Source organism: Prionailurus bengalensis, chromosome A1, assembly GCF_016509475.1.
Source record: "Prionailurus bengalensis isolate Pbe53 chromosome A1, Fcat_Pben_1.1_paternal_pri, whole genome shotgun sequence".
NCBI lineage: Eukaryota > Metazoa > Chordata > Mammalia > Carnivora > Felidae > Prionailurus > Prionailurus bengalensis.
This window is the reverse complement of record NC_057343.1, coordinates 43,713,519-43,857,697: the sequence shown is the minus strand read 5'-3', so window position 1 is coordinate 43,857,697 and position 144,179 is coordinate 43,713,519.

The window sequence follows — 144,179 nt, the reverse complement described above, 5'->3', positions numbered from 1 at the left end:
GGAAGCCGTATGCAACAAAGAATTCAGTCTTTCATCTATCCAAGTGTCAGTGTGTTGTATTTCGTCATAAAATTAATTTTTAAATCTTATAAAACACACAATAAACATGAGACTGGTACCTCTCATAAAGTACCCAAACTACAAATGAAACAGTATGGTGTTATGTAGAGGTGGCTTTATTTCCAAATTTATATAGTAAATCCTAAAACACACACTATTTTTTAAGAAGCATAAATGTCAAGAAGGAGATAAAATGGAATCAAATAAAATGTTTAATTAAAATCAGAGTACACAGAAAAGGAGGTAGAAAAAAGAATGCAAAGAATTGAAAACATTTACAAAGATGACAGATTTTATTCCAACTGCATCTATAATTCTTTACATATAAATGGTGTAAATATGAGTTAAAAGACAGATATTATCATAATGGATTTTAAAAGTAAAGACTTAGGGCACCTGGGTTGCTCAGTCGGTTAAGCATCCAACTTCAGCTCACATGATCTCACGGTTCATGAGTTTGAGTCCCACATCAGCTCTGTGCTGACAGCTCAGATCCTGGAGCCTGCCTCCTTTTCTGTTTCCCTCTCCCTCTCTCTCTGCCTCTCCCCCAGTCACACTGTGTCTCACAAAAATGAATAAACATTAAAAAATAAGTAAGTCAAGACTCACTTATGTGCTGTTTACAAGAAACAAACTACAAAGACTCAGGTAAGAAATGGAGGATGAAATATATACCATGCTATCCCCATTCAAAAGAAAATTGGAATAGCTATGTTAATTTCAGATAAAGTAACTTTAGAACAAGAAAGAATATCAGAAATAAAGAAGTACATTGCATAATGATAAAGAAGTCAATTCTCCAAGAAGACATAACAATCTTAAACATACATGCATCTAACAATGAAGCATCAAGATGCAAGGAGAAAACTGATAGAAACAGACAAAAACTGAAAGGAGAAATAGACAAACTTATCATTGTTAAGAAAATTCAATATAACTCTCCCAATAATTGATACCTTAAACAGGCAAAAAAAAATCTACAAGAGTAAAGATTACATGAACAGTATCATGAATAAACTTGGTCTAGTTGACATTGATAAAATACTCCAATGAGAAAAAGTAGAATATAGATTCTTCCCAAGCATATTTGGAACATTTACCAAGATAGACCACATTATGGACCTTAAAACACAACTTATGAACATTTAAAATAAGGAAATTCGCAAAGTGAAAAATATTATATAATTCCACTTACGTGAGCTAGCTAATGTAAAATTCATAGGAACAGAAAAGTAGCATGGTGGTTACAAGGGATGACGGGGAGAGAAAAATGGGAAGTTGTTTAGTAGGTATAAGGTTTCACTTTTGCAAAATGAAGAGCAATGAATGGTGGTGATGCTTTCACCACAAAGTGAATGTACTCAATGCCACTGAACTGTATGCTTAAACATGGCTAATGTTTGTTTGTTTGGTTGTTTGTTTGTTTATGTAGAGAGCAAGCATGCAGGCATATATGCGAGCAGGAGAGGGGCACAAAGAGAGGGACAGTGAAACTCAAGCAGGCTCTATGCTCAGTACTGATGTGAGGCTTGATCTCATGAGCATGACATCATGTCTGGACTGATACCAAGAGTCGGATGCTCAACTGACTGAGCCATGCTGGCGTCCCATGTATATGCTTAAACATGGTTAAGATGGAAAGTTTTATACGTGTATTTTAATACAATTTTTTTAAAAAAATGAGTAATTGCTAATGATCTCACAAACACTAATAAATAAAAAGGCAATAACACAAACAACTCTACGCTCATAAATGTGATCTTGTAGATGAAATGAACAAATTTCATGAACATAAACTACATAAAATTTATTAAGAAGAAACACCTAACCTGAATAGTTCTGTCTGAAAAAGAAATCAAATTATTAACCAAACTCACTCCAATAAAGAAAAAAAATATGCCCATGTTTTAACTAGTAACATTCACCAATATATAAGGATGACATAGTACCAATAATACTAATTCTACAAAACCTCTTTCTAGAAAATATAAAACTAGGTATTATTTCCCAATTCTTTTTATGAAGCCAGTATTACTCTATTACCAAAATAAAACCATTACATGAAAAGAAAACTATAGAAATATATCTCTTGTGAACACCAACATAAAATCTTTAACAAGATATTAGCAAATTAAATCCAGTAACATGTAAAAAAAAGTCTCAAACAAGTGGGGTTCATTCCAGAAATGAGGCTGGCTTATCATTCATAAAGCAATTTATGCAGCTTACAATATTGTCAGAGAAAATTACAAGAGCATATAATCATCTTGATAGACAAAAATTGTCAATAGTTTAACACACTTATGCAAAAATTAGGAGTAGGGAAATTTTTCTGTCTAGTAAATAGTATGCACAACTAACCTATAGCTACTACAATAAGTAATGGTGAGTTATAAATGCCTTAGGTTCAAGAGCCAGGCATGCATATCCACTCTTACTAGCCCTGTTCCACATAATATTGAATGTCTATTTTGTTCGAAAATACAAGAAACAGAAAACAAAAGTTCAATGAATCCAAAGGAGAGAAAAGATGAAAAGAAGTATACCAAAGCATATTATAATCAAAATGTTTTAAATTAATGATAAAAATAACATCTTAAAAGTAGGCATTATATAGCGATAAACATAGTTTGATAGCAAATTTGATAACTTAAAATCTTATACCTAGGGGAAAAAATACTTTAATTCAAGAATGAAAGCAAAAATAAAAACTTTTTTCACTTGCCAAAAACCATTGTGAGCAAACTAGGACTACAATATATATTAAAGTAAGTATTTCACACAGGTGAACAATGATACTGGATGGGCCTACATGAAGAAATGCAGACACCTGGGAATATTAAATATGTGGTAAAATGTAAAATATTTGTTCATTATTTTAATCTCCTCAAGTGGTTATTAGGTTGACTAAAAACAATGACATTCTATTGTAATGTTTATAATGCATGCAGAAATAAAATTAATTGCACAAATGGTGAGAGGGGAGAGTTGAACAAAAGTAGGTGCATGGTTTTATACTATTTGTGAAATGTTATATTATTTATTTTTATTAGGTTTTTAATTTTAATTCCAGTATAGTGAAGACACAGTGTTTTATTAGGAATCTAGACCATGATTATTTAATAATGCACATTGTAAACTCTAGAGAAATAACAAAAAAAATATAATCAGGAAATAAAGGAGAAAAAGAAATCAGGTATAATATTTATTATGAGAAAAGTAAGGTATTTTGGATATATTGATGGATATACAGATAATATACAAAAATTTATATATATATATATCTATCTTATTTATGTAAAACAAGATGAACAAAATTAAAAATTCATGTCCCTTTAAAAGATCAGAATATCGCATTGTTGAAAGTGTGAAAGGAAAATAATATTTAATTTGTTTTACTTTGTATAACTGTGTTGCTTGAAACATTTAAAACAATAATATTTATTGATTATCTTATGGATAAAATAGAGGAAAAATAATTGGTAATACGATTTTATCAGGATATCTGCAGTTAAAATATCCCTTATACTAATTGCATTCCTAGAAATCTATTATAACATATATACTATCATTACAAAAATATATTACTATATAGAAAAATGTGGACCTGAATTTCTTTATAACTGCAAATGCATTGGAAATATGTAACAATAAACCAATGTAAAGTCATCCATTCAAAAGTCAGATCAAAGGACAGTGGGGTGTAGTTAAAGAGAAGTTATGAATTATTGTAAGAAGAGAGGAGTTTGCAAAGTTATTTTAATAAGGAAAGCACATAAGAACGGTATGGAATCTGTGATGATGTCAGGAAGATAATGGCAGGAGAAAGCAGAGGTGTTTAGAAAGGGAATTTATAGATTTAACATTTGTGTTTTCTAAATTAAATAGAATTCCTGAAACAAATGATTTCTTCAGGCTAAGGTATTTTAAAACAACATTTTCCAACATTCAACATCAGCTTAGTCACCCAGGGTCACAGAGCTCAGTTATATATCCTACAAATCTTCAACTTTTTGACTATATGAAGGCAAAAAGAAATATGAAAAAGGACAGGTATTGGTCCTGTTATTTCTTTCAGCTTTTTTCTTTATTTCTAGTATATACAAAATATTTTTCATTTAATTTTCTTTAAGAAGCAATTCTCAGATAGGCTGAAGTATATTTTCCTATTTTTGTATGTAATTCACTCCACAAATGTGTATAAACACGAATGTGTAAAAGTTGAACCCAAATATGACATTGGTAAAGCAGGATTTCTATTCACAGAGAATTTCAATGTTATTACTTCACTTTTCAAACATGATCTTCAACAAAATGTTTTCTAAACAGATTATTCTTTAATTTGTTATTTTTCTTCAAAATTGAACATGCTATTGATTTATTTTAGTACACCTAAACATCTGATTGATCTCTCAATTTAGAATCAAGTGCATCTAAAGATTTTGTTTTTATATGCATGCTTAAAATCTATACTTCCTATTACTAGAAGCAAGAATTTTATTATTCAATTTTAGATTTAGAAGCCATGAAATGCAAAATTTAAGAAGACAGAAATACAATTAAATTAAAAACAATTTAATAACACTGCTACACAGAAAAACATGTAAAAACTAAGGAAAGTAAGCTAATGGGCAGAAGGCAGTATTTCTCCAAGAAATAGCAAAGCATTCATTGATCAAATTATGGGTGAAGGGAATTTAACAGGTGAACATTAGATTTAATAACATTTTTTGAAATCCCAGAATTTAAAGTTATATGAATGTCAAACTTACAAAATTTGAGGATCAGTTATAATATTCTTTTCATCCTTATATGTATCATTGATTATTCCTGAATAATCCTGAAAATAGCTTATTACTCAGAAAAGAAAGAGACACCTAATCCATTATATAAATTCATACTGGTAAATGCTGATAATCATGGAATTTTCAAAAATTCCTTAAACCTATGCCTCACATATAATACTATCTGCATTCATATGGCAAATATTTTTAAATTTTCCCAAGTTTCTTAAAATTCCTTTAATTCAAGGACAGTCATCATTATGAAAAATATTTGTTTAATCTTTTTAGAAACTAAAGCCATCAAAGGTATGTCACATAGTAGGTATTTAGCATTTTAACTAATTGAATTAATAAATATAAGTGATGAAGAAAATTCTGTTCACCTTAGACTACAATTTAGATATTGAAGTTGCTATTGTTGTTTTCAATAAAATCTTGGTAACTTTTGGTATCAGTGCCTTTGTTAATTGGTACAAGAAGCATATTGCTTCAAAAACTGGACATTTAAGGGTTCCAGTTTATTTATTTCAGTATACTCAATACTTTGTTTTATTTTCAAAATGACAAGGACATTTATCATTTCAAGTGACCGTAAGAAAACAATGGTTATAAGTTTTTAGTGTTAAGTGTAAGTCACTGCTTACACTTATTAACTCCCTAAAACTTCACAATCATTCTGTAGCTAGACATTATTATTATTTTACTAATATGTATTATAATAATATAAAAAGCATATTCAAGTTTAGGAACTTGCTACAGTAGACAGTTACTAAAATGGCAGAACTAAGATTTAAACCCAGGTAGTCTCACTGCAAAACCTATACTGGTAATCACTGTTAAAAATTACAGATTATAATTATGTTTATTATAAAATATATATTAATAATATGTAATTGTAAATATGTATAATATATGTTATATTTTATATTGATCATATAAATATGTTAGAGAGAACTAATGAAGATAAATACTACCTAGGACCTTTTCCATCATTATGTGAAAATGGGACTCTATAATTAAAGACAATTACAATGTGAAGGTTTTATAAGAAGTTAGTTATAAAGTACATTAAATAATTAGAAAATAGGATGTATATAGATACATTGTAAAGAAATAAAACTAAAGTAAAGGTAATTCTCATGTTCTTTGTGAAGGGGAAATATACATATTAAATATAAGAATAAAATTAAAGAGAACCCTCACATTATCACGATGCATTTAGTAAAATAGCAAGTTCTCTCTTGGCTCAAGGATTTTATATACTGTTTTACTTTCTAGAATGTTTTTACTGATAACACATCTCCCCCATCTGTACCCCACATACATTCTGAACTTGCTTTACACCAATTCAGCCTTGAAGTCTCAAGTTAAATGCCATTCTCCTCACTAAACTACCTCATTATTCCATGTATTTTCCTTATTGTTTTCCTTCCAATTTTTTATTACAATTCAACACTTAAATGTACTTCTGTGATTATGAATATGCATACATTCAACTAGTCTCTCCTATAAATTCCATGCTTAAACAATAAACCTCTTGTATATTTCTTCCTTAAAAATGTGTATGTATATATTAGAGTACTGGAAAATATAATGTATTGAGTAAATATGTCTTTAATAACTAACACCACATTTATTAAATGACTACCTGGCACAAATATTTTAAGATGTTGTTTAATTTTGACCACTCTGTGGTATGATTATTATCTCCTTTTTATGGATAAAGACAATAATCTGCCAAGAAATCAAGAGATTCATCGAAGTGTACAGAATTCATGAGTAAAGAGGCAGTATTTGACCCCAAATTTATGTTTGTATTAAGTTCTTAAAATTCACATTTTATTAAATGGCTCCCCCTTCCATAACTAAAGAGTTAGAAGACATTAATTTCTGGAAATACTGCGAACTGTGTTTTTTCCAGGTATGAGTTTGTAAATTAACAAAATGAAACTAAAATCCAGATGGAGGATGGATGATCAAGAATAGCCAAGGGGCACCTGGGTGGCTCAGTCAATTAAACATCTGACTTTGGCTCAGGTCATGATCTCGCCTTTCGTTGATTCGAGCCCTGCATCAGGCTCTGCGCTGACAGCTCAGAGCCTGGAGCCTGCTTTGGATTCCGGGTCACCCTCTCTCTCTGCCCCTCTCCCACTCATGTGCTGTCTCTTTCTCTCTCTCTCTCAAAAACAAATAAACAAAAATAATATTCGAAGAATGGCCAAGAAAATTCTAAAGACATGGTTATATAGAAGTTAAATGAGAGTTGAGAAAAGATCAATGTTGCAGAATGAAGAGACTAGAAACATATCTATCTACACAGAGAGGTTGGCATTGCAGATCAGTGAAAAGGTGATTTTTTAAAAATAAAGGGTGCTGTATGATTGTCACTATGACTATAATACAGTAAAATAAAATTGGATCCCTAAATTCAACACACTCACAGATTCACTTCATGTACATTAAAAAAAGTACATATAAAATATTGAAATATAAAATAAATAGTTTAAATGGAGGACATATAAATAGTTGAAATATAAATAGTTTAAATGGATGAAAATAAGAAGGGGTTCTGAGTAACACACATAAAATCATAGGCCACTTTTACAATATGAAATAACAAATTGTACAAGAAGCACCATAACATGTGAAAAGATAGTCCTCATTCCTCAGATACTAGATGTATGCAATGCATATAACCCTTTGCTAGGGAGATTTTCTTTTCCCTCACAATCAGCAGAATTACTGAACTTCTTTGAAGATACTAAAACAACAAAAACAACAAAACACACACAGGAACAATTTAAGTTATATTCTGAAAATTGGATTTTAAAACAGTATAGAATAAGAAAATTAAGGTTGTGAGAAAATCAATACTAAATGGTTTAAAAGAAGACAATAAATACTTATGAGTAGAAACATCCTTGAAGGCTGCATCCCTAAATTTGAGTTCTCATTCTATTTTCTTTGGCTTAGAAAGGAAAGAACTTACCAACTGAGAGTTCTCCAGGGTGTGTAGGCTTTGTGGATTTACCTCATGAAGAATGGTGGCAATGATGCTTAGGGTTGATTTTTTAAACTGCAAGTGTTGAATACTATAATAAATAAGCAAACAAACCTGAGTTTGAGGAAGGGGCCTCATTCTCTTCCCCATTTGCTATCAGAATCTGCATCCCTGTTCTCAAATTCAAATTCAAATTCAATACTGGAGTTTCCTGTGTCTCATGTTCATCCTAATGGCTTCATACAGCCTATTGGTATGATCTATTCGGCTTATAATTTTATCTTCTACATCTGAACAGTTCCTGGAACAACAAAGCTGCTCATTGAATACTTTTACTCAATGAATGTATCACTGATGAAGAATGCCCCTTTATTATTTCCTCCTATATTTTCCAGGTACTCTGTTCTGCTTCTTGAACATCACTTTGTTGCAAAATCTGCAGTGGTCACTACCTCCTAGTTTCTGTCTTCCTTACTAAGAGTATCTAGATCCACATCATTTTTGAAGTTTATTTTTTTCCACTGCCGAAAAATAAATTGGATTACATTGTTCCACACTTACTTTTAACCACTACTTTGTACTATGCATAATCCATCAACGTTCAAAACAAAGATCCTTTCCTTTGCAACACTTACATGTTAGCATAACTTTGAAAACACTAATATGGGCTTTATTAATGGAAGAAAAAAATTGTTTTATTTATCTTTCCTAAAGCAAGGGAAACAACACAAGAAATAAACTATTGGGGAGCAACTGGTGGCTCAATCAGTTAAGTGTCTGTCTCTTGATTTCTGTTCAGGTCATGATCTCATGGTTCTTGAGATCGAGCCTCATGTTGGGTTCTGGGCTGACAGTGTAGAGCCTGCTTGGGATTCTCTCTCCCTCTCTCTCTGCCTTTCCCCAACTTGTGCTCTCTCTCTCTCTCAAGATAAATGAATAAACATTCACAGAACTAAACTAAACTAAACTAAACTAAACTAAACTAAACTAAACTAAACTAAACTAAACCTAAACTATTGGTACTATACCACATAAAAAGCTTCTGCACAGCAAAGAAAATGATCAACAAAACAGGAAGACAACCTACTGAATGGGAGAAGATATTTCCAAGTGACATATCTGATAAAGGTTTAGTATCCAAAATATATAAATAACTTATACAACTCAACATCAAAGAAACACAAATAATCCAATTAAAAATGGGGGAAGTCATAAACAGATATTTCTCCAAAGAAGACATCCAGATGGCCAACATACACATGAAAAGATGCTCAACATCACTAATCAGGGAAGTAAAAATCAAAACCACAATGAGATATCATCTCACACCTGTTACAATAGCTAAAATAAAAAACACAAGAAAAACAAGTGTTGGCAAGGATGTGGAGAAAAAGGAAGCCTCTTGCGTTGTTGGTGAGAATGCAAATGAGTGCAGCCACTGTGGAAAACAGTATGGAGGTTTCTCTAAAAATTAAAAACAGAATTACCATAAGATCCACTAATTCCACTACTGGGCATTTACCGCAAGAATCTGAAAACACTAATTCAAAGGGGTACATACACCCCTATGTCTACTGCAGCATTATTTACAAAAGCCAAACTGTGGAAGGAGCCCAAGTGTCAATCAATAGATGAAGAGATAAAAAAGTGGTATGCTTATACAATGAAATATTATTCAACCATAAAAATAATGAAATCTTGCCATTTGCAACAACATGGATGGATGTAGACAGTGTAATACTAAATGAAATAAGTCACAGAAAGAAAATATCATATTATTTCACTAATTTGTGGAATTTAAGAAACAAAACAAACAAAGAAAGGGGTGGGGGGAGACAAAGCAAAAAAAAAAAAAAGACTCTTAATTATAGAGAACAAATAGATGGTTACCAGAGAGGAGATAGGTAGGGAGATGGGTGAAATAGGTAAAGGGGATAAAAAGCACATTTACTATGATGAACACTGAATAATTTATTCAATTGTTGAATTACTATATAGTATACCTCAAGTTAATATACACTGTATGTTAAGTATAATATTGGAATTAAAAATTCTTCAATTTTTCATCAGTGTCATCAGTGTTTTGTAGTGTTCAGAGTACAGTTCTTTCACCTCCTTGGTGAGGCTCATCTCTAGGTATTTTATTACGTTTGGTGCAGTTGTAAATGGGCTTGTTTTCTTAATTTCTCTTTCTGCTACTTCATTATTAGTGTACAGAAGTGCAATGGATTTATGTATATTGATTTTGTATTCTGAGACCTTCCAAAAATTTATTTATCAGTTCTGGTATTCTTTGGAGGAATCTTTAGGTAGGTCTTGAGTTTTAATAAATTCCATCATCTTATGTCTTTTGATTGTTTAGTCCTTTTACATTCAAAGTAATCACTGACAGATATGTACTTATTATAATTTTGTTATTTTTTTGTGGTTGATTTTGTATTTCTTCTTATTTCTTTCTTCTTTTGGTCTCTTCTCTCACAGTTTGCTGGTGTTCTTTATTTTTATTTTTATTTTTATTTTTATTTTTAAAGAGAGAAAGAAGGGTGGAGAGAGAGCCAGAGGGAGAGAGAAAAAGAATCCCACAACCCCAGGATCACAACCCAAGCCAAAATCAAGAGTTGGGCACTCAACCAACTAAGCCACCCAGGAGTCCCTGCTGGCTTTTAGTGATATACCTGGATTCCTTTCTTTGTTTTTTGCATATGTTACTGTTTTTTGATTTGTTGTTACCATTAGGTTTAGGTACAATATTTTATGCATATAGCAGTCTACATTAAGTTGATAGCTGCTTAAATTTGAATCCATTCTTTACTCCTCTCCCTTCTTTCATCTTAGGTATATGGTGTCATACTTCCATCCTTTTTACTTTGTGAATCTCTCGAATAATTTTATATATATCCTTCATTTTATTGCTTTTGTGCCTCCTACTTTTATTACTCTTACTTATGGTCCTTCCTTTCTACTCGAATACTTTCCTTTCTACTCAAATACTATTTTAATGTTTCTTGTAGAGCTGGTTTAGTGGTCATAAATACCTTTAATTCTTGTTTGTCTGGGAAACTTTATTTCTCCTTCTATTCTGAATGATGGTCTGGTTGAATGGAGTATTCTTGGCTGCAGGTTTTTTTTTTTCCTTTTAGCACTTTGAATATATCATGTCACTCCCTTCTGACCTGAAAATTTCTGCTGAAAATCAGCTCATAGCCTTATTGAGTTTCCTTTGGATGTAACTGAGTTTTCTCTTGCTGCTTTTAAAATTCTCCTTTTCACTATTTTTTGCCATTTTAATTACTATGTTTCTTACCATGGATCTCTTTCAGTTGATTTTGTTGGGGACTCTCTGTGTCTCCTTGATCTGGATGTCTGTTTCCTTCCCCAGATTCAGGAAGTTTTCACCTATTATTTCTTCAAATAAGTTTTATGTCCCCATTCTCTCTCTCTTCTCCTTCTTAGATCCCTATAATGAGGATGCTATTATGCTCGGTGATGTCACTGAGTTTCCTAAGTCTATTTTCCATTATTATTATTATTATTATTATTATTATTATTATTATTATTTTCTATCTATGTTCAGTTTGATTTCTTCCTTCAGGTCATTGACCCATTCTTCTGCTTCCTCTAGTCTACTATTTATTCCCTCTAGTGTATTTTTAATTTCAGTTGTTGAGTTTTTCATCTCTGAATGGTTCTTTTTTTTTATGTTTTCTATCTCTTTGTTGAGGGTCTCCTGAGGTCTTTTCTCAAAGTCCTGTGAGTTTATTTAAATTATCTATCAGGCATATTACTTACTTCTGTTTCATTTAGCTCTTGCTCTAAGTTTGTCCTATTCTTTCATTTGGGACATATTCCTCGGTCTCCTCATTTTGTCTAACTTTCTGTTTGTTTATCTGTCTTAGGAAAGTCAGCTACCTCTCCTGCTCTTGAAAGTAGTGGCTTTAGGTAGAAGAGGTCCCATAGTCCCCTGCAGTGCGGTATCCCCTGTTCACCCATACTTAGCTCTTTAAGGATGTCTCCTAAGTGTGTTATGGGTGATCTACTATTGTGGCTGAGCCACTTTTGCATTCAGTCCAGTCATGTGCAGTGCCTCTCTTTGCCTACTGTGGGCAATGTTGGTCCCTGTGTTGTTAGTGGGCCAGTCTAGGGCCACCTTGGTCCACACCAGGCATTTGCCAGAAATGCAGCAGCAGCAAACTTCAGGATACTTTCCCTGTGTTGTCTCCTAGGGAGCTTTAGTTGGTGGGTGGGACCTGCTGTCAAACCAGATGTCTGCCCCAGCCCACTGCTGGGGCTGCAATGGAACTGGTGTGTAAGGTTATCTTTTCCTCCCTAAGGCAGGAGTCACTTTGAAGTGGTGGTGGCCTCTGCGGGGGCTGCTTGCATGCTGCCAGGCTTATGGCATCACTTTGGATGGTATCTGCCAAGGGTGTCTTGGAGGGGGCAGGTCCACAATAGAACATAAGGCCGAGGTGTGTGGTGTTAGCAAGGTCTGTGCATGTCTGTTGTGGGAGGAAACCTAGAATCCCTTTATACTCCTGCCACATGGCTGGAGGGAGTGAATCCACAGGAGATCACAGGGGCAGAGTATGTCATGCCAGCAAGGTCTTGGCTGGTCCACTGTGAGAGGGGACCTGCAGCTGCCTGGTACATAGGCTGCCTGAGTTGGAGGGAATGGATCTGCAGAAGAGTGTGGGGTGGGATGTGCAGTATTAGGAAGGTTTATGTGGGTCTGCTGTTGAAGGAAACTTGGAGCTGAGTCCTGGATGGAACTGACATGTCCACAGGAGAATGTAGGGTGGAACATGGTATCAGCAAGTTAGATGGAAAGTGTTGGTACTGTGCTGGTTTCTGCAGGTGTCTTTGTCTCTAGGCTGGGGGTCAAGAGAGGAAAATAGTGTCTCCCAGTGCCTTTGTTTCTGGAGAAGTCTCCTAAAGATCCCTGCCCCTTCAGCACATGCTCTGAGATTAGTAAATAAATGTTCTTCCTGTATAACCCAGGTGTTTTACAAACAGTTGGTTCTGTGCTATACTTCTGTGGAATTGTTTGTTTTTCTGTCTCTTTAAGGGCTATTACTCTCAGGCTCTCCCAGAGCTGAACCCATTGATATTTAAAGTTCTAGGTGTTAAGCTCCATTTATTGTAAGAACTGAAAAAATTACATCCCTCTGGTTTTCAAAGCCAAATGTTATGGGGATTTGTCTTCTTTGTGCAGGTTCTCTTTGTCTGGGGTGCTGGTGTGAGGGTCAGTTTCTCTTCCCTCTCTGCACTTGCAGAATCCCTCCATGGTGCAGACAATCCTATGGGTTCCTTTAGCTCCAGATCATGTCTCCACCCTTCTTAACCTCTTCAAACTCACCTCTTCTCTACATTTAGCTGTGGAGAGTCTGTTCTGCCAGTCTTTGGGTCATTTCTGGGTTAGGTACACTCATGGGGGTGTTATCTAGTTTTATCTGTGGAAGAGGTGACCTCAGGATCTTCCTACTCTGCCATCTTCTCCAGTGATGGTAATTTGAAAACACTAAGTTTTAGAGTATTTTTTAAACATCACATTATATATTAATTCATTTCTATTCCTTTCCACTTACTAAATGTAAGGCTTATTATCTTTATGCATCAGTTTCAACAACTGTAAAATGTACAGAGTTGCATAAGAATATTTTAGGAATAAAATCAATAAATATATATAAAATTGTTATGCCGAGAATTCATGATCCCCAAAGACCTCCAGGGAGCCGAGTCCGATACAAAAGCAAAGAGCCTTTATTCGAGCTAGCTCGAGCTCAATCCCCTACCTGCACCGACACAGCGGTGAGAAGCCGGGGAGAGAGAGCAAGTTTCAAAAGCACAAAAGTTTTATTGGGGTGTAGGGGCAGTTGGTGAGGTAATGGCTGTGGCCTCAGCGGATTGGCTGGGGAAGGGTCGGAGTCTTGTTGTGCAGGTCGCTGGGCCTGTTTTGATCGTAAGTTTGAACTGGTGAGTGGGAGTTTACTCAAGGGGAGGAGGCTGGTCAAGGTGGAGGACATAGAACAAGATGGAGTCCGCCAGCGTTGGTCCGCCTTTTCAAAATCTCTTAAAACATTAATGTGAACATAGTAATAATAAAATAAATGTCAACTAAAGTTTATTCCTTCAACAAAAATCACTACTTTCTTACTCTGTGTCAAGAGATGCACACAGATATGACATGTTTATGGACCTCATAATCTATATTGGCTCAATATGTTTGTATAATATTATTGTATGAGAATTTCTTGAACTTTTGTTGGTCTTCTCTGACAAACCATGTGCCGTTGAAGACAGGAAGTTGTCTTTTTCAAACTTTCTATATGTTGAAGATTTCACTGAGTTTTGCATATGAAAATATACAATTAATATTTTTGAATTAATTTGTGAAAGACTGAAGCAATGGCAATCTTGAGGCTAAAAATAATGTCAAAAATCTGTCAGGATCTACTAGTAGATTTTTAAATAATAGCTGCTACTATTCTGTATCTAAAAGAACAAAAACCTCACTTTGGAAATAGAGAAATAATGGCACAGAAATATTAAAACATAATATTCACAGTTTCAACACAAGTGACATAAGAGTAGTTAGAACAAAGGTTTTCTTTGACCTAGATTATTCATTCAATAAAATTTGTTGAATACTGTCTATATATCAAACTCTTTCCCTTTTACTTTATTTTTTATCATTACTCCAAATAGAGTTATATTTTTAAAATATGCTAAGTGGTCTTAGAATTGCATAGAGTTGTCTTCTATCTTTCCAATAAATTTCATCTGGCCTTTTGATAACTGGATGGGCTTAGGAGTATATAGGTTTTAAAAGTTCTTAAGTGTTGAGAACATATATACAATATAATAGTATTTTATTTATAGCTTCTCTTTTACATTAAAATAAAAAATGCAGAACTAAATCAATTTCTGAAAAATTAGCACAGGGCAATTCAATGACAATATCTCAAGTTAAATATTGATTGTATGCAAGAGATGTTTCCTCGTAAAGACAAAATAATCATGGTACACTTTCTACAAATAAAATTTAATTTTATAGTGTGTATTTTAACATAGTATATTGTATCAATGAGAATATTCTGTCCATACAAATCTCTAACCAAAAGAGTTAAATAAATCATAGCTACAAGTTAACTTCTTTAATTTGTTATGACTATTTACAAAAAAAGTCAGTATTTTCAAAAGATTTATTAATTTTTCATATTTTGTTCTGGTCTTAGAACTTGGAAAATGTTGCCCAATGGCATTGAGCTATACTAATTTTTATCATTTAATTTGGTTTTCTAGATTGCACTTTTTCCTTTTAGATACACATCCCAGTTGCCATTTCAATACAACATGAAATATATTCAAAAAGTTGTACAGATTCATTTCATTTAAAAGGACACAGAAATTGAAGTGATTTAAACCCTGTGTTATCCTGCAAGATTTATAATTCACCTCTTAGGGGTTCAGTGTCACTTGTAAAAGGACATGGTAATGAATCAAGGGATCAAAAGCCTAGCTCTTTCAATTTAAAAACTGCTGGAGGGGTGCCTGGGGGGCTCAGTTAGTTAAGCATCCAACTTCAGCTCAGGTCATGATCTCACGGCTTGTGAGTTCGAGCCCTGCATCAGGATCTGTGTTGACAGCTCAGAACCTGGAGCCTGCTTTTGATTCTGAGTCTTTTTCTCTCTGCCTCTTCCCCAGCTCACACTCTGTCTCTCTCAAAAATAAATAAACATTAAAAACGTTTTTAATTACAAAATGCTGGAACTATTTTTTTCATTTTTTGTGTGTTGTGGACAGCAGCAGTTTAAGCTTACTAAAATGAAAATTATAAAATTAAAGATGGCATGATTACCAAGTGACAATTCACTGCCACAATATGTATGTACATCACCATGCTTCAGAAGTTCTTGCCCATATCACCTTCAGAGTGCCTATGCATGCATCCCCACAATCTGATATGCTAAGAGTCCAAAAGAGTGATCTTAATGAGCTCTTCACTATGATCCTGTGTTTCTCAGGATTCCTTGACAGAGATTCTTTTCCAAGAAAAACAAACAAACAAACAAACAAACAAACAAACAAACAAACACAAAGTCCTAATAGGGCTCATTGAAAAGACAAATTGAAACATGCATACATTCTCATCCAGTTACTTTTCCTGGGGTGCATTCCCAATAGAACATGGTATGTTTATACCAGAAGATAGGAACAAAATAACATTATCCACTAAAGCCTAAAACAGCACACAACTCAAATGTCCATCATACATGTGGTGCAATTCTGCAATGAAAGAAAAAAATCTGATGCGATTATGCAATAAAAATGAGTAAACTACAAATGCATGCAATCACATGCATAGATATCACAAACATTTGGTAGGCTGAAAATAATTCAGATACCAGAGTATATACCAGTATGCTTCTACATATAATATCCAAAAAATGCAAAGCTATATACCATACTGTGTCAAATATAGGAAAAGTTGGTAAACTATACTATTAAGACTTGTGCATATTTTTGTGCATGTTACATTTCACACACACACACACACACACACACACACACACAGTTAAAAGATTTTTAAGAAGAGGGAAGTACTAAAAGTAGTTGACAAACTATATTATTTGTGTGAGTTTTGTTCACTTGTGGCTATATTTTATTAAATAGTCTAATATTACCAGGATATCTGGAATCAGTTAATAATATAAACCTCAAGGTAAAATAAGGAAACAAATATATAAGCAAGAGTCAATAGGTCATGGAGGCTTCGTGGTTTATTTACTTGATGGCAGAATATTTTCACCGGCCATCCAAATTCTTTTGGTTTCTGTACTATCTCATTTACAGTGTCAGATGAAAAAGCCTCTCCCAAGTGGAGGCCACTTTGGCCTCTCTGTGCATGCAGTCTCAGAATTGATCACTTCTACTCAAAATTTACTTGTCTACAAAAAAGGGGATAAACTAAAACTTTATCCAGTTATTGCTTCTAGATCCAAATCCAGGATCTAGGATGTAGTACAGTAATCCACATGCAAAAGAAACTTTATCTACCTGCAACAGACAATTTAGCAGTTACAATAAAATGTCTTATTTGGAAAAGGGAAGGATTAAAACCAAAAAAGGGAAATTATCCATTCAAGGCTTTTTCTTCAGTGTAGTTGTGTATAATAAACATAAGGTCACAAGCTTATATGATTTCCTGAGGGAGAGAAATAGCAAGGAAACCTGACGTGATAGTAGATAATTTTTCCTTGATCAGCTACTTCATTTGGCAGCCTCTGGTTTGAAAATAGGAAGGGCTCTTTTTTTTTTTTTAACATTAACATAGCTGACTTGGATTGAGAATTGTCTTTTTGGAGACTCTAGTTCTTTGGATACTCACTTCCTGAGTAAAAGCGAGAGGTCAGGGATATTTGGATTACTTCAGCATTTCAACAGTCAAACGGGTATTGTTAGTCAACCTTTGGATTTCTTTGGCAATACTTAAAGAAATTATCTGGCATGGGTGTCAACTCTAAAAGGATATAGAGAATTAATATATGGGGAGCTAGCCTGAAGTGGGATAAGGAGGGGATCCAGATCAAAATGCATCCTAGCACAGAATTTTAGAGCTCAGACAGTTTGGAGTGTCTACATGTAAAAGGCTGGTCTCTGAAGGGTGTCAGAGAATACTCAAAATAAAGATGTCTAAGAGGAAGGGATGGCAGTCCAGCATAGGCTGCAAGTTCAAGAGAGGTAAGGAGAGTAGGCAGACAGAAAAGGGGGTAGGGATGATGATGAAAAACTGGTTATATTTATGGGCTTAGGGGATGTTATGGGTTGAATTGTATCCTCCCAATTTATATGTTAAAGTCATAATCCCCAATACCTCAAGATGCAGCACTAGAGTCTTTAGAGAGCTGATCCAGTTAACATGAAGTCATTAGAGATGGCCATAATCTAATATGACTAATGTCATAAGAAGAGGAAATTTGGACACAAACATGCAAAGAGAGGAGACGATGTGAAGACTCAGGGAGAAGACAGCCATCTGTAAGCCAAGGAGTGAGGCCTGGAGCAGATCCTTCCCTGGTTGTCCTTAGAAGAAACCAGCCTTGCCAACATCTTGATCTTGGACTTTTAGCCCCCAGAACTGTGAGAAAATAAATTTCTGTTGTTTAAGCCACTTTGCCTGTGGTATTTTCTCGTAGCAGCTCTATTAGTTGAGTAAATAAATACAGTAAGGATAATTGGAACCAAGTTCCTCACTGTCAGACAAGGGAGGTGTAACTGCGGAAAGGGAAAACTAAATGAAACCTCATAATTTTGGATTAGAATTGGAAGTAGCAGTACAAATTCATATAAGAATATATATATAGTTCCTGTCCAGTATCAGAGGGCCTGCAAACTTCAATATCACACCTAGAACTTAGAACTTAGTTATGAAATACCACCCTCTTTAAAAAATAGAACAAAAAAAGGGGTGTCTGGGTGGTTCAGTCAGTTAGGCATCTGACTTCAGATCAAGTCATGATCTCAGGGGAAGTGAATTTGAGCCCTGCTTCAGGCTCTGTCCTGACAGTGCAGAGACTGGAGTCTGCTTCGGACTCTGTCTCCCTCTCTCACTGCTCATTCTCTCCCTCTCTCTGTCTCTTTCTCCCTCTCTCAAAAATAAACATTTAAAAAAAACTTTCAAAAAATTAAAAAAAAAATAAAACAAAAACAAATTCTAGGCCTCTTAGAAAAACGACTGACTCAAGGTCAGTGTCAGGAAAAGAACAAGGTGAATTTGAAATATCTTATTGTGTACAACACAGTAGCTAAGAGATAATATTTCAGTGATCTGAAAACAGAGTTGCTAAAAAATATAGTTAGCATGTATAACTGCAGTGGCTTAAAAAAGGCCTTAATATGTTGATTTATTACAGATAATTTAGGTCTTTTACTATACATTGAAGCCAGGAACCCCTTTAAACTTGAAATATTAATCAAAGTAAAATTAGAATGAAGTCATTATTCCATACATAATATTTAATTAAGCAGAATTATATATATGAGTGTTATCAGAAATCCTGGGTATTAATTAAAAATAATATAGCAAAATTTATATATGATTTCACTTTATATGTGATCAGTTTGATGCATTTGTAATAAAATTTCAGTCATAAAAATCAGTATGTTTAAAAATCCATTTTAATTCCATGTACATAGCATCTTATTGCTTGATTATACATAGAAGAGTTTAAGGGACAATTTCAGGGATGAATAGCTAACTATAAATGCATCTGGTTCACCATTTTCCCTCAAAATATGTCTCAGTTGTCATATATATGTGTGTGTGTGTGTGTGTGTGTGTGTGTGTGTGTGTGTGTTGATGTGTTGATATAATTGAGGCCATAAGATATCAAATCCTGAGTGTTATCCATTTTAAAACACATTGCAATAATTTTAAAATAAAATAATTAAGTATATGCAAACTAATTATGAAAAAAATACAAAAGCTGCTTATTTACTAATATTGAGAACTTACACCAATTATTATATTTTAGTTTTAAGAGATTTTCATCACTCTGCATAGTATGCAAATAAAATGTCTCATCATTTTAAAATGCTTCTAAACCAGTAATTTTTGTAAATTATACACTATTTTTAAAATTATTTTTCCCAAGGAAAACCTTTTCAAAAAAAAAAAGGAAAGTCTAGAGTTAAACTAAAATATAAAATGGATTGAAATGGGAAATAGTTTTGTGGATTCTAAGAAGCATATGTTAAAAAAATAAAAAGTGATTTTGGTAAAAGAGTGAATCTCTGGTAGAATTACAAAGATTTTACTAATGGCAATTTTCTTTCTTTTAAAAAATATTTATTTATTTAGGGGCGCCTGGGTGGCTCAATCAGTTGAGCATCTGACTCGGTTTCAGCTCAGGTCATAATCTCATGTTTCGTGGGTTTGAGCCCCATATCAGGCTCTAAGATGACAGAATGGAGCTTGCTTGGGTTTCTCTCTTTTCTCTCTCCCTCACTCTCTGCCTCTCCCCAACTTGTGCTGTCTCTGTCTCTCTCAAAATAAGTAAATAAAATTAAAAATTTTATTTAAAAAATGTATATTTATTTTGAGAGACAGCGTGAGCAGGGGAGGGACAGAGAGGGAGAGAGAGAGAATCCCAAGCAGGCTCTGCAATGTCAGTGTAGAGCCCAATGCAGGGCTGGATCTCACAAACCATGAGATCATGACCTGAGCTGAAATCAAGGGTCAGGCACTTACCCGACTGAGCAGTCACTGAGGGGTCCCAAAAAATTTCTGTTTTTTAAATTCTAATCACTGCTACTATCTGTTATTACTTTTCTGGAATATTTTCAGATTAATTTCAGGTATTTTTAAATAAATACCTGGTCATTATACCTTATTGTTGAAAGCTTGTCTGCCTTACATAGTGAACTGTGTTTTTCACTTAGTGATTCTTCTGTTCCAAATATAAAGAACAACTTATAATATCAGGACTATCACTAATATTTACTCCCCTAAAAAGTGTAAAAAATAAATGTAAAAATGGATTTAGATATTAATTTATATTATTCTGTAACAGATAAATGTGTTTTGGAACACTTAATAATTTTTGATCCCCAGCAGTTGCCAATCCTTTCTATATCTTTGCTTCCATTAATGGTTAATGCTGTGTTACTAACAGCTTAAATCAGAAAATTCTAGGCTCCTAGAAAAAACCAAATTCCCATCAAAAACTTTATTTTGGAATTTGTTGGTTTATAGAAGAAAAGTAATTTGATTTGTTGATATTAGAAAAGTCCTCAAAGATAAAAGCAAAAGATATATGATAATGATAAAAGTTTTTGAAATTTTCCAGACAAGAGGAAGAAAATAAGAGTTTGTAGGTTCCTTCAGTAGAACCTTAAATTGACTCCATAGTTCATTACGGAGATGAAACACTTGAAAACACTTGAAATAAAGGGTTTCAGTTCTGGCCATGACTCCAGTGTTTTCAACTTGAAAGAAGAAGAGCAAAGCTCTCTGCCTTCAAAGGGCAAGTATGCTTATGCAGAGGCCATTTCATCATAACTGGTATAGACTAAAGATAGAAAATACTGTCTGCATTTTCTAGACTATGTAAGATTCCTTGGGACAGTCTACTTTTTATGGAGAATGAGCTAAACCCTCCAATTATAATGAAGTTTAAATTCCTGCCAAACATACTAATGTAGAGCCAGAATAATTACAAAACTTAGAAAAATAAAATGACATAAAAATTATAGGCATATAAATCTAGTTATGCTTCCTAGCTTCCCCACCCATTTCTTTCCTTAATGTCCTTTTTCTCTCTTCCCTTGGAGATGGCAGCATGGCCAGAAGCCAAGAAAATGGTAGGGCCATAGGATAGGAAAGGCCACATTAGCCTCAAGAAATCAATGGTGGAGCTAGAAATCAAGGAGGGGACTAGCATGGTTAGGATGTATAGGGTTATTTAAGAAATAAATAAATATATTGGAGATAATGGGAATCAGATTTCTCATGGTCAGAGAAAGGCTTTATAAATATGGGAAAAGAAGAAGAAAACTATGAAAAATAAACACAATAATACAAACTACTTCCTTTGATGTTAGATTGAAATTAGAGGTGCTGATGTGAACTCACATATATTCAAGATAGGATAGACAGATAAATGGTTGATAGATATAGATATAGATATAGATGATATAGATATAGATATAGATAGATACAGGTAGTTATATATATATATATATATAGTTATATTTATGTGGATCTGTATATACTGATATGTGTACATGTATATCTCCAACTGTAATTCACCATAAGTTTCATGGGAGCCTTTTCCCTCCCATTGTTATTTGTAATTTCTTTCTCTGAGAGAGAAAAACTTGGCTATCATCTGCAATTCATTTACTTGTTTATTTACCCCTATATATGTATATATACATATATACATCTCAAGAAGTTTCAGAATAGCTAATCCATATTCATATGTAAAACACACTAACAATTCTTTTTTGGCTTTCACATTACAATTGCCAGTCAAAACACTATTTTCCAAAATTGCTTAGGGTCAGCTTCTTTTCCAGCAATGTGACTGATAAATTTTCCTTCACAATTTCCTTTCTTTTATATTTATGTCCTTTATACTGACTACTTCCTTTCAGGATAATCTTCCACTTCACCACTTCTCTCTTGATTTCTGTTTGATCTTAATTAAACCATTATTTAAATTTCTATGACAGTTATCTTTTTTTTTAATTTGGTTGTTTGAAAAACTCCATTTATCATTTCTGAAAAACTCCTGACCTTTTAAAATATTTTGACCCCATTCTATACATCTTTGTTTTACTTATTTATGATTTTTTTAAATGTTTGTTTATTTTTGAGAGAGACAGAGCATGGGTGGGGGAGGGGCAGAAAGAGAGGGAGACACAGAATCTGAAGAAGGCTCTAGGCTCTGAGCTGTCAGCACAGAGCCTGATGCAGGGCTGGAACTCAAGAACCATGAGATCATGACCTGAGCCGAAGTTGGGTGCTTAAACGACTTAGCTACCCAGGTGCCCCTATTATGTCTTTAATTACATTAAGCATGAATTGCTATACTCTGAATCAGATTATTTCAATATTTCCAGTTTCTATTGGACTCCTCAATTTTATACTTCTGGATTGTATTTTTGTATTTGGTTGGATTATCCCTCTTTTTTTCTTGTATTGTGAACTCAAAATTGTTTAACTTTATTAGTAGAAATAACTTGTTGCTTACATATAAAGTTCCTTCCTCTTACACATACTTATTTAAATAAAATGTCAGACTTAGCATATATAGAATTATATACATTAGGGTAGTTTGAATTCTGACATTTTCTCTCACTGAAGGATAACCTTATAGATAGGAATTCTCAGATCTTTTTTTTTAATAGCCTCCACTCATCTCTAAGATCAAAACAAACAAGTATCCTCACCAACTACAATTTCAAGGTTTGATGTCTTCATTTTTAGAGGTTCCTATTTTATTTGTAGTGTCTCTGATTCCACCTGCCATTTTATATGTGCATGAGGCTTTATCACCTCTCTGCCATAAATAATCTCTGGATAATCTCTGGATTATATATAATCTCTGGATTATAAAGCACAAGCTATATATAATCTCTGGATTATAAAGCACAAGCTCTGAATCACCAGTGTTAGCAGTGTGAAGTAAAAATCACATTCACGGGGGCATCTGGGTGGCTTAGTCTGTTACGCATCCGACTTCAGCTCAGGTCATGATCTCAGGGTTTGTGAGTTCAAGCCCCTTCTCGGGCTCTGCGTGGACAGCTCAGAGCCTGGAGCCTGCTTTGCATTCTGTGTCTTCCTCTTTCTCTGCTCCTCCCCTGCTCATGCTCTGTCTGTCTGTCTGTCTCTCTCTCTCTCAAAAATGAACATTAAAAAAAATCACATTCATAGCTCATACACTTCTTTTAAAAATGTAATTTTGCAAGTTTCTGATCTGTGCAAGATTCCCTGCATGTTTATTATTACTTTGGAAAAGAAAGTTTTTCTAGAAAATCTGCTTTTTTCTATAATTGTATATATTCTGATTTGGAGGTTTCTCAAAGGATGTGGTTTCATTTCCCAAGTAACTTTTTTTTTTCCTTACTCAAGTTTTGTGGAATAAAAATTCCAAATGCTATCAATTTGATTTCTTTTTAATTTATTACTCAAATTATTTATATGACCATAGATAAATGAGAAGTCTTTAATCTTCTCAGGTCTTAAGATAATTAAGAGTTAATGCTTTATAAGGCAGTGAGTGAAAGGTACAAATGTTCAAGGAAAAAAAAAAACTTGGTCTGAAATATTCAATTTACAATATTAAGAATAATCAGATACAATGCAAAATTTTTGAGGTGGACATGATGAGTCCATTCCTGAAATCTTTAAAATTCTGTGCTTAAGTACAGATTTGTTTTTCTTAATATTTCATCCTTTTCTCATAAGAAGAAGACAAAAAAAGTCTCCCTCATCAAACAAGAATCTGTTTTTTTCAATGGTGTCTTCTTTTGAGAAGTAATTGCCTTCAAATATTTAGAAACTATATCATTCAGTAATAATATTGTGATAGTTTTCTTTTTTTAAGTTTATTTAAATATTTTGAGAGACAGAAAGAGATAGAGTATGTGATTAGGGAAGGGGCAGAAAGAGAGGGGAGAGAGAGAATCCCAAGCAGCGCCAATGCAGGGCTCTATCCCATGAACAAGATCATGACGTGAGCCAAAATAAAGAGTCGGATGCTTAACCGAGTGAGCCACCTAGGAGCCCGCTTTTATTTTCTTTCTTTTAAAAATTTTTTAAAACGTTTATCTATTATTGAGAGACAGAGCATGAGCAGGGGATGGGCAGAGAGAGAGGGAGACACAGGATCTGAAGCAGACTCCAGGCTCTGAGTTGGCAGCAGAGCCCAATGTGGGGCTTGAACTAACAAACCGAGAGATCATGACCTGAGCTGAAGTTGGATGCTTTACCAACTGAGCCACCCAGGCACCCCAGCCACTTTTATTTTCTTATTTGTGGTTCCTATATGTGAGCTTTTTGTATTTTCCACAGACATATTACAAATCAGCAAGTACACAGAGTTTAATATAGTGCAATGCAAGACAGAGAGAAAGGATACACTGGACAATGAGAAATGAAAAACTGGATGGGATTAACATCAAACTATGAATGAAGAATAAAATCTTGGTGAATTTGGAAATGCCACAATTAGAAATTTCTGAAAAGAAATACACTAAAAAAAGAAAATAAAATAAGCCTAACAAATAAAGAACAAAGCATCAGTCAGTTGTGGGAAAATTTCAAGCAGTCTGATCTACATGTAAACGGAGACCCCAAAAAAGAAGAAAGTAAAAAAAAATATGTAAAGAAATAATGTCTAAAATCATTTCAAATGTGACGGAAACTATAAACTGATTGATACAAGAAGGCCAATGCATAAAAAACATGAAGAAAACATTACAATCAAGTTTCATATATAGACAGGTAGATAGATACAAGATACATACATATACATATTTGAGTTTCCCCTATTTTATATATATATATATATATATATATATATATATATATATATATAATCAAGTTTTACCTATAAAAATAGGAAAACAAAACTAAATTATTATCTAATAATCCAATAAAGAATATAATAGTAACAACAATCTCTCCGAAAAGGCTAAAAAAATATTAACAGTCAAATTAAATATAAATGATATAAATACCCCAATTAAAAGGCAAGGGTGATCACACTAGGAAAAAATATCTACTATATATCACCTAAAGAAATCCTATTTAAATATAAAGAAAAATCTGTTTTCAAAGAAAGGTTGGGAAAAGATATAACATACTAGTATCAGTGAAAAAAAATCCAAAGGCACATATAGGTGTATCCGACATAATAGATTCTATAGTGAAAAGATTATCACAAGGAATTAAAAAGTAATTTCATACAGTTATTTTTTCCTTAAGGGGATATAGTGTGTGAAGTAAAAACTGATAAAACTGCATAGAAAAACAGATAATCCCACAATTATAGTCAGATTCAATATCTCCTCTCCATAATCGAGATAATGATCTAAAGAAATTATCAAAGAATGTAATGACTACCCATCGATTTGACCTAATTAACATTTATAGGAGAAACAGCAGAATGCACACCTTTTCAGGTACACACAATACATTTACCAAGATACCATGACAATGACATGGGCCATACAACAAGCTTTGATAATTAAAAAATATATATATTCAAGTCACACAATATGTTCACTGATCACTATAGAATAAGATTAGAAGTAAGTAACAGAAGTCTGGAAAATCCTCATTATATAGAAAATAAATAGAATAAGTCTAATTAATCCATGAGTCATTTAATAAATTCAGTAATTCATTCAATAATTTGTGCAATTATTAAACTGAAGTAAAATAAAATGCATTATATTATAATTTGGGAATGCAGCTAAAGCAGTGTGTATTGGGATGCTTATAGCACTGAGCAATTATATTAAATATAAAAAAGTTATTAAAACAATAACTTTCAATTGCACAATAAGAAAAGACAAAAGGAATAATAACACGAAAATAAGTACTTAATATGAAATGATAAATAAGAACAGAAAGCAATGAAATAGAAAACAGAGAAACATAATATAGAAAATTAACAAAATAAAAATTGGCTATTTGAGAAGATTATGTAGTGCATAGAATTCCAACCAGAACTAGGAAAAAAATAAAAGACAGGGATTACTAAATACTAATATCAGGAATGGAAGAGAATGGTAAATCCAGATGTACATTGACCATATATATATATTAAGTTTATTTTGAAAAAGATACCAAGGTAAATTCACTGGTGCTGGAACAACTGGATAGCAAAATGAAAAATAATAATAATTTTTTTCCTTACATTCCACAGTGTACATGAATTAGCTTATATATTTTTTTTATCATATGCCTAAATATAATACCTGAAACTAGGGGTGTATGTATGGCTCAGTCGGTTAAGCATCTGACTCTTGATTTTGGCTCAGGTCATGATTCCAGGGTCGTGGGATCAAGCCCTGCATTGGGCTCTGCAGTGACAGTGGAACCTGCTTAGGATTCTCTCTCTCTCTCTCTCTCTCTCTCTCTCTCTCTCGATAAATAAATAACTAATTAAAAAATAGCTGAAACTATAAATTTCAGGAAGATAGCTTGTAAGAAAACCTTAATGACCTTAGGATTGACAAATATTTCTGAGTTATAAAAAAAGTAAGCACACCTAAAGCACAACCTATTAGAGAAAAAATTGATAAATTAGACTTCATCAAAATGAAGAACTTTTTCTCTTTTTATAACTCTGTTAAATAAAGGAAGAACCAACATAAAGACATAGAAAATAAAGGAATGCATCCATAAAAGCACTCAAAACTCAAAAATAAGAAAACAATATTTTTTTTATTAATTGGAACAATAATTGAATAGACAATTCACCAAATAAGAAAGATAGGTGAGAAATATTCACATGAAAAGATGCTCAACATCACTAAATATTTGGGAAGTAGAAACTGAAACCCAAATGAGCTATCTCTAAGAACCTATTAGAATGACTGAATTTAAAAGTCTAACTATAACAAGTGTTGTCAAGGATATGGAGCAACACTATTGGCAGGAATGCAAAATGGTATCATTTCTTTGGAAAGCAGTTGACAGCTTCTTAAAAAGTTAAATATACACTTACTATATCATCTAGCCACTGCAGTACTAAGTGTTTACTGAGCAGTAATGAAAATATTTGTTCAAAGACTTACATGTGACTATTTATAGCTATTTTCTTTGTGATAGCCAATTGCTGGAATCAATCAAAACATCTACCAACTAGGGAACGGATGCATAAACCATAAAATGGAAAACAAGTCAGCAAGGAAATGAAAGGAATATATACATACTAAGTAGATGGATGAATTTCTAAATAGCTATGCTGAGTGGAAGAAGCCAGAGAATATATTATTCCAATTATATAAATTTTTGGAAGATGCAAACTAATTTATGGTCAGGTCAATGGGTTGCTTGTAGACAAGGGCTAGTTGTCAGGGAAGGATGGAGAGAAAGTTTAAACGATGCACAAGAAAACCCATGGGAATGAATTTCTTGGTTGTGGTGATTGTTTCACAAATGTATACATTTGCCAATATCAAATTTCACACCTTAAATATGTGACATTTATTGCTTTTCAATTTTATCACAATGAAGCTGTAATTTCAAAAAAAGTAAAGATATAATGAGATAGAAGCACTTTATTCTCTCCTTCTCTTGTGTATCTCTCACCTCTTTGTAAATTATTTCATAGTAATGAAAGGACTCAAACCTTGTATTTATGCCATGCTCATTTAATACTGGTTTAATAGTTACTTCTTTTAAGAGATAAATAATCATTAACTAACAAATGGTCAAGCAACACCTTGTTGCTCACTGTTATGAAATATGCAAGTCTCCACAGGCATATACCCACATATTAAGATAAATAGTTCCTATTTATCTAGTGAAATTGAATGCAGTTCAGTTTTTAATAACTTTCTGGTTCTGATCAATTATTTCACTAGCCCTAAGATTATTTAACTGGTTGTTTTAATCCATTAAGATTACTATAAGAAAATACCAGAGACTGGTAGTTTAGAAACAACAGGAGTTTATTTCACAAAGCTCTGGAAGGTGAGAAATCTCAGATCAGGGTGCCAGCACTATTGTGTGAAGGCCTTCTTCCTGTTTCATAACCAGTGCCTTCTTGCTGTGTCGTCACATGGCGGAAGGGACTGGGGAGCTCTGTGGGGTCTTTTTTATAAGAGCACAAAACCCATTCATGAAAGTTATATTCTCACAACATACACACCTCCCAAACACCCCAACCTCTTAATACCATCATACTGAATATGAAGATTCAACATATAGATTTTTGGAGAAGCCAACATTTAAGCCATAGCACTGGTAAGTTTCTAACTATATCAATATGCAACATGGTATGATTTAAGATCATGATATATGTTCCTAATGAAAACCAAGAATGGTATACATACACATATATTTATGCATATATGCAGATACATATTTATACTACATGAATAGATAGTTGGATACACTAGATACTTCTACAAAGTGAAGAAAGCAAATAAGCTAAAGATTCATAAAAGACAAAATAGAAAAAGTATGTGCATGGAATAGCAGTGTTCAAAATAGTTTTAATTTTCCAGACAAAAGTATCTAATTTGAGTATAACAAATGTGCCTTAAGTTCATCTTACTCAGAATGAGGTTGATACTTGTCCCTGGAAAACCAACAAATATGATATCCTAGAATTTTATTATGTCTTCTCTGGATAAGCAATCCTTGGGCAAAAATAGTAAATTTATAAGGTTTTTAACACCAGCATATTGTCATTTACCTTGAATGTCTGGTATAATGAAACTCAGCAGCCTGTGACATTCTTAGGATACACAGTTAGTGTGACTTAATGAGGTCACATTAACCTGAATGTGCATGTTACAGTAAGTTAAGCCCCCATTCTCCCTGACTGCACAGTGTTCTATTGTTAAAAATTTTTTTAATGTTATTCATTCATAAAGACAGAGTGTGAGTGGGGGAGGAGCAGAGAGAGAGAGGGAGACACAGAATCTGAAGCAGGCTCCAGGCTCTAGGCTCTGGGCTGTCAGCACAGAGTCCAATGCAGGGCTCCAACCCATGAACTGTGAGATCATGACCTGAACCGAAGATGGACACTTAGCCAACTGAGATGTTCAGGTGACCCAATAGTGTTCTATCTTTTAATAATTCATCCTACCAAAGTACCATGGACCTCTCCAGTAGATGCTTATTCTCATCCCATTAATCTTTCCTGGATCTTACTTTAGCCACCTAACACTCTGGTTCTGCAGCACTGTAACTAGATACAATTGGTCACATTTTTTGATAAAAATCAAGAGGGTTATTAAATGGTTAAATAGGAAACAAATCAAAGGAAATATTTAACATTACATTACAGGTAGTATACGAAATTAAGGAGTCCTGTGCAGTGGAGAATTTCTTTCTTGTCATATTAGTGGAAGACTATTTTTTATTAGGCCAGGAAAAAAAAAGATAGATTAGACAACCCTTCTCCATGTTGTGGATACCTCAGGGAAAACAAGAGTATCAGCATAGAAGCACTGATAGAGAATTAGAAAAATCATTCCCTGGGGCAAAAGAAGGAATAGTTTTATAGAGTTTTTTTTTAAAGATCAAATTATCTTATGTTTCAGATTTTTATGTATTTTATGTATGTGTGCACCTGTGTATGCACACATGTACATGTGCGTGTCTGAACATATTAGAGACAGGAATAGAAAGAATGTCATATGCACAATCAAATAAAACAGAACTATACTTGAGGGACTAAGACTTCTGCTATTTGGATAAGAAAATAAAATAGCCAATAGTAGTAGACAACAATCCAATTTTACATAAAATAGTAACCTGTAAGAGAAAAATATTGTATAATACCAATATCATATACAAATAAGAGCTACTGTACACAAAACTATGATTGTACTAATTCTTTTTATTTTTCTAAATGTTTATTTATTTTGAGAGAGAGAAAGAGAGAAAGAGAGAGAGAGCATAAGATGGACAGAGAAAGAGGGAGAGAGAGAATCCCAAGTAGGTTCCATAATGTCAGCACTGTGCCTGATGTGAGGCTTGAACTCACGAACTGTGAGATCATGGCCTGAGTGGAAATCAAGAGTCAGTTGCTTAACCGATTGAGCCACCCAAGTGCCCCTGCACAAATTTTATTTATTTATTTATTTATTTATTTATTTATTTATTTATTTATTCATTCATTCATTCATTTATTCTTTCATTCATTCAATTTATAATTTATATCCAAGTTAGTTAGCATATAATGCAATAATGATTTCAGGAGTAGAATCAAGTGATTCATCCACTACATATAATATCCAGTGCTCATCCCAACAAGTGTTTTCCTTAATGCCCCTTGTTCATTTAGCCCATCCCCAACCCAAAACCCCTCCAGCAACCCTCAGTTTGTTCCCTATATTTAAGGGTCTCTTCTGTTTTGTCCCTCTCCCTGTTTTTATACTATTTTTGATTCCCTTCCCTTATGTTCATCTGTTTTGTACCTTAAATTCCACATATGGGTGAAGTCATATGATATGACTTCATATGAAGTCATATGATATTTGTCTTTCTCTGACTAATTTCGCTTAGCATAATACACTCTGGTTCCTCCCATGTTGTGGCAAATGGCAAGATTTCATTCTTTTTTGATTCCCTGCAAGAACTCTTGCTCACATTTTGTTTACCCTTGTAAGTTCCCTAATCACCACCACCTTGTTTCTCGGCACGAAGAATATATTCCCCCAACCTGCTAATTTTGAGCTAGCCACATAACTGGCTTTGGCCAATGGCATTCACATGGATGTGATGTATGACATGTCAAAGCTGTAATTTTAGATGTCATTACTTGGTTGAATATGCATTGCTACCTTAATCCATCCTTGAGCGTTGGCTTTCTGCTATGATAATAGGATGAAAAGACGTTAGAAATGAGTCAGGTTCAATCAGTGTGGCCAAGAATTACCCAGGCAATACAAGTAGAGCCATATCAACTCATATAATAAATTCAAGAAATAAATATTTACTGTTTTAAGCCCTGAATTTTTTTTTATTAATACTGGAGCAAAAGCTAATATGTCTTAAAAGAGAAAAAGAGATGCTGGAAGTAAAGAAGATGCTAGAGTACTATGCTTTTTTGTTCTTTTCATAAGTTTTATGTATGTAACTGTTCTATTCACTGTATCCAAATCTTGCCACTTAGATATACTATTTTGCACATTGTACATAATTTATTCCAAAATTCTGGTTAACAATATAACATATGTTGGTATGTTCCTTTGTTTGTTTTAGATGATTTTGCAATATGGACCCAAAGTAACAAGTTAACAAATCTCCTCAAGTATTGTTAAGGAAAGATACATGAATCCAAAGATATATGTACTCAGCTAATGATGTACAGTCAAGAGTTTGATGTTATGCATGTGGAGGCCAAGTTAGCCATCTCCTTTACTATAAAATGGAATCTTAGTAAAGGCTTACTTTTAGCTGGACTTGAAATGTCCTCTCTTCTGCACCATTTAACATTAAATTACAAGTTATAATGCACCTTTACTATCCACTTCTCTAAATCATTACTAAAATTACTAAATCATTACTCTAAATCATTTTTTTTAATATTGGAACTGGCAGTTAATGATTCTCTTCTCAATGTAACATTTAAATCAAGAGAAAATAGTCTGACTAAAGGGAAAAAATGGTTAGCCCTTTAAGGTGCTAATTTTTTCGAACTCCCTGATTAATATCTGCAAGAGAAAATTTCTAATATACCATGTTTGTCATTTACTAACCCCTAAAGTAGACATATTATAGAGAAAAAAACTGTTAGTTGATTTTATAATCTAAAAAAAAGTTTTCCTATTTGTATTACAAGTATGAATTAGAATTTTATATTTCATGATTTATATGTGAAACTGAAATGTAAAGTGCAGTTTGTAATATTTGATGCACAAGAGGAGTATCAAAGCTGCTCATCTTTTTTTAAATTTTTTTTTGATAGAGAGAGAGAACATGTGTGTGCACACAAGGAAGAGCAGAGAAAGAGGGAGAGAGAGAATCTTAAGCAGGCTCCATGCCCAGTGCATAGCTGGACATGGAACTCGATCTCAGGACTGTAAGATCATGACCTGAGCTGAAATCAAGAGTCTCTTAATTGATGGATTCACCTAAGCACCTCAAAGCTGTTCATCTTTATCCACAAACAGTACTTGATTTAAAGTTCTATTATCACTAAGCTTATTAGCAGTTTCCAAAATGACCAAAATAACAGTGTCCCCTTCCCAAACATCCCAAACCTAAAATAAATAAAGAGAAAGAAAAAGGAACTGACTGAAACAAAATATATTTTGAGAGTAGACCTATTCCTATAAGAGGGTGTTAGTACATATTATCATCTGCCATTAATCCCCTGTGGCAAGTAGAGGCTACAAAAAAATTATGGTTTAATGTTCATGAATCATATTACAGAAGAGATCAAAAGCTATTATAATTATAAATATATTTTATTCATATTATTTCCTAGAGGAAATATTTGAGGTTTAAAAATATTGTTGTTATGTGATTCTTGGTGTTCTTTTTTCTTTTCCTTTCTGATTCGTATAACCCAAGAGCTTCATGAAGTTTCCTTAGCTATGAATTTAAATGTCTCATCTATTTTTCTTCCAACTGTTTTGCTTTTCTGTGTTAACCTTTTTATCCATCTATATTTAGCTTGGTCTGTAAATAGTAAAAGTGCTGACTGAACTATCTCAAAGGAGAATGAAGAAAATAAAAATGGACTTGAAAATCAAGAAAATAAAGGAAATGCTTTTAACTCTTTGCAGTCATTCTTAAAATAGTATTCAGTAGTGAAATAGCACAAATTGAGAGATAGGCTGTCTTCTAAAATGACAGTGTATGGGAGTATTACTTGAAGAATAATGAATCCTTATCATTTGCCACAACTTTAGAGAATATGTAGCCTAAATTCTTTCTTTTAATTTTATAGGAAAAAAAAATCCATGCTCAGAGAGCTAAAAGTCACATAAATAGTTCCTTGATAGATTGATAAACATCAACAAGATATCCTGATTTCTATGGAGGCATATTTTCAGTTTAGAAATGTTCCTTGTAGTTGATTCATGTATTCTTAAGAAAAACTTGACTAATCATTCAGAATGGAATTTTACATTATGATCTTATTTCATTTATTTTCATTTACTTCATATATATATATATGTATATATATATATATATATATTATACAGGATGAATGTAAGTAATTTTATAGTACTTTTATTTAAAGACAAATCATCAGGACTTCCAGTTTCTGGTCAGACATGTAACAAACTTGGAAGTTCTCACTTCCTTCCTGCCAACAGGAAAAAAATCTGTACAAACTGAAAATCAACTCTCTTTAGATTCATCAGAGGATTGTAACCACAGTGCAAAACTGCCATACTGAAAACTTGAGATATAAATTTCAAATATAAATAGAAAGAATCACAGCTCACTAGGGCCAGAAACTGTCACCGAAGCTAGAAACTGGTAGGAATACTTAAACTGGGTAATTGAGTAAATGCTAGGAACTAAGTATTGACTACCTTAAAAGATTGAAACTCTCGGGGGCCCTACCAGATGTCTCCATGCTTTTGTGAGTTTTACTACTGGAAGCTCCACCAAATTCTCAGGGTTAAAAAACAGAGAAAAGCCCCTCATACTTCCAGTAAGCATAGTAGAGAAGTAATCATTTTTTAAAAAGCAGAGCGTGCTTGTTCTCCTTAACAAAGATCTTCCTTCAAGAAAATCTGTTTTGCCAGAGCTTAATTTAATTGATGTGGGTTTTGCCAGAGCCTAATCAACCTGGCAAAGTAAATACCTAACCGCAGCCTGCATATGAATATTTATAGCAGCATCAATCTTAAGAGGCAAAAATTGGAGATAACCAAGATGTCCTTCAAAAAGTGAGTGAACAAACCATGATACATGCATACAAAGAAATATTATAAGAGGAAATCATAAAGTCACAAAAAGACATAGAAGAAACTTAAGTGCCTATTGTTAAGTGAAAGAAAAAAGTCTGAAAAGCTATATAACTGTATGTTTTTGTCAATATAAAATTTTCCCTGGACAAAGTTAAACAGGTAGGAAAGACTTATTCAAAACTATTGCAGTAGAAGAGAGAGACTGAACTCAACTCCAAATGAAGCGAAAATCAGAAGCGTCTTTTAAGCACAGAGGCTGTCTAGTGGAAATGTTCTAGAGGAAGTCAGAGAGAAGGCAGATCAATGAGACGTGTGCAAAACATTGAGTTAATCTTGAGTAAAGGTTATTTCTGATCAAAAGTTTTTCTCTTAAATTAGGCCATCTGTGTTTGTTTGGTGCCCCTGGAAGTTAGGCTCCTGCTTTGGCACAGGAAGACAGTGTTACCATCTCCTTCCATGTTTACATTTCAAAGACATGGTTACCAGATTGTTAATAAAGACATTTCCTGGGGTTACAAAACTGGCTAGAGGCTGGGAGAAAATGTACAAATGTTTCAAAGTGGCAGAGAAAGAATGTACAAGTTTTCTAAAGTAAATGTTCTAAGAAAAGGAAGGGTAGGGGTTTATAGTCGGAAAGAACCCCGTCTAAAAGTTAATTTAAGCTGAGGAGAACATTAAGGCAGCGTTGGTCAATTACAACCATATGACATAATGGAAAGATCAGTAGTTGCAGCGGCTATAGGAAGATATGTGAGAAGGTCAGGGATGAATAGGTAGAACACAGAGGATGTTTACAACAATGAATCTGTTCTATATGACAATGACACAATAATGATGTATACAAGATATTTCACAGAAGTATACAATGCAAGAAATGAATAGCAATGTCAACTAGGGTATGTAGTCAGTAATAAAATATCTGTATCGGTTCTTTGATTATAACAAATGCACCATACAAATGCAATATGTTAATAACAGAAGTAACCAGGTGGTGAGGGGACAGGGGAATAGAGAGGAAACTACGTTTTACTCAGCTTTTCTGTAAGCTTAAAACTGCTTTGAAAAGTAAAATTTATTTTTTAAATCATAATAACATTTTATATTACCCAATGGTTTCACGTCACTACTTTTATCATTCATTTCCTCAGTGGAGTATCAGATGTATCCTGTTTGCTGTTTATCATTTGGAATTAAATTATACTTAGATAAAATATAGAAATTCATTGTATACAAACATTAATAGCATAATAACTTTGAAAAAAAGTTTAATAAAAGTTTTATTTCATATTGCTTTTTATATTTGTAAAATATACTTATTTCTTGTGTTCCATGTAAAAATTTCCCTTCTAAAGCTTACCTTACATGAATTAACTTATTTTTTAATCAGAATTACCTATCATATCATCAGTTTTGAAAAGAAACTGTTATCTTCAGTGAGTTTCTGTCTATAAATTATGGATTGATAAAATCTGAATTATTTTTTCAAGGACAACTTGTTAAGTCTTCTCTTCTACTAAGTTATACACAAAATGTCAATTTAGAAAAATGCTTGCTTCCTGTAAAATTATCTTATTGCATTCAAATGTAGCTACTCAAAATTTTTAATTATGAACACTTTAGGGTGTGCTTTCTCCAAGATTAAAATACATTAAAAAAAACTTTTATACTGAGATAGGCACGAAACAGACTATTTGATAATTGACATTTGTTAATAGGGAGTAAAAATTATGTTTTCATGTCACTATAGGTCCAACCGTTGGTGACAAAGACCCTCCAGAAGGCCACTAAAGATGACATTCGACAGCCTTTGGATTACAAAAACATGATGTATTACAAATGTATTGCAAGAGATTGTCTACACTTGGTGAAATCAAACACACTTTTCTCCAGAAAGTAAGGATAATAGGCTAAAAAAAAACCCATAGTGACAGCTTCTCTGAACCTGAGTTTTCACCTGGAATACGCATTTGGATTTGTCTCTTCCATTACACTATCAGAAGAATAAGTTTTTAAGCCCTAATTCTTTGTCTCAAGTGTAGGTATATTTAAGAGATGGCAAAAAAAACCCACTAAAAGTAGCCCTTTCCTTTGATTCTTCTTAGCTCAGTGTTGTTTTTCCAAATTATTGTTAGTTATGTAAGATCAATGGAAATCATTGCATAAAATGCCAATTCTTCATAATTAGTAAAATATCTTTTTATCATAAGTTTCAGGCAATTTTATATATGTTTTTCTTCACTGTCACCACTCAGTTTATCCTCAGTGGGAAAATAACATAAATATATTAAAAAATTCAAATTCCCACCAAATGGGGTGGATTTAATGGAGTACTACTCAAAGTTATGTCTCTGGGGTGGTGTTATTTTGCAAATTGTTTGTTACAAGTTCTTGATAAGGGATTTTAAAATTTCATATAATTTGAAAATTGTAGATAAATTATGATTTACTTTTATAGCTTTTTGATATAGGAAAAAGTTTTTCTGATAAATATAAAATACACTGGGTTTCTAGTTTGTATATTTTTAGTTTTGTGTTCCTAGTAGCTTATTTGTATTTTAATTTTATCAGCACATTGTAAATTAAAAACAACAGTAGATTGCTGTTTAAAAGGCAGTTGTTCACTGCTTAATTTGCCTCTCAGTCTTGTAGAGTTTTGAAGAACAGAGGCCCTGGAGTCAATTTCCAAAGTTCAGATCCCAAGTGTCTCCTTCCTTTCTTTGAGACACTGGATAGTTACTAAACTGTATCTCTCTCATGATATACATAAGGCATTCAGGTCTGTGCCTGACATCTGCTAAGTAATCAACAAATGTCAGTGACATCTATTAATGTTATTTTCTCAGTCAACGATACTTTCTCCCAAGTGAATCCTCCCATTCAGTTCTGCACCCTGGTGTGAGAAAAACAAACAAAAAACAAACAAAAAATGCACATAACCCAAGATTTGTCCATAATTAACTTCTCGAATTGTGAGGACAGGCAAAATTATAATTATAAATTGAGACATTATCCCAGAAGAAATAACTTTGAAATTTACAGCCACAAGTAATAAAAATAATACCTTAACCATCCAATAAACTATGCTTTAGATGACTAACCAAATAAAGTTATCAGACTTTACTTACAAACCTAATAGCTGTCTTTCTCAGTATATTCAAATAGAAACAAGGAAACTTTATGATTTTATTCAGTCTTATCGATCTATGGCAGCTCAGAGTGCATGGTAGTTGGAAGTATCTCAGTAAAGGTTTATTGACCAGATAAATAAACAACAAAGTATATGAATATGATAGGCTTACAGATATCCCTTCTTTTCTTCTCCACTAGTAGCTCACCTAACAGCCAAAGAAGGGCAAAAACTAAACTCAGAATTCCCTGACAACAGTTTTTGTTCATACTTTTTTGACTGTTACAGAATTTGTGTAGAACTATGTAAGACATTTTCTGGCAAATTAATTATAACAAATAATAAACAATTAAGTGACTAAAACAATGTGCTTAAAGTATGGTCTGCAAACAACCTAAAAAAATTATAACAGAAATAAATTAAGCATGAATATTCCAATCCTTTAACCTTTGAGAAACATTGGTATCCAGAACTCTTATTTTGGAAATGATATAGTCTCATTTCCTTTTAGTTTAATGTTATGTATCACATTAACCACTGTTGTTTTTTTTTTCTAAAATATTGTCTTTATAGCAATCATTCTACTTGTTGTTGTTGAAGTCCAGAATTCTCAAAACAACGTGACAAAAGCTGTGGACTCACACTCAAAAATAAACAAATAAATGTATTCTTAAATATATTCATAAAAATTACCTTAGTGTTTAATTTCAAGGGATTCATGGAGTCCCCAGAAAAAAATGGATCCCAACTTTAATAATTCTTGTTCATAAGGCTTTTTAAACATCCTTCTGTTCTATTCTCTCACACAATATCACTTTTTCTCTCAAAAGTGTTCTTTTCCGTTGGGTTTAAACTTACATTTATTTTCTCATATTCAGACATATGTTTAAAGATATAATTGTGTTTAAAATATGGTTTTATAGGAATTTAAGATGGAATCTTTGCTCTGGTTTAATATTGTTTCATATATTGATTTTTGAGATACCTGTATGTTTTGAATATTTTAACGGTCATACTTTTTTTTTTTAATGTTTATTTATTTTTGAGACAGAAAGAGACAGAGCATGAACGGGGGAGGGTCAGAGAGAGGGAGACACAGACTCTGAAACAGGCTCCAGGCTCTGAGCTGTCAGCACAGAGCCCGCCGTGGGGCTTGAACTCACAGACCATGAGATTGTGACCTGAGCCGAAGTCGGCCGCTTAACCGACTGAGCCACCCAGGCGCCCCTACCGTCATACTTTTTAAATTCTTTTTCTTCTTCCTTCTTTCCTTCTTCTATATTTAAGGGCATTAGTTCTTATTCTTTTTTTTTTTCTTTTTGATTTTTTTCCTCTACTGATTTTGAAATTGACATTCTTTTCTTTCTGTTAGTTAATACTGTAAATGTTTCACATCCATTCTAATGTATTAAAAAATTGATTCATTTCATTCTTGTAATTTAAGTATTTAAAATCTGTAAAAACTTTAACTTTAGTCTCTACCTTCTCACATTCTCTATTACTGTTGGAATTTTAAACCTCAATGATTAATCATTAATCTATGATTTTACAGGGCGCCTGGGTGGCTCAGTCATTAAGCATCTGACTTTGGCTCAGGTCATGATCTCACAGTTCCTGAGTTCAAGTCCCACATAGAGTGAGCTCAAAACCTCCTCAGGTGGACATGAGCCCCGCTTTGGGTGAGCACGAGCCCTGGGTGAGCCCAGCCTTTCTCTTTCTTTCTCCCTCCGTGCACCTTGTGGGATTCTTTCTCTCTCTTTGCCCCTCACTCACTTAAGCCCTCTCTCTCTCAAAAAAATAAAAAAAAAGTTTTTTACTCAATATTTATACATGAACAGTCACATAATTTATTTTCAGTAATATCATGGTTAGCCAGTTGTTAATTTGAGTTTTCATATCTGGAAATATTATTTCACCCTCATTCATTAATGCTATTTGGCTAATAGTAATTTGGAGAGATTCTCCTGTTGACTTATGGTAATAAGGTTGCTGACAAGAAGTCGTTCTTTCACGAGTAATCCATTTTGTTTTGTTTTGTTATTATGATAGCCATTAAGATTTTATTGTTTTGGGGAGTAATCTGCATTTTTACTATTATGCATGCTCATTATTATTATTGTGCATTTGAATCCTTTAGAGATGACTCACTTTCTTTCAATCATAGGAAATTATGTACTATTAGATTTTAAATATTGTTGTTCTCCATTTTCAACATATCTTTAAAAACATTCCTACTGGACATTTGACCTTTTCTTGTTATTTTCTGCTTTACTATGTCTCTTTTGTAATTCATAACTGTAATAATTCTCCCCCTGGTATGTGTATTTGCTTTTGACCTGTCTTCTAAAACAAATTCTCTTTCTAGATGTATTTAGTCTAAGTGTTAACATGTCTATGGCAATTTTCCATTTATACAATGGTTTTTATTGTAATACACCTATTCTTTTCTCATTCTGACATGTACTTGCCTTATGGTTTCTACTACTTCCTTTGTCTTATTTACATTTTAGACATTCTTATTTTGGAAACCATTTCAATTTTTTATATTGTTTCTTGTATTTAGTGAGGAAATTACCCAAGTTTTTATTGCTTCATCTGTAATTTTTTTTTCTTTGATTCAACTTCAGTTGAGTTGATGGAAGACCCAGCAATTTTCTTTGGTGTAGACACATATGAGATACCTAGTCTTGATGTAATATTAAGAATAATGTCTTAGGTTGGAATTACTGAGCCAAGCATTTGGTGAGATTTGGGGCCCAACATATGTACTGAAATCTATTCCCTATTCACTTTTTGAAGAGTAATAGTATTATTCCCAGCTTACTTCTGATCAATAACAAGAATATTTGCAGCTTCCTAAGGGTGATGGGTGGAAAATTTATAATCCATTTCACAGATGTGACAGAGATTTGCAAATCTACTTTATACAATTAGCTCAGCTGCAAGCTCAGTTTCAGCTTTCCCTTTTGGCAAGAGTCTAGGAATCATTTCCTGCCATCCATTATAATTAAACTATCAACTCCACAATCAATGTCTTCTGCCTTTTAAAATCTTGTGAGCTACTCAGGTTCAGTTTGTGCTCATCTGATAGGGTGTTCTTGTTTATTTTTTCTACTTCTACATTACTTAAAATGTAGTATTAGAAAGTATCCAGGATTTTATGTGTTTTAATAAAAGAGTTCTAATTCAGCCCCCTGTGCCACAATAGCCAGAAATCTTCATTAGCCCTAGTATATATAATACTTTACTTGACTGTAAAATTATTTTCCTCAATATATGTATAAATATGAGAAGTTAGGCATTATCCAAAGTTTTACAATTATTTTAAATCTCCATTGATTAGCATATCAATAAAGTTATGTTCCCCCGAAAACATTGGGTGTTATAACTAAATACTGCCTAAAAATGTATGAAAATAATTTTTAAGAACTCATACATTAGAAATTAAGTGTATTTAAGATATCTGTATAAAAGTGAAACTTTTGTTCAAATATGTCATAATATATATTTTGTGTGAAATGTGTGATCAAGAAAACTGAAAAATTAAAGTGTCAAGTAGCTCTTCGTTTAAATGTAAACCTGTTGCTTGTCAGATTTTCATTCTTAATATTATATGGCTTTGTTTTATGTTTTAAATGGAAGAAAATATTAAAGTGCTACAAAAATTTATGTACCGGGGTGCCTGGATGGCTCAGTTGGTTGAGCGTCCGACTTCGGCTCAGGTCATGATCTCGCAGTCTGTGAGTTTGAGCCCCATGTCAGGTTCTTTGCTGACAGCTCAGAGCCTGGAGCCTGCTTCAGATTCTGTGTCTCCCTCTCTCTCTGCCCCTCCCCTGCTCATGCTCATGCTCCGTCAAAAATAAATAAAATAAACATTAAAAAAATTTTTTTAAAAGTTTATGTTCCTAACTTTTACTTGTAATGCTTATAGAGTCATGCAATCTCAAATTGGGATATACAAATTCTTTCCAAATCTTAACATATATCTGCATATCATGAAAATAAGTTTCATGCAAATATTTAGGTAATACTGAATTTTTTAAATTTTTGTCACCCAACTTTTATTATGATATATTTTATCTTGATACATTTGATTGTACCTTTTACTTGTAATGTTTATAGAATCATGCAATCTCAAAATTGGAATACACAAATTCATCCCAATTCTGAACTATAAATCTGCATATCATGAAAATAAGTTTCATGCAAATATTTAGGTAATACTGAAAGGATACATTTTTTAATTTTTGCCAGCCAAATTTTATTGTGATATACATATTAAATGTATGTTTTCAAACACATACTAAACATGCTAGAAATCTGTATCCTATTAAATGTTGTTGAGATATATTAATACATTAAAAAATCTATATATTAAGTATTGTTCCATGAAAAGTATGGAGGCTGAATCTTTTCAAATCAACATGAAATACCACTTAATACAATTATCTTCCTCTATGCATTAAATCATGCCAATTTTATTATAAATACAAGTTATTAGATTTATGTTAATTTAAAACTTTTTAAATATTTTATATAAGACTTGACAATGATTTCAAGTTATAATCTATGACAATAAACAGTTTTAATAAAAGAGAATAGTGAAAGTTTTTGCATATTTATACTTTCCCATTTGTGTTATAGATGTAATAACACTTCTGGAAAGCAAAAAAAGAGGTTTAGTTATCTGAAAATTTTATGCTAGTTGCTTTAGTATGAAGGAATAGAGGAAGAGGAAACGTGTCTGTTAGTACCTTAAAGATGTATGTATATAACACATAACTTCTTTAATGTAAATCACTAATTTTATGATTTCTGGATGGCATAATTCAATCAACTCAATTATTTTTCAAATGGCATTCATTATTACTTTTATAGTAGGATAATTATTAACCTCTATTTATCTAGCATACTGGTATTTTATTTTGTTACACTGTTAGAAATGAGTAAATAAAACAAAGGAGGTCCATCAATGATAGTCTTTTGAGGTTGTGTCTAACAATGAATAAGTAGAAATGACAAAGGATATATTTTATTCAAAACTGCCTGTCTTCCCAGTACCATGGCTATGGATCATTCATAGCTTTTCCACCTCATCCAATGAGATCACATGCAATATTGTGTGTTCTGTGAGTATATGTACTTTTCTGAAAAGTTGGATTCCTCTTCTCATTAGAGTTTCTAAATGACCTAGAAATAGAATCTTCCTAACCCCACTTAAAAGGGCTGACTAAATCAGTATAATTGTAACATTCTATGTGATTATGTAACCAAATCAATTTCAAGAGTATTTAATCCTACAGGATTAGAAAAATACAGGATAATAGTTCTGATTTAGGATTAGGGTTGAGGAAAGGCAGAAATGAGATGTTTCTGGTTGAGAAGAACATTGGAAAAGACATGAATTTACACAATTGTAAAAATATATGCTCTTAAATGTACACATTTCAATATAATGTTTCTTCTAAGCATCTCTGCAGTTTGTCATGAACTTTGTCATCACATGCCACCACCTTTGTTTTGTTATTGTTGTTGTTGTTGTTTTGTTTTTGTGTTTTTTTGCATGTAAGTGAACATAGAATGTCACACAAAATCTGGAGAGATGTGGACTGAGAGAACATCTGATCTAACTTTTTAAATTTACATTTCAGAATTGAAGATTAACTTAAATTCCCATTGACAAAAAACTAGAGATAAAATAGAAGTCAAAATGAAAACAAAAATAGAAGCGATTCTGCTTTCACATTTGTCTTTTCACCTCACTGTCTTACCCTGCCTAGAAAAACAACAGAAATCACCCCAGGAAAATGTTCATAGGTTAACTGAACTGTTACTTAATATTTGCCTTAGCATTACCAATGGTTCCCATAGCAAGGGATAAAACAGAGACCTGTTTCCTAATATATCTAGAGTAGTGTTAAAACAATACTGGCCTCAGGCAAAATCACAAACTAGGATCAGTCTGTGGAGGTTTTAATTTATTTTGCCAGGGGTGTTTTTCCATTGCTCATTATCTTCTCCTGACAATCACATTAGAGTCCTTGAATTGTTGATAAGGGTTTTACCCCCTGGGTAAAAGTCTCCCAGTAATTTAAACCTCATAGTCATTGTACAACATGGAAACCACCAGAGACTACTGTAAAGTCATGGCCCAGAATTTTTCATATTTTATTGTCTTAGTGTGTCAATCTATAGTATACTTCCGGAGAAGTTAAATGGATTAGAAAGTCTTTGCATATACTGCTGAAAGATCTCTTACTTGGTGATTGGCAGTGGGAAGGAGATAGAATAAAAAATAAGGAACACAGGAAAAGTATATAGGGGACTTCAGATATGGGCCATTGGATTTTTGTAGAAAAATGCTTGTACAGAATAAGAAACCTTTTTAAAAGTGAGGCACTGGTTTTTAAACCTACATATATGTTTAATATGTTTAATAATAATGATGATAATATCATTTACTGAGTACTTACTATGCCAGACACTCTTGGATACTTTTTTTTTTTTTAATTTTTTTTCAACGTTTATTTATTTTGGGGACAGAGAGAGACAGAGCATGAACGGGGGAGGGGCAGAGAGAGAGGGAGACACAGAATCGGAAACAGGCTCCAGGCTCCGAGCCATCAGCCCAGAGCCCGACGCGGGGTTCGAACTCCCGGACCGCGAGATCGTGACCTGGCTGAAGTCAGACGCTTAACCGACTGCGCCACCCAGGCGCCCCTGGATACTTTTAATCTATAACATAATGCTGGCAATATTTATTTATACTTATCCATTTTATAGGAACACATAGACAAAAACAGTAAATATTTTAAAAATGAAAACATTATTTTGCCTGGGGCATCAGAAACAGCTTTCAAGAAAAGAAGATGTTCTAAAGAAAAATAAGATAAAAAGAGGAAGGCAAACCAGAAGAGACTCTTAAATATAGAAAACAAACTGAGGATTGCTGGAGGAGCATTGAGTTGGGGGATGGGCTAAATGGATGATGGGCATTAAGGAGGGCACTTGTTGGGAAGAAGACTGGGTGTTATATGCAAATGATGAATCAGTAAATTCTACTTCTGAAACCATTATTACACTATATGTTAACGAACTTGGATTTCAATAAAATTTAATTTTTTTTTTAAAAGATGATGTTCTTAGGATTTTCTTTAAGGAAGAACAATAAATACTTAAGTGAAAAGATGAAGTAGTAAAAAGGGAGGAAAATAAAGAAAACAATCTAGATGGAAAGAGCAAAATGTACAAAGGAACTGGTTTGCAAAAGAGTATACAAATTATTCAAAATGGCTAGGTTGCAAAATAAGGATGTAAGAAAGAGGTAGGGGGATTTTATATATGCAGCTTTCCAGCAATTACTAATAGTGATTCTGGATTTATTAAGAAAAGAACAGAATTAGAAGAAGCTAAGGGATTGCTCAAAATAAAAAGAAAGCCTGAAATATCAGCCCCAGAAAATGGGCAAAACCCAAGGAAGAGAGAGAGCAGAGAATACAGCTACTCACACAATTGGTCTGGACATACTCAACAAGAAACCAAATGCTATGTTAGGCACTAGAGTTTAGAGAAAATCCATCACTACTTAATCATTTCTACAATTTTAGCTCTATTTCTCCAATCCTTGATATTGATGCACAATATTGAAGTAAAACAATTGTATGTGGTTTTCTTTTTATTTCTCATATTCTTTTTCTATTCCAACAACTGGTATTTTCTCTACAAACTAATTACCTAAAAATTCCCACTCTTAAAAATTGTGTTTTACATTTCAGATGCAGTGAAAGCTGTTTTAAGAGGGAAGTTTATAGTAATATAAGCAATAATAGGCTTACCAGAAGAATCAAGAAAAATCTCAAATAAACAACCTAACCTTCACCTAAAGGAGCTATAAAAAAGAACAAACAAAACCCCAAACTAGGAGAAAGAAGAAAGTAATAAAAATTAGAACAGAAATAAACAAAATAGAAACAAACAAAAAAAAGATAAGTGAAACCAAGAGCCATTTCTTTGTAAAGATCAACAGAATAAACCTTTAGCCAGACTCAAAACAACAATAACAACAATAACAACAACAAAAGAGCGAGAAAGAGCCAAGGAGAACTCAAACAAAATTGGAAATGAAAGAGGAGAAATAACAACTGACACCACAGAAATATAAAAAAATTAAAAGAGAAAACTATGTGTCAACAAATGAAAAACTATATGCCAAAAAATTGGATAACCTAGTAGAAAAGGATAAATTTTTAGAAACACAGAACCTCCTAAAATTGATTCAGGAAGAAATAGAAAATTTGAGCAGACCAATTACTAGCAATGAAGTTGAATCAGTAATCAAAAACTCCCAACAAACCAAAGTCCAGGACCAGACAGCTTCACAGGTGAATTTTACAAAACATTTAAAGAAGAGTTAATACCTACTCTTAAACTGTTTCAAAAAATATAAGAAGGAAAGCTTTCAAACGCATTCTATGAGGACAGCATTACCCTGATACCAAAACCAGATAAACACATTGTAAAAAAAGAGAACTACAGGTGGATATCTCTGACGAACTTAGATGCAAATATCCTCAACAAAACATTAGCAAACCAAATCCAGCAATACATTAAAAAAATCACTCAGTACAATCAAACAGGATTTATTCCTGAGATGCAAGTATGGTTCAACATTCACAAATCAATAAACATGAAGAGAAAAGAGAAAAGCTATATGATCATTTTGATAGATTAAGAAAAAGCATTTGACAAAGCACAACAGCCATTTATGAAAAACTTTCAACAAAATAGATCTTCTGGGAATATACCTCAACATAATAAAAGTCATAAATGGAAAACTCACAATTAACATCATACTCAATGGTAAAAAACTGAGAGCTTTTGCCCTTAGGTCAAGAAAAACACAAGGATATGCACTCTCACCACTTTTATTCAATATTGTACTGGAAGTCCTACCACAACAATCAGACAAGAAAAAGAAATAAAAGGCATCTAAATTGGTAAGGAATAAGTAAAACTTTCACTATTTGCTGATGACATGATACTATATATAGAAATCTGAAAGAGCTCTCCCCCTGAAAAATAAATTCAGTATAATAACAGGATACAAAATCAACATACAGAAATATGATACAATCCTAAACACTGATAATGAAGTAGCAGAAAGAAATTACGAAAACAATCTAATTTATAATTGCACCAAAAATAATAAGATACTTAGGAATAAACTTAACCAAAGAGGTGAAAGACCTGTATTTTGAAAACTATAAAGCATTGATGAAATAAATTGAAAATGACACAAACAAATGGAAAGATTTCCCATGCTCATGAATTGGGAGAACAAATATTATTAAGATGTCCATACTACCCAAAGCAATCTATAGATTTAAAGCAATCCCTACTAAAATACCAACATCTTTTCATAGAACTAGAAGAAAGCATTCTAAAATTTGCATACCATAAAAGACCTCAAATAGCCAAAGCAATCTTGAAAAAAAAGAATGAACCTGGAGGAATCACAATCTCAGATTTCAAGATATATTACAAAGCTGTGGTAATTAAAACAATATGGTATTGGCACAAATAAAGATACATAGATCAACAGAACAGAATAGAGAGCCCAGGTATAAATCCATGATTTTATGGCAAATTAATATTCAACCAAGGAGGCAAGAATATGAAATGGTAAAATACAGTCTCTTCAAAAAATGGTGTTGGGAAATCTGGATAGTTAAATGCAAAAGAATAAAACTGGACCACCTTCTTACACCATGCATAAAAATTAACTCAAAATGAATTAAAGACCTAAATATGAGACCTGACGCCATAACAATCCTAGAAAAGAGCACAGAGAGTAATTTCTCTGAATCAGTTGTAGCAACATTTTTCTAGCTAAGTCTCCCAAGACAAGGAAAACAGAAGCAAAAATAAACTATTGGTGGTGCTTGGGTTACTTCAGCTTAGGTTATGATCTCACAGTTCATGAGTTCCAGCCCCGCATCAGGCTCTACGCTGATAGTTCAGAGCCTGGAGCCTGCTTCAGATTCCATGTCTTCCTCTCTCTGCCCCTCCCCCACTCTCCCCTTTCTCTTTCTCTCTTAAAAATAAATAAACATTAAAAAATAAACTACTGGAAGTACATCAAAATAAAAAGCTTCTATATTGCAAATAAAACAATCAACAAACTAAAAGACAACTTACTGAATGGGAGAAGATATATGCAAATGACATATCCTATAAAGGGTTAGTATCCAAAATATATAAAGAACTTATACAACTCAACAACAAAAAGAAATAATCCAATTAAAGAATGGGCAGGAGGGGCGCCTGGGTGAGCGCAGTCAGTTAAGCTTCCGACTTCAGCCAGGTCACGATCTCACGGTCCGGGAGTTCGAGCCCCGCATCGGGCTCTGGGCTGATGGCTCAGAGCCTGGAGCCTGTTTCCGATTCTGTGTCTCCCTCTCTCTCTGCCCCTCCCCCGTTCATGCTCTGTCTCTCTCTGTCCCCCCAAAAAAATAAATAAAAAAAAACGTTGGAAAAAAAAGAATGGGCAGGAGACACAAACAGACATTTCTCCAAAGAACACATCCAGATGGCCAACAGACACATGAAAAGATGCTCAGCAGCACTCATCATCAGGGAAATGCAAATGAAAACCATAATGCGATATCACATCACACCTGTCAAAATGGTTAAAATAAAAAATACAAGAAACAACCAGTTTTGGTGAAGATGGGGAGAAAAAGTAACCCTTTTGCATTATTTCCAATAGCCAAAATATCAAAGCAATCCAAATGTGCATTGACTAATGAATGGGTAAAGAACATGTGGTATATATATTTACAATGGAATATTACTCAGCCATAAAAAAGAATGAAGTCTTGCCATTTGCAACATATGAATGGATCTAGAGAGTATAATGCTATACCAAATAAGTCAGTCAGAGAATGACCATAAAACTACATGATTTCACTCCTTTGTGGAATTAAAAAAATAAGACAAATGAGCAACAACAATAACAAAAAGATGAACAGAAAAACAGACTCCTACATATAGAGAATAAGCTGGTGGTTGCCAGATGGGAGGAGGGTGGGGGATAGGTGAAAAAGGTGAAGGAGATTAAGAGTACACTTGTCATGATGAGCACTGAGTAGTGTATAGAATTGCCGAATCACTACATTGTACACCTGAAACTAATGTAACACTGTATGTTAATGATACCAGAATTTAAAAATACCCCAAAAAATAATGTTTCACAGATATATCAATACGCTGATGTTCCTACTAATTAAATTTCATCTTATTTTTTCTTCTGTGTTAGTAAAAATAATTTATAATCATGTACTTAATATCATATTTAAGAAACTGGAACTAGATATCAAGATTACTTTGTTATAATTTTAATCCTTTTGCATTCATTTTTATTATTTATTAATCTGTAAATGGGAAACTCTTCTTAAAAAATTCTTCAAATAATTTTCTTATCTTCAAAATTCTCATGACTTAATTTCTTTTCCATAAGATTAAAATAAATTTTGCTTGATCTGAACTTTTCTTTATTAGAAGTACTAAGGTCCAGACACAATTCACTTGCCTTTGAAAAAAATTAGGTAATAGCAATAATAGGTCCTCTCAATATCAAAGGGGACTCTAGCTATCTAAGCTCTCCTGAGACATTTTAGCATTTGGGTTTTGATATTTGACAATTCCTGAGAGTATGTGTCTTAGGAAAATAAAATTGTTAAATTTAAATGTTTCCAATATCACCTACATGATACTAAAAATATCCAAATTATCTTTCAATTGTATAGAAAAATAAAATGTATAATGTACAAGTGGTTTAAGCATCACTAAGGTCAGCAGAATAAATAGATTATATGATACTGATTTTCTGATATGAAGTTTAATAAATGTAGGTGACCATTGTCTAAGGTTAATAACCAAAACAAATAAGGCCATCATTATTTAAGGTATGATATTTAGCTTAGATACACTGGGTAATTACTGTATTAAGTTATGAAAAATTATCTGTGTGCCTGCTCTGAACTAAGTCTTCATCTTAACAAAAGACATCCAGAAGTGTATCCCTCCCTCCCTGGAAAGCATTAAGAGCCTTCCAGTTACCCTACTTATCTGATCAAGCTATTTAACAGTTGGGTTTTTCAATTTTTTTTTAATGTTTATATATTTTGAGAGAGAGAGAACACGTGAGGTGAGCAGAGGAGAGGAAAAGAGAGAATCCCAAACTGTCAGTGCAAAGCCCAAAGCAGGCCTGATCTCACAAACCATGAGCTGAAATCAAGAGCTGGAGGCTCAACCAACTGAGCCACCCAGGCACCCCAGTATTGGGCTGTTTCTAACACAACACCTTAAAATATTTCTAAATAATATGCTCCTTTGTTCCCTCATCTTACATTATCCAATACATTGTTTCTTAGAGTCTCTTTCTAGACATATTCTAAAGAAGTTTGCCTATGTGTGCCATGCCTACCTTTTCATGACACATGTTATCATCTTTTTGACTCTTATCTCTCCACTAATCTGTTCTTAAGGTCACTATTGGCCTTTATATCGATAATATAATAGGACTTTTCAGCTCTCAGTTTACTTAATCCTTGTGCATATCCCTCATACTAAACTCATGCTAAACTCATTCATTTTTCTCATCCTATTATAGAGAGGGGAAAAAAAACACCTCAAAATGTAATAAGACCTTGTAATTCTTATAATATTCAGTAAGAAGGAAGGAGAACAGTATTAATATGCCAGATTCTGGGGACAACACACTGTGATTTCTTAATACACCCAAATTAGGGCCCATATAAGACCTACCAAAACTTGTCTTGTGATCAGAAGAGGATGAGTTTCATAACATTCAGGTAATGAAGATGAAACATCTTGAAACTCATCAGGAGAGAGAAGTAGACTGTAGGGTAGTAAAGCAGTAAATTTCAAAAGGGTTATTCCAGAAACTTATATTTGAAAGGGGTCCCAATATAGGTCACAGTGATGTCCAGTAAATACAAATTATTTTTTTATGGTTTCAACTTTTAGAATAGATGAATATAATTATGCTGAGTATGTAGAGTGTTTTCCTCTTCAACTACAACTAAAAAGGTTTATTCTTTTACATTCTCCTGTGTTTCCTTCATTATCTTCTTGAAGGATGAGGGGAACTTCCTTTCATATCTATATTATAAATACATATTAAATTCATTAACTTATCTCCAATCCCAATGCAAACAACATACATCAAGTTACATTATCCCTTGCTTGGACTATTGTGATGACCTCCTTCTTGTTTTCCTTAAATCTGTGCTTACTCTTCAATTAACATTTTCCAAGCAGCAGCTCAAGAGTATCTCCTAAACACATAATCTAGAACTTGTTATTCTCTTGACACTAGCTCTCTTTACCACACTTGGAAAACATTCCAAGCCCTTATTATGGCCGGGAAGATTTTATATACTTTGGCCTGTGGCTTCCTTTTCAAGTTAATCTTATTTTTATTCTATTTTTCCTTTACCTAGTGTATTTCAGGTACTCTAGCAACACTTAGTTCCTGAAAGCCAACTTTGGGCCTTTGGAATTATGTCTTTGTTCAATTCAATTAGGGAACACTACCTTAATTCCCCATGCTTATTTTCTCAAGACATAGGGTGTTCCAGTGTAAGTACACTAACATAATTTTTTTGTACCCAACATTACAATAAATACAACTTTCTTCCTTAAGAGGTCAGCACACCAGCATTCATTATTATGAGGGTTATAATGACCACCATGAATATGATGATCTAATTGCTTATTAAAAATTCCATTTTTCAGTTATTAAGCTTATAAGTTTTAACTGTTCATATTTTAGCTACTTTAATTATTTGGTGATAATATTTTAAAAAACACATTAAATCATCATCATGGTTAAAGAGAAGTTCTCAAAGTAACAAAAATGCTGTATTTTTTTAATCAACAAATACACATATGTCTTGGACTATATGTGTACACAGACTGTTGTGTTGCCATTCACACTTTCTGGATGCCAGAACTATGAATCGAAAAAAGAAGACAATGGAACTTAAGATCAGATAGAACAAAATAAGTTGAAGGAATATGGATATATTTGTATACATTTAATACATAAAACCTTTATAATCAAATCTTTTTATCAACTGTTTTTTGTTATAATCACTTTGTTCTTATATAATTATTGTGATTAATTCTACATGAGTATAAATCAAAGCCAATCTAATATTATTAAGAGAACAAGTATTTCCATTTACAAATGTTTTAATATTTACTTTAGGATATTTCAATCCAACTTAGAGAATTATCACAATTATATATATATATATATATATATATATATCTTTACGTATACATATATGTTATATATCATATGACTTTTTATATATTCGTTATCATGCAAGTTTTCTTTATTTGTTTTTTAAAAAAGTTTTTTGCAGATTAATTTAAAGTCAATAGTGACTTAAGCTTAAGTGTTAGCAATTGCCGGACTGAAATCTATTCATATATTTGGACAACTGAGGAAAAATATTTAGTTTATACAGAGAAAAATATTGTAATGACTGCTAACCTTGCAACAATAAGAGCAACATACTTCGTATGCTGTCAAAAAAGATAAAAAAGAGAGCAGTATATTTTGAGAAGATCAACTTATTTTTTGCCCAAGTCTCCATTTCATATTATTTAAAAATATATGCAACACCTACATTACTCAGCCTCTAGGCATTTAAAGACAAGAAATGGCTATGGCATATGAGATGGAAGGAGAAAAAGGAAAGAGTCTATTTGTGTCTACAACACAAGAAAATGAATTGTAATGAAGTTGAAATGGTTGTCTTTAAATAAGTTTTTTATACTTTTTCTGACTCTGCATAGGTAGATTTCAAAAACCTCAGCTTAGAGGGCAATGAAGGACACTTCTAATTTTACCCAACTGGAAAGAGAAGGTCATTTTGGTTGCTGAGAATGTGTCAGAGCATAAGCAGAAATTGCTGGCTACCAATAGAAGCTTATTCTCTTAACAGTAGGTTGGGAAACTTGACTTATTTATCATTAATATATTAATTAATATTATTAATATCTTATTAAGATATTAAAATATAAATGCTGAACCACAGAGGTCTTAAATGGCTTGCCCAGTTTAGATACTGTGTATGAATAGAATAGAGTTATTTTACACCTGGGACTAAGAAAACTCTATGCTAATCTCTGAGTATGCTTCGAGAGCTGGTCTGACCCCTGGCCAAAATAAGGATGAGATGCACTATTAAAAATTTGAAACTCCCCTGGAGTTTAGATGCATGGTTTGCACATTACAAACCACTTTCATAGCTGGGCTTGATAGCTTCTTAACCAATGAGGTATAAAACATGCCATAGTAAACTCATGCCTGAGCTCCCTGAAATGGACAAAAGATGAAGTGTATACCATGTGACTAAGAAAAGACACTAGCTTCTGTGCCTACAAATATTCAGGAAACTTCATGACTGTTTACACTTTCTCCTTCTGTGCCTTTTTATATTTATTAAAGCTTCATATGAGCATAAACCTGTGATTTGCTGTGACTCCTTTCAGTTGTCCAACCCTGTATAATCAATGGAAACAATGAATCATGAGAAAAAATAAACATAATGTAGTCCTTATTTAATATACAGATTTTTTTTCATTTACCTTTGGGAAAATCAACTTAATTTAGAAATTTCTAAATTAGCCTAATTTTAAAATACATTTAGTTATGAACTTTTAAGAATGAATAATTCATGATGATGAAATGTGTTGTTCTTTTCTACAAATATAAAAATGATAGCCTACCTAAACTAAGTATATTGCTGAATTATGTTCTGAAAAAATGTATGAATAACAATATATGTTAGAATGCATTATCCATCTCTCTCTTGAAGTATGAACTTAACTGAATAAATTCGAAAGGTTTTTTTTCAGAAAACATGCTATTAATCTGGATTCTACATATAAAATGGAAGAAAATGTGTTATGTCAAAACTTTAGAGCAAATATATTTCTGAATATTTATCTGTAGAGTGACTCTATTCATTTAGGAAACAATTATACTACTGTTAATGGATTGATAACTGAACAAAAGTTGGAATCATTAGCTTTATTTAAAACACTATTTTTTAACATAAATAGTAAGACAATTCCTTAAATAATTGAAAAGGATAATGGATCTAGAGAACAGTTATTTGCCAGCTAAATCTTAATGATCATAAATTGTCCAAACATATGGCTTAATTAGACTTCTATGTACACAGATGTTATATTCAGTATCTTTTACCTATTTAAACATTTTGTTAGTAATTACAATTTTTCATAAAGTGTCTTTCTTATGACACAAGACATTATAGTGATCCTTCAATGAATTTACAGAGATAAATTATTTTTTATGTGGGATATTTTAGTAGTAAAAACTACATAATTATAATATTCTTCATGCTTCTCATGTAAAAATATCTATGGAATAATAAATATTTGAAAAATAAATGAATTCAAGAATGAAAAAAAACTTCAGGAAAGGTATAGCTTTGTTATTTGGCAGAGGATACAAACCTTTAGTTTAGCAATCAGTTTTGAAAGCAGGTTTTAAATAACATAGGCTTTAAAAGTTTTGAAAGCAATGCGATGGCAAAAATTGAAAAGAATGCCAATCAAAACTGAGATCAAATCACTTATATATAAATCCCTAAGCACACTGCTTTTTTTGTTTTGTTTTGTTTTGTTTTGTTTTGTTTTGTTTTGTTTTGTTTTGTTTTTAATGAAACCCTCACAGAATCCTTTTTTCAGGCTCAATACTGCTCACGCAAAGGGAACCAAAGTTCTCCAAAGAACAGTGGCCTATAGAATATCCCTTTATTCTGAACATTCAAAAACAGTTCAGTTCCTTTATTCAACTCATTTTATTTGCTACTCCTACTGCTTGTGTGTCTTTTTCCTGTAATAACAACCATCAGTTATCCACTTAATATAAAATTCTACCTTGAGGTCATGTCTAATTCAATGTAATTGAAAATAACTCTCAGTCTATTGGTAATTTCAGCTCAGACAACAATTGCATCCTATGAAGAAGAATGCAATTCCCTCAGGCTCAAGCCGAAGGAAGCCTGAGGCTTAGATACAATGAAGATTTTTTTTTCTTGCTTTTTGTATTGTTTCTTGCTAAAATAGCATGCTTGTCTAAGCCGTCTAAATGTGTAGATCGATAGACAGAAAGGCTTTCACTTGATATGTCACAGAGGTAGACAGCATCAGCTCTAGTCACAGTTCCCTATCTTGGCATATTTGGTTTCAGGGGTATCAGAGCTCACTTGCCTTTTATTGACAATAAAGAGGAACAAAGGAATTTGAGGCTTATTGGAAAAATAAAAGACCACAGGAAAGTATATATGTATGAGAAAAGATTTTGTCTATTTTGTGCAGAATTATAGAATTAATTATTCACTTTCATGAATTTGAAGTCTATATATGAAAAGAAGGAAAACTTCACATATTTATCACAAAATGAACGAGACATTAACAATGACACCTAGTGGTGCAAAAGCATTGCCATAAAACCTTCATTAAAAATGTAGTCTAAATTAATCTGACACTGTCTTGGTTTAACATGCATGACCTATTTCACATTGTACTTCAGTGGGGTTGCACATATATGAAAATGTTTAGTGTAGCCTGAATGTGCTTCTCAAAGTGTTATCTATTCATTGCTTGCCTCACAATGACCTAGGGTGCCTGGTTCAAATACACAATTTAATCCTTCAAGTTTAAATAGCCATTTTTAAAAGGTCTGCAGATAATTCAAATATATGCAAATGTCTGAAAACTATAAGAATAAGAGAATGACAGAACAAAGAGCACTTGGACAGAGAAATATGTTATGTAGAGAGAATGTACAGTTCTTACCTTCATTCTGAAGTATCATATAGCTCATTTGTGCACGTGTGTGTATATATATATATTTCTGTTGTCATTTCTTTTAAAAAATATTTATTTTGAAAGAGAGCGAGAGAGTGTGAACAGGGGACGGGCAGACAGAGAGGGAGAGAGAGAACCCTAAGCAGGCTCCTGACCTAAGCCAAAATGGAGTAGGCTTAGATGCTTAACCAACTGATCCACCAAGGTGCCCCTCTGTTGTCATTTATAAAAAGGTAAATAAAAATGAAGTTAGTGTCATTTCAGTCCTTGAGGGGTTCACATTCATAAAAAAGAGGTAAAAGGACAAAGAGTTATAATATTTATGTAAACAATAGATAGGCAAAGGAAGGAAAGACCATATCTATGTATAACGTGGGAGAGATTCCCTCTGAATGCTACGTTTGAACTAATTTCTAATGATTGATTAGGAGTTTGTCAGATGATGAAACATAGCAAGAAAACAAAACAAAACAAAACAAAACAGGTAGAAGAAAGACTTAAACCTGCCATCAGGCATGGCACATCAAGTAGTTAATCTTGAAAATGAACAAAACGTGATCTGCAAGAGACACAGAGTGACAAAGAGGGATGAAGCTGCATGCTGCAACATGGTTCGATCTTTTTGAATTACATTGAGTTCCCCGAACCTAGCGGTACATTTTGTTGAAATGCAGAGATCCTTTTATTTGTATAAATACATAAAGATAGAAAGATAGGTAGACAGGTAGGTAGATGATACATAGATAGATGATAGATAGATAGATAGATAGATAGATAGATAGATACATAGGTAGGTAGGTAGTAGGTAGAGATAGATATAGATAGATAGATAGATAGATAGATAGATAGATAGATAGATAGATAGAATCTCCAATACATGGTTTTGTACTCAATAAATTCACTTGGAAAATCACTGTTCTTTATATTGAGAGGTTACTAGACCTAAAGTTTACCACAGAAGTAATAATGGATGTTCATAAATTACTTACTTTTATCCATTTGGCCAATTTTTGTTTTGCTTTGTTTTTTATGTAGTTTTATTTTATTTATTTTTAATTATTTTTAAAATTTAAATCTAAGTTAACATATATTGTAATAATGATTTCAGGAATGGAATTTGGTGATTTACATTTCATCACTTACATATAACACCTAGTGCTCATGCCAACAAGTACCCTCCTTAATGCCTGTCACCCATTTTGCTCAGGCCCCCAACCATGCCCGTCCAGCAACCCTCAATTTGTTCTCTGTATTTAAGAGTCTCTTCTGGTTTGTCTCCCTCTCTGTTTTTATCTAATTTCTTCCCTTCCCCTCTCTGTTTTATTTCTTAAATTCCGCATATGAATGAAATAATATATTTGTCATTCTCTGACTGACTTACTTCACTTAGAATAACACACTCTAATTCCATTCACGTTGTTGCAAATGGCAAGATTCCATTCTTTTTTGAACACCAAGTAATATTCCATTGTATATGTATACCACTTCTTCTTTACTCATTGGTCAATGGACATTTGGGCTCTTTCCATAGTTTGGCTATTATAGATAGAGCAGCTAAAACATTGGGGTGCATGTGCCCTTGGAATCAGCATTTTTGTATCCTTTGCATAAATACCTAGTAGTACAATTGTTACATTCTAAGGTAATTCTATGTTTAATGTTTTGAGGAACCTCCATACTATTTTCCAAAGTGGCTGCACCAGTTTGCATTCCCACTAGTACTGCAAAAGGATTCCTCTTCCTCTGCATGCATGCCAACATCTATTGTTTCCTGAGTGTTAATTTTAGCCATTCTGAAAAGGTGTGAGGTGGTATCTCATTGTGGTTTTGATTTGTACCTCCCTGATGATGAGTAATGTTGAGCATCTTTTCATAAGCCTATTAGCCATCTGGGTGTCCTCTTTTGAAAATTGTCTTTTTATGTCTTTTGCCCATTTCTTCACTGGATTATTTGTTTTTTAGGCATTAGTGTGATATGTTCTTTATAGATTTTGGATACTAACCCTTTATCTGACATGTCATTTGCAAATATCTTCTCCCATTCCATCAGTTGCCTTTTAGTTTTGCTGATTATTTCCTTCACTGTGCAGAAGAATCTTTTTATCTTGATGAATTCCCAATAGTTTATTTTTGCTTTTGTTTCTCTTGCCCCCACAGACATGTCAAGTAAGAAGTTGCAGCAGCCGAGGTCAAAGAGATTGTTGTCTGGTTTCTCCTCTAGGATTTTGATGACTTCCTGTCTTACATTTAGGTCTTTCATCCATTTTGAGTTTATTTTTGTGTATGGTGTAAGAAAGTGGTCCCGGTTCATTCTTCTGCATGTCACCATCCAGTTTATTCAACACCACTTGCTGAAGAGACAGTCTTTATTCCACTGGATATTCTTTCATGCTTTGTCAAAGATTAGTTGGCCATATGTCTGTGAGTCCCTTTCTGGGTTCTCTATTCTGCTCCATTGGTCTATGTGTCTGTTTGTGTGCCAATACCATACTGTCTTGATGATTACAGGTTTGTAATACAGCTTGATGCCTCCAGCTTTGGTTTTCAACATTACTTTGGCTATTCGGGGTCTTTTGTGGTTCCATAGAAACGTTAGAATTGTTTGTTCTAGCTCTATGAAGAATGCTGGTGTTATTTTGATAGGGATTGCATTGAACATGTAGATGGCTTTGGGTAGTATCAACAATATTTGTCTATATTTTTAAAAATATTTGTTCTTCCAATCCATGAGCATGGAATGCTTTTCCATTTATTTGTGTCCTCTTCAATTTGTCTCATAATCTTTCTATAGTTTTCAGTGTATAGATCATTTACCTCTTCATTAGGTTTATTCCTAGGTATTTTATGGGTTTTGGTGCAATTGTAAATGGGATCGATTCCTTGATTTCTCTTTCTGCTGCTTCATTATTGGTGTATAGAAATACAACCCATTTCTGTACATTGATTTTATATCCTGTGACTTTGCTGAATTCATGGATCAGTTCTAGCAGTTTTTTGGTGGAATATTTTGGGTTTTCCATGTAGAGTATGATGTTTATGAAGAGTGAAAATCTGACTTCCTCCTTGCTGATTTGGATGCCTTTTATTTCTGTTTGTTGCCTGATTGCTAAGGCCAGGACTTCCAACACTATGTTGAGTAACAGTGGTGAGAGTGGACATCCCTGTCATGTTCCTCACCTCACCCTAGGGGGAAAGTTTTCAGTTTTTCCCCATGTAGGATGATATTAGCTGTGGATCTTTCATATATGGCCTTTATGATATTGAGGTATGTTCCTTCTATCCCTCTTTTCTTGAGGGTTTTTATCAAGAAAGATGCTGTATTTTGTCAAATTACTGTTTTGTTTTTAAATAGCTCTTTTGAGGTATAATTAATATACAAAAACTGGACATATTTAATGTATACAATTTGATGAGTTTGGAGACATGCATACACTAGTGAAACCATCACCACAATCAAGGTAGTAAGCATATCCATCACCTTCAAAAATTTCCTCTGGCCCTGTCATTTTTTTTTGTGATAAGAACACTTTACAGGAGATTGTTCCTCTGAACAAATTTCTGTGTGTACTATACTAAATTTTAATTATGTTAATGGTATACACATTGTTCTACAGGAGGTCTCTAGAACTTATTCATCATGTATAGCTAAAACTTTATAACTGTGGAACAACAACTCCCCATTTCTAATTCTCCCCAGTTCCTGGCAACCAACATTCTACTGACTGCTTCCATAATTTTGATTCTTTCAGCTACCTTATATAAGTGGAATCATGCAGTACCTGTCTTTTATGACAACTCAATTCACTTAGCATAGGCCTTCTAGGTTCATCCATGCTGTTGCATATGACAGGAATTCCTTTTTTTGTAAGTCTGAATAATATTCCATTGTATGTATACACCAAATTTTCTTTATCCATTCATTTGTGGATGGGCATTTAGTTGTTTTCAATGTCTTGGGCTACTGTGAATAATGCTGCTATAAACATGAGAGTGCAAATATCTCTTCAAGATCCTGATTTCAATTATTTTGTATATACCCAAAAGTAGGACTGCTGGATAATATGGTAGTTTCACTTTTAATTTTTTTAGTAACCTCTATACTTTTTCATAGCAGCTGAATCTTCTACATTCCCATCAACAGTGTACAAGAGTCCAATTTCTCCACATCCTTGTCAACACTTATTTTCTCTTTCTCTTCATCCTCCTCCACCTCCTCCTTCTCCACCCATCTCTTCCTTCTTCTTCTTGATAATAGCTATCCTAACAGATGTGAGGTCATATGTCACTGTGGTTTTGATCTGCATTTACCTGATGGTTATCAATGTGGGAAATCTTTTCATATACCTCTGGTCATTTAAATATCCTCTTTGGAGAAATGCCTATTCAAGCATTTTGCCCCTTTTTTAATTGGATTTTTTTTTTTTTTGCTATTGGGTTGTAGAAGTTTATTACATATTTGGATATTAACCCCTAATCAGATATATAGTTTGCAAATATTTTCTCCCATTTTGTAGGTTGTCTTTCCATTCTATTGATCTTCCCTTCTTGTGCAGAAGCTTTTTAGTTTGGCAGAGTTCCACTTATCTAACTTTGCTTTTGTTGGTAAGTCTTTGGTGTCATACTCAATAAATCATTGCTAAGGCCAAGGCAAAGAAGCCCTTCCCTATATTTTCCTCTAGTTTTACTGTTTCAAGTCTTATGTTTGTCTTTAATCCATTTTAATCCATACTGGGTTGTTTATGCGTGTGGTGTAAGATAAGGGTCCAATTTCACTCTTTAACATGCTGATACCCAGTTTTACCAACACCATTTGCTGAAGAGAGAATATCCTTTTCCTTTTGTTTATCTTGGGACTCTTGTTAAAGGTTACTGCCAATGTTTTTAAGCCCTCTAAAAAACCCTAAATGTTTGGAAAGAAATCATGAAGGTACAGCCTTTGCTTATCAACAAATTGTATCAAAGGAAGTACAAGGTGTATTGGGGTATAGGAATGAAGCACCAGCAAATAAGGCATGGTTAAAATGTAAAGATGAAGCCGGAGAGCAAGGTAATAATCTCCTTGTGAAAATTTCAAAATGTAGTGCCTGATTTATTTAGTTTTCACTCGAAAACAGAATGCCACAAAATACATTTAAGTGTCCAAAGAGTCATGTTCATGTTGACCTTATTAAATAAAGAATTTTAATGTTTACTGTACCAAAATAAATGGGGTCCAAATTACAGTTGAGATTTCAGATATGGTAAGAGGTTAGTATTAGGTTTAGGGAGGAAAAATGTAAACCCCTCACTGCAGCATTTAGACCCTCCATGGTCTGATCTGAAAAAATATATATTTTCTATAGTCTTTCTCTTTCATAGCTCCAGTTACATTGATTAAATTTCTGTTTCTCAACCATTCCAACTTTTATCATTCAGATTGTTGATCAAACAGCACAACTTCTGAGATTCTTTCCCTAGATGTTAAGTAGCCTTGTACTCAGTCAATTTCTATCCAAAACCTTTCCTACAGAATTTATCATTCTACTGCCTGCCTTGAAGTATAATTGTATACATGCACATGGTGAAAGCTAAATGTATAAATATTCAAAAAAAGCAAACAAAAATAATATTCATCACCTACTATTAGAAGTTTCTAAATGTTTTTACTGTTATTATTGAAATCCCTCAAATTATCTAGAATCAAATATATTTTAATTCCATGAAAATAACTTGAAAATAGAAGCAAAAAATATTACTTACATATGAAAATAATGTAAAAAATAGAAGTAAAAAGGAGTAGATTTATATTATTTATAAATATTGATATTAAATGTGAATAAAATGCTAACAAGTGTAATTCAATGGGACATAAAGAAATTCACCATAAACCAGTTCTTATGCCTGATCCAGAACCACATCAAGCTTAAAATATATTTAATATTTGAAAAGTTTGAAATAAAAGCAATACCATTAATGTATCAAAAAAAAACCCAAACAACATAATTTTCTTGCCAAAAGTTTTAAGACATTTGATAAAAATGTACCGTTCATTCTTACACAAATAAGTAAGCAAGCTTGTGAAGAAGAATGCTTACAATTTACAAACTTGTGTAAGAAAAGAATGAGAGACAGAACTAAATCACATCTGAGTTCCAGACTAGAGCATTAGTGGTAGGTAAGAAATAGGCTGAAAAAACTGAAGAGATTAGCCTCAAGAAAAGACTTTAAATTTTTTTTTATTAATTCAACCATTATTTTACGAAATGTATTGCCCAACCAAGTTTGTAATTTTAAACTAACTGGTTTGCTTTATTTTAAATGAAATAGTTATTTTAAATGAAATAAGTTTAATAATAATATTTCAATAATAATAATTTTCAATAATAATTAAAAAATAATATTTCGGTAATAGTAAGTTTTCAGCAATAATAATTAATATCCTTTGAACTAAAGCTAGCATTGAAAAGCTGACAAGTATTACTTATGAAAACAAGAAAGAGGGGCGCTTGGGTGGCTTGGTCGGTTAAGCGTCTGACTTCAGCTCAGGTCATGATCTCGCGGTCGGTGAGTTCGAGCCCCGCGTCGGGCTCTGTGCTGACAGCTCAGAGACTGGAGCCTGTTTCAGATTCTGTGTCTCCCTCTCTCTCTGCCCCTCCCCTGTTCATGCTCTGTCTCTCTCTGTCTCAAAAATAAATAAACATTAAAAAAAAAAAAGAAAACAAGAAAGAGAAAACTAACTTAATGAGTACCTATTATATATTTTACAGTATTCTGAGTAGTGGTTATTTGAAGTGCACAAAATAGTTTTAATTCTTAGGACAGAAAATCAAAAGAACTGAAAGAGAAAGTAAGTTCAGTTCAATTCTAGAAGAATTTCTAACTCTGCTAGAGGAAATTTACTAAAGGAATGTAAGAAAGTTTCAATAGATAGTAACTATTAATACAATTCATCATACATAACAGAAATCTAAAGAAAAAAATCTGGATTATCCCCTTCGATGCCTAAAAGGAAATGTATAATGAGAACAAGTATTTCTTTTTTTTTAAATGTTTTTTTAATCTTAATTTATTTTTGAGAGAGAGACACAGTGTGAGCAGGGGAGGAGGGGAGAGAGAGGGAGAAACATAATCCGAAGCAGGTTCCAGGCTCTGAGCTGTCAGCACACAGCCCGATGTGGGGCTTGAACTCACAAACTGTGAGATCATGACCTGAGCTGAAGTCAGACACTTAACCGACTGAACCACCCAGGTGCCCCGAGAACAAGTATTTCTGATAAAAACATCTAGAAATTAGGTATGTACTTCTGTATCATGATGATTAGATAGAAAGACAATAGATGACAGACAGAAGTGAAAAGTGATAAACACAAAAAGATATTGACACTCAAAATTCAGTGTCATATTTAATTTGATAAAATCAGGAACAAATCTTGAATGCCAATAATCTCATTATTTAGCAAATATTGGTGTCACTTGTCAAAATAATTAGACACGAGTAAAAAACTATAGGGTTAAAAATTAGAAAAATAGTGATAAATCTGTCTCTATTTTCATATATGTCTATATATCTGAAAATCCTGAAGGAGATAATTGAAAACTAATTTCACAAAATCAAGTAACTCATTAAATAGGGGCGTGTAAAACTAAAACACAAAAACAGCTGCATATTGATTTATATATATAATAGACAATAAACATATAAATATATAGATGTATATATAAATGTACAGATTTTATCTAAGCATATATATAATAAAATCTAAAACAAGCTAGATATACAATAAGATGAGGCCAGATGTTTATAGAATAAAGTAAAATAAAATATCTTGTCATAAACCTATTATAACTTATGCAAAAACTATATGAAAAATAATATAAACAAGTCAGAAATTTACCAAAAAAGACATTAAAAAATGGAGAGAAAAGCTATATTTTTGATACTCTAGGACACATTGATACTTAGTTTTGCTCTAATTTAATACATGTACCATTATGCTAATAAAAGTGACATTTTTACCTATAGATCTAGACAATAAAAATATAAAGTCTGTACAAGAATACAAATAATAAGTAGCTATAAAAAATATTCTGGAATTAGTATTACCAGTCAGTTATTAAAACATTTTATAAGGGGGGTACCTGGGTGGCTCAGTCAATTAAGTGTCTGTCTCTTGATCTCGGCTCAGGTCACGATCTCACCATTTGCAAGATAGAGCCCACATGGGGCTCTATTGTGACAGAGTGGGGCCTGCTTTGGATTCATTCCCTACTTCTCTTTCTGCCCCTCTCCTGCTCATGGGCACCTACAGACAGACAGACAGACACACACACACACACTCTCTCTCTCTCTCTCTCAAAATAAAGAAATAAACTAAAAACAAAATTTATAGGGGTGCCTGGGTGGCTCAATCGGGTGAGCATCAGGCTCTTGCTTTTGGCTCAGGTCATGGTCTTCCAGTCATGGGATCGAGCCCTCTGCAAGGCTCCATGCTGAGCATGGATTCTATCTCCTTCCCTCTGTCCCTCTCCCCCACTCATTCTCTCTCTCTAAAAAAAAGAAAAAAAAAGAAAAAGAAAAAAACTCAAAAATTTGTAAAACCTCTATAATCAGAACAACATTGTGGTTATAGAAATAGATGGAAAGATCAATGTAAAAAAAGAAATTCCAGAATCATTATGGAGTAACTATGGAAACATAGCAAACACAAAGGTAGCATATTAAATAAGTATGAAAAAGCCTTTTAAAAATTGATATTGAGATAATTTGATATCTATATATACTCTTGAAATGATAAAACTGAATCTGTTCTGCACACTCTAAACAATTAAAAATTCCAATTGAAATATGAAAATTTTAAATGTAAGTAATAATGAAAGCATGTTTAAATTCATTTGTAGTTGGATACTGAAGAAAAGTTCTAAAACTCTAACACAAAACCCAGATGTAATTAGAAAAGTACCTTAATAAATTTCACTACAGGGGAAAAACAGCATGAAGAAAACTACCATAAGCTAAGTGAAAAATAAATTGCAGACTGGTATCAACTTACATCACAATCTACAGCATACTTGGCTTGTGGGAGGGCAAAACTACAATAAAATGGAGAATATTTGGATTCTGTGTCTCCCTCTCTCTCTGCCCCTCCCCTGCTCATGCTCTGTCTCTCTCTGTCTCAAAAATAAAATAAAAACATTTAAAAAAGTAAAAATAATAAAAAATAAAGAAAGTGTAAGAGGAAAAAGTAACTGCAAATAAAGCTGCTGCTTACGGGCAGAAGGAGAGTACGTATTAGAGGAACTAGTGGTGGAAATGAGATTTCTTTTATGTAATTTTTAAAGTTGGTATTATGTAGGTGCTATCTGTCACGGAAAAAACACACAATTATAACTATGAAGAGAATATTCAGTACCCCCTATGTGAAATCAAACTGAAACAAATTATCCTAATTTTGTATCAATTTGTGGCATGACCATGCAGAAAAAGGTATTTTTCAAGTGACTTTAAGACCAACTTTCTAATTCAATGTTTCTAATGAGATTTATTCTAAAGACAAAAGGAATCACAAAGATATCTTAAACTTTATGTAATTGTCTAGCTGTACAATTGGTATTGTTATTTCAAAGTCACTGTCATTGTTTTTTAAGATGAAACAAATAAGCAATTGTGTCAATAATTTTAAGGAACCAAAACGTATAATGTAAGTATAATAGACACAGATATAAATTACAGTTAAGTGAAAACTGTGTAATAGTAAGGAAGAAATCACTTAGACATAAACAATAAGTAGTATTTCTTAGTTCCATCCACTAAACAGGCCCAGAGAGTTTTATTCTTTTAAATAAAAGTGACTCAATTAACATATTACCAAGTGAAATGCAAGGACATCATTTATATTCTGATTAGAACAAAACAAGAATGCCAGAACAGGGAGCCTGGGTGGCTCAGCCAGTTGAGCACCTGACTTCAGCTCAGGTCATGATCTCAGTTTGTGAGTTAGAGTCCTGCATGGGGCTCTGTGCTGACAGCTCAGAGCCTGGAGCCTGTTTCAGATTCTGGGTCTCCCTCTCTCTCTGCCCCTCTCTCTGCTCGCACTCTGTCTCTGTCTCTCAAAAATAATAAAAGGAGTACAGGGAGAATTTTTTTAAACAATCAGAGAAACTAGAATGTGGGGCTGGTTTTAAGTGTTATAAAAGAACTACGGCAGTGTTAACATTAGAGAAATACAATATTTTGGGTGGTGGTGCAAGATGGTGGTATGAAGAGAAACTGAATTCTCTCCACCTACAGACACATCAAATCTAAAGCTACTTATATAAAAAAAAATGTCTCTCAAAAAGACCCAGAAACTAGTTGAACAGCTCCTACATAATAAACAATAAAGGAGCCACACTGAGATGGGTAAGAGAAGCAAAGACTCAGTCTCACCAAAAATCCCACCCTTGGCACAGCAACCTACAATTGGATGAGGTCTCACAAATCCAGAGGTTCTCTGTAAGGAGTGAGGGGTTTGTGCACATATCAGCATCCTAACCCCTGGCACCTGCAACAGAGAGATGAGCCCCTAAAGCATCTCACTTGAAAACGAAAAAGGGTGAGAACTTCAACAAATAGATAGAAAACATAAGAAAGTGCCAAAAAGAAAAAGACATCATACAGCTGAAGAACACACTAATTGAACTAAAACAGACACTACAGAAGTTCAATAGCAGACCAGATGAAACAGAAGAAAGGATCGATGATTTTGAAAACAAGGCAGTGGAACTCACAAAAACAGAGAAGTAAAAAGAAAAAAAAACTTATATAAGACAACATTAAGCAGGATAATATTTGTATTATAGGGGTCTCAGGAGAAGACAGAGAGAAAGGAGCAGAAAACGTAACTGAAGAAATAGTGGTTGAAAATGCCCCTAACCTGAGAAAGAAACAGACTTCCAAATCCAGGAAGCAGAATAATCCTAAGAAGATGAATCCCAAAAGATCCACACTTCATTTTACCACCACTCAGTCAATTACCACAACTCATTTACCTCAATCTGTGATCAAAAATTCTGCCTTCTTTTATGCTATTCTGTATTAATGATCCAAACTAACAAAAGCCAAATCTTCCACCAGTGTTATAATTATGCCTTCAATAAATCATCTCTTTTTCTTTGGCATCATTATTTTCTCATCATATTAGATAATTCTCATTATTATACCAATATGATGTAATTTTCCTCATTTGTAAAACATATACCAGGTTTTTTCACTTCCTGAAGTCACCACTCTAAATCACTGCTTTTCTTCACTATAAAATTAAAGAAAGGGTGGTCTCACTTTCCCTCCAATTTACTTTTGAACCCATTCCAAACAAGTTATTTCATCCTACTAATAAATGATGGAGACTTGGTGCAGCAGTGTAGGTATTGAAGGTGATGGATTGTTTATATATTTAAAAGGTAAAGATGATTGGGTGGGGATTTTAAAATGTGAAGATCAAGAATACCGGATACAGCTAAAACCCCAGCCATGCTCAAGCCTTACATTTTCAGTATTCACTAAGGACTTCTCACCCCCAGGATCTGCATCTTTTTGCCTGAAGGCTTTCTCTGAAGGCAATTACAGAGCACTGAGAGCAGCCTTCATTCAATGTCCTGCTGGAGATGATATACAAATCCTCCAATTATCTCTTTTATAAGTGTGATAACTCTAAGAAACATTTTCTTTTCCATTTCCCATGGTTTCCCTGTGGAGACAGCTCCCAAAGCTGGCTTTCAAACTCAGATTTTATTTGCTGCCTTCCTTTAGATGGTCTTATTTTCTTACTCTTTGTCAGTGATTAGTAAACATTCCAAATAGATTCTTGCACTCAAACCCTTGTCTTGAGGTCTATTTCTGGGAAAACTTACACAAAGATATATTGTATTTTAGGTTTTGAGAACTAGAGAGGATAAGCTGAAAAGACTGAATCCTCAAAATTGAATTTACTGTCACAAGCAGAATTAAAACAAATAAAATGTCACATGTACTGGCAGCTGAAGAGCATACATTGCACAAATTATTTCCACATTTTAAACATTATACTAAACATCAAAGGGGATAAGTATTGGACCCTGAGGGAGTCTTCATGTGAGGTCCCTTGGGGTACAGGATCGCTTGAATTTGTATGATAGTAGGGCAGCAATATCTCCAATATTTTTAGGGTAGAAACAGTCACCGTACTTGTTGCATGCTGCTGCAGACAGACTGAGCCATATGAAGCACTGTGAGATTAAACAAAGTCTGAGAAGGCTGGGAAGAGTGCTGCCAAAGGTTTAAAATGGTGTGCTTATCATGAGTACAGACTGACAGTGTTGACAGCTCCAGATCTTGTATGGGAAATCTATTTATTTTAACCTCCCTTGTCATTGCCTACTCAGCCACTTCTCTGCTGCTATAAACTCTCACTTTTTGTTAGATATCTAGACAGGCAAGTGAAAAAAATGAGATTTAGAGTTTTCAATGAAATAATGAAAGTTCAAAGCATTGCACTGGCACCTTTGTTTCTGAAGAATTTTCTGCTGCTAGATTTGGGTAGAGAACTGAGCTCATAATAAAACTGGTAGGGAAACACTTTGGCAGAGTATATCCATTGGTGTCAGGGCATGGACATGGACACACATACACACACACACATTCACACACAAAAAATGATATGTGTTACCAGTCATCACTTATTTTCTCGTATCTAGAGAAATTTGGTATTAATGCTTGGTATCTATTATTTGATGACTTCCAAATACGTCTATGGCAACATCAGTTTAATTTTAATACAAAGGTATTTGTATCATAACCTAAAAAAATGTAGGATGAATAATAACAAACAATAAATAGATTTCTTTTCATCAATTTCACTAAAATAAGAATATACATAAAGATATACTTGATACTTGAGATCACATCTGATTAGAAAATAAGCAATTTCAATAAAAAGGGGAAAGGAGTCATTATAAGCTTACTTTTTGCATGGCCTCTAAATTAAACAAAATATTTTATTTTCCCAAAGCCATAATATGATATTTCAAAATGAAATTATGTGGTAAAAGTAAGGAAATGATACATAAAGGAAGTTATGAATATTCATATGTATATGAATATTTTAAAAGTATGATTTTTGAGGGGCACCTGGGTGGCTCGGTCGGTTAAGCAGCCGACTTCAGCTCAGGTCATGATCTCCCAGTCTGTGGGTTCGAGCCCTGCATCAGGCTCAGGTGCTGGCAGCTCAGAGCCTGGAGCCTGCTTCTGATTCTGTGTCTCCCCCTCTCTTGCCCCTCCCCTGCTTGCTCTCTGTCTCTCTCTCTCAAATAATAAACATTAAAAAAAAATTAAAGTATGATTTTTGAGTTAAATTGTCCCCTTGAAAACTGTCAATTCACAAATTAAGAAATAAAGGAGATTCAGAAGGAGACTGGGCACATGTTGTATTAGAAGCTATGTTAAAATAATTAAAACACTAGTATAACAAACAAAAGTTTTGCCTGGAAATTCAAAAACATTATTAATTAGAACTTTTTGGAAAAAAGTATTTATAATAAATACAAAACCTACTTAGCAAAGGTGTTCAAAGGTGGTATTTTTTTTTTTAAACGTTGAAAAATTTTATTTATTTATTTATTTATTTATTTATTTATTTATTTATTTATGAAATTCATTGACAAATTGGTTTCCATACAACACCCAGTACTCATCCTAAAAGGTGCCCTCCTCAATACCCATCACCCACCCTCTCCTCCCTCCCACCCCCCATCAACCCTCAGTTTGTTCTCAGTTTTTAACAGTCTCTTATGCTTTGGCTCTCTCCCATTCTAACCTCTTTTTTTTTTTTCCTTCCCCTCCCCCATGGGTTCCTGTTAAGTTTCTCAGGATCCACATAAGAGTGAAACCATATGGTATCTGTCTTTCTCTGTATGGCTTATTTCACTTAGCATCACACTCTCCAGTTCCATCCACGTTGCTACAAAGGGCCATATTTCATTCTTTCTCATTGCCACGTAATATTCCATTGTGTATATAAACCACAATTTCTTTATCCATTCATCAATTGATGGACATTTAGGCTCTTTCCATAATTTGGCTATTGTTGAGAGTGCTGCTATAAACATGGGGTACAAGTGCCCCTATGCATCAGTACTCCTGTATCCCTTGGATAAATTCCTAGCAGTGTTATTGCTGGGTCATAGGGTAGGTCTATTTTTAATTTTCTGAGGAACCTCCACACTGCTTTCCAGAGTGGCTGCACCAATTTGCATTCCCACCAACAGTGCAAGAGGGTTCCCGTTTCTCCACATCCTCTCCAGCATCTATAGTCTCCTGGTTTGTTCATTTTGGCCACTCTGACTGGCGTGAGGTGATACCTGAGTGTGGTTTTGATTTGTATTTCCCTGATAAGGAGCGACGTTGAGCATCTTTTCATGTGCCTGTTGGCCATCCGGATGTCTTCTTTAGAGAAGTGTCTATTCATGTTTTCTGCCCATTTCTTCACTGGGTTATTTGTTTTTCGGGTGTGGAGTTTGGTGAGCTCTTTATAGATTTTGGATACTAGCCCTTTGTCCGATATGTCATTTGCGAATATCTTTTCCCATTCCGTTGGTTGCCTTTTAGTTTTGTTGGTTGTTTCCTTTGCTGTGCAGAAGCTTTTTATCTTCATAATGTCCCAGTAATTCACTTTTGCTTTTAATTCCCTTGCCTTTGGGGATGTGTCGAGTAAGAGATTGCTACGGCTGAGGTCAGAGAGGTCTTTTCCTGCTTTCTCCTCTAGGGTTTTGATGGTTTCCTGTCTCACGTTCAGGTCCTTTATCCATTTTGAGTTTATTTTTGTGAATGGTGTGAGAAAGTGGTCTAGTTTCAACCTTCTGCATGTTGCTGTCCAGTTCTCCCAGCACCATTTGTTAAAGAGGCTGTCTTTTTTCCATTGGATGTTCTTTCCTGCTTTGTCAAAGATGAGTTGGCCATACGTTTGTGGGTCTAGTTCTGGGGTTTCTATTCTATTCCATTGGTCTATGTGTCTGTTTTTGTGCCAAAAGGTGGTATTTTAAAAATGTAGGAAATTAACAAGAGTCAAAATGATTTATTGTTCTAATAAAAGTATCAAAATTACTGCTTCCCCTTCCTTCCTTCCTTCCTTCCTTCCTTCCTTCCTTCCTTCCTTCCTTCTCTTCCTTCCTTTCTTCCTTCTGCTCCTTCCCCCCTTCCTTCCTTACCCCCCTCTTTCTTTTTTATTTTGCTTTCTTATCTACAATATAAACAGGTCTAAAATGTAGGTGATTTCAATAATGAGCACCAGTGATCTGTACTTGTTTTGAGTGTCTGTTCACTGACACTAATCAATACCCCATGACTTCCTTGGAGTAAAATGTCAATACTAGTCCCTGTTTATAAACAGATAGAGAAGCTGGGCTGTTTCATAATGGACTGAAACTATGTCTGGGGAAACCTCCCTAGTTATGCCATGTTGTTAGATACATAGGCATAATGTAATACAGGCTAGAAATGAAAAAGCAGCTGATGGATGGGTGTATTGGCAGAGACACTTTCCATTGTATCCACAGTAATCAGGACAAGCTCTTGCACACATCTGGATACCCAATACATCCACAGGATGAATGAAAAAAATGAATGTGGAAATAAATCTATTCATCACTAATCCATGTGCACCAAAAGTTTCAATATCCCATCTGGGTTTACAAACACCATCAATTTGCTCTTTGAAAAACTTGAAGGCATGTGAAGATTATATTATAAATCATATTGTTTATGTTATATTGTTTCATTTTTTCTCATAATTAATGTGTTTGTTTGGTGGCCTCTTTATATGTTAGTTCATGGCTAAATCTACTTGATCCCAAAATGAACTACATTAATAAAACTACCGAAGGCCGAATTAATTACAATGGTTATGAGGACCATTAATCTAGGATTATACTAGAACACCCAATCCTACCACAATAAGCACTGCTGGAGATGCTGCTTTCCCTATCACTAAATCATCACCTAGCAAATGGTTTTACCAAAACCATGCATAAATGATTATGCATAGGAAGAATTGTCCTCAGTTTATTTTACAAACTTTGTGGGTTACAGTTGATATACTTCCCTAGGATTCAATATCAAAATTGGTGTTGAATCTTTCTACATCAGTATTTGTTCAATGTTTATTCTAGCAGTATATGTGTGTACCTTAGCAATAATACTTTTCAAAAAGCACAAAGTCTCTCTCCATTCTCAGGAAATAATTAGGCTATAAATAATGTTAGTTAGGAGTTTTACTAAAATTTTTTAATGGGAAATAAATACCTCTTAATTCATTATGTTAAATATTTTATGTACAGTCAGCCATTAAATTTTAATGGAAATATATTTAACACCTATGAAAAACAAATATCAAAAAATACCTTTTACAAAAATAATTAAGGCACAAATTGAGCAAATAAACTTTGCTTTTTTTTAAGTAAAAGTAAAATAAGACAATGTGCAAAAACTATTTCCACAAACTCCAAATGTGATAGATCTGTCTTGTTAAATATTTCTTAAGCAATTTTTAATTGACAACATATGTTAAACATCACAGAGCAGAGTGTGAAGCTCTTTGCATCTGTCAGAGCTTCTTAGAGTTAATTCCTCTTTAATACGTTTGCTTCTTTTGTATTGTAGTATGCTTTGTTCCTGTGTGTCAGTTTCCAATGTTGGTATTTTATGAGAAATAGGTAAATACAATTTTGGCAACTTTAAGGGAAGTGATTCTAAAAATATCTTTTTGAAAACAATGATTCATAAATTGACAGCTATTAGAATTGAGAATAAACCATTAATTTTACAAAAGTATTCAGTTGCTAAATCCAAATAAGGATTTAGGTAAGATGTACCCAGATCCCTACTTAAACTTGTATAGGCCCACACATAAGAAAGAACTTATTACTGGGGGAAACTCAATGATTAGTGTTAATTTTATTTCCATTAACTTATTGCAAAGTAGTTCTAAATTTGACTTTATGCCTCATGTGTTCCATGTGTAATAGTATTCTATTAGATATCCTAAGACATTTTATAAAAATGTTCACTAATTAATAATGCACAAACCCATGAGTTTATTAGAAATCAATATACCTTTCCTTTTGTCTTCCCCAGTTTGGCCTCCATGCCACAAGACCCTTTTTCCTTCCACACAGTAGAACTGAATTGAATTGGAAGAACTGAGGTAGAATTGATATCCTAGTGAAGGAAAACATCACTAAATGACACTATACATATATTATCCTACTCAAAGGTGTTCTGCCTTTTCCCCCAGCACAGAAAGGTTTTGCTGACATCAACAGCATAAGAGGTGTTGCATCTCTCATTCCTCAATTTCTAACTCATCAATCAACCTCTGTTTCATCACCACTGCATTGTAGTTTCTCTCTAGGTCACTGAAATTATTTCAAAATTATGTTAAATTATTTCAAACACCCTCTCTCTCTCTCTGTCTTGGTTAATACCAATTCAACAATCTTTCCAACTGTCTATTTGTCCCTTTTGCATCTCATCTTCTTCTCCCACCCTTGTTTCCTCTCATCCCTGATAAGGTATTGGTTTGGATACATTCCAGTGGCTTTGTAGAACACAACCATCCCAGCCAGCTGGATGGCATATGGAGCATAGTAAGTGAGTGTTTTTCACTCTAAATTGTTGTAATAGGAGCAGTCCCTTTTAATATTTCCATTTTCATTACAGGCAAAGGCAATGGATACTATGAAGAGATTGGGGATAGAGAAAGGTTGAAATTTCTACCATGAAAGCATACTTGTTGGGTTGGGGAAAAAAAGAAACCCGTTGGGCTACAAATGAATACAGTGGTGTGAAATATAACAAAAGTATAATAGGTGAAGGTATAGGAAAAAATAGATGAATTCCACCTATGAGCAAATGAAAAAAAATGTATATCATGAATTTTCTGAAATACTTTTCTTGAACTTGACTGTCTGATTTGGCTTAGTAGGTCTGTTAGGCAATCAGTTCATTTTAGATAGGCTCTGTGCAGTCTAGGCATTTATTAATATGGCATTGCTTGTTAGCTGAATGGAAATATATAAGGCAGTCAATGCTTTCTTTAATTCATTCAGTATTTTTAAAATACTGGATATCAAAAATAGATTCTTGCTTAAATAGTATAACTTTATTACCTATATTTCAATTACATTTCAATTGTTTGCAAATAAAACTATATTATGACTAACTAACTTAAAATTAAATATTAGATTTTTCATCTTTCAAAGTAAAGCTGTTATTTTAATTCATTTGTGAAACTATAGTTTACATCATGCCAGAATTTTATGTATCTTTTCTTTATATTACAAACAAAAGAAAAGCGAAGGATTTGATCATTCAGAATTTTCTTTCTTTGAAACTGAGTATAGGCTCCCCCACTATGTTGTTAGCTTTATAGTTCTGACAAGTGAAACTAAAATAATGGATTTTGCATAGAAACTTCAGTATTCAGCACAATGAGCAGAATCTATAAGAAAAATAATGCCCACAATAATAAAAGTTAATTTTGACCAAACCTGCTGTAAAATATTCTACACTTTTACAAAATCCTGTGTTTCTAAAGCATTATATTCCAAAATTCCAAAGTCATCCAAAGTCCAAACCTGCTGTAAAATACTCTACACTTTTAGAAAATCCTGTGTTTCTAAAGCATTATATTCCAAAATTCCAAAGTCATCCTTGGATGACTGAAAAAACCCAAAATTTCAGTTCAATATGAAGTAGTATAAGCATTCTTTCTATCAGGCTTTTTGTTTGTTTGTTTGCTTTTGGTTTTCCCAAAAGAGAGAAAGAACACCACTATGAGATATGTTATTAGGACACATATTAAGATATAGAAAAGTGAAACAGTAATGCATTGTGGTTTTAAAAGCCCAAGAAGAACTGTATGTTTAGCCATGGAGGAGAGAGAAGAGATAAGTGGCTACATCACCCAAAACTATTCCAAACACAGCCGGGACCACTATCAACTAGGACAGCCTCCTATCTAGTAAAATGACTCAGCTATTCTCTGGGCCTGGCTTTCACCTCTTGGAGCCTCTTTTATTTCATTCTGTGTTCGGCCTGTCAACTGTTCAAACACATGTCATTTTACACGTGTATAATACAAGCGTACAGGAGCCATCTTAAGGCCAGTTCCCGCATTGTGTGACATTTAAAAGAAGCATAAATTCAGCATTAACCCTTTGAAAAGTACTTCAGTAGTTTAATGTAAATTTCTGTCAGATGAATAAGGTATTACAGTAAAAAGAGAAACACATCTCTCTTCACTGTTGTACTTTTTCTAACAATGTTACTCATTCACCTTCTTTTTCCTCTTTCCTCCTCTATATACTCTACTTCCTCAGTTTCTCTTTTTTCACATCTTATAATCTGTCACCTTTTCTCATGTACAGATGTATGGTTTGTTCTATCATTAGCTTGTTTACTCAAGGCTAAGTGGTTTCTCAGAAAAGAAAAACATCCTTCCTCTTTAGAAATTCGGGGAAGGGATTGATCCCAAAAATTCATAATGTGTTGCAATTCCCTAAAAATTTCCCTGTAACAGCCCTGACATACTTCCCAAAAAATGGGTTGCAATGTTTACCTTTAGTACCCCTTCCAACCCAGAGAACCATAATTTTTTCCTTTATTTATAAAATGTTTATTGATCTAAAGAAATTGCTTTAATTTGAAATTATGACTAAAATTAAATGGTAAAATAATATATATAGTATAATCCTAAATTTAAAAAATGTATGTGAATGTCTTCACTTCATTGGGGAAACAAATTGAGTGGGGTATCTATTTTAGAGTTTATGTCCATTTTTACTCAGAGCATATGAAAAGTGGATATAATTTAATTTTATTCTCAATGTTCACTATTTCCTCCAACACTGAATTAAAATTAGGAGACATACAGTCAAATACCAACAGTGTCCTCTGAATAAATAACGTCTGGATTGACCTTCAGACTCATTTTTTTTTTTAATTTAGTAGCAGTGGCCTTTTTACTCCAAGCATAATTTTACTTCCAATGTACCTTTTTGTGGTTCATAGTATTTTTAATTAAATATATGCATAGTGGTTCATAGTATTTGCAATTTTATTTATATATATATATATATATATGTGTGTGTGTGTGTGTGTGTGTATATATACATATGTGTATATATATATATATACATATGTGTATATATATGTGTGTGTGTGTGTGCAACATGAATTATCAACTGTAAAAAAGAAAAAAAATAAATTCTTTAGAATATCCTTCTACCATACAGACCATATATATGCCAAAACCTGCTCATCACACTGTAAAAGAGAGCTCTGGACAGCTGTAAATAAAAATATTTACTAGTATGAATATGTGATAAGAAATTGTCTTAAATATTTCATACCACTAATATTATGTACTATCCAACAGTGGTCTTAGGTTCATTTGCCTTCTCACAGCAATCAGATTTGTCATCATCTATGTGATTATATTACTTTTACAAATTTCTCAGTAATATATTATATTCCTTGTTTTCATTGCAAGTCAGTCAACTTTAAATTGTATTTCCTTACATTTGCTGAAAAATTAAACTTCAATAGATTAAAAAGTGAAAACATTAATTTTTACAATTTACCAAAATAACAATTGGCCTACTAGCTGAGCCATTGTGCTTTCTTAGCAAATCATGGGAAAATGATGACTGTATCCACTATTTGATAATCGGTTTTTAGAACAGGTAACATTTATAAATAGAAATAAAATGGCTCATTATCAAATCCAATTATTAGTTATGCTTTGGTTTCTACACTTCCTCTTATAGCTCCTTATGTAAAATCATCACTTCTTTAATTTTTTTAATGTTTACTTATTTTTTTTAAATTTTTTTTCAACGTTTATTTTTGGGACAGAGAGAGACAGAGCATGAATGGGGGAGGAGCAGAGAGAGAGGGAGACACAGAATCGGAAACAGGCTCCAGGCTCTGAGCCATCAGCCCAGAGCCTGACGCGGGGCTCGAACTCACGGACCTCAAGATCATGACCTGGCTGAAGTCGGATGCTTAACCGACTGCGCCACCCAGGCGCCCCAATGTTTACTTATTTTTAAGAGACAGAGAGAAACAGAGCATGAGTGGGGAGGGGGCAGAGAGAGAAAGGGAGACACAGAATCTAAAGCAGGCTCCAGTCTCTGAGCTGTCAGCACAGAGCCCAACGTGGGGCTCACACTCACGAAGCACAAGATCATGACCTGAGCCGAAGTCATATGCTTAACTGAATAAGCCACCCAGGCGCTCCTAAAATCATCACTTATTTCACTCATTTATGCCAGTCCACTGACATCTACAATCCCATGGAAATCTGTTCATTATTTATATTTTCAATACTAGACAGTTTAGCAATTACATTATTATTTACTTCATCATGCCAAAAGTTAGTCAATAACACAATTATTACATTACAGAAGTACAAATTTACTAATGGAAAATCCATTAGCCTAGATGACAGATTCTCAACCTTGGAGTCATATTGGAATTCCCTGGAGAGTTCTCATAAATACCAAAGAATTAGTCCCGTCAGAAATGCTTGAGGCTGTTCTAGAAACCAATTGACCAATACAATGCTTGTACTGCAAATTCTAAGGGCACAATTATTACTAAAAACATGAAGGGGTTCCATGAATATAATAATGAAGTATATATTGCAATTTTTTGAGACACTTTTTCATAATATTTTCATCTAAATCTATCCAGCCACCTATCAACCACTTGATACCCTGGCAGGAAAACAAACAAACAAACTAAACCAAATCAAACAAAACATGCATCATTCATTGAAAAATTATTTGGTTGACCTTAAAAATACATTAAAAAATATAGCCTAATGCTTACATGAACTTAATTTTATTTTGTATTCTTGGCTTATCTTGTAAAATATATAGGTTGCCAAAGGATTTTGAGTAACACAAGAGACAGAAGAAGATGATAATGTGGAAAATATATTTATTGTAATCAATAATTAAAGAAGGACAAATTGAATCAAATTAGCAAATATGTTTATTATTTTATTTTATTTAAAATTTATTTATTTATTTTGAGAGAGAGAGCAGGAGCAGGGAAGACGAGAGAGAGAGAGAGAGAGAGAGAGAGAGAGACAGATAGAGTCCCAACCAGGCTCCATGCTATCAGTGTAGAGACCAACATGGGGCTTCATCCCACAAACCGCAAGATCATGACCTGAGCCAAGATCAAGAGCCAGTCGCTTAACAGTCAGTCACCCAGATGCTCCAATTAGCAAGTATTTTTAAAAGATAATACTTGATGTACGCAAAGATACAGGACCAGTATAAGGTCATAAAAGGATGGTGGGAGTACAAAAAGTTGGACAACTCTTTTATCAATAAACTTAATAAAATATCTAAAATTGTATTTTATCATTCAAAAACTGTAATTTAGAATTTAGGATGAAAAAATTCTAAAATTATAAAAGAAAGAGAATAAAAAAATCTTAAAGGCAAACAAGTTGGTAAAAATATTATTTATCATATCTAAGTTTGGGAACTAATTAAATATCCAAAGACAAAATAATAAACATTGGTATATTTACTCAAAGTGTTACGTGGCTGTTACCAGTAATCTTAAGAAAGTGCTGGGGTGCCTGGGTGGCTCAGTTGGTTAAGTGTCCAACTTCAGCTCAGGTCATGATCTCACGGCCTGTGAGTTCGAGCCCCGCGTTGGGCTCTGTGCTGACAGCTCAGAGCCTGGAGCCTGCTTCGGATTCTGTGTTTCCCTCTCTCTGACCCTCCCCCATTCATTCTCTGTCTCAAAAATAAATAAACATTAAAAATATTAAAAAAAAGAAAGTGCTTATGTTTTATTCTTAGAGATAAAACTAAAGACAGAAAATTGTATGTATAATTGTATAACAAGTATCTAAAGATATACAAACACCATGCATAGAGAAAATGAAGAAAACATTTAAAATTTCTTTAAAAAATTTTTCCCTAGATATAAGACCGATAATTTTTATTGTCCTTTCTCATTCTTAAGACTTGATAAGAGTTGTAAAATGTTCATCTTTACCTTTATAATAAGAATAAAAATAAGAAAGTAATTATGTTATCTCAAAGAAATAATACTGAATGTAAAGATACATTTCCTCAGAGATCTTAATTTTCCATATCTGCTGTTTCTGTTGAAACTTCTGCAGTGACAATGTTATTCCCCAAAGATGACAAAATATTTTAGGAACTAGTGATAAAGTTGCAGGAAGAAAAAAGGATTGAATGATTCTTGAAATACATTCCATAAAAATATGACTATATAATTTATTATCTAATTTTGTGGTTTAGTGTGGAATAGGTAGAAGTAATAAAGAATGTGGGACTAAGGTTTAAATTGGGATTGTCTCAGGAAAGGTTTAATGTTCATTTTACATGTGAACCCAAATAATGGCAGAAACATCAAAAAAAGTAATTATTAAACATTCTGTTGGTTGTCTTTATTTTTTTAAAAATTTTTTTTCAACGTTTATTTATTTTTGGGACAGAGAGAGACAGAGCATGAACGGGGGAGGGGCAGAGAGAGAGGGAGACACAGAATCAGAAACAGGCTCCAGGCTCTGAGCCATCAGCCCAGAGCCCGACGTGGGGCTCGAACTCACGGACTGCGAGATCGTGACCTGGCTGAAGTCGGACGCTTAACCGACTGCGCCACCCAGGCGCCCCTCTGTTGGTTGTCTTTAATTTTTCTTCCTTTATTCATTTGCAACCACACATTTCTGTTTAATTTTAAAATTACCACTTACTATAATAAAAATATATTATTTTAATGGATGAGGTAAAATTATTTCTCTGATAATCACATCAAATAATTTTTTGTGTTTGCAAAACCCTGGTTGCTCTTATATCATTTTGTCATTTTGCATTGTTTACCTCATACTCGATCATACTTATCACAGTTAAGTCACAACTTTATTTTTCCATAATGTTATATCTTTTGAAATTTATAGTAGAAATTTCCGAAAAGTTCTATGAGAATAATAAGGACACTTTGGGGGTGCCTAGGTGGCTCAGTCAGTTAAGTGTCTGACTCATTTTCATCAGGTCATGAACTCATGGTTCACGAATTCTAGCCCCTGGAATTGGCTCAGCGTTGATGGCCTGAAGTCTGCTTTGGATTCTGTCTCCCTCTTTCTCTGCCCCTCCTTACCTCTCTCTCTCTCAAAAATAAATAAATACACCTTTTTTTAAAAAAAGCCTTTAAAAAGAAAGGACACTTTTTATTTCATCAATGATGTGAAACAATGAAATATTTGGAAACATTCTTAAAGATATATCATAGTGAGATGGACAAAAAAGGCAGTATAATTCTGACCTTGTCTTTGGTTGTCAATACTGAAAGTTTAACTTGCACAGCAAAAGCATCAAGCAGGATGCCAACTCAACAAGTGTTATTGCTACTGATTTTCTCGGGAATGAAAATACAATGAATGAAAAACCTATCTTACATTGTTTTTCAATAAATTTTAGCTTTCTTGTAAAATCTGTTCTCTGGGGGCATTTTAGTCTGTTTAAATTATAATAGTTTGGCTGCTGACTATTACTGCAGCAACTTTTAAAATTGTATGTGTTGCTATAAATTGCCTATGAGTCAGATTCATTGCAAGGTGAGGAAGGGCATTCTGAAATGCCCTATCTGTTTTTCTCATCTAATCCAAACCTAAAATAAAACAAGCACTCATGCATTTTACTTGCTGCATCCAGCTTTAAAAAAAAAATACCTACCACTAATTTCTTCAAGAAAATAAGTAAAAGCAAGAGAAAAACATGTTTTATTTTTTCAGGATTAGCTAGCATTTTTTATAACCTTGTGGAAAGTGTTCTGATTAGCATTGACCTTCCTTTTCACATGGAGAATTGTGCTAGCCAGGTAGGAAATGAAGTCTCAAAGGTAAAGTAACAGGTCAGTAAAGTCAAGTATTTAATCAGATAATGGAAGCCTATGTCATTAATAAGTGTGTCATTTGCTTCAATAAAGGCATCACTTTAAGAAATCAAATCAGTCCTTTAATACCCTGCATAACTCCCACTATCTCACCCCACAAACTCTTCTTTGATTACCCACTCCCTTTAATTGTCCTTTCTTCTAAACTCTTATAACACCACTGTCTTCATTCCTCATTTTGACTTTAAGTAGAAATTCTATCATATAACCATGTACACACTTTTACATACACTTAGTTTGCTTAGCCAGATTAAAAGTCTCTTTAGGACTGTAAATGCATCTTATTGCCAGGTCTCAAGAAAACAGAGACTTCTAAGTTGCCTAATAGCCTTACTAGAACCAAATGGATCTAAGTTAATATGATGAACAAAGAAATTTTGACTGGAGTATGTAATACTATATTCCTGAGTAAGTGAAACTTATGCAATTACAATTATACAAATAGCCATATTTTGTCAGCTGATTATTAAACCCGGTAGTTGTTTAAATGTCAGTGAGTGGGGGAGTATGGGTGGCTCAGTCGGTTGAGTGTTCAACTCAAGTCATGATCTCCTGGCTTGTGAGTTCGAGCCCCATGTCAGCCTCTGTGCTGACAGCTCCAAGCTTGGAGCCTGCTTTGGATTTTGTGTCCCTTTCTTGCTCTGCCCATCCTCCTGCTCATGCTCTCTCTCTCTCTCTCTCTCTCTCTCTCTCTCTCTCTCTCTCTTAAGAATAAATAAGACATTTAAAAACAAAGGTCTGTTTCTAAAATAAATAGATCGATAAATAAATAAATAAATATTAATGAGTGAATGAATGACTGAAATGAAACACAATTTAACTATCACTTTTATCATTATTGGATATGACCAGCAAAAATGGATAAAAGACAATTCTGAATGTTCTCAGATTCAGAATGCCTTTTTTCATCTTTCTAAATTACAGGATCTAGGACAGCATCTCATATATAATGGGAACACAGTGCAATAGAAAAAAAAAAACACTGAACTAAGGCAAAAAATATTTTGGTTTTTGCTTCTGTTTCATGGTCTGTTGTTGGATGGGTCATGTTACTTCTCACACTGTTAAAATAAACAAAATACATTCTTATTATTCTTATAGCCCTGAATCATATATATTCGCTAATAGGTTTCTTTATATTTCAGCTTCATTCTCTTCATATCAAAGACCACATTTGGATCCATCTTAAAGGAATATGACATTAAAGTTAAGCTTGTATCTGCCCCACACTGACAGGCTAACAAAACCATGCTTGAAATTACGAATAGATTTATGTTTCCTCTAGTATTCTGTGACATATCGCTAATGCTGACCCATCCTGTCTTCTTGTATTTCAGTTTTGAAAACTCCTTTTGTTTTCTGACTCCACATTTATCTATCACTTGCCGGTTCTGTTGCTGAAATTTACATTCACGTTATGTTTAGCCTTGAGTTCAAGGCTAATCATTGATATGTGGTCAATTCGCACATATCAATTCTTTTATGGTTGTCAGACCTTGATTTCCCATTCAAGGATATTGACCTCTTATAAACTTTATTCTGGGATTGTGTATTTTTTTAAGAGAAATATTCATAGGGTAAATGAAGTACATTAGTATTGAACTATCCCATGCCCCCATGATTTTAAAACTCTCTCCTAATGTTATCTCATTGTCTATCCCAGGAACTCCAAAAATATTCAGATTTTTACCAAATTTATCATTTTCAGCAAAACAATGACATACATGTATACATTATATTAATTTATGCATGTGCTTATGTTAATATATATGTATAAATATCTGTCCATGAACATATATGTAAGCTTACATTAATGAGAATGATTTTTATATATGGATTGCCAACTAGGTCTCATACCTTTAGTATGGATTTTACTTATAAATGGAGAAGCCCAAGTTACCTATGGAATGTTTAGCTAATAGAACTTATGTAGAAAATATAATTTTCCCTACAACTTGTCTAATTCTAAGGAAGAAAGGATTAAAATTCTGATTTTTAGTCTGTTATCAAGACAACTCAAATGTAAACATGTTCTGGTTTTGTTTTGTTTTGTTTTATTTTTTTTAATTTTTTTTTCAACGTTTATTTATTTTTGGGACAGAGAGAGACAGAGCATGAGTGGGGGAGGGGCAGAGAGAGAGGGAGACACAGAATCGGAAACAGGCTCCAGGCTCTGAGCCATCAGCCCAGAGCCTGATGAGGGGCTCGAACTCACAGACTGCGAGATCGTGACCTGGTTGAAGTCGGACGCTTAACCGACTGCGCCACCCAGGCGCCCCTGTTTTGTTTTATTTAAAAAAAAAATTTTTTTTCAACGTTTTTTATTTATTTTTGGGACAGAGAGAGACAAAGCATGAATGGGGGAGGGGCAGAGAGAGAGAGAGGGAGACACAGAATCGGAAACAGGCTCCAGGCTCCGAGCCATCAGCCCAGAGCCTGACGCGGGGCTCGAACTCACAGACCGCGAGATCGTGACCTGGCTGAAGTCGGACGCTTAACCGACTGCGCCACCCAGGCGCCCCTTGTTTTATTTTAAAAGGAAGTATGCATTACCTTAATATTTTTTTTCCTTCCATTTTCTATATCTTACAGATGTAATATAATGAAAATGTAAAGGGATTATATTGTTAAAAACTAGACACCAGGCCCAAAATGGACTCAATTATGCTAAGTCCCAAGTCAGCAAACTGATGTTACAGTTTCAGCTCTCCCAGTAGTGGAACCCTAAACCAGTCAATCAAGAGTCACCTGAACAGCACTAGTTAGGTAATCTGCCTCACAGGTTATCTGTCATGCCCTAGAGGAAAGTAGCCTGACAATAACCAACTCACATTTTTGCCTACTAGAACTTTGTTCTCACTGCCTTCTCCCACTCCTTTTGTAAAAGTGTTTTCATTTTGTACAGCTCTTTGGAACTCCTTTCTATTTGCTAGGTTGGAGGCTGATCAATTCAAATCAATTTTTGCTCAAATAAACTCAAAATTTTTACTATGCCTCAATTTATCCTTTAACTATATCTAATTAAAATATTTGCTGATATAGAGTTTATGAACCACTTTCATATGCACTAACTCATTTGATTTTCATAAATCTGAGTAGATTGATAAACTATAATTATATTAAAATTGTAAGTGAGGCAACTAAGAGGTTAAGTAGGCTAGCATCACAGAACCAGTTAATAAAGAACCTGGAATTAATATGAGTGTTTCAGTTCAGATTTATTGCTGTTTTAATTTAAAATACTATAAAATTATTAGAATGACATACATAACTATACACATACATTAATTCAACATTCATTTAGAAAACATTTATTGAGTGTTGGGGCGCCTGGGTGGCGCAGTCGGTTAAGCGTCCGACTTCAGCCAGGTCACGATCTCGCGGTCCGTGAGTTCGAGCCCCGCGTCGGGCTCTGGGCTGATGGCTCAGAGCCTGGAGCCTGTTTCCGATTCTGTGTCTCCCTCTCTCTCTGCCCCTCGCCCGTTCATGCTCTGTCTCTCTCTGTCCCAAAAATAAATAAACGTTGAAAAAAAAAAAATTTAAAAAAAAAAAAGAAAACATTTATTGAGTGTCTATTATATATAGAACATTGTTAAAAGTACTTAAGATATATCAGAAAGTAAAAGAAGTCAGGTTCCCTGTCCTAAAGGAGTTTACAATTTACAGGAGGAGAAAAAAAATGAGCATAATAAAAAGAACATTATATAGTAGAATAGTTGCTGATATATGCTACAGAAAAGATTTAAAAATATATGAAGGATAAGGAAGATTAGGAGCATTTCTTATTGTTGATGGTACAATTTTCAGGTCCTCTGCCCATTTTAAATTAAATTATTTGTTTTTTAGGTGTTGAGTTGTACAAGTTCTTCATATATTTTGGATATTAAATACTTATCAGATATATCATTTGGAAATATCTCCTCCCATTCGGTAGGCTGCCTTTTTGTTTTGTTGATTGTTTCCTTTGCATTGCAGAAGCTTTTTATTTTGAAGTAGTTCCAACAGTCTATTTTTGCTTTTGTTTCCCTTACCTCAGGAGATATATCTTAAAAAAAAAAAAAAAAAGGTACTACAGCCAATGCCAAAGAAATTACTGCCTTAAGTTCTCTTCAAGGAGTTTTACGATTTCAGGACTCACATTTAGATCTTTAATCCATTTGGGGTTTATTTTTGTGTATGGTATAAGAAGGTGGTACAGTTTAATTCTTTTGCATGCAGCTGTCCAGTTTTCCCAGCATCATTTATTCAAGAGATTGTCTTTTCCACATGGTATACTTTTGACTCTTTGTCATTGATTAATTGACCATATAATTGTGGGTTTATTTCTGAGCTCTCTATTCCCCTGTTCCATTGATCTTTACTGTTAAAATGACCATACTACCCAAAGCAATGTGCAGATTCAGTGCAATCCCTATCAAAATGCCCACAGCATTTTTCATGGTAAGAAAAAATAATACTAAAATTCGTATGGAATTAGTGAGCCTTGTCGGCTCAGGTGGTTAAGCATCGAACTCTTGATTTTGGCTCAGGTCATGATCTCATGGTTTGTGGGATCAAGCCCCACATTAGGCTCTGTGCAGACAGCGTGAAGCCTGCTTGGGATTGTTCCTCTCCCTTTCTTTCTGCTCCTCTCCAGCTTGTGCGTGCTCTCTCTCTTTCTCTCTATCTCTGTCTCTCTCAAAATAAATAAAAAAACAAGAAAAAAAATGTATGGAGCCACAAAAGACCCTAAATGGCCAAAGAAATCTTGACAAAAAAAGAACAAAGTTGGAGCTATCACAATTCCAGATTTCAAGGTATACTACACAACTGTAGTGATCAAAACAGTATGGTATAGGCACAAAAACAGACGCATAGTTTGAGGTTACAATTTTAATTAGAGCTGTCAAAGTAGAACTCAGTAAAGAGGTGGCATTTGAGCCCAAATATCAAGCGAAATATTTAGTCATGTAGCTATCAAAGCTTGTCTGGTCTCTTTGAAGAAAAACACAGAGGCAATTGGGTTGTAGCAAGTTGAGTAGGTGTCATAAAATATGTAAAGTAAGGCAGAATATGTAGAGTTGTGTAGAGCATTTTATAAATGTTGACTTTTCCGGGACACGTGGGGAATATTACGAGTGAGGTCAATAAACCATTATATGGTAGTAAGTGATTGAGATAAAGTGGCAAAAATCATTTTACCACTGGAAGAAAACAACTTAAAGATAATGCAAAATCAGATTAAATCAATTATATGGATAGTTAAATTTCATAAAATTATGACATTAGCATTAGAATGAAATGGAGACAAGTCTTAAAATGTTGCTGGCATGCATACAAGAGTAACTTGGAAGATAAAGATGTCTGCATTCAAAGAGGGTCTGTGAAAGTGTCTGATAAATATTTGTTGAATAAGTGGCACTAAATGTAAACGTCTAGTTTTTAAGTGTGTGGGGGAGGAAGTTCTACAAATAGTAGAGAAGAAACTTACTCCATGTCTACACCCAATTTTATGAAAGCCATCGAGGAGGAGTCATCTCTTAAGAGGGCTACAAGAAATCATTTTCCTAAAGCAGTCTAGGGTAAACAAACTATAGCACATAAATTCTCAATAGCAATTTAGTCTTTTAATCTAACTGGACTCTCACGTCCCTGTTTCACATTGTTAGCAGAGGACTCTGATCCCTCCTATCAATTGGATTCTTCCAATGTGTAACACCATCATTGTTAACAAGGGCCTACTAAGATCATCTTGGAAAAAAGAATGAGGATCACTGAGGGATGTTGTACATTATTTCAGCCCATATTCCATTGGTTAGAAAATGCTATAAGAGGTATTATTATCCATACTTTAAGGATTTATATTGGATAATCTCTATGATTCTTTTTAATTTTGACAAGTGATGCTGGATTTTTCAATAAAAGGCTGAGCACATAAAGTGTAGATGAAAAAAGGGATTGGCATGAGATGAGATGAGATGAGATGAGATGATTAAATAAAACCTTGAAAAAATTTAAATAAAAACTTTGGAAAAAAAGATGAAATGAGATAGATGAGTTGAGAAGAAAAAGGGTAGGAGAAGGGCACTCAAGAGAAAAATGAAGCATAAAAGTAATTTTTTACTACATATTGTACATGAAGAAGAAATTCCCCATAAAATCATTTTTAGAATGCTAGTGTATAAAGAATATACTCAATAAACATAAAATTCAAAAATTTATTAACTGACTACTTACTAAGATTAAATATTTTACACTAATATGACTTGGGATGACCAAAAAAGTTTGTCAAATATAATTATGCCATTTCATTATATATTTGAAATAGCACTTAGATTTTCTAAAAAAATTATTTTATTATTTTATTTTTTTAATATGAAATTTATTGTCAAATTGGTTTCCATACAACACCCAGTGCTCATTGCAACAGGTGCACTCCTCAGTACCCATCACCCACCCTCTCCTCCCTCCCATCAACCCTCAATTTGTTCTCAGTTTTTAAGAGTCTCTTATGTTTTAGCACCCTCCCTCTCTAACCTCTTTTTTTTTTCCTTCCTCTCCCCCATGGTCTTCTGTTAAGTTTCTCAGGATCCACATAAGAGTGAACACATATGGTATCTGTCTTTCTCTGTATGACTTATTTCACTTAGCATAACAATCTCCAGTTCCATCCACGTTCCTACAAAAGGCCATATTTCACTCTTTCTCATTGCCACATAGCATTCCATTGTGAATATAAACCACAATTTCTTTATCCATTCATCAGTTGATGGACATTTAGGCTCTTTCCATAATTTGGCTATTGTTGAGAGTGCTGCTATGAACATTGGGGTACAAGTGCCCCTCTGCATCAGTACTCCTGTATCCCTTGGATAAATTCCTAGCAGTGCTACTGCTGGGTCATAGGGTAGGTCTATTTTTAATTTTCTGAGGAACCTCCACACTGCTTTCCAGAGTGGCTGCACCAATTTGCATTCCCACCAACAGTGCAAGAGGGTTCCCTTTTCTCCACATCCTCGCCAGCATCTATAGTCTCCTGATTTGTTCATTTTAGCCACTCTGACTGGCGTGAGGTGATATCTCAGTGTGGTTTTGATTTGTATTTCCCTGATGAGGAGTGACGTTGAGCATCTTTTCATGTGCCTGTTGGCCATCTGGGTGTCTTCTTTAGAGATGTGTCTATTCACGTTTTCTGCCCATCTCTTCACTGGATTGTTTGTTTTTTGGGTGTGGAGTTTGGTGAGCTCTTTATAGATTTTGGATACTAGCCCTTTGCCCGATATGTCATTTGTAAATATCTTTTCCCATTCCTTTGGTTGCCTTTTAGTTTTGCTGGTTGTTTCCTTTGCTGTGCAGAAGCTTTTTATCTTCATGAGGTCCCAGTAGTTAATTTTTGCTTTTAATTCCCTTGCCTTTGGGGATGTGTCAAGTAAGAAATTGCTGCAGCTGAGGTCAGGAGGTTTTCTCCTGCTTTCTCCTCTAGGGTTTCGAGGGTTTCCTGTCTCACATTCAAGTCCTTTATCCATTTTGAGTTTATTTTTGTGAATGGTGTAATACAGTGGTCTAGGTTCATCCTTCTGCATGTTGCTGTCCAGTTCTCCCAGCACCATTTGTTAAAGAGACTGTCTTTTTCCCATTGGATGTTCTTTCCTGCTTTGTCAAAGATTAGTTGGCCATACTTTTGTGGGTCTAATTCTGGGGTTTCTGTTCTATTCCATTGGTCTATGCGTCTGTTTTTGTGCCAATACCATGCTGTCTTGACGATTACAGCTTTGTAGTAGAGGCTAAAGTCTGGGATTGTGATGCCTCCTGCTTTGGTCTTCTTCTTCAAAATTACTTTGGCTATTTGGGGTCTTTTGTGGTTCCATACAAATTTTAGGATTGCTTGTTCTAGTTTCGAAAAGAATGCTGGTGCAATTTTGATTGGGATTGCATTGAATGTGTAGATACCTTTGGGTAGTATTGACATTTAACAATTTTTATTCTTCTAACCCATGAGCACAGAATGTTTTCCCATTTCTTTATATCTTCTTCAATTTCCTTCATAAGTTTTCTATAGTTTTCAGCATACAGTTCTTGTACATCTTTGGTTAGGTTTATTCTTAGATATTTTATGCTTCTTGGTGCAATTGTGAATGGGATCAGTTTCTTTATTTGTCTTTCTGTTGCTTCATTATGAGTGTATAAGAATGCAACTGATTTCTATACATTGATTTTGTATCCTGCAACTTTGCTGAATTCATGTATCAGTTCTAGCAGACTTTTGGTGGAGTCTATCGAGTTTTCCATGTATAATATCATGTCATCTGCAAAAAGTGAATGCCAGACTTCATCTTTGCCAATTTTGATGCCTTTGATTTCCTTTTGTTGTCTGATTGCTGATGCTAGCACTTCCAACACTATGTTGAACAACAGTGGTGAGAGTGACCATCGCTGTAGTGTTCCTGATTTCAGAAGGAAAGCTCTCAGTTTTTCCCCATTGAAGATGATATTAGCTGTGGGCTTTTCATAAATGGCTTTTATGATGTTTAAGTATGTTCCTTCTATCCCAAATTTCTCAAGGGGTTTTATTAAGAAAGGATGGTGAATTTTCTCAAATGCTTTTTCTGCATCGATAGACAGGATCATATGGTTCTTATCTTTTCTTTTATTAATGTGATGTATCACATTTATTGATTTGTGAATGTTGAACCAGCCCTGCAGCCCAGGAATGAATCCCACTTGATCATGGTGAATAATTCTTTTTATATGCTGTGGAATTCAATTTGCTAGTCTTATTGAGAATTTTTGCATCCATATTCATCAGGGATATTGGCCTGTAGTTCTCTTTTTTTACTGGGTCTCTGTCTGGTTTAGGAATCAAAGTAATACTGGCTTCATAGAATGAGTCTGGAAGTTTCCCTTCTATTTTTTGGAATAGCTTGAGAAGGATAGGTATTATCTCTGCTTCAAATGTCTGGTAGAATTTCCCTGGGAAGCCATCTGGTCCTGGACTCTTATTTGTTGGGAGATTTTTGATAACTGATTCAATTTCTTCACTGGTTATGGGTCTGTTCAAGTTTTCTATTTCTTCCTGTTTGAGTTTTCGAAGTGTATGGGTGCTTAGGAATTTGTCCATTTCTTCCAGGTTGTCCAGCTTGTGGGCATATAATTTTTCATAGTATTCCTTGGTAATTGCTTGTATTTTTGAGGGATTAGTTGTAACAGTTCCATTTTCCTTCATGATTTTATCTATTTGGGTCATCTCCCTTTTCTTTTTGAGAAGCCTGGCTAGAGGTTTATCAATTTTGTTTATTTTTTCAAAAAACTAACTCTTGGTTTCATAAAAATTTATTTTATTAAATGATATGCTCTGAAAGAAAACTTATTTTCAGTATTTCATGTTAATAAAATACTATATTTATTATTTAATGATTGCCTTGATATTGAAAAATAATTTGAATATAACAAACTAAAAACAGATACTGATTTCTGATAGGTTTTTAACAGAAGTGATGGGTCTAATTTATTAATAATTGGTTTATTAATTATTGGAAACAACTGAAACAACTAATGTTAGACCAGTTTTTAGAGTGTTCCTTTTTTTATATAATTTTTTAAAAATGTTTATTTATTTTTGAGACAGAGAGCCAGAGCATGAACAGAGGAGGGGCATAGAGAGGGAGGGAGACACAGATTCCAAATCAGGCTCCAGGCTCCAAGCTGTCAGCACAGAGCCTGACATGGGGCTTGCACCCACAGACCCGGAGATCATGACATGAGCCAAAGTTGAACACTCAGCCAACTGAGCCACTCAGGCGCCCCATAGAGTATTCTTGATTCCTGTCTTGAAATTATCTAAATTCGGGTATTTAGATATGTCCTTAGTAAACAGACAAAAATATACTGAAGAGCTCCTGTGACATAAATGCAGCAGACCTTTCCAAATCAAAAGGTTAACTTTTTCCATCAGTTTACTTTCAATTCAACTATTTTACATTTTAGAAGTATGCAGGTGGTAAGACAGCCCTCTTCATAGCCTCCAGAAATAAATCAAGAAGGTCGAGCTTGAAAAGTTCACAATTATATTGAATATACTGACATCCAAGAAGGACTAATGCGATGAAATAATGAAGACCATAACAATTATAATGAAAAAGGTAGTGGAAATTAATAGTAATCACAGCATGTTAACACAGATAATAGCAACTTCCTTTTTTAAACAATGAAAAGATTATATTATAAAGGTAGCTAAGATTGTGTGTGTGTGTGTGTGTGTGTGTGTGTGTGTGTAACTCAAAGAATGGTGCATCTTGATCAAATGTGGGGGACATTTTCTATTTTCAAAATCAATTTCAACTGTAAAATTTGATGGATAAACATATCAGTTTATATAACAAAAACTTTGGACTCCATAACACCCAAATTTTTATTCCTTTATGTAACAAATATAAAGAAGACTAAAACTCAAAGCTGCTTCAATAAAGTAGCAAGATTTCAGAAAATGGTAAGACTTATAGTTTCACAGTTTCACCAGTCCAAATAAATGTTTCTGAATGTGTGTGTGTGTGTGCATTTTTGTGTACACAAATCTAGGCATATATGCCTGCCTATATCTATCTATCTATCTATCTATCTATCTATCTATCTATCTATCCATCATCTATTTATACATTTGTGTATATATACACACATGTACACACATACATGCATGCGTTTGCATATAAATTCATACACACACATACATGTGCCCTTTTTACAATATACTGAGGCTCTGGTACTTATATAAAATCATTGTTGCTTAAGATATAGAACTAGAATTGAAGATAAATCAGGAGAGATATAATAGAACTTGAAATCTGCTAAGAAGTAAAATCTTTGAGGAAAGGGACCAATTTCCAACACCTCACACAGATGCTCTCAAGATAGCTGTTGGCTGAATAAATCTATATATTTCTAATATAAACTGATTGTCATAGGTGTCCCATATCATATCAAATAATGATAACTTTTCTTCCTCTTTTTTCAATATTTTTACTTTTCCCTCCTTTGTCCAACTGCAAAATATCCATTTTTTATAATGTGTAAACCTGTTTTAAATACTACTAAAAAACCTATAAAATATAAATATCATAGTATATAACTAATATTTAAGCAGTTCAAGAATATCAGAAAATGATAGGATTTAAAGTATGACACAGACATTATTCTTATAATACGGAAATTCTGAGTATGCCAGATTAGAAGTTGCTGGAATGATTAAGTTGCACACTTTACATGTTTAAAAAGAATGGGAGCATATTGAAAAGAACTCCTAATTCTATATTAAATTTAATTTGAATTTTTCCAACCAAAGAGATCATTTACTTTTAAACTTTTGCAAATATGCTAATTTCTCTACTTCCACATGGGATGCTTTTCCCTCCCTAGTGTATTGCACATACCTTCCCTTGCTAAAACACAACTGATTATTTCAAGGTTCACTTTGTCCCAGTACCTTCCACATATTTTATCATAGATTTTATATTTCTCCATCCATGGAGGGGAACATGTCACCTAATATAAATTACATGCAATTAATTACACTGAATTAAAACATTCAAATTCACTGTGTTGAGAACAGCTAAATTATCTTGTGTGCATTGGTAGGAGGGTCCAGGTACCTGGGTTTATTCCAAGGTAAATTTCTATAATTTACTGATTGGACAAACTTATATTAGTTAATAAACTACTCTCATTTCTTCATGTGGAAAGTGACCATTTTAGGAATTGATGGCTAAATGCATTCAAAATATAATAAAATGCTTATTTCAAATCAGAAATGTGGTCACTTAATTTATCAACCAAAGTAAAATAATTTAATATCGAGTGTGGTGCTCTTAAAAATTCTGTTTGAAAAACAGGTGTAAACTGGGACCATCCTGAGAAAACTAGGATATATGAACAATTTTAAAAAGTGTGCAATAAATGTAAATTATATCAGTAATAATGATGATGTTGATGTCATATATTTTTAAATCTCAGCATCCTTTTGGAAAACACTCAAAATTATGAAATGTACTTTTATTGCCATGTATGAAGGCTTTGGTGTTAATCACATACAGATTTGTCTGTTCCTTATTTGTTTACTTATTTATTTTTTTAATGTTTATTTATTTTTGAGAGACAGACACAGAGCACGAGTGGGGGGAAGGGCAGAGAGAGAGGGAGACACAGAATCCGAAGCAGGATACAGGCTCTGAGCTGTCAGCACAGAGCCTGATGCAGGGCTCGAACAATGAGCTGTGAGATCATGACCTGAGCTGAAGTCGGCCACCAAGGTGCCCCTGTCTGTTCCTTATTTACACACACACACACACACACACACACACACACACACACACACAATTTATATACATCTTTTATAGATTAATATGAGAATTAAATGTGAATATACATTCAATAATATATATATAATATGTGTGTATGTTATATATTACATATATATTACATGTGTGTGTTTATAAAGAGAGACTAAACCTTGCAAAGTGCCTGATAGAAATCATCTGTCTTTGTTTTATTTCTTTCTCTACTGAGTCAAGTTAAATATGTAGCGTATCTCAGTAATGCTTTTTCAGAATCAATGATGATTTATTGCAATTATGTGTAAGCCATCTGGTTCAGATTATTGTCTTTTATGGGACTTCAAGGTAAGTTTAATTTAACATGCTAAAAAAACAATCAAAGAACAACCTGTGAATTGTAACCTTGTTATGGTATAAAAGTTCATATATTCCACAAAAGAATTAATTTAAGTATAAATGTATATAGCAAACTCCCCATAACTTTCAGGATGTGCCTGCTATTGACAATAAATAATTTTCAATGAGAATGTGGCAAATGTACTCAATTAATTCCTACTTGCATGCTACCTATTAGAAGATTCTTGAAAAGGAGTAGCAAAGTGGTAAACAAAAGCATTTAAATAGATATGTCAAGTGTTTTATTCTAATTCCTCTAATTTAAATCCTGGGTTGTATCTCCAGGATACATCTCCATAATTATACCGTTTGTAAGAATGCTGTGAATTTTACTGTCTATATTTTATTTTTTTGCTTGTACAGAAAATGTGTTATACAGACTTAACTAGATATTTTAGCTTCTCATTTTTTTTTCTTTGCTTACTATCTATCCTTAATTAGTTTAAGAACTACTGTGAAATTTGATAATAATATTGTTTTCCTAGATTCTTGTATTAATCTTGAAACTCCATAGGTTGGGGGCTTTTATACTGAGAATTTCTAAATATGATTAGTTTTAAGGAAAAAATATTCCAGTTGAAATAAGTGAATAATTGGAACATTTTCTAAAACATCCCCAATGAAATTGAGCATCTAGTATCAAATATAAAACTTAAACTAAATTAACAATTCAGGCAACAATAGATGTTGGCAAGGATGTAGAGAAAGGGGTACACTTTTGCCCTCGTGTGAATGCAAACCAGTGCAGCCACTCCGGTGAACAGTATGGAGTTTCCTCAAAAAATTAAAAATAGAACTAGCATAATGACCCAGCAATTGCACTATTAGGTATTTATCCAAAGGATATAAAAATACTGATTCAAAGGGTCACATGCACCCAATGTTTATAGCAGCATTTTATCAACAATAGCCAAATTATGGAAAAAGCCCAAATGTCCATTGACTGATGAATAAAGAAGAGTTGGTATATATACACAATGGAATATTACTTGGTGATTAAATAGGATGAAATCTTACCATTTGCAACAACATGGATGGAACTGGTATGTATTATGCCAAGGGAAATAAGTCAGTCAGAGAAACACAAATACCATATGATTTCACTCATGTGGAATTTAAGAAACAAAACACATGAACATAAAGGAAGGGAAGGAAAAATAAGATAAAAACAGAGAAGGAGGCAAGCCATAAGTGACCCTAAAATACAGAGAACAAACTGAGGGTTGCTGGAGGGGACGAGGGTGGGAGGATGGGCTAAATGGGTGATGGGAATTAAAGAGGGCACTTGGGACGAGCACTGGGTGTTATTTGTAAGTGACGAATCACTAATTTCTACTCCTGAAGCCATTATTACAGTATATGTTAACTAAGATTTAAATGAAAATAAAAATTTGGGGTGCTGGATTGCTTGGTCTATTAAGCATCTGACTCTTGCTTTCAGTTCAGGTCATGATCTCACAGTTTGTAAGTTCAATCCCCACATCGGTCTCTGTACTGACAGCTTGGAGCCTGCTTCTTTCTTTCTCCCTTTCTCTCTGCCCCTACCCCACTTGCTTTCCTCTCTCTCTCAAAATAAATAAATAAAATACATAAAAATAAATAAAAATATGAATAGAAATTAAAATTTAAAAAATGCAAATACAAAATAAATAAAGCTTAAACTAAATTTCGAAGTAATGTCTCCGACACTATCTAAACCAAATATACAATCAAGGCATGGGGGCAACTGTGCCCCAATAAAAAAGAGAGTTAAAAAAATTAATTACTTGCTTTAAAATCATGAATGTGTCAAATAGGCCTATTGGAGCATTTATTTTCTTGTTTGAAAATCATTGGCATTTTAGAGTTATCAATATCTGGCATTCCTCGATCTGAGTATCACATTATAAATTTCCATGTAAACATAAGACTCTTTGCTATAGACTAAATGTTTATGTCTCCCTAAAATTCATATGCTAAATCCTAACCCCAGGTATGATATTAAAAGGTGAGGATTTGGGGAAATGATTAAGTCATAAGAGTAGAGCCCTCATGAATGGAATTAGTGCCCTTATAAAAGAGACTACAGAGAACTCCCTTGTCCCTTTGCCATGTGAGGGCACAGTGAAAAGGCAGCCATCTGTGAAGCAGACATCTAATCTTCTGGTGCCTTGATCTTGGATTCCTAGTCTCCAGAACTATGAGAAGTAAAGTTCTGTTGTTTATAAGCCACCAATTAATGGTATTCTGTTTAGCAGCCTGCATACACTAGGACACTCTTGTAAAAACCTAAATTATAATTGTGGAGAGGTTAAAAAATACCACGTAATGTGTCAGTGTCCTGCAAAGGGCTAAACACTGTGGGAAACTGTGAATGGTTATATTTAGAAACAGAGCCCAGTGCCCTGTTTCATACTGTGTTACACAAAGGCATGGGTGTATATAACTGCAGAACTATGGCTTATTTTTCTGATTTCAAGCACACCGGCAGTGATGATGGCTTTGATGTCTTCCAACTAATAGCAGTATTTGCATGATGTTTTTCTTTTTTAAATTTTTTAATGTTTACTTATTTTGAGAGAGAGAATGAGTGAGAGAGAGAGACAGACAGCGCAAGTGGGGGAGTGAGAGGGCGACACAGAATGTGAAGCAGGCTCCAGGCTCTGAGCTGTCAGCACAGTCTGACATGGGGTGGAACTCACAAAACACGAAATCATGACTTGAGCCAAAGTCGGACTCTCAACCGACTGAGCCACCCAGGTGCACCGCATGATGTTCTAATATAAGTGCTTTGTGTTAAGCATCTAGGATAAATACAACCTTCAAATATAATAAATCTGTCTATTTGCTTCATGGAAGTTAACATACTGAACACTCTTAGTTTTTAGACATTGTCTTATAGAATAGATTTATTTGTTTAAGTCACTGGCTTACATGCTTTGTAAATATAAATAATTATTGACTTTAAATACGCTGCCAGCTTTAAGGTCTTACCAGAGACTTACAGGGGGCTTTATTGATCAACAGTAGTGACAGCTGGCTAGAGAGTGACACATCCCTATCAGTCAGATAATTAATGTGCGCTGAAGCAAACTGGCAAAACTACAGATTGTACAGTGTTAAGAAGAAGAAAATTCAGATCTCTTGCCTGAGGACACTTCAGTATAATTAACCTAGGTTTCCAAATGCCAAAAGATTTACTGCAAGCTTATTATAATCTCTCAGACTGACAAAATCCAGTGCAAAGTCATTTTATTCTTTCAAGACACCCTAGACTGATGGTATTAAGCATAACCACAATACCTTAATTTCATGTTCTAGAACTTCACTCATCTTCATACTTGCAGTTGTAGAATACAGATGGAAAAACTTTTCTGTTCTCTTATGCCTTCTCTCTTCTTTTCTTTGAGAATCCAATTAACCTGTTTCAGAATAATTAACTTGAGGAAATAATAAGAAATAAAAAGTAACATAATATTGATTTAAAATAAAATATTTTATTTATAGTTTTAAAAGTTAAGAAAAAAGTTAAAAAAGAAACATTTTCCAGTAAATATCCAAATATAGGAAAATATGTATATACAGTTATATATACATGTACATAGGCAATTATTTGTTTATATAATCTTATACAGTATAATTTGCTACTTCTCAGTATTTTCTCACATTTCTTCTTACTCAGTTTGAATTCTCTTATCCTTCATTAATAACACTCTTGTTCATATCCCTTCAATTGATTTACCCTTATTTCATATATGTAAATTGCAATCCCAGTTAAAGCCAGCTCTCAGCCTACTTCATGATTGTATACACACATCTGAATAAAGTTGGAAAATGTGAACTTGTAGACTTGCCTTGCTTTAATTTCATGATCACTACCCTCCAGTGAGACTTAATACTTCCTGGCAATCATATATATTTATTCAGTCTGAGTCACTTTCTTTCATTCCTATCCTCTTGCACTATACTTTCTGCTTGTCCCCTTTTCAAACTTTTAACAACTCTTGCACTCTCTTCACAGTTGATGATTTTCCTCTCTATTTCACTTTTAGAAGCAGTTTCTCTGAATCATGCTGCTATTTATATCATCTTAAAAGGGAAAACAAAACAAAAAACCCTCTTAAAAACTTTATCTCTTATACCAAAACAGATTGCATTAAAATCAGCAATGACATCCATATAGATAAATGCAATGGCCAATATTTACTCTTCATTTCACTTAAACTATTAGCAGAATTTAATACATACAGTCTCATTCTCCATCTTTCAATAACTTTTTATATAGCTGTCAGATAATATATCTTTGTGACTGCCTTGTTGCCTCGCTGCATATTCATTTGAATATTTTTTCCTAACTTTTTTGCAATTGAACTGTTAATGGTGGCAACTGAAGGATTAAATCCATGAACTTTAAAAAAAACATTCTCACTCCTTGTCATGGTTAATTTTATGTGTCAATTTGATTGGAGCAGGAGGAATGCAGATATTTGGTTAAACACTATCTTAAGTGTGTCTGTAAGAGTTATGTGGATGAAATTAACTGTTGAATCAGAAGACTGAGTAAAGCAGATTTCCTTTCTCCATGTGGTTGGGACTATAAAAACTGTTGAAGTCCTGAATAGAACAAAATGTCTAAAGAGGGGAGAACTTACTCTCTCTGCCTGATTGTCTATGAGCTGAGACATTATGAGTCTTACCTTGCCCTTGGACTTCAATTTGGACTTGAATGAACTTAAACTATTGACTCTCCTATACTATTATCTACTGAGAAATCATTTTTAAAAATTGATTAAGATTATTAGGTGACAAATCAAGTCTTATCTTAATTTGGCTTCCTTTAACAAGAGTATTCTTATATAAGCGGTCATATAAAATAAATATCATAGGAAGACATTCCAGAGAATTGAAGTTTATTTGAGCAGAAAGGGAAACAGTCAGTCCAACTTTGCTTATTTGACTTGGTTACCATGGTGAACATCTGATGCTCAATCTTGCTGGGGATCACTTGAAGGTAGTTTGTTTTCTTGTTGTTGAATTTTAAGATTTCTCTGTATAATCTAGATAACAGTCCTTTATCAGATGTATCTTTTGCCAATGTTTTCTCCCAGCCTATAGCTTGTCTGCTAATTCTCTTGAATTTGTTACTGATAGAGCAGAAGTTTTTTTATTTAAATGAAGCCCAGTTTATCAATTTTTTCTTTTGTGGTTGTGTCTTTGGTGTTTGTGTTTTTTGTGTATGGTGTCTTTGGTGTTGTCATCTACGTTTCTTTTCATGTTATCATCTAGGAAATGTATTTATTTATTTATTTATTTGTAAATATATATTTACATATATGTAAATATGTATGCATATATGTACTCATGTATTATATATGTATATGTGTATACATGTTATGCATATATTAATTATATGTGTATATGTGTATATATGTGCACATGTATTATATATGTATAATGTATATGTTACATATTTTTGCATTTGACATTTAAGTCTATGATCCATTTTGAGTTCATTTTTTTGAAAGGTGTAAGATCTGTGTCTAATTCATTTTTTTTTTACATGTGGATGTCCAGTTATTCTAGCACCATTTGTCAAAGAGATTATCCTTGCTTCATTGTATTGTCTTTGCTCATTTGTCAAAATTCAGTTGACTTTATTTATTGGGTCCTACTTCTCGGGTCTCTATTCTCTTCTACTGACCTATTTGCCTATTTTGCAAATTCCACACTGTCTTGATTATAGTAGCTTTACAGTAAGCCTTAGTGTTGCATACAACAGTCCTCCAGTTTTTTGTTCACCGTCAATACTGTGTTGGCTATTCTGTGTCTTCTGCCCATCCATACAAACTTTACAAACAGTTTATTCATATCCATGAAATAACTTTCTAGGAATTTGGTTGGAATTTCATGAAATTTATAGATCAAGTTGGGAAGAACTGACCTCTTGACAATCTTGAGTCTTCTATCTATGAATATAAAATGTCTCTCCACTTATTTGGTTCTTTGATTTTGTTCATCAGAATAAATGGTGTTTCCTTATTTTAAAGAAGAACACCAATATAAAGGCAGCTGCATAGTTTTCTGGCAATTAAAACTTGGGTTTCTATGTTTCTGAGAAGAAATGGTGAAAGGATGAATTTTTTTCCTAATGTTAGATGAACAGCTTGGCCAAATTCTGATAGAATTACAATAGTGAGCCACCAAATCTGTTTGGTCAATCCAATTGTCTTTGATCTTAATTGATGTTACTCTTAGATCTGAGAATTACTGATCATCAACTTCCTATTTCAGTGTTATTGTCATCTTTCATCATTTTTAAATGAATCTACATGATAAATATTGAGAATGTGAAAATTTATTTCAAGGGCATTTGGTTATAAGGTAATACTGTATGCTAAATTGTTTTTATGGTATTAAAAGCTAGTATCTTCTGGATGTTGGAGACATACATTTAATTTATTAAAAAAAATTGTCCTTTACAACGGGAGGGAGAGGTGTTGAGCCCCGGATACAGAGCTCAGCTTGGCGGGGAACAAAGGCACTCACCAGTGCCATCTGCCGCGCCCATCCCCCAGCCCAAGTCCCAAAGGGAACCAGTTCCTGCCAGGGAAATTGCTTGCACTGTACAAACACCCAATGCTGTGCTTCTCTGGAGCCAAACCTCCGGCAGTGGATCTGACTCCCTCCCGCTGCCACAGGGCCCCTCCTGAAGTGGATCACCTAAGGAGAAGCGAGCTAAGCCTGCCCCTCGTGCCCCCGTGCACCTTGCCTACCCACCCCAGCTAATACGCCAGATCCCCAGCACCACAAGCCTGGCAGTGTGCAAGTAGCCCAGATGGCCCACGCCACCCCACAGTGAATCCCGCCCCTAGGAGAGGGGAAGAGAAGGCACACACCAGTTTGACTGTGGCCCCAGCGGTGGGCTGGGGGGAGACATCAGGTCTGACTGCAGCCCCGCCCACCAACGCAAGTTATTCAAGACAGCACAGGGGAAGTGCCCTGCAGTCCCCAACACTCCAGGGACTATCCAAAATGATGAAACAGAAGAATTACCCTCAGAAAAACCTCCAGAAAATAACGACAGCTAACGAACTGATCCAAAATGATTTAAACAATATAACAGAAAGTGAATTTAGAATAATAGTCATAAAATTAATCGCTGGGCTTGAAAACGGTATAAAGGACAGCAGAAAATCTCTTGCTACAGAGATCAAGGCTCTAAGGAACAGCCAGGAGGAGCTAAAAAATGCTATCAATGAACTGCAAAATAGAATGGAAACAACTATGGCTCAGATTGAAGAGGCAGAGGAGAGAATAGGTGAACTAGAAGATAAAATTATGGAAAAAGAAGAAGCTGAAACAAAGAGAGATAAAAAAAATCCAGGAGTATGAGGGGAAAATTAGAGAACTAAGTGATGCACTAAAGAGAAATAATCTACACATAATTGGTATTCCAGAGGAGGAAGAGAGAGGGAAAGGTGCTGAGGTGTACTTGAAGAAATCATAGCTGAGAACTTCCCTGATCTGGGGAAGGAAAAAGGCATTGAAATCCAAGAGGCACAGATAACTCCCTTCAGACATAACTTGAATCGATCTTCTGCACGACATATCATAGTGAAACTGGCAAAATACAAAGATAAAGAGAAAATTCTGAAAGCAGCTAGAGGTAAACATGCTTTAACATATAAAGGAAGACTGATAAGACTCGTGACGGATCTCTCTACTGAAATTTAGCAGGCCAGAAAGGAATGTCAGGATATCTTCAATGTGATGAACAGAAAAATATACAGCCGAGAATCCTTTATCCAGCAAGTCTGTCATTTAGAATAGAAGGAGAGTAAAGGTTCTCCCAAACAAACAAAAACTGAAGGATTCGTCACCACTAAACCAGCCCTACAAGAGATTTTAAGGGTGATCCTGTGAGACAAAGTACCAGAGACATCCTACAAGCATGAAACCTATGGACATCACAATGACTCTAAACCCATATCTTTCTGTAATAACACTGAATGTAAATGGACTAAATGCGCCAACCAAAAGACATACGGTATCAGAATGGATAAAAATGGATAAAAAAACAAGACTCATCTATTTGCTGTCTACAAGAGACTCATTTTAGACCTGAGTACACCTTCAGATTGAGAGTGAGGGGATGGAGAACTATTTATCATGCCACTGGAAGTCAAAACAAAGCTGGAGTAGCCATACTTACATCAGACAAACTAGACTTTAAAGGCTGTAACAAGAAATGAAGAAGGGCATTATGTAATAGTCACAGAGACTATCCATCAGGAAGAGCTAACAATTATAAATGTCTATGCGCCAAATACGGGAGCCCCCAAATATATAAAATAATTACTCACAAACATAAGCAACCTTATTGATAAGAATGTTGTAATTGCAGGAGACTTTAACACTCCACTTACAGAAATGGATAGATAATCCAGATACACGGTCAGTAAAGAAACAAGGTCCCTGAATGATACATTGGATCAGATGGACTTGACAGATATATTTAGAACTCTGCATCCCAGAGCAACAGAATATACTTTCTTCTCGAGTGCACATGGAACATTCTCCAAGATAGATCACATACTGGGTCACAAAGCAGCCCTTCATAAGTATACAAGAATTGAAACCATACCATGCATACTTTCAGACCACAATGTGATGAAGCTTGAAATCAACCACAGGAAAAAGTCTGGAAAACCTCCAAAAGCATGGAGGTTAAAGAACACCCTACTAAAGAATGAATGGGTCAACCATTCATTAGAGAAGGCAATTAGAGAAGAGATTAGGCAATTAGAGAAGAGATTTAAAAATATATGGAAACAAATGAAAATGAAAATACAACAATCCAAACGCTTTGGGATGCAGCGAAGGCAGTCCTGAGAGGAAAATACATCGCAATCCAGGCCTATCTCCAGAAACAAGAAAAATCTCAAATACAAAATCTAACAGCACACCTAAAGGAAATAGAAGCAGAACAGCAAAGACAGCCTAAATCCAGCAGAAGAAGAGAAATAATGAAGATCAGAGCAGAAATAAACAATATACAATCTAAAAAAACTGTAGAGCAGATCAATGAAACCAAGAGTTGGTTTTTTGAAAAAATAAACAAATTGATAAACCTCTATCCAGGCTTCTCAAAAAGAAAAGAGAGATGACCCAAATAGATAAAATCATGAATTAAAATGGAATTATTACAACCAATCCCTCAGAGATACAAGCAATTATCAGGGAGTACTATGAAAAATTATATGCCAACAAACTGGACAACATGGAAGAAATGGACAAATTCCTAAACACTCACACACTTCCAAAACTCAATCGGGAGGAAATAGAAAGCTTTAACAGACCCATAACCAGCGAGAAATTGAATCAGTCATCAAAAATCTCCCAACAAATAAGAGTCCAGGACCAGATGGCTTCCCAGGGGAGTTCTACCAGACGTTTAAAGCAGAGATAATACCTATCCTTCTCAAGCTATTCCAAAAAATAGAAAGGGAAGGAAAACTTCCAGACTCATTCTATGAAGCCAGTATTACTTTGATTCCTAAACCAGACAGAGACCCAGTCAAAAAAGAGAACTACAGGCCAATATCCCTGATGAATATGGATGCAAAAATTCTTAATAAGATACTAGCAAATTGAAACCAACAGCATATAAAAAGAATTATTCACCATGATCAAGTGGGATTCATTCCTGGGATGCAGGGCTGGTTCAAAATTCACAAATCAATCAATGTGATACATCACATTAATACAAGAAAAGATAAGAACCATATGATCCTGTCAATCGATGCAGAAAAGGCCTTTGACAAAATCCAGCACCCTTTCTTAATAAAAACCCTTGAGAAAGTCGGGATAGAAGGAACATACTTAAAGATCATAAAAGCCATTTATGAAAATCCCACAGCTTACATCATTCTCAATGGGGAAAAACTGAGAGCTTTTTCCCTGAGATCAGGAACACGACAGGGATGTCCACTCTCACCGCTGTTTAAGTAATTTTGAAGAAGAAGACCAAAGCAGGAGGCATCACAATCCCAGACTTTAGCCTCTACTACAAAGCTGTCATCATCAAGACAGCATGGTATTGGCACAAAAACAGACACATAGACCAATGGAATAGAATAGAAAGCTCAGAACTAGACCCACAAATGTATGGCCAACTAATCTTTGACAAAGCAGGAAAGAACATCCAATGGGAAAAAGACAGTCTCTTTAACAAATGGTGCTGGGAGAACTGGACAGCAACATGCAGAAGGATGAAACTAGACCACTGTCTTACACCATTCACAAAAATAAACTCAAAATGGATAAAGGACCTGAATGTGAGATAGGAAACCATCAAAACCCTAGAGGAAAAAGCAGGAGAAAACCTCCCTGACCTCAACTGTAGCAATTTCTTACTTGACACATCCCCAAAGGCAAGGGAATTAAAAGCAAAAATTAACTACTGGGACCTCATGAAGATAAAAAGCTTCTGCACAGCAAAGGAAACAACCAACAAAACTAAAAGGCAACCAACGGAATGGGAAAAGATATTCGCAAATGACATATCGGACAAAGGGCTAGTATCCAAAATCTATAAAGAGCTTACCAAACTCCACACCTGAAAAACAAATAACCCAGTGAAGAAATGGGCAGAAAGCATTAATAGATACTTCTCTAAAGAAGACATCCGGATGGCCAACAGGCACATGAAAAGATGCTCAACGTCACTCCTCATCAGGGAAATACAAATCAAAACCACACTGAGATATCACCTCACGCCAGTCAGAGTGGCCAAAATGAACAAATCAGGAGACTAAAGATGCTGGAGAGGATGTGGAGAAACGGGAACCCTCTTGCACTGTTGGTGGGAATGCAAACTGGTGCAGCCACTCTGGAAAGCAGTGTGGAGGTTCCTCAAAAAATTAAAAATAGACCTACCCTATGACCCAGCAGTAGCACTGCTAGGAATTTACCCAAGGGATACAGGAGTACTGATGCAGAGGGGCACTTGTACCCCAATGTTTATAGCAGCACTCTCAACAATAGCAAAATTATGGAAAAAGCCTAAATGTCCATCAACTGATGAATGGATAAAGAAATTGTGGTTTATATTCACAATGGAGTACTATGTGGCAATGAGAAAGAATGAAATATGGCCCTTTGTAGCAACATGGATGGAACTGGAGAGTGTGATGCTAATTGAAATAAGCCATACAGAGAAAGACAGATACCATATGGTTTCACTCTTATGTGGATCCTGAGAAAGTTAAACAAAACCCATGGGGGAGGAGGAGGGAAAAAAAAAAGAAGTTAGAGTGGGAGAGAGCCAAAGCAGAAGAGACTCTTAAAAACTGAGACCAAACTGAGGGTTGATGGGGGGTGGAGAGAGGGGAGGGTGGGTGATGGGTATTGAGGGCACCTTTTGGGATGAGCACTGGGTGTTGTATGGAAGCCAATTTGACAATAAACTTCATATATTGTAAAAAACAAAAACAAAAACAAAAACAAACAAAAAAAATTGTCCTTTAAGATGTTACATAACTATTTTGGCTCTTGAATACAGAATAAGGGAAACCTTAACCTTATTGCTTATTTGCAACTGTAGGATACACAATGTTACTGGATGTAGCAATAGACAGACTTTTTGTTTGTCTTTGCCTTATAATATTGCCTAGCTTATGTCATCACTGAGTGTTAAAATTTACTTAGTATCCAAAAGAACTCTTGAGGTGGTACAGAATACAGCTATGAAGGACTACTATGTAAGATATTTTGTCCAATATGCAAAAGATTACTAGAAGAATAACTGCTTATCTTACCCCCCCACTCCAGCTTATCTCCCTCAACTGCCCACCGGCCATTTTAACAAGTCATCAGCCAAATGTTTTATATAAGTTGAAAAAATAAGATATGTTACTATTATCACCAATGTTGACAGATTAAAGACCAAAAGAGCTGGCCCATCTTATGCCCAAGCAAAATTATTCAAAGCAGTAGAAATAGTCAAATCTGTTAGAACAGATCAATAACAAATCTTTAAGACTTGGAAATGTTGAGGGGAGCATGGATGGCTCATTTAGTTGAGTGTCCAACTTCAGCTCAGGTCATGATCTCGTCGTTCGTGAGTTCAAGCCCTGTGTTGGGCTCTGTGTTGACTGCTCAGAGCCTGGAGCCTGCTTCGGATTCCATGTCTCCCTCTCTCTGTTCCATCCTCCCCCACCCCTTCACGGTCTCTCTCTCTTCCTCTCTCTCTCTCTCTCTCTCTCTCTCTCTCTCCCAAAAATAAAAATTAAAAAAATAAAAGACTTGGAGATGTTGAAGTTCAAACAAAGATGATGCTTCAAATACTGATGTCTGTTAATACAGAATGGTTACACCATAAATACTTTCATCACATCAATCAACCAATGGATCTGCCAACCAGCCAACCAGCCAACCAGCCAAACTGATGGCTTTCAAGAACTTTTAAATTACAGCAAAATGTAATCCAACTAAGGAAAACAAATGGGCCTATAAGTGCAATTCTATCAAACAGAATTCTACTTCTCACTTTATCTTGTTTGCCTCACAGTTTTGAGGTAAAAGTTCCAAGTTATTCTCACTTTATAATAAAACAATTCATATATCTATGTATACAGCCATGGTGTAATTCTTTTGATAAAGGGATACTGTAAGTTTCATACACAAATTTGATAACCATATCATATTAATAAAAAATTAGCCAATTATCCAGAGAAGATTAATCCAAATCTCCTAAAAAACTAGAAAAGGCTGTCAGTCGATTGATTTTAAAAGGTGTATTTTTCATTCATTATTCTTCCTTCACCAGCATCCCTTAAGAGAATTTACTATACTACTATTTCAGGAGGTATAAACAAATAAACACATACTGCTACAGCATTTGACGAAATCATAATCTCACTGAACTATTTTAGTATTACTGTGTGTGTGTGTGTGTGTGTGTGTGTGTGTGTGTAATTACTAGTAAGGCAAATGTTTTCTACCCAATCTGTTGAGAGCAACTTCGATTCAAAGTCAATTTGGAATATTCCAAGTTTCAGACCTCATCATATAGATCATTAAGCACATAGTTTTTCAAGAGAAAATCGTCAACATAGTATTTGAAATTCGTAGCACTGCTATGATTTATGTTTGAAGACAATGGTTACAGAAATCTAACCACAATATATTCATATAGATGCTCATATTTATAATAAAGAGATTTTTAACTACTTTCAGGAAAAAAAAGACCTTGGGACTGGGCCACAGAAGTGAAATTAAAAAGAGAACATCATTGTTTGAAAAGTATCACAATAAGACATGCATAATGTGTTGCCACTGTGATTCTATCACCTGGAGAGGTGGACCTGTGTCAAATGTACTAACCTACTAAGTGCATAGAAAAAGTATAACTCAAGTGCCAAAGCTAAACAAATACCTTTGGTACAGGTCATTTGAGACACCTTTGCATACCGCAGATTTAGGCATAAGTTCCCTGAGGACAACACTTAAATCTCTAATGGTAGCTGTTGTAGTATCCAGTTCGTCTTAAGGAAGGGGATTAGTTGCTAAGTAATGTTCTGGTTTTAAAACTATTTTTTATTAAAGTATGCATGTATGAGTGAGTGTGTATGTGTGTGTGTGTGTACTTAACTTTCAAAGTACTTTGAAATGTTTCTACCATATATTATTTTCTTACATGTTAACCTAGATACTAACAATCCCATTGAACAAAATATATTGAAATTTGACCTAAGTTTTGTTGAAATTTTTCTGCCATTTTTATTTCAATTTAACCTAAGTGATGATGAATGGTATCATTAAACATATTTTTATATTCACCATAACTGAAATAATATAGTACCCATTTATTCTCAGGTGGAAGTTGCAGTTTTTATTTAAAAAAAAAATTTTTTTTTTCAACGTTTATTTATTTTTGGGACAGAGAGAGACAGAGCATGAACGGGGGAGGGGCAGAGAGAGAGGGAGTCACAGAATCGGAAACAGGCTCCAGGCTCCAAGCCATCAGCCCAGAGCCTGACGCGGGGCTCGAACTCACGGACCGCGAGATCGTGACCTGGCTGAAGTCGGACGCTTAACCGACTGCGTCACCCAGGCGCCCCGGAAGTTGCAGTTTTTAAATTACCTTTAAAAAATTATATATCACACATTCTTTTCTCTTAACCTTTTCTAACATTTAGGATGCTGTCAATCAATATATTCAGAAAACAATTCTATTTTAATGTCAGCTTAAGATAAGCCAATTTAAGTAAATCACACCAAATATCAATAAATGCATTCCAACCACATATTAGTGACTGGAAATAACATGCTGCTCTAGGTATGTTTCATTATAAAAATTTACTTCATTTGTTTTTTATTTCTATCAATGTATCATTTAAAATGTTATTTCATAATATAATTGATCATGGAGCTTTATATTATTTTGATAAGGCATAAAATGAAAAGGGTAGGTGTGGGGCAGCTAATTATTATATGGGACTTGGACAACACAGCTGCCATTCAATTACTCCAAAATTCCTCCTCAGTGTCACACTGTTGCATTTAAATTTTTTTCACTTCCTTTTACTGATTATTTCACATGCCGTAGAATGTAATAAGAGAAACTCTTATGTGAAGAATTCTGGATATAAAAATTAAAAAAAAAAAAAGGTTAACCAATCCACTAAATTTACTAACTGATTCCTTGAACACTAGTTAGGAAACACTTTTCCCGTTATCATCTTGTTTCATACCTAAATCTCCAAAGTGTTTAACATAAATAATAAATATTAATATGTCAATACACTGTCTGTGGTATTTGAGACCTAGTTAGCATTTTTATTGAACTCCTGTGTTAACATTTTCAGAAATGGACTGTTATTAATTACCAATTTAAATCCATACCCTGATACCATGGGTCACTATTAAATGGGTCATTTCAGCAGTAATAGCTCTTACTGAGAGCAATACTTCAATTTCAGCAGATTTCAGTGTTAATAATTAAAGTGTGCATGTACCACAACCTATTTGTCATGGTAACTAGACAGCATAAGACATTAACAGGATTCAGCTCTTGATGAAAGACACCATTCCATTCCACTGCTATTTTCAAAAGCACTTCACTTCTCTTAATCTAGTCTAATTAAAGGAAACGGGTTATTTACCTGTCATGTAAAAATAATAATTTCATATCTTAACAGTAATCTGGGGAGGTATGATTACTAAATTTGCTAGTGGACTCTAGGAAATGTCCCATATAAGTTATTGTCGTTGTTTTGTTAGTTCTGCAAAACCTATCACTGGCATCGTTAAGGACTAGGAGCATTCCTTTGTGCATATCCGTCATCGAGAATTCTCAAATGTAAGATGCTGTACAAATTTCTTTATCTCCAGCTTTTATTTTTCTACATCCTACCTTGCATTCCAAAGAGATGACCAGAAAATTTGAGCAGCAGGATATGAATGAGATAACAGCTCTGAGATTATAATTTTTGTCTCTATTAGTCTAGATGTAGTATCTAGAAAAAAAATTAACTAATCTCCCTGAGCCACAGTTTTCTTGTGAGTGTTATTTAAAGTGTTCTTCTGGCTTTGGAGTTCTATAAAGCCACATGTTGTTTTACTGCCCTTCATATGTATTGTGGTATTTTTTACAAAGTGAAGGCTTGTGGGAAGCTTATGTCAAGCAGTTTACTGGTGCTATTTTTCCAATAGCATTTTCTCACTTCATGCCTGTGTCATATTTTGGTAATTCTCACAATATTTCAAAAATTTTCAATAATTTTATATTTGTTACGATAATCTGTGATCAGTAATCTTTGATGTCATTACCATAATTGTTTTGGGATACCACAAATCATGCCCACATAAGATGGAAAATTTAATTGATAAATGTTGTATGTGTTCTGAGTGGTCCATTGACTGGCCATTTCCCTGTCTTTCATGTTCTCCTCAGGCCTCCCTATTTATTACCTGAGACATAATAATTATGCAGTTAAGCTGATTATTAACTCTACAATGGCCTCTAAGTGTTCAGGTGAAAGAGTTGCACAATTCTCACTTTAAATCAAAAGCTAGAAATGATTAAGCTTTCTGAGAAAGGCATGTCGAAAGTAGAGACAGGCTGAAATCCGGGCCTCTTGCACCAAATAGCCAAGCTGTGAATGCAAAGGAAAGCTTCTTGAAGGAAATTAAAAGTGATACTCCAGTGAACACACAGATGATAAGAAATCAAAGCAACCTATTGCTGATATAAAGAAAGTTTCAGTGGTCTGGATAGAAGATCAAATCAGCCACAACATTTCCTTAAACCAAAGCCTAATCCAAGCAAGGCCCAAACTCTCTTCAATTCTATGAAGACTGAAAAAAAAAATTCTATGAAGACTGAGAGAGGTGAGGAAGCTGCAGAAGAAAAATTTGAAGTTACCAGAGATTGATTCATGAGATTTACGGAAAAAAGCCACCCTCATGAACACAGAAATGCAAGGTGAAGCAGCAAAGGCTGATTTAGGAGCTAAAGCAAATTAGCCAGAAGATCTAGCCAATATAATTAACGCAAGTGGCTACACTAAACAACAGATTTCCAGGGTATAAGAAACAGACTTCTTGGAAGAAGTTGCCATTTAGGACTTCCACTGAAGGGAGAGGTCCATGCCAATGCCTGGCTTCAAAGCATCAAAAGAGAGGCTGCTGACTCTCTTGATAAGGTTGAATGCATCTGGTGACTTTAAGTTGAAGCCAATTCTCATTTGCCATTCTAAAATTCTGATGGCTGTTAAGAATTATGCTAAATCTACTCTGCTTCTGCTCCCTAAATTGAACAACAGAGCCTGGGTGACAGTACTTCTGTTTATAACATGGTTTAATACAAAATTTAAGCCACTGTTGAGAATTAGTCCTCAGGAAAAAAAAAAAAAAAGATTCCTTTCAATATATTACTGCTCATTGAAATTGTACCTGGTCACTCAGGGCTCTGATGGATATGCACAATGAGATTAATGTTGTTTTCATGCCTGCTAATTTAACATCCATTCTGCAGCCCATGGTTCAAGGAATAATTTTTAGTTCCAAGTCTTATTACCTAAGAAATACATTTCATAAGACTATAACTGCCACAGACAGTGATTACACTACTGGATCTGTGCAAAGTAAGTTGAAAACCTTCTGGAAAGGATTATCTATTTTAGATGCTTTTTAGAACATCTGTGATTCATGGGAAGAGGTTAAAATATTAATATTAATACAGGAGTTCAGGAGAAGTTGATTTCAACTCTTGTGGATAACTTTGAGGTGTTTGTAGCTGCGCACTGAAGAAAAAGTTCTCAGACACTTAGACTGAGCAGACGTGCAGGGCAGCCTCCAGAGAAAGAGCAGCAGCAGCAAACTGCACATGTTCTCCAGGTATAAGCATCAAAGAATGTCAAAGCATGGGAGGAAAACACAAAGAGCCTCCAGACATAGACCAAACACATATCTGGTGTTTACATGAAAGTATGTAGGGGAGATGTGCAGTTTCAAGGACTTCTAGGCAATTACCGTCGCTCTGTTCCCTAACTGGCTCCGGGGGGATAATGTGGCTCTGGAACTCATAGTGTTACGGCGTTCCACAGCCTTGAGACCAGAACATCATTGACGTTTCAGCAATTATCCTATCCATTTTCCCAGGGCTTACAATACACTCTCTAAAATTAACTCCATAGGTGTTAAAGACTTCAGTGGCAGAAGTAATAGCAGATACAGTAAAAATAACAAGAGAACTAGAATTAGAAGTGGAGCCTGAAGATACGACTGAATCATCATAAACTCATGACAAAACTTTAACAGCTGAAGATTTGCTCCTTATGGATGATCAAAGAAAATGGTTTCTTGAGATGGAATCTACTCCTGGTGAAGATACTTACAAAGACTGTCGTAATGACAACAAAGGATTTAGACTGTTACATAAACTAGTTTGATAAGCAGTGGCAGGTTTTGAAAAGACTGACTCCAGTTTTGAAAGAAGTTCTAATGCGGGTAAAACACTATCAAACAGCTTTCCATGCTACAGAGAAACTGTTCATGAAAGGAAGGGTCAATTTATGAGGCAAACTTCATTTGTTGTCTTAATTTAAGAAACTGCCACCTCAACCCTCAGCAAACACCACCCTGATCAGTCAGCAGCCATTACATCCAGACAAAACACTCCAACAGCAAAAAGATTATGACTTACCAAAAACTATGATGATGTTTATCATTTTTTACAAATAAATATTTTAAATTAAGGTATGTACATTTTTTATTGAAAATAATGCTTAGCATACTTAATAAACTATGGTATAATGTGAACATAAATTTTATACGCACTGAGAAACCAAAAATTTCATTTAACATGGCTTATTGCAATATTTGCTTTATTGTGGTGGTCAAAAACTAAACTCAATATCTCAAAGGTTTGTTTGTAATGTTATTATTGTATGATAAAAGCTAGAATAATGTTAAACAAAAATGATCTCAATTCTAGAAAATGTACTTTGACTTCACTTGATAAACATCACCGCATATTATTGTATAATATTGTGTATTAATGAAATGCTTTCTCAATCTTAAATGTATTACTATTATAAGGTATTTAAAATGAAGTTAATATAAAATATTTCAAATCTTCTTTATCAAAAACAATTATTTAATATCTTATATGAAAAGCACAGAAAATCTGTGAAGAATGGTAGGTGGCTTAAAAATAAGAATGACCCTTTTCCTTAAAAAATTCACACCCCAGGCTCTTTGAAGAGAAAAATGATTTTAAGTTCATACATACATATGCATGAATACACACAGTTTTCTATTTTAAACTATAGCTGTGCTATAAAATGAAAAAGAAAATTACTAATGTGTTCCCAATTGCCAATACTTTATTAGAGCTGTGAAGAAAACCCTATATTTTTCATGGTCTTTTAAATGTATTTAATATCATTTTTATGGCACATCCATCAATCAGCTAGCCATAACTAAAATATCATGAGGTCAGCCATCATGGCCTTTTTAATCAGATTTCTGAAGGTAGAGAGCCTTATCTCCATACAACTATAAAATTAACTATAAACCATATACAAATATACAACTATATAATTGTGCCTGTTACTACTAGGTGAGGGTAGTGGCATTGGTGTTCATTTGGCCTCACTGTGCAGATTTGTTTCTAAAAGAACTATAATTTTCTTTGTGTGTAGATTCTTCTCTCACTCATTCATGTGCCTTGCTAGAAGCTGATGTTAACCTTAGTTCTATGGGTAGGCCTGATTATTCCAAGACAGGATTTTTCAAACTTAGCACTACTGACAATGTGATCTGAGCAATTCTTTGTTATGGAGGGCTGTCAGGTGCGTTGTGTAGGTTGTTTAGCAATATTTTTGGCTTCTACACTCTGGATGCCAGTAGTGCTGCCCTAATTGTGATAATCAAACAACATATCCAGATATTGTCAAATGTTCCCTGAATAGCAAAAACACCCTCAGGTGAGAACAACTGGTCTAAGGACACTCTAAATATTCTGCCAATGAATGGCTCAGAAATAGTCAAGCAGATACATGAGGCTTCTGGGAAGATTCTGGGAAAAAAAGAAAAGGTTCAGCATTTCTAAGAGGGCACAAGGGGGAAAGGCCAATTCTCTTCTTCCTTTGAACACTGCCTTTTCTCTTCTTTCCCTGAATATTCTAATATCTAGATATAATACCTGGAACTGCTGCAGTCATCTTTCCATAAATTTAAGGATAGAACCAAGGTTAAGGATAGTGAGTGAATATATATGGAAAGATTCCGGAATACTAAAGCCATCAGGTAATTACTGAATCAGCCATCATTTAAGCCCACCATCTGTATCTTTAGTAATGGAAGTTATTTCCTTAGTCTTCAGTCCAACATGAATTAGTGTTTTGTTATTCAGAGAAAACTTTTTATTTTTATTTTTATGAGAGAAAGATAATGCACATGCACACATGCTAGGGGGAGAGGAGCAGACAGAAGGGAGAGAGAGATTCCCAAGCAGGCTCCACACTCAGTGCATAGCCCGATGTGGGGCTTGATCTCATGACCATGAGATCATGACCTGAACTGAAATCAAGAATGCTATGCTCAACTGACTGAGCCACCCAGGTGTCCCCAGAGAAAACACTTTAAAATGTTACAATAAGGAAATATTATAAAATTTGCATTGAGTTTTACAGATCTTTTCTTTGGATTTTTCCCCCTCTTTGATGGTTTAGAACTTTCAAAAGCTCATATTAAAACTATCTTTTTTTTCACTTTATTTGGTTTTTGAGATTAAGCAAAATGAAATATTTTGTTAGCAAAATTAGCTGATTAATAATAACTTGAAAATCCATGACTTAGATACAAGACTAATTTTTTTTAAAAAAGATTTTCTCTTTATCAAGTCTGTGGAGCAGCATAAACTGGATTCAGTAAAAGCTAATTAGGCAGTAAGGCAGTATTTACTTATTATGTAGAGGAGAATTTTTTTCCTCTCACAGCTTTGATTCCCGCCCTCGCCAAATGACAGCTGTTTTCAATCTGACTTCAAGGTTTGTAACTTACTTTTCTGGATTAGTTCAAAAACATATTGTTGAAATTCAGATACATCACAAGCCACTCTACTGTAGCAACATGAATCATAGCTCTTCATGGTCTCTAAGCTTAAAAAACGAATTTTGAGGAAGATGAAATTCCCTTGTCTGTTGAGTAAATTGTGACCTTTAACTTAAAAGAAGTGCTGTCCTCCATATAATATGGTTTATCTTCTTTATTCCAAACGAATAAAGAATAGGAAAATTTTATTTTCCTTATGCCTATACAAGTATATATATATATTTTTAATAAAAATATTTTATTTCACTGTCTCAACGAATAACCCTTTTTAAAATGGAGGGCTGATTCATCACCTAAATGTTTCATGAATCTAACATGAAATCTCAGAAATGTGGAGATCAATATTCACAATTTTTCTTCTTCATGCCTCATCTTCATCAAATATGTATGCAAACCTATGTATATTCACAAGCACAAATATAAAAAAAGACCAAAAATCTGTAGTATTCATTTTATTAACGTATTGCTGAAAAGCTCTTGAGAAGGATAATCATTTTTTAAAATTAGTATAGATCTATAGATTTAAAATTGCTGCATATAAAATTGTTACATATTCTCTAACCCCACCTCTTATCCTTCCAGATTGTATCCTCTAGTGTCCAAACACCAACAAAATGTTTGATATATAGCACTTACATGCATTAATAATTACATTTTTCACTGTCTCTCACCTCTTTGAAAACTTCTTTCTTTCAAACCTAGGGCATAGTCTGGTCATTGATTATAATAATCCCCTTCTAGGGAGGCAAACCATAAGAGACTTTTAAAGGATAAAGTGAAGGTTGATGGGGGAGGGGTAAATTGGTGATGGGCATTAAGGAGGGCACTTGTTGGGATGAGCATTTGGTATTGTATATAAGTGATGAATCACTGGATTCTATTCTTGAAGCCAAGACTACATTGTATGTTATCCAACATGAGAATAAAAATAAATAAGTAAATAAGTACATAAATAAATAAATGAATAAAATAAATAAATAAATAAACAAACAAACAAATAAAATACCATCACGTCCCTTGTCTCTTCTCTTTATTCTCATTTTGTCATATCTGCTGCGAAGAATCACAATTTTAGCAACATCTGATCTGAGGCTACTCTGACCCTCCATTAATTATTTACATGTGAAAAGAGAAACAAAACCAATCTATCTATTGTCTCTTTAATTGTGTAATTATGGACACTGAGCCCACAATTCACTTCTGTATTCCTTTCTCCTCTACTTGAAAACTATTTCACACTCACCTCTCCTCTCTCTCCAAACCTTCATCACTTCCTCCTCTACTCTACTCCCAAGTGACAATTTTGTTTCCCACTCCTCCCAAAAATTAAATAGAAGACTCCAGGGGATGCCCACTATCATTTCTACTCATCATCTAACATCATCAGCCCTTGGCATTCTTCAAAATTATTCATTTTACATTCTGGCACATCTAACCTCATGGAAAATCCATGCTTACAGTTATCAGGCCCAAAACCCTGAACTCATGAGTCTTTTCTCTCTCTCTCACACTTTACACTGCATTTGTCAGGATATGCTGTTGGTTCTACCTTCAAAACACATAAGGAATTTGACCTGTTATTAGCGTCCCCATTTCCAGCAGTTATTTTTTTCACTGTTGTATTTAAATAACCTCTAGTGTTCTCCCTGCTTCCATTCTTGTTCCAGGAATTGTATTTTCAACACAGTTGGTATAGACATTAGTACATAAGCTTTCCTTGAACTCAGTGAGTTAGCCTAATTTCTTTCTAATAAATTCTCCCTTGTATTCTTTATATATATTTGTTTCCGTTTGAGGATTTGAAATAACTTTATTTTACTTTTGAATAATTGTCTTACCTACCTCTTTCAGTATTTGATCAAGTGACTTTTCTATGATTATTTCTCTAGCTCTAATTATACTGCACATATTTCTAAAGAGTATTTTGTTTTATGTTTACAGCATTGCACATTTTTAGCTATTTTAATCCTTAATAGTAATAGTTTTATTTTTAAACTTTTCTAAAATATCAGATTGTATTTCTATACTAATCAGAACATCATCTTAATATCAAATGTTATAAAATATGGCAAACAGTTATTTTTTAACTACTAAATCACTACTAAATATCTAGAATTGTGCTAGATTCTGGGGATATATTGGTTTACAACACAGTGTTTCTGATCTCAAGGGAAGTTTTATGACAAAGATAATTTAATAGTTACAATAGAATATATAATAAGTATTAAGATGCCTCTTTTTCAGTAGAATTAATGAATTACAGTGTTAGGATGCTTATAAAAAATAAGCCTTTTGAATTCTACACTAAAGAATTACAACTGCTTTGGGCAGAGGAAGAGGAGGAGGGAGGGCATTATGAGCAGGCAGCAAACAGATGACTCTGTATTGGGAGATGACACAGTATGTAAGGGAGTCTCAGGGGATGAGATGGGAGAAGCAGGCTATTCTAGCTCTTATCGGCTCTCTAGCAGCCATCCAAGACTGAACAAGATAATGAAAACTGTTTTTTTCAATATTTCCTATCTGATTTCTTTATTGTTTTCATAGATAATAGCCTGTGTTTCTCCTCTATGAATATTTTTGGTTATCTATTACACGTTACATCATTTATTTCAGATTACAGCTTTAACACAGTGGTTTTCTGCATTCACAACGAAACATATTGTCCTTCCCATAATCTTTACTGTTAATGCTCATAATTAGTCACTTTCTCTTTAATGGATTCAGTAAAAACTAGCACTTTAATCACTGCAAAAGAAGTGCCTACAAACAGCCCAGAGCAAAGGGGAAAAGTTGTAAGCTACAACAATTTTAACTGATAAAGGAGGCACAAGGGAAATACAATCTTTATAAGTTATGAATAACTTGTATTTCTCATATCTCATTGTTTTTATTACTGTTCAATAAAACATTAATGGCTAAACTATTAACATTTATATCATACCATAATTGAACTGTGTGTTATTATGTCATATCATACTAAACTATATAATTGAACTGAGTGTTATAATGTCATATCATACTAAACTATATATAAAACCCCTACTTAGCATCTGAGAAAGTGAGACTACCATTTATCCCCATAAAGTAAATCCCTAGAATGGGAAATTGTATCATGTAATTTGCATTTTTTTGTTTTGCATCTCCTGAGATGTGAGGTTCAGATACATTTAGAATGCCTTATAAAAAGTGCACTAAACAAAGAAACAGGAAGCAGAATCATACAATGGTCACTGGAAAGTGACCAAAAAGCTTGGGTTCAGTCTCTGACTCTCTTATTATACATATAATCTTTGATAAATACCTTCCTATTTCTGAATGTTTTGAGCCTGTATCAATAGTTATGAGGTCATAATGATAATTCTCAAAGGGTTTTATACAACCTACACTTAGTGGCACCCATTATTTGTCTTCTCTAGGCGTCTGATCTCCTTTGTTTGCTGTAGTTCTTCCTCTGTACACTAAGAATAATTTGATGAAGACTGTCAAGGTGATGCAAATACATCAATTATTATTTTACAGAAAAATTAAGATAAAATGCATTTTATTCATATACAAAAACATAATATCAATAGTTATTTCTTTTATAAAGGAAACTAAAATTTTGCATATATTCCTTTGAAATGCACATTTTGACATGTAATAATATATCTTTTATTATTCAGCATCTCTATTAGTTATGGAATAAATATCACTGTAAAGACCCCTAAATTCTGATTAAGAAAAATACATATTGTTAATAATGATTTGCTTGGGCATTTAAATCTAGGTATATGAGTGAAAAGACTTATCAGACACCAGTAAAAGCTGTACTTCTCATACTGTGACTTATTTATTTTGTAACTGGAAATTTGTACCTCTCAATCCCCTTCATCTCTTCTGCCCTTCACCCCCAAGGCCTCTGGCAACCACTAGTTTGTTCTCTGTATTTATGATTCCGTCTCTGTTTGTTTGTTTGTTTGTTTGTTTGTTTAGATTCCACAGTTAAGTGAAATCACATGGTATTTGTCTTTCTCTGATTTATTTCACTTAGTCAATAATATTGTAGTAATGTTTTATTATGACAGATGGTAACTACACTTGTCATGGTGAATACAGAACTGTCGAATCACTGTGTTGTATACCTGAAACTACTATAACATTTTATGTCAACTATACTTCAGTAAAAATAATCAGCAAAGGCAATAAGTTATTTGTATTTTTAAAAGTTTGATTGTTTTTCCAAAACCCATGTTACTTTTGAAATTTTTAATGCTACTGGAGTCCCACATTTCTAAAAAAGGTATTTATTATGATGGCCAAGTAGCATTTATTCTTTTTTTCTTTTTGAGTTTATTTATTTTGAGAGAGAGAGAGAAAGAGAGAGAGAGGCAGAGAGAAAGGGAGACACAGAATCCCAAGAAGATTCTGTGCTGTCAGTGCATAGTCCAATGTGGGCCCCATCTCAGGAACCTGCAGATCATGACCACAGCCAAAATCAAGAGTCAGATGCTTAATCCACTGAGCCACTCAGGTGCCCCCTCCCCCAAGTAGCATTTATTCTTTTTTTTTAATTTTTTAATGTTTTTATTTATTTTTGAGACAGAGACAGAGCATGAACAGAGGAGGGGCAGAGAGAGTGGGAGACATAGAATCTGAAGCGGGCTCCAGGCTCTGAGCTGTCAAAGCCCAATGCGGGGCTCAAACTCATAGAGTGTGAGATCATGACCTGAGGTGAAGTCAGACGCTCAACCGACTGAGCCACCCAGGCACCCCAAGTAGCATTTATTCTTGACACAATATAAGAATATTTATTTTTGTTCATCATGTTACATATTCTCACAACATTTTTTTTTTTACCAATTTGAATACCAAAATCATTGGGTCTCTCTGAGTATCATCTCCAAGTTACTATTTTCAGACAAATGTGCTTCTTTCTTAATTGTATCTATTGGATATATTTTGACTATGGATTATATAAAAACTTGGTGTACCACTGGAGTGATAAAAATGGCACTGAGAAATGACATGTATTGTAAGTTGGATCCTCTTTAGCATCATCCTTAAAATAACTCTTTCATTTGCAACTTTAATTGATTAATGTGTTGAATACACAGGAAAAAGAGTCAAAAATATTAGAAAATATATTTTATTAATCATAAGTTTTGGACTCATACAGAGCAAGAATTACAAGAATTATAACCAAAGCAGAAATTTTTACTAAGATGTGACAAATTTGAAGACCCACACAAACATATAATAAACTTTCCTTTGTCTTTTAATTTTCAGTTTACTAAAATAAAACATGTCTGCTGATGTTTGAAGATATGTTTATTTAGATTCCTTTTGTCATATAAAGTAAACTAAAAAAAAAACCTTCAAAAATAAAAACAAAGGTTTTTTTTTTTCTCTTAAACTGTATATTGTCACAGGTGCTCAATACATTGTTCTTTTCTTCCAAATATTTTTAGAGATTTAGCGAAATGACACGTCAGTGTTTTCTTTTTCATTTTTTCCTATGGCTGCTCTTTCGCCTTTATCGTTTTAGGAGTCTTGCATGAATCAAATAGGGATCAAGCTAAAAATCCAATTTGACTGATAGGCACCATTATAATCCCAAAATTGCCTTTCTCCTTAGGTGACACTAAGTGTTCTCTAAGTCAAAACAATCTGGCTTCAAAATCTTCTCAAGAGAGATCCCAGAATTCATGAAGTGAATGTTAAGAATACTTCATCATGTTTTTTACTAGACAGGCATAGGAACATCATACTGTAATGGATGACAGTACTAAATAATCTGATTAATGGTGAGGAATAGCTCGATATATCTTTTTTATTATGTTTCTTAGAGTTGTAATAAACCATCTATTCTATAAAAATTTAAAATCTCACGTAAACACAATATAATCACACAGGAAAAAAAAAAGTGGCAGTAGACATCATGGTTAGGTGTTACCTATCCACAAAGAGTAAACACCCATTCCAAAAAAGTGAGATGTTAATTTAATTCTCAAATTTCTTTCACAGCTAAGGCTCAGAGGGATTACATGTCATAACTGTCAGGAAAATTAGAAGACAAAGTAAACAAAAATCACCGACCAGATCCCATAGATTGAAGCTAATGCAAGAATGTAAGGAAAGAATGGTTTCAAATACGATTTCGAACTTTTTTATGAATGTAGGCTAGACTGAATGAAATACTTTTGACCAAGTTTCACAACCTCAAACCTATTGAGATTTTTTAATGCGATAAAAACACTTAACATGAGATCTGTTCTCCTAAAAAATTTTAAGTGTACAGTACAGTATTATTAATGATCAACTCAATGATGTACAGCAGATAGACTCAATGTTATACAGTAAACAACGGTTTACTCATCTTGCATAACCAAAATTTTATACCTGTTGAGTAGCATATCCCACTTTCCCCCCACTATAGTCCCTGGAAATCTCATTTTACTAGCTGTTTCTATGATCTTGACTATGATATTTGACTCATATAAGTGGAATCATGCAGTATTTGTCCTTATGTGTGTGGCTTATCTCACTTAGCATAATGTCCTCCATGTTCATCTGTGCTGCTGCAAGTGGCAGGGTTTCCTTTTTATTTAGGGCTGAATACTATTCCATAGTATGTATATGCAAATTTTATTTATTCATTCTTCTGTTGATGATGAACAATAGTTGTTTCCACATCTTGGCTATTGTGAGTAATGATGCTTTGAATATGGGAGTGCAGATACTTCTTCAAGATCCTGATTTCAATTCTTTTGTATATATGCCCAAAAGAAGGATTGCTGGATCATTCTATGCTTAGTATTTTGAGGAAACTCCGTACAGTTTTCCACAGTGGCTACACCACTTTATATTCCTACTAAAAGTGTACAAGCATTCTAATTTCTCCATATCCACATCAACACTTGCTATCTTTGGTTTGTTTTTGTAACAGTCATCCTAACAGATGTGAAGTAATATGATTTTGATTTGCATTTCCCTGGTGATTAGTGATATTTGGATCTTTTCATATGGCATTTGGTTATTTGTATATCATGTTTGGAGAAATTTTTATTCAAGCCCTTTGCCCATTTTTAATCAGATGGTCATTATTGCTATTGAGTTGTATGAGTTCCTTATTTATTTTGGATGTTAACCCCTTATCAGAGATATGGTTTGCAAACATTTTATCCCATTCCATAGACTGACTTTTCATTTTATTGTTTCCTTTGTTGTGCAAAGCTTTTTAGATTGATGAAGTTCACTTGTCTATTTTTGCTTTTGTGGTCTGTTTTTGGTGTCATATGTAAGAAATCATTGCCACAAAAATGTCATTAAGTTTTTCCCTCATTTTTATTGTAGAAGTTTAACAGGTTCAGGTCTTATGTGTAAATTTTTAATCCATTTTTTTCAATTTTTGTGTGTGGCGTAATTGCATCCTGCATTTGGATATCCAGTTTTCGATTTGTTAAAAAGACATTCCTCCCTGTGTATTTGTGGAATCTTTGTATATGCATATGTTTATTTCTGGGCTTTTTGTTTCACTTATCTGTATGCCTTTTATGATGGTACCGTGCTATTTTAATTACTATAACTTTGTAATATATTTTGCAATCAGGACATGTGATGTCAGCAGATTGTTCTTTTTCAAGATTGTTTTGGATATTTGGAGTCTTTGTGGTTCTATACAAATTTTAGGATTGCTTTTGCATTTCTTCAAAAAATGCCATTAGGCTTTGATAGGAACCAAATTGAACCTGTAGATCCTTTTAGGTAATATGGACATTTTGACAGTATTAAGTGTTCTAATCCAGGACAAAGGAAGTCAAAATTTTTTTTTTAATTCTTTCATCAATGTTTTGTATTTTTCAGTGTACAGATCTTTCATTTCCTTGGTTAAGTGTACTCCTAAGTATTTTATTCTTTTTTGATGCTATTGTAAAAGGGATTATTTCTATAATTTCTTTTTTGGTTATTTGTTGTATAGAAATGCAACATTTTTATGTTTATTTTTTAATTCTGCAACCTTACCAAACTACTTTAGTATTTCTCTTTTTTTTCACATAGTATCATGTCACCTGCGAACAGAGATCATTTTACTTCTCCCAGTTAGATTACTTTTATTACTTTTTCTTTTCTAATTGCTCTGGCCATGATTTCTAGTACCCTTGTTTAATAAAAGTGGTAAGAGTAAGCATCCTTGACTTGTTTCTGATCTTGGAAGAAAATCTTTCTGTTTTTACCATTGAGTATGATGTTAGCTGTGTGTTTGTCATATATGGCCTTTATTATGTTTATGTATGTTCTCTCTATACCCAGTCGGTTGAGTGTTTCTATCATGAAAGAATGTTAAACTTTGTTTTTTGTATCTATTGATATGATCATGTAATTTCTACCATTCAATCTATTAATGAGATATACCACATTAACTGATTTGCACATATTGAATCTTATATGCCAAAGATAAATCTCCCATGGTCATAACTTATGATACTTTAAATGTATTGTTAAATTTGGATTGCTACTATTTTGTGGAGGATTTTTGCATCTATATTCACCAGAAATATTGGATTTTAGTTTTCTTTATTATAATGTCTTGTATTGTGTTTTCCTGTAGTCTGGCTTTGACATCAGGGAAGGAGTGGTTTCATAAAATGAGTTAGGAATTTTTTTTTTCCTCTTCAGTTTACCAGTAAAGTCATCTGTTCCTGGTTTCTTCTTTGTTGAGAGGGTTTTGATTACTGACTCAATTTTCTTATTTGTTTTTGGTCTGTTCAGATATTCTATTTCTTTATGATTCAGTTGTGGCATGTTGTATATTTCTAGGAATGTATCCATTTCTTCTAGATTATCCAATTCCTTATAGCTTTGTACAGGTGTAGAGCATTTGAAGAAGGAGCCATCTCTCTTAGTCTCTCTGGACTGGTTTCAACAGGGAAGACCTTCACAAATCAGTGAAGAGATTCTGCCTAGAGAATCTGGTAGCCTTTAAATAGCAAGCTACCCATCCTTTTTCCTTTGTTGTTAGCCAACCCCACCAAAAAATGTCAGTTCTATCAACACTCTGGGTCAAAAGAAACAAAAACTGACCCCATAAGCAGTTCATTGAAAGGCCAAGGCTTTGAAGGTATGTTTCTCTCTTCTCCATCCCCTCCAGAAGAGAAACTTCAGTTAACCACCTTATCCTGGTCCCAATCAGTGTTGTACTGGACCACGGCAAGCTGTCCTCCCCTTTCCTTTGTTCTTAGGTTCCTAAGTCAGAACTATGCCAGTTCCTTTAGCACTCAGTGTGAGGAGAGACAAATTTCATCTCATTTGGCAGCTCACTAGAAGGTCAGGATGTTGGATGAATGTTTCACTCTCTCTGTTCCACTGTGTAAAGTCAAAGGCCAAGGTGGTTTCTCTTGGTGTAGAACTGTGCTAGCTTTGAATAGAGGCTGGCATGGTAAAGAGAAATTGTACTCTTCACTCATTTCAGTGGAGCTATTCTCAGGCTTGTGCTTGGCCAGAGACTGAAACTTCTTGACTACATTCTAGACTTCTCATAAGGTAATTTGGTCTATGTATTGTTGTAAATTGATGTTTCTATGGGAAACTAAGGCTGAGGTTTCCTCTTCCATCATTTTGCTGACATAACTCCCTATTTATCTTATTTTTTCCCTTTCAGCCATAAATATTCACTCATGTGATTTTTTGTGTGTTTGTACCTATGATATATTATTAAAAGATAAACTGAGGCATATTAAAAATTGTAAGAGTTTATTAAGCATTTATTTATTCCACTTGGGCAACACCAAACCATAAGTGGTTAGAAGTATTCTACCCACAAGAGCTAGAGGAAAGATAAACAGAAAAAGTGATGGAGCAAAGAAAGAAAATAATTTGATTGGCTATAAGTTAAAGCCTAATTGGCTGTTGTGATTGTCCTTAGGTATCTGCATGTAAATGCTATGAGGCAATTACATGCTTAATTTTGGTTTGCTTACATAGGCCGATAGGGCACTTGGGCTACCTCAGCGTAAGAAGGCACTTGGCTTCCTTGTTTAATTTAATGATATAGAAAAATATATAAATTGTATGCTCTTTAAAATCAAACATATTTAAAAAAATTTATGCTTGAAATGATACATTCATTTTCTGGTTCACTAAATGTAACTCATTGATTAGCTACCTTTCACCTGAATGAAACCAATGTGAATTACCAAATGTCATAGTCATCTGATTCTTTACATATTTTTTAATAAGAACTTTTCACATGACTGGGGATAATTAGATAAAATTCATTCTCTCCTTAACTAAATCTTATTGCCTGTACATAAAAGAGGACTTAAGTTGCTTATATTGTTTTTCACTATAGTTTAATGGCTTTGTGTTTTAAAAATGTAGAAAGTTGTAATTTAAGCATGAGTATTACAACATAAAATAATTCCTGCTATTTAAAATGAAGGTTTTAGTACAAGCATAATTAATCTTTGTTTTTAACATAAGTCTATAATCCAAAATGTGTAACAATTAATAACTAACATATTCTGGGACCTTAATCTCTTGTGTGGACGTTCAAAATATATTCACTTTTCTCCAGGGCTGATGAGAAATAAATTTCAATTAAATTGCTTTGTAAGAATTAACTGATAATCAATTTTTTCTTACAGAAAACATTTCTCTGGAATTATCTAACTTTACAGGACTCACTTCTCTTTACATTTACATGAAAATACTTTTACTTTTGATCAGATTTAAGAAAAAAGTTCAGTAGTTTGGGGATATATGAATGATATAAAAAGATATGAAGTACAAATCTGGTGCCTGAATTTTGTTGGATAATAAAAAAACTAAATATGTATTTTTCTCTAAGTATAATTAAGTGTGCCAACTTGGAATTTGTGTTTCCTTACAAACGTACAGATATAATTTAATATAGAGTATTATTTTTTAGGTTTTTTTTTTTTGTATTTGCTACCAACCTATCTTATAGCAATGTTAGTGTGATGTTAGCATAAATAATATTATCTGTCTACCTATCCAAATTTGTGATATAAAGCATAATATAGTGATTCACAAATGAGAATAAGAAAATAATTTCTCAAAACAATGTTTCAAATATTATAAACTTATACATCTACTGAGAATGAATTATACATTCAAGAATTTTGTTAAAATATATAAAATATGCAATTCTGATGGATTTAAATTGCCAAAAAGGAAGTAAAATTCTTTTGTATACCCTTATTTATTTATGCACCCATTCATTCAGGGAATATCTATTGGTAGCCACTCTGTGCCAAAAACTGCAAATTGATAATATCTGATGGGAAAGGTATCAATAAAGTTCTGAGTAGATTATCATTTTCTAGTTTTGTAAAATTTATTTTATATTATTTTTCCTAGTCAGAATTTTACCCACATGATCATAATCTCCTGCCTTTTCCCTCCTAGTACTGGAGATGTGGATACTCTCTGAATATTTAAAAGGAAAGAACACCATGGGATTATTAGTTCATTGGGCAGATAATTGATATGTCTGCTCTCAACCCCATGCCTCTCTTAAACTTATTTTCTCTGTTTGACAACCTTATCAACTGTATTTGTTTTTAAGGCTAATGACTCTTTTTAAACATATTAAGAATACTTAATGAGGCTCCTTTCTGGAAAATAAACCTTTAGGTTGTAATAACAAAATATGGTACAGATTCTACATTTTCTGACCAATGATGAACTTTAGTAATTGTGTTACCCACCTCATTTTATTCTAGGCTCATCATGCTCAGTGTGTTTTATTTAATACATCACTTTCCATAGTGCTTAGCAATTCATTTGTTCAATGAGGATGTGAGTGCCTAAGCTCTAGTTGAATGACTGACTAACCAGCAGAGGCTAATTATTTCCTTTAGTTGAGGGCTAGAATTACAATGTATGCTGAATAATAGAATTCATTAACATTGTAAAAGAACTAGTACAATATAAAAGGAAAAAACTATCATGTTTAAAAAATAATTAAAAGTGCTTAGCAGTGTGCTTAAAAGTGGTTTTGAATAAAATTATACTTAATAGAGCACTTTTAATTACTGTATCTAATTTAAGAAATATAAACTTTTTAAAAAAATTGATACATCTAAATTAAAAAAAAAAAGTTTTTGGAGACCATTAATTTATCTATTCAGTGTGACTGCCTTCTATGTGGCAAGCATTCTTCCCAGAATCTCAGATATGTTAGTAAACAAAAGAACAAAATTCTTACTTCTTGAAGCTTATGTTTTAGCCAGGGTAGATATTAATAAATAATTAATATGATAAGTAAATTATAAGCTGAGTACCATGGAAAATAAAGAAAACAGTTGTAAGTAAGAAAAGTCGGGAGAATTTGGAAAGATTTCAATGTAGTGAAATGGGTAAATCAAACTATGATAAATATACTTCTATTCGACCCTAAACATCAATATGAAGTGCTTTATTTTGCCTGCTTTTCCATAATAAGTTGATGTTTTCCTCATTCTCTACAGATTGCTCCAGAAATGTATGTCTCTTCATTTGGGCCTACATAGTACAAGGATGTACAATGAACAAACTTTCTCACCATATAAGCTCTCAAAACTTAGCTCAGCTTTATCTGATTTTTCACCAAATTTAAAGAGTCATAAAAAATACTTTGTATCTTGATTCTAGGTGAATGTCTCTCATTTACCTCCTTTCTTCTGTTTTCTTTTCTAGTGTATTCTTTCCCAAAATGAAATGAATATATTTCATTTCCCCAATGAAATGAAAAGAGATTCATTTCATTTCATTTCGATATATTTACATTATCTATTGACTATTAAAACTCTACCTGTGGCAATATGGCACTCCTCTAAGACCCTCTCTCCTAGAAAAAACAGAAGAATCTCCAAATACCAAAGATTAACATATGAATTATGGTATTTTATTTAATCCTCCCACTTATTAACTGCTTAACACATGAAACAATAATTTCAGGATCTGTGTGGGGAATTGGGAAGCTTAACCTATATACTTTACATAGTGTATATATAATTATATGTAATGTATTGTTTATAATAATTCTCAGCATTATTTAAGGTATGGTATACATTAATGGTGGGCAGTGAAACATTTCCTAACACCAGATCCATGTTTTTAGCTACTGAAATCAAAAAACATGGTAAATCTTTGAGACTAAAGAACCATCTCACTAAAAGAATGATCTCTTTTCAGTGACTGAAATGATTTAGAATGGACCTTGATGTATAAAGGGTTAGTGAGACTTAATACTCCACAGGTGCACTGCCATCTATCTGAGGAGGATGGAATGACAACCAGGCATTTGCATTCAGATTGCTTTTTCTTTTTCTTTTCTTTTTCTTTCTCCTCCTCCTCCTCCTCCTCCTCCTCCTCCTCCTCCTCCCCTTCCTTCTCCTCCTTCCCCTCCTCCTCCTCTTCCTCCCACTCCTTCCCCCCCCCCCCGCCATCCTCCTCCTCCTCCTCCTTCTCCTTCTTCTTCTTCTTTTTTGTGGTGGGTTTGAGGAGGGGTGGGAGGGCTGTATTTTTGTTTGTTTTTAACAAAAATACAATAATTAGCTATTTTTATGTGCCTTCACTTATTAAAAAACAGCTTTTCAATGTTTTGATGACAATTCATCAGTGAATGAAAATTCTGAATTCTCAAATTATATCCTTATATTTTATTAAAATTAGAACTGAAGATATTCTAGGAAAAAATTTCAAATGTGTTTATTGAATACATTTGAAATTTATCTATCCTCATGTGTTCCTCAGTAACAATGGTGTGTGGTTGTCATCATCCCAACATTTTCCTTTTTACATGAGAGCTTTACTCAGGAAAGTTAAGCCAGGGAATCACTCAAGCCAATATATTGCATGATATTTCTTTGAAAATTTATATACGTAAACAGTTTTCTCAGCATTCACCAAATAACTCTGCAATTTATGACAGACATTTATGCTCAGATTTTTTTTTTGCTATTAAAAACTAGGGAATTAGAAATGTACAATCATATAAGCAGAAAAAATAATCATATTCTATTCATATGTGAAGTTTTCTTTTTAAAAACATAATGTGCTTTGCTATCTGTCATCATATTGATCATTAGAAGTAGCATGTGGACAATTGGGCCACCATCATTTCATATATAATATTTCAATATATAATATTATCCACTAAAGTAACCAGAGAGTACTAGCCAGATATAATAAGTTCCCAAAATTCACAGCTATCAATGTAAATGTGGCATTATTAAGTGTGAAAGGAGGCAATGAAACAATCTATGAATATGCAGAAATTATTATGGTGACAATTTGAAAATCTTTGACTATGATTGTATATAAAATAATTTTTACTTTCAGTGCACAGAACCATTAGACTATTATTATTTTTATTTTTTACTTTTTAAATATTTATTTATTCTTGAAAGAGAGAGAGAGAGACAGAGTGAGAGCTGGGGAGGGGCAGAGAGAGATGGAGACACAGAATCTGAAGCAGGTTCCAGGCTCTGAGCTGTCAGCACAGAGCCCAATGTGGGCTTGAACTCACAACCACAAGATAATGACCTGAGCTGAAGTCAGGCACTGAACCTAGTGAGCCACCCGGGTGCCCCAGACTATTACTGGTTTCTTAAAAATGTGAAACTTTAACATACCTATTCTAAAAAAATTCAAATAAAAATTGGAAAGATTTTTCCCCCCAAACACGATAAAATTTTGGATTGTAGAGAGCCACAGATAAACTACCCTGGAAGGTATGTGTTTATATTATTCTGACACTGCCTGTGACCAAGCTTCCATATGCAATGACACCATTCTAATCCAGAAAAATGACATATCTCTAGTTTCTAAAACATGTTCATCTTTATATTTATTTCTGATAGCTTGAGAAGATCCCTAGAAAGGAGTGAAGGTTTTGATATGTTCCCTCCTAGCACTTCATTCCCCACCCCCCCTTTTTTTGTTAACTTGTGATAAAATTGAAGCTCACAAATTTTTTTTTAATTTTTTTTTCAACGTTTATTTATTTTTGGGACAGAGAGAGACAGATCATGAACGGGGGAGGGGCAGAGAGAGAGGGAGACACAGAATCGGAAACAGGCTCCAGGCTCTGAGCCATCAGCCCAGAGCCTGACGCGGGGCTCGAACTCACAGACCGCGAGATCGTGACCTGGCTGAAGTCGGACGCTTAACCGACTGAAGCTCACAAATTTAAGTGAATGCCAACAGAATTAAGTTTCTCTACTGCTCATCAGATGAATTTTTCCATTTTATCTTTTAAGCAATAATTACCAAACTTCATTAAACAATCCTTAGGTGACCCACAAAGATTCTAAAAATTCTAAAAATACAAACCATTTTGCTTTCCTAAGAAGAGGAGATACATTTCACTGACTGCTAATATCATACTTTCTGAAAGGTCCATTAATAGTATCCTAAATAAATTTATTGTGTATCAAATTTGGGTTTTTGCTACAAGGTCTGGTCATTATGCAGTTTGGCAATACTGCAAAGCTGTTGTTGGTCCATACACAAAATGTATGCATGATCATAAAAGAATTTCTTCAAATTTTTCCCAAATGGCCCTCAGTTGTCTCAATTTAGACATAGTTTATAAACTTGTTTTAAGTAGGAAAGAATTTTATTAACAAGATACTGAATAGGTCATAGAATCATTAGACAACATGGAGCACCAGAGTTAGAAAAGGACAAAGCCAAATTATATCTGGTTAAAGAGATCAGAAAACATTAGACAGTTTAACTAAAGTGTTGCCACTGAAATTGTCACCTTCAAGTATTGTTATTTCTTTTTTGCAGCTATGCTGCAAGTTTCATACCCAATAGCTTTTCTTTATTCTTAGTGATAAACTCTATTTTTTTTTTGCTGAAAACCTTTATTATTATTATTATTATTATTATTATTATTATTATTATTATTTTACTTTATTTAAATCCAAGTTAGTTAACTCACTTCGGGAGTAGAATTTAGTGATTCATCACTTACATATAACACCCAGCGCTCATCCCAACAAGTGCCCTCTTTAGTACTCATCACACGTTTAGCCCATACCTGGGATAAACTAATCATTTCCCAGCTTCCCTTGCATTCATTGTAACCATGTATGTTTTAGCTAATTAGAAATGAGTGGAAGAGCTATAAAGGAAATTTTGAAAAACTTCTTAAAGAATTCTTTTTCAGCTGCCTACTACACACTTTTTGTCCTGTCTTTTTCCTGTCCTACTAAATGGAATGCAAGTGGGATGCATGGAACACTATTCTCTCCATCGTGAATCATCCTTGAGAATGGATGACACATGCTGAGGAGGACAGAACAGGAAGAGAAGGAATCTGGTTCCTGGGGTTTATGGAACCATCACACCAGGCTCACAATCTTCTATCTCCAAACTTCTTTCATTTGAAATAAAAAATCTTTGTGTGTTTCATCTTTGCTTATTTTTTTTTGAAATAAATTTCAAACTATATCCTGCTCAGGATTTGAAATTCCAGGAGAGAACATTTAATTCTTAGAGCTTTTAAGTGCCCATCCTTCACCTCATATATGACAAGGTTATTTCATTTAGAGCCCCATGTACATGGAATATAATCAAGAACAGGTGATATTCTAAATGAAATAGATGAAGTTGGGATGCTCTTAATATAAAAGAGGAATGGATGCTTCATAGGCCAAATAGGTGGGTGGATAGATAGATGATAGACAGATATAGATGATGATAGATAGATAGATAGATAGATAGATAGATAGATAGATGATACACACACACACACCCACACACACAGATGGGGTAGATAGATAATCTCCCTTTGGTCTTTACACAAAGAATACTGTTTAAGTAACATATGAGATCTGCAGAATCATTTGTGAATTTATATTGAACAAGCTGCTTCTAAACCAGCTCTCACTGAAAGTAAATGTCATTACCATGAAGTGCCTTAAGTAATAGTAACTCCAAGAAAGACAGTGGTAATAATATTGCCCAAAGAGGTAGATTTGAAAAATTGCTTTCAGGGAAGACCTTAGAGGACCCATATTCTTCAGGAAATTTATAAGAATGCATTTATCTAAACTGAGAATTCTAATTTATTGCCATTGCCCAACACCAGGAATGGAATCACTGTATGCTGGCATAAAATCTGTAAAGAAGCTGAACAGAAAGTCGTTTCATGGTATTTAGTAAAAATACCTTTCAATTATGAGTGACTTATCAGGTATTACACAACTGATTTTACATATATTTTGACACTAATCCTACTTTAGGCAACTTTATGTACATTTTATAGATACAGAAACAGACCAGTATGGTGATATGTATTTTTCCCATGTCACAGAGTTATTTGGTAGGTGGAAGAACTAAAATTCAAACTTAGGTCTATTTGATTACAAATATTCCACTTTCTTTATCAAAATGCCTCTCTATGTTTCTCATGAGGTGAGGAAAGAAAATAATTGAAAACATGTAGGACTCTTGGAGTTCTTAGGAACTGACATTTGTGAATGGAACAGAAGTCATATATGTATGTAAAACAAGTCAGATATCTTTCCCTCAGTAATGCATTCTGCATTCATGAGAGTAGACTCACTCACCTGTGTACAGTGAGCCATGATATGTTACTGATATGCCTGGAGCCTGAAATAGTTTGGAGTCCCCCAGCTCAATACATCTACCACACAAGCACCCTCTCCATTTGCCAACATATGCTGGACATATATTTTGTAGGTTATGGTGTGAAAACATTTGGGAAACACTGCCTTACACTAATTGGAATGTATTTCTTAGGCGTTCTTGTTAGGGTTGCAACATGTAGTAAATAAAAATACATGATTCCCACTTAAATTTTAATTTCAAATAAAGAACAAATAATTTTTCACTTAACTATTATACACCCCATGCAATATTTTGGAAGACATATTAACAACAACAACAAAAGTTCTTACCTGGCATCCTGTATTATATCTGGCAATCCTGATTCTTACAGATTTTTCCTATGCCATTATGAAACTCAGTTGTTTTTCATACTTAAAGATCATAAAAGCCATTTATTAAAAGCCCACAGCTAACATCATCCTCAACGGGGAAAAACTGAGAGCTTTTTCCCTGAGATCAGGAACACGACAGGGATGCCCACTCTCATCACTGTTGCTTAACATAGTGCTGGAAGTTCTAGTATCAGCAATCAGACAACAAAAGGAAATCAAAGGCATCAAAATTGGCAAAGATGAAGTCAAGCTTTCGCTTTTTGCAGATGACATGATATTATACATGGAAAATCCGATAGACTCCAGCAGAAGTCTGCTAGAACTGATACATGGATTCAGCAAAGTTGCAGGATACAAAATCAATGTACAGAAATCAGTTGCATTCTTATACACTAACAATGAAGCAACAGAAAGACAAATAAAGGAACTGATCCCATTCACAATTGCACCAAGAAGCATAAATACCTAGGAATAAATCTAACCAAAGATGTAAAGGATCTGTATGCTGAAAACTATAGAAAGCTTATGAAGGAAATTGAAGAAGATTTAAAGAAATGGAAAGACATTCCCTGCTCATGGATTGGAAGAATAAATATTGTCAAAATGTCAATACTACCCAAAGCTATCTACACATTCAATGCAATCCCAATCAAAATTGCACCAGCATTCTTCTCGAAACTAGAACAAGCAATCCTAAAATTCATATGGAACCACAAAAGGCCCTGAATAGTCAAAGTAATTTTGAAGAAGAAGACCAAAGCAGGAGGCATCACAATCCCAGACTTTAGCCTCTACTACAAAGCTGTCATCATCAAGACAGCATGGTATTGGCACAAAAACAGACACATAGACCAATGGAATAGAATAGAAACCCCAGAACTAGACCCACAAACGTATGGCCAACTCATCTTTGACAAAGCAGGAAAGAACATCCAATGGGAAAAAGACAGTCTCTTTAACAAATGGTGCTGGGAGAACTGGACAGCAACATGCAGAAGGTTGAAACTAGACCACTTTCTCACACCATTCACAAAAATAAACTCAAAATGGATAAAGGACCTGAATATGAGACAGGAAACCATCAAAACCTTAGAGGAGAAAGCAGGAAAAGACCTCTCTGACCTCAGCCGTAGCAATCTCTTACTCGACACATCCCCAAAGGCAAGGGAATTAAAAGCAAAAGTGAATTACTGGGACATTATGAAGATAAAAAGCTTCTGCACAGCAAAGGAAACAACCAACAAAACTAAAAGGCAACCAACGGAATGGGAAAAGATATTCGCAAATGACATATCGGGCAAAGGGCTAGTATCCAAAATCTATAAAGAGCTCACCAAACTCCACACCCGAAAAACAAATAACCCAGTGAAGAAATGGGCAGAAAACATGAATAGACACTTCTCTAAAGAAGACATCCGGATGGCCAATAGGCACATGAAAAGATGTTCAGCGTCGCTCCTTATCAGGGAAATACAAATCAAAACCACACTCAGGTATCACCTTACGCCAGTCAGAGTGGCCAAAATGAACAAATCAGGAGACTACAGATGCTGGAGAGGATGTGGAGAAACGGGAACCCTCTTGCACTGTTGGTGGGAATGCAAATTGGTGCAGCCACTCTGGAAAGCAGTGTGTAGGTTCCTCAGAAAATTAAAAATAGACCTACCCTATGACCCAGCAATAGCACTGCTAGGAATTTATCCAAGGGATACAGGAGTACTGATGCAGAGGGGCACTTGTACCCCAATGTTCATAGCAGCACTCTCAACAATAGCCAAATTATGGAAAGAGCCTAAATGTCCATCAACTGATGAATGGATAAAGAAATTGTGGTTTATATACACAATGGAATATTACGTGGCAAAGAGAAAAAATGAAATATGGCCTTTTGTAGCAACGTGGATGGAACTGGAGAGTGTGATGTTAAGTGAAATAAGCCTACAGAGAAAGACAGATACCATAAGGTTTCACTCTTATGTGGATCCTGAGAAACTTAACAGGAACCCATGGGGGAGGGGAAGAAAAAAAAAAAAAAGAGGTTAGAATGGGAGAGAGCCAAAGCATAAGAGACTGTTAAAAACTGAGAACAAACTGAGGGTTGATGGGGGGTGGGAGGGAGGGGAGGGTGGGTGATGGGTATAGAAGAGGCACCTTTTGGGATGAGCACTGGGTGTTGTATGGAAACCAATTTGACAATAAATTTCATATATAAAAAAAAAGAAACTCAGTTTTTTTTATTTCAGTCACTAATAATGAGCTCAATTTCTAAACTGTTTCTGGAAGTTAAGTGCAAAACCAAAGTAAGTCCCTATAATGAAAAGGGATAATAACATATGAAGCACTGTGTGTGAAACACACCCATAAATGTCTTGGTTACTAGTCTTGTGAGTAAATTAAGGTCACATTGCAATATAATTTTTTAATTTTTTTTAAATTTAAGATTTATTTATTTTTGAGGGGGAGGGAGAGAGAGAGAGAGAGAGAGAGAGAGAGACTGAGAGCTAGAGGGAAGGGACAGAGAGAGAGGGAGACACAGAATCTGAAGCAGGCTCCAGGCTCTGAGCTGTCAGCACAGAGCCTGCGGACATGGGGCTCGAACTCACCAGCCGGGAGATCATGACCTGAGCTGAAGTCAGATGCTTAACCAACTGAGCCACCCAGGAGCCCCTATAATTTTTAATTCTCAGGAACACATCACTTAATTACTGGAAAATTATCTCTCTTTGTGTGTTTCTAAGGTTTTTAAGAAAATGACGCTGCGTTTTAGCTTATGTTTGCTCAGAACAGTAACATAGAGTTCCTGGGCTCTGAGACTCTTCTGAACCCTGATTCTGCCTGTGCTTCTGCCTGTGCTATAGATCACCCTTGTGAGCCACATGAGTATCCTTCACTGAATTTTGGGGAGATGGAAATGCCTTTCATTTTCTATCCTGTGCACAGCATGGGAGAGATCTTTCCCTCTATGCTGAAGAGTGTGGTTTCACACTCTTTTTTAAGAACATTATAAAGCACTTTCAGTGTGCTCCAAGGTCTGGATTACTTCATTTAAAATAGCACCCGCCATGGGAGATGTAAATCATGTCTCCTTTCAGCTGCATCCAGCTCACTTTATCTCATTTTCCATCTCTTCTTCAGTAAAAGTAAAAAACAAAACAAAAACAAAAAACCTTTCAGATCTCACTTTAATCATTTTTGGGTCTGTGTTTGTGGTCTGTGAAAATCTGTCTAAATTATGGAAAAAAAATACAGGAGCAATATTGTTTTAATTCATATTTTAAAATAAATATTTATAAATAAACTTAAAATGAAACTGCCTATAATTATTATAATCTTTTATAATTTTATGCAGAAAAATAATTTATTCAGGCAAACTTTTCATTAACAGTGATTTTTTTAGTTTTATTTTTACATTAATAAAAGCCAACCAGCTCTCCCCCACCTCAAGAACAAAGATAAAGACCATGTCAAAGGTAAATTCTATTCCAAGTTTTAGGGAGTTGAAAACCGCAAATTATATGTGACACTATTTTCCAGTTTCTTCTCTCATGAAGTCAGAAAAAATCTTAAGTTCCTTCTCACCCAAGGCTATTTTGCTATGCATATAATGAAGCTATACCACATATACAAGACATCTTGTTCTAATCTATTTATATTAGATTTCCATTTTTCAAAATATCTATATTTTGAACTTCACCAAGTACTATATCATTTAATAATCCTTTAGTTTTCTTAACTATACAAATAGCTCTGTGTTAATATGCAGCATTGTTCAGTAGTAACCTACTGCATGAACATATTTCATTAATATTTCTTTTTTTTCTTTTTCATAGCTAGGAAAAAGATCTGTGCTGCTCTCAGAAATTGGTTAAAGTGTCCTAAGTGTAGGAAAGATTATTTCCTACAAAAATATATCCAATTCCAAAACTCCCTTTATTAAAAGAATGGCTCAATGATTCTTATAAAATTTCAAGGCAGGAAGCAGGAGTTAATTTCCCAAAGCAATGTAGATTTTTAAAAAGTAGTGTATATATAAAATATATATAATTATATACCATTATATATACCATATATATTAATATATTTATAATTATATACTATTGAAATGTTCAATATTGTAAATTGGAAAGTATTATGACTTTCATTCATGTCTTCTGCAAGGGCAACATTCCTGTGATCTATCCCATATTCCTAGGCTTTGAGTACAATAGACATGTCCTTCAGTGAGAATAGCGTCTTGTGGAAAAACTAAAAATTAAATAAAGAGTTCTAGGTGTTTGGTGGAACAGAACATACTACTATGAGGGTGCCTGGATGGCTCAGTCAGTTGTGTCTGACTCTTGATTTTGCCTCAGGTCATGATCTCAAGGTTTGTGAGTCTGAGCCCCACATTGGGCTCGGTGCTGACAGTGTGGAGCCTGCTTGGGAGTCTCTGTCTCCCTCTCCCTCGGCCCCTCCCTTGCTCATGTGTTCGCTCTCTCAATAAATAAATAAATAAATAAATAGACCACTATGAAGAACCTACAAAAAGAAGGCACATACAAGCTAAAGATCCTAGATCTCACTAAGAAATATACATTAATGATAAAATAATTTAGATTAGACAAAGATCATTTCAGAAAGATGGAAAAAAAGTTATACTTGCAAAGGCTCTGATAATAGAAATAAGGTTCTTATAATATTGTCATGCTAGCATTAATAGCTAATTCAAATTATCAGTTACTTATTTTTTTAATGCTGCCAGGATATTGTCAATCTATTTATGATTCAGTCTAAAAGTAATAATTTGAGAAAAAATTTACACTTATATATAGAAATAAAATAGAAATCGATGCATTCCTCCCTGATATAAACTTATTATACTATGTTCTTAGTGAAGAATTCATGTTTTATGTATGTGACATATGCTATTTTTAATTGAATATTTTCTTAGAATCCTTTTTGACTAATCTCTGAAGTGTTTATCTCAGTGTAGCTTATTTTGTTCATTTTATATGGATGTCTCTGTGATGCTCTGTCTCAACTCTTCAGCTGTAACAGTGGGATCAGTTGATATATTTTTTAAAAATAATTTAAAAAAAGATACTAATACATAAAAAGATACTTCTGGCAACACATTTATAAGATAATATCTTGAAACACATGAATTTGTTTAATTTTGTTTGTTGCTTATTTTTTTAAATATTTTTAATCTATTTATTTTTGAGAGAGAGACGGACAGAGCATGAGCGGGTGAGGAACAGAGAGAGGGGGCAGGCAGAATCCGAAGCAGGCTCCAGGCTCTGAGCTGCCAGCACAGAGCCCGACGCAGGGCTTGAATTCATGAACCGCGAGTTCATGACCTGAGCTAAAGTCAGATGCTTAACCAACTGAGCCACCCAGACGCCCCATGTTGCTTCTTTTTAATATTAAATAAGCTTAAAATTATTTACATCCCCCCCCCCCCACACACACACACACACCTTCCAATACAAGAAGAGTTCTACTGCTATGACCTGCTTACCATTTGGTGAAGTTAATCTATTTGTCTTTTAATATGAGCCACCCTGTTATGGAAGATACTTTGAGTTTTCTTTATCATAACTATGACTAAACTGCTTGTTCTTTGGTGTGTTTATAAGACTTCTTCATGAACATTCTGATATCTTTAGAATTGGAGAAAAGTGTTTCCCTTGTGCATCCAGTTTAATAAATCTAGCCACAGCCCCTGTCCTGGCATGCAAGGTCCTATACTCACTAAACTGAGCACTGGAGTCTATGTTGTAATTCTGATGTTGATTATGAGAGACAATATCAGTACATTTTATCAAATAATCTGAGAGTTCAACTTTTGATGAATGCTCTGTAGAAGCAGCACAACCCTCCTTAACTCCTTCACTCAAATTCTGACTGTAGTTATTTAGCTCGGCAGTCCCCTCTCCTTTTTAACATCTTCCCCTTTTCCTCAACAATCTCAAAATCATAGTACTTTACTTGGTCTTTTTCCCTATTTTTAAAAACTTACCTTTTATAACTCATGTGAGTGATAGCAAATGATTTTCTTATAAAGGCTTTGGACACTTCTGAAGAAGTTAACCAAAGTATCGATGAAGTTTCAGGGGAGTCCTAGACTTACGTCTTGCTGGTCCTTATAGATGATACCATTTTGATGAAAACTGTCAACAGGTAGGATTTTGTGTTCCGTGGCTCTGTGGAGAGCCAGGCAAATTGAAGTGACAACTTATAATTTTAGAAAGATGTCCAGTGGGCAGGTAGGCTGAAGGCAGAGGTGGCCTGGGTGAAGATGGCAGCAGCTGTAGGAGCCAGTGCACAGACTGTGGCAGATTTGTTGTTGGTGAGATTCAAATGACCACGTAATACAGCTGTGCTGTATTTGTCAGGAAACATATCAATCTTTTTATTCATTAAAATACCCATTAAATGGAAGTTCAAAATCCACTTCTGAGAATGAGAAGATACAACATCTCTACTAGAACATATGGAAACTTTTGAGTGGCTGCTGTCTGCATCACTCTGCAATGGATTTAATTTTAAGACAGCAGGAACTCCCAGTGACTATCTGTCTATTTGATTATATATCTAAGCCAGTTTCTTTGAATCTTTTTAAAAATATAATTCTTTAAGGTACATATAACAAATGACCTGAGGATTCCAATTAGGTACTTGCTGTAGGATTGCTCTGAGGGAGTTCCTGCTTTTTGGAATGATGTCATCTGTTTGCAATGGAGCAAGTAGCTCAGGATTCATGTAAGCCTTCAGTGCCAGTAAGTGCATCCCCCTGTTGTTACTACGGCTGCTGAGAAACACTGCTGTCCATGTATGGCTTTTGATTTGTATTTCCAGGTAATATACTGCATCTGGAACATGGGCTTCATATTTACACCCTGCTATGGTCTGAACTTTTGTGTTTCCTCAAAATTCACAGTTGAAATCCTGATGCCCTTTATGATGGTAATTAGGAGGCAGGGCCATTGGGAAATGATTAAGTCCCCTCATGAATGGGATTAATGTGATAATAAAAGAGACCCTACAGACCTCTCTTGACCCATCAGTCATGTGAGGACACCTCAAAAACTCTGTGACCCACAGGAGTGCCCTACATGACCATGCTGGCACCTGGATCTCGGACTTCCAGACTCCAAAACTGTGAGAAATAAATTTCTGTTTTTTTAAACCTCCAGTCTGTGGCATTTTGTAATAACGGTCTGAACAGACTAAGACACATCCTTTTCCTACTTTTCTCCTGAGAACTGAGTGAATCAAATGTCAATTCCTTCAAATTATGGTCTTCCAAACAAAAACAAAAACAAACACTTCTTGTCTTCCTCCTTGAAATTAAATTCTGTGGGTCCGCTCAGTCTCCAGTGCTGATGAGCTTCACAAGCAGGACAGAGATGTCATCACATCTCAGTCATCTGTGGTGCTGCTCCTACCATAAGCCTTATCCTCTGTGTCACCTAAATCTCTCCCCAGCATTTATTCCAGCTTCCACCAGTCTGTTTAATTTTGATAAGGAAAACAAACAAACCTAAAAAAAACCCACACACACTTCAAGATAATTTCTTTCTTTAATACACAGGCATTGAAAGAGGTGTAAACATTTATAGGTCACAATTTATTTTAACAAACAATTGTTTCTAGAAATAATTTAAATCTTCATTAAATCAACGGATGCTTGCATTTATGATTCAATTAGCATGAATATATTTATCTTACAGTAAATTTCTAGTTGGGATTGAAAACTGAGAATTAAGTACTTGATGAGGTTTTCAAATCAGTTAGGTCACATAATATAAACTACAATTTGGAGCGTAACAAAAACTATTAGTGAGAGCTAACCTTTCTGTCATATAGCTCACAAAAACCATTAAGTAGAAATACACTAAAGTATTCTACAGCAAGTTCCTTTTTCTTTAAAGGATTTATATTACACAGGTTTTCTTTTTCTTCTTCTTTTTTTTTTAGTAATGGTAACATAATACACTATTTACTAATCATACATTGTTACTACTGGTGTTTGTTTTGCTTTGACTTGGCTTCCACATTAGGCAATATTCCACTCTTGGAATATTTCAAAGCTTGAATTCAATTGACTTTCATTGTCATTTAATTGATTAACTTAAATTTCATGAGAACACTTTTTCACAGTGCTGAGATCCAGAATTACAACAGCTATTAAATGTCATTTTCTGGCAACAATTGACACCTACTGCATGGTTAGCCTTCATGGTAACCACACTTTTTGCCTTCATGGATTAGTTTAAACTTTAAATTGAGTTATCTTTCATTTATGTGCTTTTGGGGGAAAAACTGTTCCCTTAGATACAGTTAAGAATTGTTTTTTTTTTTCAGTTGCAGAGATTATATTAGTTTGGATAAATGCTAATCTGTTAGACGATGATACTCAAATTATAATGGTTTGTATAAAATGCATATCCTTTCATTTAATAATGTAGTGCAGAACCCAGAAAGATTTTTCAATAAAGGCCATATGGTCTCTGTTATTGCTACTCAATTTTACTGTTGGAGCTTAAAAGTGGCAGTAGACAACTAAATGAATGAGCATGGCTGTGTTCCAATAACACCTCGTTTACAAAAACAGTCTATAGACTATAGTTTAACTAGAGGGAGGCAGTCCATGGCTGACAGAGCAGCTCTCCTGCTCATCACAAGAATTCTGTACTTTCTCTAGACATCACCATATCTCAGCAAACCACTCAAATATTTATCTACAGTAAGGTAAAGAAGAATAAAGCCTAGAACAAGATTCTGTAAGAATACTGTTGCATTCACTCACTCATATTTAGCCAGGGTCCAAGAGAATGAAACTCTTGCTGAGCAAGTTATGGGCAGACAAAAGATGAGGGATTCTATTCTAATAGGAAAAACTGAACTATGGATACTAGAAAGTGGTTAACAGTTTCCACCAAATTCCATGTTTCCTCCACTTTGAGCACACTCATTCCTTCTGTGAAAGAGATAATACAAAGCATTTAGACACACAACAGTCAGGTATTGATAGCAGTTGTAAATGTTGCTGGTCAGGAATTTTGAATACTACCTGAAATGGCGAGAGTTTGCCCTTAAAATTTGTGAGATCTGGAACAAACATACAAAACGATGACCACCTACAATATATCTAATTATTTAAAAACTATATATAGTGCTATTAAATAAAATATATTTTGTGGTTCTAACTTGACAAACTATACTTTTTTTTTTGTTTGAGTTTATTTATTTTAAGAGAGAGAGAGAGAGAGAGAGAGAGTCAGTCTAAGAGAGCAGTGAAGGGGCAGAGACAGAAAGAATCCCAAGCAGGCTCCATGTTTTTAAGCAAAACCTCACCTGGGGCTCTATCTGGGGAACCGGAAGATCATGACCTGAGCTGAAATCAAGAGTCCGACACTGCTTAACTGACTGGACCATACAGGCATCCCCAAACTATACCTTCTTAACAAGAAAATTTTTAAAAATGCAAATCTATTGCCTTTATAAAAATTTAAAGTTAGCTAAATCTTTTAAAAACTACAAAATGTAAGTATTATTGTACTTGTTTGAGTGTTCTGCTAATTACCCATAAATATCTGTATGAATAATCACGTATCATAAATTATGTTCCTTTGATACTATGCTTTGTTAGGCAACTATTCTTAAATCATTATAGTCTGTAGTTTTTTAATTAAATGTAATTTGGAAATAAGGTCCCTCTGCTGAGTCAGTAGCCAATAAAATTATTAATAAACTGGTAGAACAATATTTAGATTCACAAATCAACCATGAATTTTCCATATGATATTTATATTTTTTCTTATCATTGTTGAACATTTTACAGAAATTTTCTAAGTCTGTCATATTACTATTAGTTATATCCTGATCATTTTTATAACTCTATCTTCTATTTTTATAACTTTACCTTCTAAGTCTGTCAAATTGCTATTAGTTTTACCCTGATCATTTTTATAACTCTTAAATGAGCATCCAGAGCCAAAAAATATTTCTTATGCTCTTTTTCTTTCAAAATGTTCACTACTGACATATTATTTTAAAAATTAGAATAGTGCATTGCTTAATTTGTTTAATACTCTCTTAAGTTAAGACTACATTACAAACTATAGTGGCCCCTAGAAATAAACTTCACAGATTTTAATTTAGTTTATATGTATAAACATACATATACAACATAATGTATATACATTATAACATATGCAACATAATGTACATACATTATAACATATACAGTTATATGTTATATACAGTATATGTTATAATGTATGTACATTATGTTGCATATGTATTCTTTCATGCAATACACATAATTTCCTTGTTCTAAGTTCCCTATATTTTATTGAGATGTCACTTTTATTGCATATTTAGCTTCCACTTTCAGCTTAATTAAGCATTTTTTTCTAAATTGTTGGAGTATTTTGAAGTAGCCAAGCCTAGATCTATTTTATAAATTATTGCTAGTAATAGTTATAATAATCAACAGTTCATGTAGAATAACTGAAGAGCATATTCAAAATTAATTTTTGTATCTGCCAATTTTCAAATAGTCTAAATTAAATCTAATTATTTTAATTGCATTTAGTTGGCATTCCTAAATTTGGTCTTGAATAACTTTAATGTTAAATGCAATACAGTATCAAAAAGATGTTCAATTTTGGAGAGATCTAAAAAATATAATATTTATTCTTTGATTTAGCCCAGTGTCACTGCTATCAGAGCTTTTGAAATCATGTCTCCTCACACCAACACAAAACTATATGCTCTGCTTTTATCATCCATGAAGTTTCAAAATGAAAACAAAATATTATCACACTTCATGGATACAATGTACGTATATGTATGTAATGTATGTGTAATGTATATATAAATATGAGTGTGTGTATATGCATCCAATTCAATTCAATTTATATACATATAAACTGAAATAATGTGAATTGTTTCATATTGTAAAATATACCATAGCTACCATGTAAACCTGCTGGAAATACTGCCTTAATTTGCAAGCAATTCCAGGAACATGCAGTAGAATACACAAAGAAACAAAAAACTGAAAAAAATGTTGGCACTATCCAGAAATCACATGTTGTTACAAAGATTCTTGAATTCTTACTGTCTGAAAGGATATGAAAATAACCTTAATTTTGTTTCTTTTAACTTATGTGCTTTCACTCTTCACTTCCTCCCTGCTCACATAATCAGTGTCCTCTAGTGACAGTAACAGCCACAAAAGTTCAAAGTATTTTGGTGCAGGCACAGTTTACTTAAGTGCAGCACCTTGAGTTATATGGGTACCCATGAATTCTTTGGTACTTTTCTGGTATATGTATTTTGAGATACATAGGGCTTCTGAAGCCCATGGTGTCAGGGCAATGCCCTTCTGTGACTAGGTCTAAGGGTGGACTTGACTAGCAGTAGAGTTGTTCTTTGGTGGCCCATTTGGGGCTGCTCATGCAGCTGTTTTATAATAATTCCTATGTCTCATCATCTATGGTCCTTGGATTTGCTCTCCCTTTGAGTCTTCCTTATCTTTTATCCCTCATGATCCTATCTAAAGAGAATGTCAGGCAGTATGCTTTTCTGGGAATTCTTAGCCTTTTCACGACATTGCTGCCACTGCAGAATAAGGGTACCACAGCTTACTTTAAGAATTAAACAATCCCATGGGGCACCTGGGTGGCTCAGTCGGTTAAGCGTCCGACTTCGGCTCAGGTCATGATCTCACGGTCCGTGAGTTTGAGTCCCGCGTCAGGCTCTGTGCTCACAGCTCAGAGCCTGGAGTCTGTTTCAGATTCTGTGTCTCCCTCTCTCTCTGACCCTCCCCCATTCATGCTCTGTCTCTCCCTGTCTCAAAAATAAATGTTAAAAAAATTAAAAAAAAAAAAGAATTAAACAATCCCAGACTTCTGTTATACATTTTTGAGGTTTCATTGGTAATGCAATTTCCTCAAAGTCCATTAATCTGGACTCATTTGTTTTCAACCGCTCATGTGAAAGTATTAATACTCAAAGACACTTTCTGGGCTTAATTCTAAATTGCAAAGTTTCCCCTTTTATTTACTGTGTTTTCAGCCTGTGGTATCTCTTTCTTTGCCACATGTTGTTCAAACAACTAATTAAATGCTATACATTTTAGGACATCAGTTATATCAATACGAAACAAACATCAGGGTATGGGCTATTCTGTGTTAATAAAAAGAAACCAACCTACAATGGCTTTTCAAAAAGTAAAAGCTGATTTCTCTTGCCCAGAATAGTCCAGGCTAAGTAGTCCAGGGCTGACAGGGAGGCCATTGTCACCAGCACATGACCCCGAAGGTTGTTTTACTAGTGCCACTTCTCTGCCAGTAAGAATAGAAAAAGGAGTCCTAAGGGGGCATTAAATTTTAAATTTAATTTGTGTGCATATATATATATATATATATATATATGTATTATATTTTTAGCCTGGTTCATTTTTTGTTGTTGTAATTATTTTGTTGCTATTTTTGCTTGGAAACTGATTAGTATTTCTTTTTCTTTAAAATTTGGTGCAAAAGAAAAATGATGGATGTCTTATTTTAAAGCCAAATAGTGAACATTAGTGGTCACTGTTTATGTTTTTGGAAAACCATCACCTTTCATTTGTCACATTTTGTTCTGCTTCCTCAAGTTAGGAGGTGAAAACACACTCTTCCAGCTTTCCTTGAGGCTTCACATTCAGAAATGTGACAATTGTCAGTCAGATGTACCTGTTCAAGGTGTATGTGTAGAATATTCACAAGAAAGGTGTTTAAGAATTTCCCTTTAGGAAGTGTGGTGAAGTACAGGGAGAGGCACCTTTCTTTCAGAAGCAGTAATGTCAGAGGTTGTGGCAGAATTAGCCTGTCCCTCTGTTA